This window comes from Lepidochelys olivacea, assembly GCF_965140295.1.
Source record: "Lepidochelys olivacea isolate rLepOli2 genome assembly, chromosome: 9".
NCBI lineage: Eukaryota > Metazoa > Chordata > Testudines > Cheloniidae > Lepidochelys > Lepidochelys olivacea.
Genome location: NC_140419.1, coordinates 26,448,859 through 26,593,037, shown reverse-complemented (window position 1 = coordinate 26,593,037; position 144,179 = coordinate 26,448,859). Strand labels below are relative to the sequence as shown.

General features: G+C 42.0%; 1 protein-coding gene across 1 annotated transcript; it reads left to right on the top strand.

Annotated features, from left to right (window-relative positions):
- The first annotated feature begins 139,418 nt into the window (after positions 1–139,418).
- On the top strand, positions 139,419–142,259 carry P2RY1 (purinergic receptor P2Y1). Its single transcript, XM_084638812.1, has 2 exons — positions 139,419–139,651; positions 140,916–142,259. The coding sequence occupies exon 2, from the start codon at positions 140,986–140,988 to the stop codon at positions 142,075–142,077; it is 1,092 nt and encodes a 363-aa protein (XP_084494938.1). The 5' UTR covers positions 139,419–139,651; positions 140,916–140,985; the 3' UTR covers positions 142,078–142,259.
- Positions 142,260–144,179: the final 1,920 nt, after the last annotated feature.

The window sequence follows — 144,179 nt, the reverse complement described above, 5'->3', positions numbered from 1 at the left end:
TTTCAGAAAGGACTCAACCCTGCACTCTTCATTCTGTCACTACCTAAGGAAACCTCTTTAAGACAATAGCGACCAGGTTTTCAAAAGCTCAGTGGGCTGGTTGCTGAGCTGTGCTGAAAATGTGGCCACATCACTCTCAAAGGGAGTGGCTGGATGCTAGCGCTTTTGCAAAGCTGGCCCTTCTTTAGTTGCAAAAATGGGAGAACTGCTTTTCTTTCTTGAGCTACTGTAAGACTGGAAGAAAGCAAATGTGACAACAGTTTTTCAAAACAGAAAGTGGTGATCCTGGCAATTACCATCCCATGACAATTTCTTTTCTTAAAAAACTCAAGGCATGTTTATTGGGGTGGGGGGGGGGAATCATAAAACATCCAGGACTTGATTCAGCCTGGAGGCACAGGGTGAAGTACAAGCAACCCCTGAACCAGTAAGAGTAAACTACAGTATAGCAGTATTTTTTTTTTCCAGGGCCTTTAGGGCTCAAAAAACATAGCACAATATTATCTTAAAAGCCTGCATGAAAATATAGATGCGTACATAGGGCCAGGAGGCCTAAAGGAGCCATCTCCCTGTGCAAGGGAATGGACCATGCTAGTCCCTACACTCACTGGACGGCTGGAACAGCTGCCTTTATGCACATTTGAATCATAGAATATCAGGGTTGGAAGGGACCTCAGGAGGTCATCTAGCCCAGCCCCCTGCTCAAAGCAGGACCAATCCCCAACTAAATCATCCCAGCCAGGGCTGTGTCAAGCCTGACCTTAAAAACTTCCAAGGAAGGAGATTCCACCACCTCCCTAGGTAATGCATTCCAGTGTTTCACCACCCTCCTAGTGAAAGTTTTTCCTAATATCCAACCTAAACCTCCCCCACTGCAACTTGAGACCATTACTCCTTGTCCTGTCATCAGCTACCACTGAGAACAGTCTAGATCCATCCTCTTTGGAACCCCCTTTCAGGTAGTTGAAAGCAGCTATCAAATCCCCCCTCATTCTTTTCTTCTGAAGACTAAACATCCCCAGTTCCCTCGGCCTCTCCTCATATGTCGTGTTCCAGTCCCCTAATCATTTTTGTTGCCCTCTGCTGGACTCTTTCCAATTTTTCCACATCCTTCTTATAGTGTGGGGCCCAAAGCTGGACACAGTACTCCAGATGAGGCCTCACCAATGTCAAACAGAGGGGAAACGATCACGTCCCTCGATCTCCTGGCAATGCCCCTACATATACATCCCAAAATGCCATTGGCCTTCTTGGCAACAAGGGCACTCTGTTGACTCATATCCAGCTTCTTGTCCACTGTAACCCCTAGGTCCTTTTCTGCAGAACTGCTGCTGAGCCATTCGGTCCCTAGTCTGTAGCAGTGCATTGGATTCTTCCTAAGTGCAGGACTCTGAACCTCTTCAGATTTCTTTTGGCCCAAACCTCTAATTTGTCCGTATCCTATCCCTACCCTCCAGCGTATCTACCTCTTCTCCCAGTTTAGTGTCATCTGCAAACTTGCTGAGGGTGCAATCCACACCATCCTCCAGATCATTTATGAAGATATTGAACAAAACTACCTGAGGACTGACCCTTGGGGCACTCCACTTGATACCGGCTGCAAACTAGACATGGAGCCATTGATCACTACCCGTTGAGCCCGACAATCTAGCCAACTTTCTATCCATCTTATAGTCCATTCATCCAGCCCATACTTCTTTAACTTGCTGGCAAGAATAGTGTGGGAGACCGTGTCAAAAGCTTTGCTAAAGTCAAGGAACAACACATCCACTGCTTTCCCCTCATCCACAGAGCCAGTTATCTCGTCATAGAAGGCAATTAGATTAGTCAGGCATGACTTGCCCTTGGTGAATCCATGCTGTCTGTTCCTGATCACTTTCCTCTAAGTGCTTCAGAATTGATTCCTTGAGGACCTGCTCCATGATTTTTCCAGGGTCTGAGGTGAGGCTGACTGGCCTGTAGTTCCCAGGATCCTCCTCCTTCCCTTTTTTAAAGATGGGCACTACATTAGCCTTTTTCCAGTCATCTGGGACTTCCCCCGATCACCATGAGTTTTCAAAGATCATGGCCAATGGCTCTGCAATCACATCTGCCAACTCCTTTAGCACTTTCAGATGCAGAGCATCCGGCCCCATGGACTTGTGCACGTCCAGCTTTTCTAAATAGTCCCGAACCACTTCTTTCTTCACAGAGGGCTGGTCACCTCCTCCCCATGCTGTGCTGCCCAGTGCAGTAGTCTGGGAGCTGACCTTGTTCGTGAAGACAGAGGCAAGAAAAGCATTGAGTACATTGTCATCTTCAAAAAGCTAATCAGAATCATGCAGTCTCATCACTCCCTCTGTGCACTGGGTATTTGGGCAGGGATTGTGCCCAAATCCCCAAACTCTCCTAGGACTAGTGGGATAGCTCTACACCATCCCCAGGCAAGGCTGCGCCTTAAGCAATAGAGCTTGTCTACAGGGCAGAGACTGGCACAAGACTGGAACAAACTTGTGCGAAATCTAAGAACCACCACAAACCTTCTGTGCCAAGTGACAATGCTGTCACTAAATCAAATAGCACTGCACACACACACAGTTTGAATATATATCATTTTAAATTTTTAAGAAACTCACATTTTTCCCCCTAGGGAAAGGAACTGAGAAAGAGATAAGAAACACATGCTAGATGTTGATTGCATCAGTTAGAGCCACTGGAATGCATTCAGATACCATGGTGATGGCTGCAGTATAAGAATTTGAACAAAATAGGACCCAATCCGGCTTCCATTGGAGCCAGTGGCAAAACTTCCATTCCATTTTGCTGATGGCCTTACAGAAGAAATAAGGCCTTTATGTATACACGTGAGTTAGTGCAACAGCGCCCCACTGCCCTGAGCAGGATGTGGTCCTGGCTCACTCAGCTCAGCGGGGCTGTCAGTCTATTCCTGTGCCCAGGAATCTGAAAACCCTCCCTGTTCTCAAGTCCATCAGGGGCTGGCAGAGGAATCCAGGCCTTCCCACTCAACGGGGTTCCAGCTCGGGGCTAGACAAGCCGGGACAGGGTTTGCCAACTCTGACAGTGCCCTGAGCATCCTACTACCTTCCCTCAGGCCTCTGCAGGCTCTTCAACCTGTTGGTCTATTTGTCTTCCTCTGGGATTTTGTTCCTGGGCAGCTCTCTAGCAATTTGCTGGCAGGAGTTCCTTTGTCCAGCCTGGTTAAACCTCTGTTAGCAGGCCCTCTGCTTCCCAGCCCCTTGGGAACCTCACAGCAGCTGGGAGGATAAATCAGCAGTGGCTGGTTGTGCCTGTATTAACCCTTTGGTTGCTGGGCCAGCGGTGGGTGAGTGGGTGTGTGTGCTAATACGCCCCATGACAATATACTACAGCGAGAGCTTTCCTCATATCTGTGGTATACAATAACACGGCTCTTCTCTGAAGATAGACATCCACTAGCAAACAGGCTTCGATAAATACACTCCACCCCTGTTCTAAGTAATAACATTTTGAAAATAGCAAGTAATTTTCCCCCACATGATAAAAGTTCTGCCAGTGGAGCATTTCCCAGTCCTGAAACTGTGTCTATTCAGATGTACTTCAAGAATACTGATACCTCTTTGATTCGTTTGAAATACATTACAATGAATAGGAATGTAGTTGTTAACAGATTATCTTTCATTTTTCTATATAACAAAAACCTGGGGTGGTTTTTTTTTTTAATTTATACTAAGGGACCTCTATACTGCTGTGGCAATATCTATACTTTACACCCTCTTTAAAGCCCCTTTATTCTGCCAGAGTGGTACAAAGAGGCCTTAGTGTAGATGAGAATCCGGCCTTAAAAGTTCTTGTTTTTCTTCATATTTTACACTAGATCTCACTGGCCCCGCTTTGTCCTGTGAGTTCCCTCTACCTCCTCTTTTCTGCTTTAGAATGGTGAAAATACTTCAAGCACAGTGGAGTTAAAAGGATTTGATCCCAAGGCTTTCATGAACAAAGTGGAGGAACTTTGAATTCAATAACTCTTCTAGCTTCAAAAGAAAACCCTCTCATGTGCCATTGTTACACAGAACTAGCACTAAAAACTGACTTGAACAAGAGCTTTGCAAATCTTCCATAGTTTCTCAGCCGTCATTCAAATCCCAACATCATGTTAACTTTCACTGTTTCAAAAGGGTTGACCATTTATATATAGCCTTGATTATGATCATGTTTTCACTAAAAGTTTTATTTGCTGCTGGGGAGGATCGTTTCCTCATAAAATAACATACCGGAAATTAGTCCGGTGTGTATATAGGTCCTCACTATCTTAGATGTCAAAAGCCTGTGCTAAGACTCCGCTTCCTGAAAGGATTGTGCCACTAGAACCAAGCATGGCAAATGCAGGTCTGTTAATCTTGTAAACATAGATCATTTGCTATTGTTTATAAAAGCAAAAACTCATAACAAAAGACTAAAATGACACAGAAAAAGAGACCAGAGCATGGGGGGAGAGGGAGCCAAAATAAAATATGTAGCATATATGTTCTATATCTTAAAGCTTTTGTTCTTCTAAATTAATGTTATGATTCCTTATGACTCTTGATTTCCCAATACTTTCCTATGTTCTGTAATCTGAAAGGATGACCTTTCCTGATTTACACAATAAATGAAAAATGATGTACACAGTACCATCACACTGCAAAACTTTAACAGACAAGGTATCAGTAGGCATCAATGCTACACCAACTTCAATTGTCTACAGAAGGGAGTTTTTACGGATTTCTCAAATTTTGGAAGGCACTTCAGATTCTTCAATGTTGGGTCGAGTGCTGTAGCGATCCTTAGAAATCTCACATTGGTACCACCTTTCTGTTTTCTCTAATCTGCTGTGAAAGTGTTCTTAAAACTAACGTGCTGGGTCGTCAGCTGAGACTGCTATAACATGACACACATGGCAGAATGTGGGTAAAACAGAACAGGATACATATAATTCTCCCCCAAGGAGTTCAGTCACAAATTTAATAAAAAGAAAAGGAGTACTTATGGCACCTTAGAGACTAACAAATTTATTTGAGCATAAGCTTTCGTGAGCTACAGCTCACTTCATCGAATGCATCTGAAGTGAGCTGTAGCTCATGAAAGCTTATGCTCAAATAAATTTGTTAGCCTCTAAGGTGCCACAAGTACTCCTTTTTCTTTTTGCCAATACAGACTAACATGGCTGCTACTCTGAAATTTAATTAACACACTTTTTTTTTTTTTTTTAACAAGTGGCGTCAGCTTGGAAGCATGTCCTCTGGAATGGCGTTCAAAGCATAAAGGGACATATGAATCTTTAGCACATCTGGCACGTAAATATCTTGCAATGCCAGCTACAACAGTGCCATGTGAACACCTATTCTCACTTTCAGGTGACACTGTAAGTAAGAAGTGGTCAGCAGTATCTCCTGTAAATGTAAACAAACTTGTTTGTCTTAGAAATTGGCTGAACAAGGAGTAGGACTGAGTGGACTTGTAGGCTCTAAACTTTTACATTTTGTTTTTGCATGCAGCTATGTAAAAAAAATCTACATTTGTAAATTACACTTTCATGATAAAGAGATTGCACTACAGTACTTGTATGAGGTGAACTGAAAAATACTATTTGTACAGTGCAAATTTGTTATCAAAGTAATATAAAGTGAGCACTGTACACTTTGTATTCTGTGTTGTAATAGAAATCAATATATTTGAAAATGTAGAAAAACATCCAAAAATATTTAATAAATGGTGCAATTAATCACAATTAACTTTTTTTAAGCACAAGTTAACTGTGATTGACAGCCCTACTTATAATCAATCTTTCTCTCTCACACACGAGAGAGAGAGAGAGAGAGAGTGTGAGAAGCTCAGGTAGCATGTCTTTAGCTGCTAATGACTCCCTGTATAGGAGATCGTGGTTCCCCATTGCATTAGGTACTTTTGAAAGGATTCTTTGCACAATTCCTGAATGTTTCCCCACCACTGAAATGGCTCCATCAGTTGTAACATGAACATGTTTTGCTCCGTTCAGGGTGACCGGGTGTCCGGTTTTCAACCAGAACACCCACTTGAAAAGGGATCCTGCTGGCTCCAGCCAGCACCGCTGACCAGGCCATTGACTGTCCTGTTGGTGGTGCCATGCAGCGGGGGCTGTTGGGCTCCCTGCTAGCCTCTGCACCACACTGCTCCTGGGAAGCAGCCGGCATGTCCCCCACTCCGGCTCCTACACAGCGGGGCAGCCAGGGGGTTCTGCACGCTGCCCTCGCCCCAGGTGCTGCCCCTGCAGCTCCCATTGGCTGGGGACCATGGCCAGTGGGAGCTGCAGAGGTGGTGCCTGTGGATGGGGCAGTGTGCAGAGCCACCTAGCAGCACCTCTGCATAGGAGCTGGAGGGGAGACATGCCACTGCTTCCGGGAGCTGCTTGAGGTAAGCACCACCCAAAGCCTGCACTCCTGACCCCCTTCCTTGTCACAACTCCCTGCCCCAGACCTGATCCCCCTCCTGTCCTCTGAACTCCTTGATCCCAGCCCAGAGCACCCTCCTGCACCACAAACCCCTCATCCCCAGCCCTGTTCCCCCTCTGACCCCTCTGTCTCACCTCGGAGCCCACACCCCCAGCCAGAGCCCTCACCCCCTCCTGTACCCCAACCCCCTGGGCCAGGCTGGTGAAAGTGAGTGAGGGTGGGGACAGTGAACCACACAGGGAGGGAGGATGCGGGGGGGGGCTCAGAAAAGGGACGAGGCAGGGGGCAGGGCAAGGGTGTTTGGTTTTGTGTGAGTAGAAAGTTGGCAATCCTAGTCCAACTCAATCCCACCAACTGCATATATTGATATCAACACAGTAGTAGAACTAGGCATATTCATACTAAATAGGTACTATTCTTGAATATCATCATTCCATACATGCCTTATATAGGACAGCAAAATGACACAGTTTGCTACATCTGTAGATTCAGCTAAGTGAAATAATCGCTTACTCAAAGAAACAGAAGTTAATCCAATGGAAGATATTACCTCATCCATCTTGTCTGACTGAAAGACAATCAGTTATTTGCTGTTTTGTCTTCTGAAATATCTCAGATCTTTCTCCATATTATATGAGGGACTGTTTTTGTTTTTTTTTTTTTCCAGCTTTTTAGCAGCTGACTTATCCAATAATTCAGTAGAAGGTAAAATTAGCTACTTGGCAATTGTCTATACTTTTTTACATTGAGCAATGCAGTGTCTAATAAGGTAAGAGACATGCAATACTTGCTCCTGGATAGTATATCCATGTTCAAAAATATTTTATGGCTTTTCCAAATTGATGCTTTTTGATTAGAAAAATATCAACTTGCTTGTCTTTAAAGCTTGGATGCTTTGCCTTCAAATGCCTGCATAATTTTGATAGTTTTAGGCTTTTGCAGTTGACTGCAGGTAACACACAATAGTCTGTGTTCACCCTTTTGGTCCTCAGTACATGAAAACTCAAACTTTAAGTAAGCAGGGTGGCAGCTATGATTACATTTCTTATGTTGGGGAAGAATTCCCCCTATCACTGCTATTTGAAATAGGACGGGGTGCGTGGTTTTTTTAATTTCTACATTTCACTGACTACATGGCTTGCTTCTCCACTGGAAAATTATAGTAAAATGATGGAATGTTGCATTTGAATGGCTAATCACAGGCATCCGCTGCTGTTCAATTATCTGTTTTACAGAGCTTCTACTGAAACAACCACAGGCTCAAAATTGCTGACATTCCAAAATAACGGCTACGTTACTCAGAGTCCTGCAATGAATGGCCTTTGTCATTATTGTCCAGCCAAGAGCCAGCTCTGCAGCAACTGAGATGCTGCTGCGGGTAAGTGCGGGGGCTAGCTCTGCAAACACCCCCCACCGGGCTTTCCTCTGATCCTCCCATGTAACCCTTTTGACACATTCTGGTGGACCCAAAATTGGGTCACGACCATGAGTTGAGACACTGTCTTCTGTTGATCAATCCAGTGGGATGAAAACTATTGTAAGAGGAACTTTCATGCTAGGCAAACTTGAAACAGCAGAATATTGATGAAACAAGCAAATATCTCTGCCAGCTATATCGTATCCCGCTTGCTGCTGATGACGTGTGCCTGAACCAGATTGTTTCCCTTACATCCCAGTTTCGTTCCACCTGAGTATACAGTGAGATCATAAATCTGCATTATCTCCCTTACACTCACCAACTCCTCTTTGGTTTCTAGGCTTCCCCCTGGATTTGCCAGCCACACTCTTTGAAAATGCTTTACTGAGTGAGGACAACTCCATCCACAAATGATTCTGTCAGAGAGAAGGGCTCCAGAACTCCTTAACCTTCAGAACATCTCTGGAGATTGAGGGATTCCTGCCTCCTTTGGGGTGGTATGCATGACGTCTCCTTTAAAGTAAGATTTATTAAAAATAGAGAGAAAATGGCAGTAAAACAAAGGGAAGGGTTTGAATGACCCATACTCAGGGTGCTTTGCAACACCCAGTGAAGTATCATAGAATATCGGGGTTGGAAGGGACCTCAGGAGGTCATCTAGTCCAACCCCCTGCTCAAAGCAGGACCAATCCCCGACTAAATCATCCCAGCTAGGGCTTTGTCAAGCCTGATCTTAAAAACTTCTAGGGAAGGAGATTCCACTACCTCCCTAGGTAACGCATTCCAGTGTTTCACCACCCTCCTAGTGAAAAACGTTTTTCTAATAGCCAACCTAAATCTCCCTCGCTGCAACTTGAGACCATTACTCCTCGTTCTGTCATCTGCTACCACTGAGAACAGTCTAGAGCCATCCTCTTTGGAACCCCCTTTCAGGTAGTTGAAAGCAGCTATCAAATCCCCCCTCATTTTTCTCTTCTGAAGACTAAACATCCCCAGTTCCCTCAGCCTCTTCTCATAAGTCATGTGTTCCCTTGGCTTATGAGGGGCAAACAGAGCCATGTGCTACTATTCAGGAGAATGGTTTCGGTTTCTGGCTCTGCCACGTGTGTTGAGTGGCCTAGGGCAAGTCACTTCTCTTTATGCCTTTTTGTTTCCCCAAACTTACTTCTCTCCTTCTGTAAAGTGCTTGATTTCAATGGGAGTTAGGCACCTACATGAGTTTGAAAATCGCATCTTTAGGCACCTAAATATCTTTAAAAATCTGGCCCCAGGTTCCTCTCTGACTATCCCGTGGTCAGCCTGACAGCCTGTTATCAAAAGGCATCTCTCACCCTTGCTGAACCTGGTTATCAAGTCCTTACGAAATGTTAGAGTTCATTATATCAGGGTAAAGTTACATCAACATTTCCACAAGGTGTGCTTGTTCAGAAGTACCTTTGTAAGCAATTGGGTGAATGTAGTTGTAGCCGTGTCTGTCCCAGGATATAGGAGAGATGAGGTGGGTGAGATAATGCATCTGTTACTGGACCAACCAAAGATATTACGTCACCCACCTTGTCTCTCTGATATGCAGTTGGGAGCATTGTCTGTACAATGTGAGGATGAACAGTGATACAGGAGTATTTAGAGGCACCAGTTGAGAACCAAAGCATTCAGTCTGTGATGGAAATAAACTGTAGAATTCAGGAACTGGAAGATTCTAGACCTAAACTGGCTTCAGGGTGAACAGAGGGCACTTAAGAAGCTGGAAATTGCAGCAGCATATGACACCCTAAATATTGACATTTTGAATATCAAAGAAAAATTGGGGGTGGGGGTGGGGTTTCTCTCACACACACACACACACACACACACACACACAGATCAGTTTCCCCTTTTTCCAGCCAGCTCTAGGTAACATTATGACAATTCTTCTGATCCACTGTCTGCTGAAGTCAATTCACTTTCCGTCCGAGCCACATTGAAGTATAGACCAGGCGTGGGCAAACTTTTTTTGGCCTGAGGGCCACATCAGGGTTCCAAAACTGTATGGAGGGCTGGGTAGGGAAGGCTGTGCCTCCCCAAACAGCCTGCCCACCCTCCTATCTGCCCCCTCCCACTTCCCACCCCCGACTAACCCCTGACTCCTCCTCCCAGGACCCTGTCCCCGACTGCCCCCGGGACTTCCCACCCCCTTACCAAGCCACTCAGAGCACCAGGACCGGCAACCACGCCGCCAGGCTGGAGCCAGCCATGCTGCTGCAGTCTAGAGCACTGGGGCAGGCCGGTGGCTCTTGCAGCCATGCTGCCCAGCAGGAGCTTGCAGACCCATCACCCAGAGCGCTGGCAGCACAGCGAGCTGAGGCTGCAGGGGAGGGGGAACAGCGAGGGAGGGGCCAGGGCTAGCATCCCCAGCTGGGAGCTCAAGGGCTGGGCAGGATGGTCCCATGGGCCAGATGTGGCCCGCAGGCCGTAGTTTGCCCACCTCTAGCACAGAACCCTAAGCACAATCCTATAGTGTCTTTCACCTGGGGTCATGTGAGTTCATCAGAATGTTGTCTTTTCTTCCAAAAAAGTCAATAGCTAGCCCTCGTGGTTGAGAAGAAAAGCTTGAAAATGTTTCACAACCTGAAATGCTATCTGAGGTATGAAGTACCTTCTGCACCTCCTTGGTGGTTCTCTTATAAACAACACCCATGGGTTTAGACACAACATCAGCTACACTTTTCTGAGTCACTTCTAGACAAAAATTATGTTCCCTGTGGCCTAATATGTACTTGTTACATATAGTATGTGGGTATAGAATGACTGTGGAAAAGGACAAACTGAAGTATTATAGAGTTTTGTTAGACCTTTATCATTGCCACGGTTAGGAGGGGGAGAGGAAAAACTATTCTGAATAGATCGACGTGGGACAGACTGTTAAACATCAACATTAACAGTGAGCTTAGGAAACTGGGTTACTTTACAGTTTTTGCATTTCATTGGTAAGTCAGAGGAATGTTTGCCTGCTAGATAATAGATAAGAATATGAAAAAAAGTCACTGACATTTTCAAAATATCTTAACTTTTTAAATCAAAAGTTCAGCTGAAATAGTCTTCTATGCTTTGCATGATAAGGAAGTATATCACAAGTCTGCTAGCTAAAAATCAAACAAAAAAGACTAATAAAATAACCACAGGTTAATCCTAAAGTATGTTACCTTTTCCCCCTCAAGTTTGAGAAGGCTTCTGTTTCAAAAATTTTCCTTTTAATGGTAGTTATAATTCCCCCTGTGCACTTAAAATAACTTTTTTCTGTTACTTGGAGGAGCTCACCCTTAAAACAGCCTATGGCACTTTCATTTTATACTACAGCCCTATTTGCACAAGATCACAGATGCAGTGCTTCCAAACTGCCTTAAATGAATTGACAGTGTTACATTCTATCAGTACAGAAGTCCTCTGCAGCTAGACAGACTATTTTTAAACCTTTCTCTGTTGAAGCACTTATTTAATAAATCGAAGATATGGCACTCTTTGAACCCACTTGCCTAAGGATTCCAGGATTTCAAGCTACAGTAATTCTGATTCAGCTGATGTAGGACACTTTTTTCTACAAATAAAGTGTACAGGTATTGTAGGGATACACAACACGCTTTTTGTAGTTTCATTGTAAGAAAACAAACTAGGTTAAAATGGGTTTTAGAGTAGCAGCCGTGTTAGTCTGTATTCGCAAAAAGAAAAGGAGGACTTGTGGCACCTTAGAGACTAAACAAATTTATTTGAACATAAGCTTTCCTGAGCTACAGCTCACTTGCATCCAATGAATTGAGCTGTAGCTCATGAAAGCTTATGCTCAAATAAATTGGTTAGTCTCTAAGGTGCCACAAGTCCTCCTTTTCTTTTTGCAAATACAGACTAACATGGCTGCTACTCTGAAACCTGTTGGGAATGTGCCAGTTAAATGAAGATCATTACTGAGGGATTATTGAACCAGTGGAGATACTGGAACAACTGCAAAGACTTCCAAAAACTGCTTTGGAATTCTTTAAGATATGTATTTTTAATTGGTAAATATTTATTTAGATTAGTATACAATTTATCACAGAAGTTTTCCTTTCAGAAAAAAATTAATATTGCAGACAATCTCTAGTCTTTCGGTCTGCTCACTTATCAGCAGTTCTAAGATATTTTTCTTAGTTCTCTTTCAATAGCCCCAATCACAATTCTCTCCAAATTGTCCACAATTTACTAGTGACCCTGGCCAGGAAAAGATTTTAAATTCATAATGGTAAAATGTCTGTGCAGCTACCAAACCAAGAATAACTGAAGTTAATGAAAAGACTGACGACGCAAACAAATGGGGGTGGGGGGGAAATGTTAAATCCATTATTTTATATAACTCACATTTTTGAACAACTTAAATTCCACCAACATTCCATGTTACAATCTACTACCATGCCTTGATATAATAAGAGAGCTACAATGCAATGTAATGTGGGGAAAGGAGCGCTGTCAAGAAAGTTGCACTATAGTACCTCTTTAAACTAAGTCCAAATTTGGCCACAATTTTGATGCTAAAGAAAAGATATCAATTATAAACATAGGGCCCAATTCATTCATGGAATGGAAAGGAACAGTTCTGATAAAGATCAAAAGGAGTTGTACTTGTATCAGAGTTGAATCTAACCTATTAAAAAGTATCAATAAGTTTTTTGAAATAGGTATCATTAGTATTAATGTTTGTTTTTGACTTCCATTTGATTGTATGTCACATTAGTAGATATCTCTTCTGATGTATTCTTACATTTCCTTAGCAGCCTATAATGCATATACTAGGCCTGATTCCTTTTTATGCTAAGACCAGTTTACACCACTCTAGCAGTGTACAGTGACTTTAAAATGAGCATACATTATATTTATACTCATTGCAAGATCTCTTTACATTACCGGAGCATTGTAAAGGCACCTTAAAATCAAGCCCTTAATCTTTATGCAATGCACTTTCTGGTGGAAATCCATTGTGAAAATTAAGTGTTGGGCCTGTGCTTCAGTTTTATTATTTTCTATAAAAATGAAGTCAGTTTGCAATGAGAATCCAGCTCACCTTAAAATAAGTCAGAAACTTATGCATAATTCACCATGCAATGAAGGTCAGGTAGAGAATAATATACTTTATAGGTTTCCACTATATTTAATACAATACAGTCAAACTTTGTAAACTATCAGTTTTCAAACTCTATTTTTGTTCAGAAAGACTTCCATTTACTTTAGTGGGCTTGAAAGAAGGCATCCAAACCCCAGCGAGGTACATGTGGTATAGCATTGATCAATGGTTATTGGTTTGAATGCTCATGCATACAATGAATAAGTTAACAAGTTTTTAAAATAAATGCAGCTCTAGCAGAGATGAATATTTTTCTCGTGAACTAGTAAATTAACTTCCCTACTGAGTTTTGATGATTATTCCCCAGAAGTTAAATATCATATTAAAAATTGAGGTCTTGTATTGTTTACAGGGTATTGCCATGCAGAGGGGCCAAAAGTAATATACATATAAACATAATATTTTTTTATTGGTGACTGTCACAAAATTGCATGTTAAATCAATTAAATCGGTCCCATTTCCTTTCCAATGTAACCCACCTGCAGAGATCTGTACAACGTTACTATACAATACATATTCTAATTATATTTTAGAAAGGTGAGTCAGATTCCTTTCAAACTTAGTCTTGAAATTGGACACATTATAAAATTGTAATGCATAAAGATATCAGTTCAGTAGCTAAGACATAACGTGCAAATGCAATATTTATAAAACAGAGATGGAAAAATACCTACTGAATCTGAACAAAGCTTTATCTAGCTAGATTCATCGCTCCTCCTGTTGCTCAGATTCCAGCTTAATTGGCCAGAAATGCCTTTTTCCCATCTCTAATTAGCTAAAAGTAGAGCTGGTTGAATACCAGGAAAAAAAACTTCAAAAATGGCAAAATTCATTAATAGAGTATTCAATCATAACTAGCCAGGAGACTGCTTGCTTTCTATCATATGTGAATCTAGCCACTGTGATCCAAGTGCAGGAAAGGTGATTGCAACACACTGAGCTTCAGGATCAACTACAGGTAATATAGCATGTGGCAGGTCATTTGCTGAGAGAGGCACAATGATGGGAGTAGTCATTCCAGAACACCACTCCCTACGCTAGCTACTTAATACACCCAGTACTGTATATCTCTTTACCCCTAAATCAAAAAGACTTGGCTACATCAGTGACTTCCTTGCTGTTTGCAACAAAATGTTTCTACGTTTGTCCACCCAGAAATTCTAGCAATAGATTAAGATGCACCTGTTTACAAAAGTGTTTACTAAGTAACCAGGTGACCATTCACCTGGACAAAGGAAACGGAGCACAAGAGCAGCTAAATTTGCAAGAGAGAACATGAAAGTGGGGCTGCATTTAAGAGCACAACCCAGACACCTTGGGTTTGATTTTTCCAGCTATGCTGAGTTTCTACAACTCCCACTGATGTCAGCTGAAGCTGTGAGTGCTAAATACTTCCAACAATGAAGGCCATGGTGGTTCAAGCTGAGCTTTCAAAAATGGAGGCTCCAAATAGCGGTAGTTATTTTTTTAAAATGATGGCCTTTGTCCTTTTTGGAAGGCATGCATTCTCTTCTGAAAAAGTGAGGCACCCAAAATGCCACACAACAGGCATACAAAATATGTTGAGAGTAATAAGAATTACATTATTTCTTTTTTCATAAACCTTATTTGCATTGACATTTTTCTTTTATTAGTAACTGTATACATACATTTATCACACCATTTTTGAGATTCACCTTGCTTAAAGGTACAAAAGTTAAATTAGTCAATATAGCAAAAGATGTCTCAGTACTACAGTAATGTAAAGCCCTAAAATGTCTACAAGTAAATAAATACTGTGAATGGGCCTGGAATCAATTACTGCTTGATCTAGTGATTATGTGATCACTGCCTTCTGAAAATCTGTCCAAGACCCTATTAACAATGTTAACTAGAGTATACTTCCAAAAAATATTGGTACCTGTAATCCATCTGTCACACAAACACACTCATAGTCCAATTATAAAGCTCCTCCTCCAAAACTTTAAAAACCTTACTTCCTCCTCCCTTCAAATAGAATAAAACACAAAGTATATGACTTCAAGGTAGAATGCCTTTAATTACATAGCAGTTCTGCCAAAAATCATAGTACTGTTACCCACTTTCATACCCTAATGCCAGTGTCTGCCCTTCTTGCTTTGGATTGAGTCCCAGGGGAAAGTGGGTATTATGTTTCTCACACGAATACTGAGCCCATTCCTGCTCCAACATAAGTCAGTGAGGGACAAGGTCCCTTTAACTTCTCTGGGACAAGATCCAGCCAGTGTCTTAAAATTCCCTGGAGGCAGCACCCTTATGCATACAATAACAAAGAGCTTCACAAAGTCCCCACCTCTGTATGAACTGAGAACTCATCTGAAGGTGGCAGAAGTGCACAATGGACCTAAGCCCTTATTATTGGCTGGGGGGGCTATTGAGGTTTACAGAGGTGTTAAGTCTGAAACAAAATTCATCATGTTGTTCGTCCCATATAATCCTGCAGGTTTATCACAAGCTGCAGCATTAACAAGGGCATTTTCCAAAAGGATGAATTCTGGAATATTCAAATTGTTTGTGAAATGTTAACAAAACTGGCACATGCCCAGTAACAGTAATGATTAAATAACTAATCAGAAACAAATTCAGATCTTGGTTAATTGAGTTAATATCAAACCTCATGTAGTAAATCAAAATGTGATACCCACAAAGATTTGTCCAGATTAGCCTTTTGACTGGGGATTCTGGGATACCAGACCGAACTTTAAAGATAATTTATCTGAATGAGGATTCCAGTTGAGTAAATCACAATTTAGCTTTAAGGCCCAAAGAAAGAAAAAGCTTAGGAGTCTTCCCAAGACAGAGAAAGCCGGGCAAATGTCACAGAAATACAAAGCAGTGAAGCATACTCCTCCAAGAGAACTCTGGCAATCGCACCCTTCAGAGCTCTTTTATGTTGGCATTTGCCATGCATACTTGAGTTTCATTGGGAGCTGAGAAGAGATAAGACTGGTGTGTTAAAGAGATGTACACTGTCAAAGAAGACTTCCACTTACTTTGTACTTCTGCCTCACTTTGTGGCTAACTTTCAATACAGCATCCCCTACTCTGCAGAGAGGCACAAAGAAGAGAAAGGCACCAATATCAGGCCAAAGTCACTGTTAGGTGAAGAAGGAAGCTACCTTCACTGAAATCAGTGGATGCTTATTCACATGTACATCATGTGGGTTGGAGATTTAGGGGTTTGGGATGAGGAATGGCCAGATGTAAAGGGACTGTCACTCTAAATGGGATTGTTCCCTGGCAAAACCATGGAATTGCTGAAGAAAATTCCAGTGGGAGTTAATCTCCCTTCAACTTTAACTCCAACTCCAGCCCGTGCACTCACCTCAGAGAGGAGCAGTCTCTAAGCATGACTGGAGAGCTAACAGCAGCACAGCTCTGTTCCGAGTCTCTTTCCAAGAAGGGAGGGGCACAGACAGGCTCTTTGATTCCCCTTAATTCCACACAGGGAGCTCTCATTGGGGGGAGGGATAGCTCAGTGGTTTGAGCATTAGCCTGCTAAACCCAGGATTGTGAGTTCAATCCTTGAGGGGGCCATTTGGGATCAGGGCAAAAATTGGGGATTGGTCCTGCTCTGAGCAGGGGGTTGGACTAGATGACCTCCTGAGGTCCCATCCAACCCTGGTATTCTATGATACCATCTAGAGAAATCTATTCACTTGGAGGGACTTACACTTTGTTTTTGCTGTGGGCCCACAAACGCCGCCCTGGGGCCACAAGGGGTTCATGTCTCAGGAACTCTTGAATGATTCACTTCTGTTGTGTGCCATGTAACTTTCCCCTCCTATAGGTGTCCAAGAGGAAGATGAAAACCCTCGGAATAATGGTAGGAAGGGTTGGAGTTTTTGTGGGGGTTTTTTTTATTTTATTTTTTTTAAAGTGCTTATGATGGATTATACCTGAATGCACTTTTTGCATTTTATAGTTATAACAGTGGGTCTGAGTCTCCTCATGGACAGATTTAACTTCAGTAGTCACTCCTGATTTGCACCACTATGAAGTTAGAATTAGGCTCTTCATTAGTACTATGTTTGTGTACTTCTTATATAAGCTTCCAGATATGGTGGAAGGCACTCAAGAGTTTGTGAAATTTTTGCGTAAACTCATAGATTTGAATGATCAAAGGCAGCAGATATTGGCTTGTATAAATCTGGCAAAGTTCAAAGCCATTTTTTAAAATAAGCATCCAATATGTGTCAGTGTAGAAGAATAAAATGAACAAACCTGGGTGCTGTTTTGAGGGTAGCTCTACTTCATAACCTTCAATATATGAACATGGAACTACAGCAAAAACCCAGAAGGTAACCTTGTTTGTATGCCTAGAATGCTTCACCTGAGAGGAAACGTAACTTGAGGTTGATTTAGGAGATTTAATTACAAAGACTCTTGAGCTTAAAATTCAAGTTTTAAACAGAATGCCATGAATATTATTTTGAATGTGAAAAGATGCAATATTATGAAAGTAATTTTGAACAGTTTATTAGACCAGAGACAGTACTAAAACAAATGTCTTGTCCATACAATTAAATGGTTATAAATATGTCTCCAGAACAAGTTGCTAATCATCTCTGAGACGTCTGAATCAGAGAGAAATGGCTTAAGAAAAAGTAATTAGCATTGAGCAGTTAGGCTTAGTGTCATAAACTGGAATGTGGGTTGTCATCCATAATGGGCAGGATAGCAGTGCAGTGGTCAGAGCTGAAGTCAGGAACCAGGAGATAACCCAAAGGTCAGAGTCAGAAACTAGGAGGGCTGGAGCAAGACTGGGGACAAGGCAGACGCAGGAGAGATCTCAGCTGTGGGCAAGTGTGTTGAACAGGCACTGGTCAAGTCCTACTGCTGGGCTTAGGAACAGTCCTGGCAATGCTGTTCAGGCAATCTGGCCAATTGGGGGTTTCAGCTGTGGTTAGTTAGCTGATCCCAAGCTGAGCTTCGGACCCTTGTTCTTGACCCCTAGAAAGTGTAGTGTTGTAAAGCCCTTTTTCCTAGTTGTGAACTGCATGTGAACAGACTATGATCTTTTACATGTTTCTTTGCTATTTGAAATTTTTTAATGAATCTTTAAAGTGAAAGCTTCATGAGAACCTCCCTCTAGCTGGCAGTCAATCACACCTTTGTCCTCAGTTATCTGCTTGATAGTGGCCAGCTGAAAAGCAGCTGTCTTTAAATTATGGCGTCTCCCATTCAATGCTGGACTCCTAGGACCGGATTCTGATCAACTTATTCAGGACTCACAATTTATTTTTAATTCCAGTAACTACATGAAGGTATCCTGGAATGAAAGTGGTGTTATTGAGATCAAACTAAGGCCCATCTACATCAGAGGACTGAACTGTTTCAAGGTTAAATGTTGCAGCTGAGTGTTTCTAGCATCATTTGGTGTTGTAACTAGTCTGTGTGCCCTTACTAATCAGAATGGTTTGTGCAAATCACAGCACTGAGTGCACACACAACTCTCCGTACAACCACACTTCCAGACATAACTCCGTAGAGTAGGTGCACAGAATGGTAGAATACTTGGCATTATACGATATATATTACTTCACTGCAGCCCACGCACCTTCCACCTGATCTGACTTTTTAATGCTATGACATTATTTAGTTAATCGGGGTGAGTGTCCTGTGATCAGTAAAGGGATAGTTTTACCTTAATTATTGGTCCTTTTATCATAATTACTTAGTTCTTTAGCCTCGAAGTAAGACTGCTTCTGATTTTTGATGGTAGAATTTGAATCTTCACCAGAACTTTTAAACCGACTCAAGTAGTAGTATTTTATGCCTGATGAAAAGTTCATATATTAAATCTGAGATATTTTCTGTACTCGGTGACTCATAGATGTGTCTCAAGATTTTAGCTTAAGGGGAATATGGCAATTGTCAATCAATATGTGACCTCTTATAAGCATTGGTATTTTACACATTCATGTAAAGATACACATCTGGAGCCTTCAATTAGTCATTGTTGCTCGGAGGTTGCAAATTGAAACCTAAAGTCAATGGGAGTTAAGTGCCTAACCTGCTCGGGCATTTTTGAAAATCCCAGTAGTGCTTATCAGCACCTTTTGATTCCAAAATACCTTTGTAAATCTGGCCCTATCAGGAAGTGGGCAAGAGAGCCTACCTCTGGTCATGCCAATAGAAGTTACACTAAAAGATAGTCTGAGAAAGAAAAAAGAACAGGAGGACTTATGGCGCCTTAGAGACTAACAACTTTATTTGAGCATAAGCTTTCGTGGGCTACAGCTCACTTCATTGGATGCATAGAATGAAGTCACCCTTTGCATAACTTGGTCTGATCTTTTAGGGGCAGTGCAGAGGAATGTACTGTATCTGAATAAAGATAAATTTCCACTGAAGTGGAGCTTGCATTCTCTGCAGAAATTGATTTTAAAATGAATGACATCGTATAAATCAACCTGAGGCTTCAATGAAGTGAAGGTATATCCTTAAAATCTAGTGAGGTATAGCCTTAAAATCTAATGTCTTTGATAGAGCTCCCAGCAGATTATAATATATATTTTTCTGCCAAGAGGTGTGATGTTTTTGTCTTTTTGTGAGCTTTTATCTTTTGGCAGGGAAAAAAAATGTTGTTCTTTGCCCTATGCCAACTTGCATGTATAGAATACATTCTGAAGATCTGTACTTGTAAGTTGCTCCATTATTAATAGTTAGCTTTCCCACTGAAAAATATAATCGAATTACTAGAAAATATAATGGTAGCAGATGTTTAGTTTAGACTTCTAGTGAATTAGAATCAAAGTTTTAAAAAAGTGAATTGACATAAAACATTTGGTAATATTTACCCTATAAATGTTATCAACCTGGGAGTGAATAAGAAGACCAAACAACATGTAACATTGCACGGTTGTCACTTAGTTACTGGATAACTGCTTATCAGATATGTGTATTGTGCCAAAGTTCTAGGTTTGTCTGTATGGTTTTATACCTGTTTAATAGTAAAGCAACAGTAAAATGACAGTAGTTAATTAACTAAACTATCTAAATGGAAAAGAGCACTGAAAGCCATCAAGAGTGAACAGCCCTTGAAAAGGTGCAGCTCCATTCATTAAAGAAAAATATGGAGTTGAAGTTTGAACTTGCAATTGACTTGAAACAGACTTTTAAACAGTCTCATTAATGTCAAGGTGAGTCATATTATTTAAGTATTACTTGTAATTTACCATCTACTCATTAATCTTTTTGCAAGATCAGCTTGCTTAATTATGCAAGGAAAGGTGATCCAAGTCAGATCTAGGCAATATATTGTGATATTTTGATTTTTAGCAGAGATAAAAATGGTCTGATTTCTGCCACGTTCTCAAAGCCAAATCAAAACCTCTTGATACAAAATATGGAAACGTTAATATTTATGCAGATGTTTTTAAATAAATTATTTGGTCTACTGGGTTAGAGCTCATTAAGGTTTTTAAATGCAGGTCCTTTTTGGAGTATTTGGATTTGATTCCTGGCGCCACCGATGAAGTTAACATCATGCATTAAGCAACTAGAGTTTCTAGGACATGTCAGTGTTGTTATAGCTTCCTAGTTATCGGTGCTATCTCACTTCACCAAGCTCTGGCCTGCTTCAGTCAAATGACAATAATGAAAGATTTCAGTTCATACAAAATGTGCTGCAGCATTCCTCTGCCCGGTTCTATGCATCCAATGGTATGGGAAATGATCACAAGGTGTGCATGCAGGTGGGTGAGGACAGTAACAAAAGAGGAAAATTAACAGGTATGCCGGAAATGCTGGGTAAATAAGTCACTTTCTGGGTGTGTGTGTGTGTTTGTGTATGTATGTATGTGTATAAAATATATGTATATATATATATATATATATAATGTAATAAATCACTAGATGCTTAAAATATAATGAGCATTCCTCAACTCTACACCCTTGCTTATACTTACACACGTGATCGCTATACCTTATTCCTTGTTGAAAACTATCATTGAAACAAAGGGGAGTTTGCTGGAGTAGGGGCTGGAGAATTTGACACTGTCAAGGACACTGCAGTGGGCCTGGGACTTCTGATGAAGAGGAGAAGTTTGCGGGGTGTTGTTTTTGTTTGTTTTGTTTTAACTGACACTTGCAATGTCTGAGACACAAGGTGGGTGAGGTAATATCTTTTACTGGACCAGCTTCTGTTGGTGACAGACAAGCTTTCAAGCCCACACAGAGCTCTTCTTCTTTCAATGTCTGGCATGTTGCAGCAGGGAGCCTCTGGTTCCTCCTGTAACCTAGGAGCTTCCATGCCTCTTCCTCGTTTCCTCAGGTCTGGGCTCAGGGAAAAGACATGGTGGGGCTGGCATCCAGTCCTGCATGCTTGGTAGCTCAACAGCCAGGTCTCTCTCTTCTATCTTGACATTGTTTAGAGAGGAGCTCTCCCCCGCAGCTTCCCCCACCCCTGCCAGGAGGAGAAGTCGTAGCTTCCAAGAAGGGATTCTGCTGCAGCCCTAAAGAAGTGTTTAAAATGAGGGCAAAATATTCTGCAAATAACATTTGTGTGAGAAGTGTAAAATCGGTTTTCTAACCTAGGGACTTAGAAACTGCCACGCCAGAACCGTTAATGAATTCACTCTGTATGGTATCCTATCTCTGTATACCGGATGCTTAAGAATAAGGCAAACAAGCCCCCCCCTCACCCCCGCCCCCCCCAAAAAATTGAAAGAAATAAAAAATGAAAGAAGCAGAACTCTCAACATGCTTTATTTTAGCAATGCTTCCATGGTCAGCTAGTCCCTTTACACCCAATGGGCTGTACTCTCTAGAGATCTGGCCCTTTTGCATCATTTAGGGGCTTAAATGAGCTCATTCTAGCAGCAAATGCCTAACAGAGAATGTCTCTGTTGGAGGAGAGCTCTTAGCCAGATCTGGCCCTATGCCTCTGCTCCATCCTACCTGACACGGGGAACCTGGCATATAGGAGATGGGAAAAGAAAGGACTTCATTGGTGTGATTTCCACTGAAGACCCTATGACAGTGGTGTAGTTTACAGCTGCCCGGTAGCAGCTCTAAGTACCAGGGCCCGGCTGGTCCTAGGAATCTAGAAGCTGTAACCAGCTTCCTAACAACCACTCTCCTGCAGCAAGCAGAGCTCTGTCCTCCTACCAGGATCTCTACACCTTACTGCTCTCTGAACCCTTAATACAACATAGCTGAGACTGGGCATGCTAATCCTCTAGGTGGCTTTGAGTAGCAATTTAAGTTCCTAAACCTACTGGTACTCCACTTCTCTATACTACACAAAGAAACTCATCTGAGATGCTGCATGGGCAGCCATGCTGGCTAAACTTAACATTGTAGACATTCATTTATTTTTATTTTCTCCTTCATCAGTTCACTTCCGACAAGAAATCATTATTTTGTAAAAGTAATTTACTGCATTCATCAGTAATGAGTCTTGATTTTACTTTGGGGAAGTGTCCACTGAGACATAGTTGATTTATGCAAATGTTAGATAATGCATGATCTTAAACTTGGAATTGAAACCGAAAGTCCTGGGGGGCACCTCCTCAAAAGCCCCTTGACAACAAAGGAAAGACTTCCCAGGCTTTGGACCAAGTCCTTGAACATTTGTGGCTAATCGTGTGTGCTGCAGTTTTGCTCCTATTTAGAAATGTTTTTGGAAAGGTGATATTTTTACCTGCTATAAAAATCTCATGCACTCAGTAAATTTAATTGGGTTCCAGTGTAGTCTTGACTGGTTTATTAGAGGTTTGCATAGATTTTAATGGACTCTATCTTCCTTTCCCCTTCACATAATTAGCATTACAAAAGGTGGACTACTTTGTATTTGTCCCCTCTATATTCTCTCTCTCCCTCTCCCCACCACTCCCAGCTTGCCATGTGAAAAAAACCCACTCTTTTTGTCATTTCCTTCTTTTTGTTTAACCCAAGTTACCCCTCAAATCTTTTTTCCCCCTGCCATGACTTCCCCCAAAGTCTGCCTCCACTTCAACCTCTCCTAATAGTGATGAGTTGGGTGTGCGTGCATCTGGCAGCATACACTGAATTCTGGGAGGGGAAACAGCAGGTTTGTACTCCTCCGTCATGCATGGGATGAGCTGGAATATCTATCTTCTTCCATCTTTTCACTCCATCTCCGGTTCTGCTGAGGGAAGGAAAGCTGCATCCTCTCGTTTTTGCTCCTCCTGATATTCTGATGCCCCCACCTAGAAATTGGGTGTGGGGGGGATGTACTTCCCATCCCCCCTGTATAACTGCATTCACTGTCAATCCAAGTGCTGCTGATAAAAGTCCAGGGAAGAGAGGACTCTTAGGCTTGTATGGCATATAGACATTGTCCTTAGAGTGTCTCATGGATAATTAAAGCTGCATCTTGTCTTTTTTTCAAACGCAGATTCAGCTGAATTATTGAAACTGGCAGACAAATTAGGAAGCTACTTAAGCATTCACACTCAACTAGCACGTAGACTTCCTAGAACCACAGCAAACATGTAGATTTATTTTGTAGGAAAATCCTTTTGATCTTATTTTTGGAAGAGAAGACTGGACCTTGACCATATTAAATCCAAACTACTGGTTTAATACCCATACAGCTGAAGTCAAGGTACAGCTTGAGTCTATCACTTGAGAAAAGTAATAAGATAGAATGTCCTGGATTCCTGAAGGGAAGAAAGATCTACATTTGGGCTATGTATAGGGACTCTGTCAAAACTAGTAAACTCAGAGTTTGACCTCCTGTACCTTTCTTCCTGCATGTGTTTTGCAAAGTTCCTGCAGTTCGTTGTCCCTATATTTGTACTAGATTTCCTTTGAAAAATAATTATACATAAAGAATATTTCATTGTACATACGCATTCTGTTCCTGGGTTAATATCACTCTCATATATAACGGCTGGGCTTGGCACCGTGTGTAGGAAAGAGGCAAGCTTTAGCAGCCACATAACATCTGAATCCGCTGCAGACAACAGCTATAAAATACTTTCTCTTCACTCAAAACATGAGTAGCTTCTACAGCTTTACAGAAGACCCACCGAGCTTTCATGGGCCAGCAGCTATGGAGACAAATATGTGTAGAATCAAGTTCTGTATTGTATCTCGGCAACCCAGTAGGTAGCAGAGACCTCATATTAGACCCTTTTTAACCCACCCTCCCAACTGCTATAGGTGTGAGAATATAATTTAAACCCGCAAACTAGACCCCTGAGATGCTGGATGGAAAGGGGAAAAAAATCCACACAGCAATTTGCAAATTTTGCCATATGGGAAAATCCTCTTCCAGGCCCCAAACAAAGTTAAAAGACTGGCCTATTCACTGGCATAGTGCCAGATATAACTCACTAGGTAAGGGTGGGGCTGAAACACTCAAAATGGCCACTGGCCAGCAGCAAAAGCAAATAGAGCACAAAATAGCCACTTGCCAGGAGCTAAAGCAAAGAGAAGCCACCCCACTCCCTGGCCGATGACAGCCAATCGGCCAGCCCCCCAGTGGCTCTGCAGCTGAATCCTCCCCCAGCCTTGCCATTTAGAGTGCAGGGGGAAGGGACGAGGGAATAAGAAAGAAGCACTCTTCCATGTCCCCATATGTACATGCTGCAAGGAGGGGGAGGGGCAACCAAGGGTAGCATGTGTTTCACTACCCCATCCATTCTTATTTGGGATCTCTCCCCAACATACATCTGGAAGTGTGGGGGGGGGGGGAGGAGGAGTGTCCCTGTTGTCTCTGGACTCATCCAAGACACATGCCAGCTAGTGAGGGAAGCATTCTTTTCTGAGCGCAGTGGTCAGGAATGCTTACCTTGGCAATCCTTACACTGCTATCCACAGATGCGCACACTCATTCTGAGGATGGCCACTTCTATAAGAACCTGGATGGATGGATAGGTGGAAAGATGGGACTAGGATAGGAATCCTGAACTCTCTCTTCATGCTTTAGGATCCAAAGGTGAACACCTAGCTGAATCTCTGTTAGTGGGGAATCTCTGTTAGGAGTTTTCTGCCCGCCTATGGGTTTTTTTCTGCAGGAGGGGATGCTCCAGCCCATAGCATCTGGGGGACTACTATAAACAAATTAGAATATACATACAAGGATGAATAATACAAACCCTTTTTAGGTTGTCAGTGTTTCCACAACCAACCTTGTCAAGGTTCCTCCCCCACTCTGAACTCTAGGGTACAGATGTGGGGACCTGCATGAAAAACCTCCTAAGCTTATCTTTACCAGCTTAGGTCAAAACTTCCCCAAGGTACAAAATATTCCACCCGTTGTCCTTGGACTGGCCGCTACCACCACCAAACTAATACTGGTTACTGGGGAAGAGCTGTTTGGATGCGTCCTTCCCCCCAAAATACTTCCCAAAACCTTGCACCCCACTTCCTGGACAAGGTTTGGTAAAAAGCCTCACCAATTTGCCTAGGTGACTACAGACCCAGACCCTTGGATCTTAAGAACAATGAACAATCCTCCCAACACTTGCACCCCCCCTTTCCTGGGAAATGTTGGATAAAAAGCCTCACCAATTTGCATAGGTGACCACAGACCCAAACCCTTGGATCTGAGAACAATGAAAAAGCATTCAGTTTCTTACAAGAAGACTTTTAATAAAAATAGAAGTAAATAGAAATAAAGAAATCCCCCTGTAAAATCAGGATGGTAGATACCTTACAGGGTAATTAGATTCAAAAACAGAGAGAACCCCTCTAGGCAAAACCTTAAGTTACAAAAAAGATACACAGACAGAAATAGTTATTCTATTCAGCACAATTCTTTTCTCAGCCATTTAAAGAAATCATAATCTAACACATACCTAGCTAGATTACTTACTAAAAGTTCTAAGACTCCATTCCTGGTCTATCCCCGGCAGAAAAGACTACAGACAGACACAGACCCTTTGTTTCTCTCCCTCCTCCCAGCTTTTGAAAGTATCTTGTCTCCTCATTGGTCATTTTGGTCAGGTGCCAGCGAGGTTACCTTTAGCTTCTTAACCCTTTACAGGTGAGAGGAGCTTTCCCCTGGCCAGGAGGGATTTCTAAGGGGTTTACCCTTCCCTTTATATTTATGACAAACCTGTATTGTATTGACTTCACCAAACTCTCTAGCTGGGGAGTACATCATGGCTTGCGGTCTACACTTACAGCATTTACACATGAACTAGCCCTATCTGATCATACAGTCTATCTGCCTCCCACCAGAGGTGTGATTCCTGCACTACAGGTGTTAGTGTGTGTACCAGGCTAATATTAAATATCCTAAGAGATGGGGCTTTTCTCTCATCCCTTTGGAAATTTTCCATACCTAGATACATCTCACGATGAGGGTGCTTTTCTTGATGTTCAGTTTAAATCATCCTTTTCATAATTTCAGTTGATTGCTCCTATTTAGAAGTTCTTGACCTGCACTACCCTGTGTAACTCCTCTCACTCCTCGGTTTTACTCTCTTTAAATATTAGTAGACTCATCATTCTGTCCCTTCCTCCTCCCCTCCCCTCCCCCACTTACTCACTCCTAAGCCAAGCTAGACACATTTAGCTCTCTTTATCACTCCTCATACTGCAAATCAATCCCTTCAGCCTTTTTGACGATTAATTGATCTCCCAAGATTTATCAATATCCTTCAGGTTAATGGTAGTGCCCACAAATGAACATAATATTCCAACTGCAGTTGCAGAGGGCTAAATTGGATCATATAGGCACAGCTGTGAGTTGAGGACAGAAGTGAAAGTAAGCTGGTCCGAGGCGGTACGGCGTACCGGCAAGGGCTGGTACACTGGACCGGACCAGCTTCCCCAGGCAGGCAATTTAAAGGGCCCGGGGCTCCCTGCCGTGGCAGGAACCCTGGGCCCTTTAAATTGCCCCTGACCCCTGGAGCTCCCAGCCACCTCTGCAGCTGGTAGCTCCGGGGATGATTTAAAGGCCCTGGGGGTCTCTCAGCTAAAGCCAGAGCCCTGGCACCTTTTAAATCTTGATTTAAAGGCCCCGCCTCTTCTGGTTGAGGCCACAGCCCTGCTCAGGATTCCAGAGTATGGGTAAGTTCTTTAAGTTACTTTCACCCCTGGTTGAGGACAGCATAGAGCTGCCTGACTTTGGGGGGAGCACATAGGAGGCTGAACAACCACTACTAGACCTCTATGTGGGGTGCACTTTATGCTCCTCTGTACCTGGTCAACTTTCCTGAATGGCGCATCATAGAATCATAGAATATCAGGGTTGGAAGGGACCCCTGAAGGTCATCTAGTCCAACCCCCTGCTCGAAGCAGGACCAATTCCCAGTTAAATCATCCCAGCCAGGGCTTTGTCAAGCCTGACCTTAAAAACCTCTAAGGAAGGAGATTCTACCACCTCCCTAGGTAATGCATTCCAGTGTTTCACCACCCTGTTAGTGAAAAAGTTTTTCCTAATCTCCAATCTAAACCTCCCCCACTGCAACTTGAGACCATTACTCCTCGTTCTGTCATCTGCTACCATTGAGAACAGTCTAGAGCCATCCTCTTTGGAACCCCCTTTCAGGTAGTTGAAAGCAGCTATCAAATCCCCCCTCATTCTTCTCTTCTGCAGGCTAAACAATCCCAGCTCCCTCAGCCTCTCCTCATAAGTCATGTGTTCTAGACCCCTAATCATTTGTGTTGCCCTTCGCTGGACTCTCTCCAAATTATCCACATCCTTCTTGTAGTGTGGGGCCCAAAACTGGGCACAGTACTCCAGATGAGGCCTCACCAATGTCGAATAGAGGGGAATGATCACGTCCCTCGATCTGCTCGCTATGCCCCTACTTATACATCCCAAAATGCCATTGGCCTTCTTAGCAACAAGGGCACACTGCTGACTCATATCCAGCTTCTCGTCCACTGTCACCCCTAGGTCCTTTTCCGCAGAACTGCTGCCTAGCCATTCGGTCCCTAGTCTGTAGCGGTGCATTGGATTCTTCCATCCTAAGTGCAGGACCCTGTACTTATCCTTATTGAACCTCATCAGATTTCTTTTGGCCCAATCCTCCAATTTGTCTAGGTCCTTCTGTATCCTATCCCTCCCCTCCAGCGTATCTACCACTCCTCCCAGTTTAGTATCATCCGCAAATTTGCTGAGAGTGCAATCCACACCATCCTCCAGATCATTTATGAAGATATTGAACAAAACCGGCCCCAGGACCGACCCTTGGGGCACTCCACTTGATACCGGCTGCAAACTAGACATGGAGCCATTGATCACTACCCGTTGAGCCCGACAATCTAGCCAGCTTTCTACCCACCTTATAGTGCATTCATCCAGCCCATACTTCCTTAACTTGCTGACAAGAATACTGTGGGAGACCGTGTCAAAAGCTTTGCTAAAGTCAAGAAACAATACATCCACTGCTTTCCCTTCATCCACAGAACCAGTAATCTCATCATAAAAGGTGATTAGATTAGTCAGGCATGACCTTCCCTTGGTGAATCCATGCTGGCTGTTCCTGATCACCTTCCTCTCATGCAAGTGCTTCAGGATTGATTCTTTGAGGACCTGCTCCATGATTTTTCCAGGGACTGAGGTGAGGCTGACTGGCCTGTAGTTCCCAGGATCCTCCTTCTTCCCTTTTTTAAAGATTGGCACTACATTAGCCTTTTCCAGTCATCCGGGACTTCCCCGGTTCGCCACGAGTTTTCAAAGATAATGGCCAATGGCTCTGCCATCACAGCCGCCAATTCCTTCAGCACTCTCGGATGCAACTTGTCCGGCCCCATGGACTTGTGCACATCCAGCTTTTCTAAATAGTCCCTAACCACCTCTATCTCCACAGAGGGCTGGCCATCTCTTCCCCATTTTGTGATGCCCAGCGCAGCAGTCTGGGAGCTGACCTTGTTAGTGAAGACAGAGGCAAAAAAAGCATTGAGTACATTAGCTTTTTCCACATCCTCTGTCACTAGGTTGCCTCCCTCATTCAGTAAGGGGCCCACACTTTCCTTGGCTTTCTTCTTGTTGCCAACATACCTGAAGAAACTCTTCTTGTTACTCTTGACATCTCTTGCTAGCTGCAGCTCCAGGTGCGATTTGGCCCTCCTGATATCATTCCTACATGCCCGAGCAATATTTTTATACTCTTCCCTGGTCATATGTCCAACCTTCCACTTCTTGTAAGCTTCTTTTTTATGTTTAAGATCCGCTAGGATTTCACTATTAAGCCAAACTGGTCGCCTGCCATATTTACTATTCTTTCGACTCATCGGGATGGTTTGTCCCTGTAACCTCATCAGGAATAACAGAACCATAACCTTGCTGTGTTCTCACCTCCTTGGGATGCTAGGTGCCCTGGATATTAAATCAGGTGCAGCCTTTACCTGCAGGGAAAAGAGGTGGGGCCTAAACCCTGTCACACTGGGACTTCCCACACCCACTTCCTGCCCTTAACTTAGTGGGAAAGCTAGCACATATTTGCCATGTCATTAGCTTCCCTGACAACTCATCTACACTCAGGGAGGAATGGAAGCCCCTGCCGGGGGGTGGTGGAAAATCAGGAACCAGGGAATGTCTACACTGTAACTACAGGTGTGATTGCACTCAGGCAGGTGTACTCGCACCAGCTTTAATCTAGCTCTAGTGCAGCTACAACTAGCAGTGACAACACAGCAGCACAGACTTCAGGGTGGGCTACGCAATCCCACCAGGGATCCTGGGTTTATATTTGCTTTGGGAGCCTGGGCAGGCTAGCAATGTCTTCACTGCTATTTTTAGCAAAGCTAGTTAGAGGAAAGCTAGCACAGGGATGTTAGTCTGGCCTATGGCCCGACTTCCGACTGCAGTGTAGACATCTCGCCCTACTCCTGGGGCCCTGCAGCATCTTTCCTCTGGCTAGATTGTAGTGTTACACTCCAGCACACACTCATTTAGAAAGCAATGGTCTCTGTGGTCTGCAAATTCTAATATTTCCTAATTACCCCATTACCCGCTCTGTATTTTACACTAGTCCTAATTTTTACTGTCTTGATCCCAAGTTATTCACATCTCTTCTTTCTCTTCTTTCTTTATTTTAAAAGAGTTCCGTACCTCATCTGTTTTTCAGTTATTAATTTCATCTTCTTCTTCGTTTGGTAGATGACCTACTTTCTCACTAGCACTCTCCTTCCTCTTCAGGCCTTGGCTAGCATTCTGTATTTTTTTCAAATTGCACTTAGGTGGCTCAAGGGAGCTGGACCCTGGCAGTAATTCTCCAGAAGAGAACTTGCTGTTAGTGTCAAGTAGTGGAACCATCTTCTGGGCCTGCCACCTCTCCTCACCCTAATGGTGGACAGGAGGGGTGTGGTGGGGATGTAGCCAGTTTTCTATGGGTGGCAGGGCCCTAAAGGACCATGTGACAATGGTATAAGTTAGAACAGCCCCTATGCTGCACTAACTCAGGATGGGGTCAGGCTAGCACAGAATCAATGACCTCCAGTGGTGCAAGTGGAATCCATCTCTTACTGGTACGAGGGATCACCCCCGTACCAGTAAGAGATGGATTCCACTTGGGAGCAGCTTAGGAGCAGCTTCCACTAAGGGAGCAGCTTATGGAAGGGTATGTGACCTCCTCATGTGACTCCTCCCTGCTCACAGCCTGGGGTCCCCATGCTCTCCCCATCCCCTCCCCATGATCCACCCTACCCTTATCTAGGGAGGGGGGGCTCTGTCCTCCTGCTGCACCGGAGACTTTGGAACCGCAGCGGTGAAAGGTGCAGAATGCCCACAGCTCCACCGGCATGGCTCTAGCACCCTGGAGGACAGGGCTGGGGGCGGTACAGAGCTCTCCCGGGAACCACAGTGGGGAAAGGAGCAGAACGCTGGCAGCTCCTCCAGAGTGGCTGTACCGCCCCCAACCCCGTCCTCCGGCGAGGCTGCTTTACAGATGGAGGAGGCCTGTGTGGAAGGACTGGGGGCGGTACAGCTTCACTGGAGGAGCTGCTGGCATGGGGCTGCCTGGCAGCTCCACGTTCTGCTCCTCCTGTGTCTTTCCAGTATGCCCTACCAGCTGGTACGGCATACCGGACCGGACCACCCTACTTCCACTGCTGGTGACTGCGAACAGTTTCCCTGACAGTCCCCAACTTCTGCTGCATGAAGCTGAGCTCAGATACTGAGAAGAACTGAGCCCAATGAGTTCTTACCTACATTTTATCGCTCTGCAGCTCCAGCAGCCTTGTTTCTATAAAGCATTCACTCATGTGCTCTGTGCCACAGTGGCAGCAATATAAACATGTTCACCTTTCCCCAATAGGGATGGCATTTGGTCTGAGCTCAGGTTTGGCTGTCTTCATCTAAGGTGCTGAGCCTCAAAAAGATGGTTGATGCCATAAATCAGCATTAACAAGGAGGAGGATCTCTTGCCTTCCTCAGTAGGAATCCCCCTTATTTTTAAGGCTGCCTGTACCCAACCACATGTTCCGCTCAAGTGCGACTCAAGTTTTCCCGCTTCTCACTTTTTCTGTCCGAGGTTACCTGAGAAACAGGGTGACCTGCATGGACAATGGGGTGGTGGGCCTTTTTTCCACTCAGTCTGAGCGTGTACCTACAGAAACAGATAGGGAATGGTGGTAATGCCTCATTAATACTTCTACTCATTGGCCTCAGGTTTGGGTAGGGTTTTTCTATGAGTAAGATTTAGAATTTGTCAGGGTCAAAGAATTTTTGGTGTTGGTTTTCAAGAGATGACACTGATATGTGGGGCCCTACCAAATTCATGGTCCATTTTGGTCAATTTCATGACCAGAAGGTTTTTAAATGGGTCAATTTCACGATTTCAGATGTTTACATCTGAAATTTCAGTGTTGTAACCATGGGGGTTCTGAACCAAAACGGGATGGTGAGGGGCTTGTATGGGGTAGCAGTTGTATGGGGTAGCAGGATTGCCACCCTCACTTCTGTGCTGCCTTCAGAGCTGTGTGCTGAAGACAGCAGCACAGAGCTTCCCGCAGCAGGAGGAGGCTCCCAGAGGTAGAGCTGAGTCTGATCTCCCCAAGCTACTGGGAGCGCCCCAGCCAGGGGCTCCTAGATGCTAGTCCTGGCTGGCTGGGGAGGGACAAGACTTGCTCTTCTCCTGCACGGCTGCTCTTGTGGTAAGATCAGATACCTGTACTGGCTGCAGGAAGCTCCAGGGCTGGGCAGCAACCACAGAGCTTCCTGCAACTGGAGGAGGTTCCCAGAGGTGGGTCCAACTTCCCCCATGCTGCCGGGAGTGCCCAACCCAGGGGCTCCTAGCTGCTAGACCCAGCCAGTGGCAGATTGGCCAGGGCCTCTGCGTTAATGTGCCTACCCTCCTTCCCCCCTGGAAAAATGGGTGCCCTGAGCCACCCTCAATTCTGTGCAACCCCTGGAAGTGGGTCTGATCTCCCCACCGAGAGCAGCCACGCAGGGGAAGGACAACTTCTGTCCCTCCCCAGCCTGGCCCGGACTACTAGTTAGGAGCCCCTGGCTGGGACTCTCCCAGCAGCAGGGGGAAATCAAATTTCATGGGAAAGGGCTTATTTCACAGTCTGTGACGCATTTTTCACAGCTGTGAAATTGGTAGTGCCCTAATGATATCCAATGAGCAGTTTCCCTCATGTGTTTTCATTAAATTTATATGATGCATCTATTTGTAAAGGGGAGGGGTGTTTTCATTCACAAGAATGTTTTATGCAAGCAGTTTTAAGTGAAATGGATGTATTTTTTTCTTATACCAGTTCAATGTAGAGGGCACCCAAAGGTGAAATCACTGCTTGTTTGTTGCAAAATAACAGCATTAAGGAAGATATAATTAGTTAGTGTTGAGCAGACATAAATTTGTCCATAATTGAAGGCTAGTTCACTGTATCTTCCTTTTAATGAGTGCATGAATATTTGCTTTGTTTCTTGACAGGATATTATGCAAATGTATTACAAGACTCCTACCTTCCAAAATCTATTTTGGTTCTGATGTTATTGTTGCTTATCTGAAGCTAAGGAATGAGATGGAATGTATATCTGCTATGAACAGCATTATGTGAATTGTTAATTGGTGAGGCTTAGTGCTAATTTGGCTGGGCACTATGTGCCAGGTAATTTTTTAAGTAGTTGTCTATTCTTTTTATTACAGCCTTGTTGAAGGTAGAGTTATAACTCAAACAACACTAAAATTAAAACTCAAGTTTTGGGAAATGGCTTTCTTGCTGCCCAAGGGATAAGCTACAGTAGTAGCATCTTCTAGCCAAAATTCGGCACATTAGTTAGAAGGGTTTGCTCTTCTTAAGGTTTAATTAAAAGCCCGTTGCAAAGCAAATAAAGAGGCTTAGTGGTGTGAATCTCTTTCTACTTCTTCATTCGCCACTAACAGCTGTACAGAAGCAGCAAACGAGTATCTGGACCTCAGTTCTGCAGTTCAGGTATGGAACCTTCACTATTCTTCCCTGGGGAATCTGATAACCTGAATTTTGGCTAACTGTTCAGGGCTAAAGGAGGTAACATCTTTGATTTTTTTAATGACATAAGACTCTAGCCCTTTGTTGTGGTGAGTGAATGTTTTGTTATGGTGATTTTTTTTTTTTTTTTGTTAAAAATCATAGGTTATTCAGAGTCTCTCTTCAAGACTGACTTTTTTGGGGCCTTTGAACAACAGTAGCTGTGGGTCTTTTGTGTTCTGAGAGAGCAAAACATAAAAATCCTTGACTCTGAGGAGGGTGGTACTTATAGTACTAGGCTGACACAGCCTCCCTTCCAGCATCTAGCTGACTCCGACAAACCACTCTGGCCTCTAGGCAAAGCTCAATAGTATGGAAAGAAGCATGGTCATAACTATACAGCTAAGGGTGGCCTAGAATTCCTCCTTACCTGTAAGGGGTTAAGAAGCTCAAATAACCTGGTTGGCACCTGACCAAAAGGACCAATGGGGAAAGAAGATACTTTCAAATCTTGTGGGGGGTGGAGAAGGCTTTTTTGTGTGTGTTTTCTTGGGAAGCAGAGAAGCATCGGGTCAGAAAACTCCTTCTCCTATAAACCATTCTAAAAGTCTCCCATATTAAAAAAATTGTAAGTAAAAGCCAGGCAAGGTGTCTTAGATTATCTTTTGTTTTGCTTGTGAATTTTTCCTTTGCTGGAGGGAGGTTTATTCCTGTTTTTTTGTCACTTTGAAACTAAGCCTAGAGGGAGTTCTGCCGTGTTTTTTAATCTTTTGTTACCCTGTAAAGTTATTTTCCATCCTGATTTTACAGAGGTGATTTTTACAGGGTTTTTTTTTTTTAAATAAAATCCTTCTTTTAAGAACCTGACTGATTTCTCTATTGTCCTAAGACCCAGGGGTTTGGGTCTGTGATCACTTCATAACCAATTGGTTAGGATATTATCCTTAAGCCTGCCCAGGAAAGGGGGTGTAAGGGTTTGGGGGGATATTTTGGGGGAATAGGAACTCCAAGTGGTCCTTTCCCTGATTCTTGGTTAAATCAATTGGTGGTGGCAGCGTACCGTCCAAGGGCAAAGAATTTGCGCCTTGGGGAAGTTTTAACCTAAGCTGGTAGAAATAAGATTAGGGAGTCTTTCATGCAGGTCCCCACATCTGCACCCTAGAGTTCAGAGTGGGGAGGGAACCCTGACAGTCTAGTGTACTAAGAAGAGCAATGCAAGACCGAAACTTCACTGTTCTAATCCTGGCTCTGACATTGACTTCCTCTGTGGTCATGTCACTTAAACTTTTTTTCCTAGATATAAAGAGAGAGGACAAAGAATGTAGGCCATATTTACAGGATGGAGGTATCAATCCTGGGGAGCAGAGACGCTGAAAAGGATTTGGGGGTTGTGGTGGATAATCAGCTGAACATGAGCACCCAATACAATGCTGTGGCCCAAAGAGCCCATCTGATCCTGGAATGTATAAATGGGGAATCTTAAATTGGAGCAGTGTTTTTACCACTGTATTTTGACACTGGTACAACCATTGCTGAGATACTGTGTCCAGTTCTGGTGCCCATAGTTCAAGAAGGGTGTTGATAAATTGGAGTGGGTTCAGAGAAGAGCCACAAGAGTGACTTAAAGGATTAGCAAACATGCTTTAGAGTGATAGACTCAAAGAGCTCGGTCTATTTAACTGAACAAAGAGAAGATTAAAGAGTGACTTGATTACAGTCTATAAGTATCTACATGGGGTACAAATATTTAAAAACGGGCTCTACACTCTGGCACAAAGAGGTATAAACATGATCCAATGACTGGAAGTGGAAGCTTGACAAATTCAGACTGGAAATTAAAGTGTACATTTTTAACAGTGAGAGTAATTAATGAGTCGAACAATTTAGCCAGGATGGTGGTGGATTCTTCAGCACTAAGAATTTTAAATTGACTGGATGTTTTTCTAACAGATCTTCTCTAGGAATTATTTTGGGATGTTCTATGGCCTGTGTTATACAGAGACCAGGAGAGATGATCACAGTGGTCCCTTCTGGCTTGGGAATAACAATTCGAACTGGTCATAAAATGTTTTACCCCATAGAAAATGTGGTGTTTCTGGCAAAAAAACAAAACCTGGAGAAGTCAGAAATGCTGCTCCACTGTCTCATTGGAACTGTAGTTTGGGTACTTCATGTTCCCATTTTCCTCTCTAGGTCAGGCGCCATAGTGGGGTTACATTTTCATGATGCACTGTGGTCTCCAAAGCACCATTCACCAAGTCCTGTTACTTCCAAGCACAAAGTCCACAGCGACACCCTTCGAAACTTTCCTGTTAGCTGCCGCTGTTTGCAGCTCTTGAGTTTGCCTAGTAAGAGACTTTTTATACCAAGTCTACCAGTTTAGTTAAATTTAAGCTTTGTTTAGCTCAGCTCCACTGCCCACCACAAGGAAGCGCTTAACCATGCTGAGACTTCAAAGAGTGGGGCTGATTAAAGCTCCAGGAGAGGAGTGGGAGTAACAGATTTGGTGGGGGATGTAGGAGACCATGGAATTCAGAAGGGGAATAAAAATGGGAATGAAGGAAGAAAAGGGAGTAAGGGGGAAGCGAATATGTAAAATGGGAGAGATAAAGAAGCAGATCATAGAGTTTTCCGTTAATCTAATAAGAAAATGAGGAAAAGCTATTCTGCTTAATAGAGAAACAAGAACAGTTGATAGAATTGGGGTGAAAGTAAAAAAATGGTCTGAAGAGGGATAGAATGGGGCACTATGGGAAAAGGGGATTAAGAAATGGAAGGGGAGAATGAGAATAATACATTCAACAGTTAGACTTGTGAATATGATGCATTTATGTCCCTGTATTTTATTCAGTTTCCATAGCAGATATCCTTACTCTTTGTAAGGTTGGAGAAGAGGGATGGACTGGCTACTTTCAGCTGTTGTGCTACATAATACTGCTGGCTATTCCAGATTTTAGAGTTAAAAATTAGAGACAAGGCAGAGAACAGAACCTAAAATACATAAACCTCATGACCTGGGGTCTGTGCATGGATAGCAATTTAAAAAAAATCGATTATTCTAATTAGCAAGGAGCCTGTTAAATGATCTGTTCCCAATGAAATATCAGTCTGGGCTATTGTAAGTGTCTCAAAGATGCAGATAGTCTTTATAGGATTTGGATACACTTTAAGGAAGATGGGGCAAAACCCATATGCCTTTCATAGTTTTCTATATTCTTTCATCTTTGGCTACCCTATTTCAGCTCAAGGCTCACGTTTCAGGCCGGTTTGAATGCATGAATATAAATCAGTGCAAACAGCTTACTGCACTCAGTTAACAAACCTATATTCTCACACTCAACAAAGCGATGCATGTGCACTATGATAGACAGCAAAGCACAAACAGGTTAACTAGTAAGTAAACAGGTGTTTTGTTGCTGCTCTTGCAATTTGATTGAGAGATCTAGCGATTAGATATTTTTCTTAATGTCCCAGCTGCTGGAGGCAGGTGATTGTGGGAGAAGCTCAGTGTTCAAAAATAAAATTTAAAATAAAAGTAAGTTTCAAGCCCTCATAGTTGCAGAGAAAAGCTGAAAATGTGACCTGAGTGCATCCTATAGGCTCAGAACCCAGAAAGCAAATTAAAAGAGCCAAATTGTTGTATGTATTTATTTTTTAGAAACTTATGCTTGGGGTTGGTAATACTATTGCTTGTTTGTTACATTTCTCATGCTGAATATATCTGGTTTTGGGATGGGAGAACCAGTTCAGATCCAACAGACCCCTTCCTTATTACCTCACTCACTGAAGGCTGCTCAGCTGTATGTTGTCTGCCAATTGCCCAAAGGGGCTGAATCAGAAGCTGGACACAACCCTCTTTTCTGCCACCCTTCTCCCTGCATGAACACCTGGGATGGGTTAGTATAGGAGCCATTACACTGGAGGAATATTTACAGTGAGATGGATGATCCTCTGGCTGGCTATGCTAGTGTTAGTGTTGCTTTGCATGAGCTGCATTGCACAAATTGGCTGCAGGGCAGCCCAGGATCTGGGCCATAGAGCCTAATTATTGGTACCTGTATACTGTGGTGATGGAAGCTATACAAATGTGATAGACACTAAAGAATATACGCTGACTTGCAGCAGGATGGCCTCATGGCTATCAAAGTGGCCTGTAAACCAGGAAATACGGGTTTTATCCCAGCTCTACCACATGCTTCCTGGGTGATGCTGAGCAAACCCTTTAACCTCTGTGTGTCCTACTTCTGTGACAGAGGGTTGCAAGGCCTAATCCTTCATGTTGGAAAAGCAGTTTGAGATCTTTGAGCATGGCAATGTTTTACTTGTTGGGAAGAGCTGATAATTATTTCTGCCGAGAATAAGTTAAGCAAAGCAGTTCAACGAGATGCTTCCTCTCCATTTCTGGATTCAGAGCATCTGCTTTCATTCATCTATTCAATCCTGTGGGCCCCTTGGTGTAACACAACTTCTGCTGATTGCCAGACAACCTTAAAAGAATTGGTGGGCATGCACAGAAACTGCAGCACTGACTCAGAGCTGGCTGTTTCCCTATCTAATGGACAACTCTCACATCTGTAGTATCTTTCAACAACTACCCTATATACTTATCAAGGGCCAGGTGACTGACAAGATAGACCATAGCTTGGCATACCAATTCACATCCACACAGACGACGCATAACTCAATTCTGATATCAGGAAGATTTTCCTCTTCACTAGACATCGGAAGAAGTATGCTGACCTCAGGAGTGGCTGTTCAGCTGCCTTGCTCTTTCTTTCAGGTCTGTCTCATTTAATTCATTACCATTAATTACTTGAAAGGAATGGCAAAATATACCATATTGTGTGGCCTTTTGCCTATGCCAATTTGTCACTGGGAAAAAGCTAAAACACAGGATAAAGAGATTTTTTTACTAGGTTTGTTATACTGGGGCACAGATTATGGGTTGTTAAATTCCCGGCTACTTCCAGATTGCCAGTAGCAGCAGTTGACAAGATTGTGGGCTTACTCTCCATACACTTTGCTGTTCTTTGCAAGAAAGGTGGAATTTTTTTCCTTTGGACGTGGATCTTTGCTACCATTATATATGAGTTTGTCGCTCTGGGACTAGACTATTGCAACACAATACATATGAGACTACAGCATAGAACCATTCAGAGGGTTTGGCTACTGCAGAAGATGGTTCCCTTCTTACTATATTGTCCTTCACACAAAGATCATACTACCTAGGTGCTTAAAGATCTGCACTGCCTGTCAGATTAATTTGTATGCTGAATGTAAGCTGTTGGCTTTGGTGGTCGTAAGTGATTTGGACTGTGGTGACTGGAGAGCCTTCCTTTCTCCCTGTGTGACACTGTAGCAGTTGAGATCAGAGGCAGTCAAGCTACTAGCCATTTGGCTTAAAAGAAAGGTCCTAATTCTCTCCCTGAATGATAGGAGTACTGTCATAGGCTCTGGAACTTGTTCCCTGTCTTTGGTCCAACAGAGCCAAATTTGCTGAACTCAGGGCATGTTGCAAGCTACATTGTTTTCTCAGGGTTTTCTGGAAGGCCTGGGTTAAGGGACTTGGGATAGCCCATCGTGGGGTTTTCATTTTACTATTTATAATGAAGTCTTCAAGTCATGTTGGCAAAAAGAAAAGGAGGACTTGTGGCACCTTAGAGACGAACCAATTTATTTGAGCGTGAGCTTTCGTGAGCTACCGCTCACTCCATCGGATGCATTCAGGTTATTTGTGATACCAGTCTGGGTGAGAGAGGATATTTTAGTAAGACTGGCTGTTGTGGAACTTGTGGTACGCCTCTGCAAGAACTGAATGGAGGCCCCTTCAAATACAACTGGATAACTTAAGCAAATTAAATCTAACTCTGAATTGCTTCACGTTTGTTAGCTTGCTTACCAGCCTTACCAGACATCTAAAATATTAGCTGACATCAAAATCCTCTGTCAAACATTTTGATTTATTTAGGGAGATTTGACATTTGTAATTAATTTAGTAACTCAAATCAAGGGACTCATTGGTACTGCATGTGGATGCTGATTTCCCCCAGCTGAGCCTTTCTTCCTGCACCTTTTATTATCTTCCCTAGGACACCAGATCCTGCAGGATATGATAAGTCTCAATAAAAGCCATGGGAGTTGCTCAGAGCCTGAAGGGAAAGTAATGTGATTAGGCCTGTCTTTATTTTAATACCTGGGTATGACTGTTTTTTAGTATCCATGTCACCCATCTTTCTTTCCTCTACATACACACACAGACACCTTTATATAGATAAATCTCTACAGGCTCTAATTTTGCCTTTACAGTTTATTTCTGATGAAGGGTGAATGGGCACTAAATGGGATTGTATTTCATTTCCAGCCCACATGCGAACAAATCATTCCCTGCTTTGTTCAGTGAATTTTCTGGGGCTGCTTTTCTGGACATCCTTTTTCCCTGAAGGGTAGAGAAGCAGTTGGCTGATATATATATATTTTTTTTGGACTGATTGTGGTGGAAGAAGCACAAAGTATCTCTTTGATATGTTGGCAGATTCATCTGTTACGGTGTCCATAGGAGAGTACTGATTTTCTCTGGCTCAATACTGAGAACTCAAGTGGACTTAAGATAGATTCTCATTTTCTTAGCTAGAACACAGCTTCAGAAGATTCCCAAGTGCACAAGTGTTAATGGCATGAAATGTCTGGTACATAACTTCTGGGAAGGGTTTTAAAGGATCTAACCAGCAATCATTCATTTCTAGGCCAGTATAAGTTATCCATGTTTTTCCAAACTGTCTCAGGCTGTCATATCACACTCTATAAATATGGTCTCAAAGCATGAAATGCTTTCATTGGGGCTGGGAAATCACTAATATGTCTATTTTTATCATTTTATCAGTAATAGGAAAAAATCTTGCTTCTAAAATGATGTGTGAAATGTCTTTTATTCAGTGGTGGAAATGGGATGCCTTCCAGCAATCTAGCAGTTTCCTCTTGCCTTTTTGTAATGCTATCCAGTATGTGACTGAAAAATGAAATATCTTTCTACTGTATGATCATCTTTTATTTTTCTTCTAAAAAGGAAAGAAAATAAAAGACAGCAGGTGCTGCTGATTGAGGTGCTAGCCTTTTATCTTTGGAGATAATTGCATTTACTTTAAGGCATGTGTAAATATTTGTTGGATTTCAATGTTTGAAACCCTAGTGTATCAACGTCATAAAACATGGTTAAAAAACGGCTTAAGGAAGCTACCTTCGCTGAGCAGATTATGAAGCTCCCTGGCTTTAGCTGTTTCTCCACTTGTACATAGCAGTGTTCTAACAGATGTCAGAGTCTTAGGTTTTCACTTCTGCCAAATCTACTTTGTAGAATGTAACTGGAACCACCTTGATTGGACTCAGACTTCTCTGAATATTGCAGAAGCTCAGTCAGGTCAACTCAGACTCTGATCTGAATATGTTCTTTCAAGACGATCAAAGCAGTTGTAAGAGCTGGATGTTATATGGCTGTATAAAGCATATACACCCAGATGATGGAAGCGTTCCTGGATTCTATTCAAGATACTGCTTATCATAACACGTACATAATAAGTTAGGGCATATATGTCCCATTCTCCATACTGAATCCCTAGTTCAATTTCTTCCCCTCCTAACTCAATGTTCCTGCCAGTTTACTAATGATCTGATGCAATCCACACTAAAATCAATGGGAATTTTCCCACTAACTTCAAAAGGATTAGGCTCCAAATGCAGAAAACTCAGTTTATTAATGTGTATATCATGAACTATGGGCAAGCTGCAACAAAAGAGCCAACTGCCTTTCAGTCACACACATTTCTTTTCCTGCATGCTGGAAAACACATTGATTAAGTATACTGAATTACAAATAGTAAGGCTGTAAGCTCGGCAGTTCCACAGACTGGCCAGGCTCCTCCCATAACTGGGAGCATAACTTTGTAGGGACATGAGATCTTTGGCTGAGGCAGCAAATGAAATCTACTCCTGTAAATTATGTAACCTGGGGCACTGCTCTAATTAAATAAAGTCTAATTCATAACTGCTCTAATTAAATAAAGTTTAGAAAATATATCATGAATTGTTTTTGATTTCTTTAATAACTGTTGTACCTGAAATGAAATATTTTTAGAACAGACTGGGTTTCCCTCTGCTGAATCCCTAGAGATATTTATTATTAATGATGGGTTTGAGCCACAAAATATGTATTTGGACTCAAACATTCCTAGTTTGAGAGTGTTTAGATATGAGATTTTGGTTCCCACCCATTTTTAATTGCTATATTCTTTTTCATTTAAAAAAATGGGAAAGCAGAATGTGTGAATTGGTTATAGTTATTGGATTTTAATTTTTCATTACAAAGTTTCCAGTGTCAATTTGGGACACAGTTCAGGAAAAAAAAAAACGGACATTGAGAAAACGTGCCTCCTTTTGGTCAGGCTCAATGCTGCCTTAGATACAGCAGCCTTAGAAATACCTCAGACAGATACCATGGGCATTAGCGCAGTGTCCAGTGGACAGTAGCAGCAGTGTTAGGATTCCCTGGGATGCCTGTAACGAAAGATTACCACTTCAAAAGTTATTTTTCCTCCATTGGTACCTGCTGTTAATTGATTTAACTTGTTAGACGGACCTCCCATTTGGTAAAGCAACCCCCACCCCCCCATCCTTTCATGTATTTATACCTGCTCCTGTATTTTCACTCCATGCATCCAATGAAGTGGGTTCTAGCCCACGAAAGCTTTATGCCCAAATAAATTTGTTAGTCTCTAAGGTGCTACAAGGACTCCTTGTTGTTTTTACAAAACAGGACATGCAGGAAGAATGGTCCAGTGGTTAGGATACAAGCCTAGACATAGGAGACTTGGAATCAGTTCCGTGCTATGCCAAAAAGTTCCTATGTAACCTCTGTCAAGTCACTTAGCCTCTGTGTACCTCAGTGCTGTATCTGTAAAATGAGGATAATATTTCCTTACCTCACAGAGGTGTTGTGATAAATATAATACAGGCTATGAAGCACTTTGAGATCTACTGATGAAAAGTGCTATACAAGATAGGTATTAATACTATTATAAAACCTGCAGAAAGCTCTGTAAATATTCACAAAATTTCAGTTTCATTGCAAGAATGAATTCAGAAATGTCTTCCAGCTTTCATCTTCACAGTGCCTTGGCAAGATGCTGTAATACGTGTGTCCAACACAGGTTTTGTTAATTTCCTCATAAACTTAACAAAGTGCATTCCATGCTTTACATGTTCAAAGTTATTTCCCTAATTGAGCTTTAACATGCATTGCACGTATTCCATTACACTTACACTACTTTATTTTGAAATAACCACATGTAATTGCAGACATTACCATTGTTGGCAAGTGATACCATAACAGATATTATTTAAGCCACACTTTCACATACTTGACAATTTCTGCAATGAGTGTGTTGATACCAATAAAATAAGCAACTCAAATTTGAGTTGATTGTTTCAGATTACTAGTATAGTTCATGCAAATATTTGGATACTCAATGCTCCTTAGTAAGTGTAACCACAATAGGAAATTGTATAAGATAAGTGTTATCTACAGACAGAATTCTATTGACTATTTTAGTTACTATCGCTTTGTTGTTATGGTTTATACGGATATTACATCCAAAAAAATTATGTTAAAAGAATGTTAAGGTTGAATCAAACACTCAAAAGTTAGGAAATGCCAGAACTAAGGTAGCTCCTGTAATCTTAATTGATCTGTTGTGCATTCATTATGATCACAGTCTTTAATCACACAATTCCACAGAATTTTTCCCCAGAAGCCGCTGGCAGCCAGAAGTAGCAATTGTCCAGTTCAGCCTCTGCAGTCCTAGGCTGGAGTATGCTGAGGTCAGATGGAATCTTTAAGGAATGTTACTGCCAAACTCTAACAAGTCTCTTCTGAACATGTGCAAACAGATTTTTTTTTTTTGTTTTTTGTTTTGTTAGACTTATAACTTGGCCAAGTTTAGGTGGAGTTTCACAGGATTAGCAAAAGGACAATTGTCCCCGTCCCCCCCCATCTTAAATCCTTTGCTCCAAAAGCACAGAGATGGTAAAGTCTCTCAATGAAAAGGTTATAAGAATATTTTTAACATGGGGGTGATGTATTTTCCCCTAATCCCATTCTTCAAAACAGCTGAAATTTTTAAACTGAAATGTGGCTTTTGTTTTGTATTCCTGAGGCAGATTTAAAAAACATGTTGCATAGAAAATTTCAGTCTGACTGGGCAAAGTTTGGCAAAGTCATAAGCAACTGAAAATTGGGTCTTATAATGGGAAGTGTTGAGCAACCTTAATTATAAGTAGTGCTACCAGCACCATCTATTCCATAAAACTTCCTTTAAACAACATGCTGCTGTCCAGTTATGGCTATCATGAGGTGTTCAGAATAAAAGCTGGTGCAGAGCTGGTATCCTGAGCTCTGAGTGGGATTTTTCCTCCAGGGAGTGCAAGGGTTGGTGCAGCCTTCTGTCTTCTCTGAGGTCAGCTCTGATGTTTGGTATAAAGAAAGAGACAGACTCATGCTCCTGTCTCCTCCTGCTCCTCTCTGGAATAATTTTTGTCCCTAGGGGTGTGCACAGAGGGAGTGGTCCTTATACCTACCCAAGTACAGGAGCCTGGTTCTTGCATAGACTGCTCAGCGTGACAGGGAAGTGCTTCCAAGTGCTGGATACTCCCTTGTTCCAACACTAGGGTTAGGGACAATCCCGTGTAATAGGTGCATGGTGCCATGTGGATAAGAGATGTGCTCTGGCCTCAACACACAGCATGGCTGCCTCTAGCCCACTCATGATCACAATGTGTTCTCGAGAGGGTATGGCTAAAAGGAGCAGGCACAGAGCAGGGCCTTATTTGCTGTGGGACAGAGGGGCAGTTGTCCTTCCCAATCCTTGGTTCCCTCTGCCCCCCCGAGCCAGACTTTTCATAGCTCTTCGCTAGCTGGTGCTGCACCGTCTCCTCTGAGCCAGTGGGGCTGACCAGGCTAGGGTTCCGAATCACTGCATTGTCAGTGCCTCTCCCCACTGGATGATAGGAAGCAGCAGTGGCAGCCTGGGCTGGAGTTTAGCATGGAGTGAGTTGGGCCATGATCCCTCTCCCAGGCTAGCCGTCACTGAGATGGCCTCTCCCCAGCCCACTTCTCCCCCCACACCCTGGGTGAGGACTGATGTGCCACATCATCACCTCCCCTCCAGAATATGAGTGGCCCGCTAACCCTCCCACAAGTAGCCACAGCCTCAGTGTGCAAGTGGAAGCAGGGAATTTGTCCCCTTCTCCCTGAATTTTTCTAAAATGGCATCTGGGCATGGAGCCATAGACCAGCTGCCCTACATGGCAGGTTCCTCCCTGACTGGTATTACATAAACCAGGAAAAAAACAAACCCTGTTGAGATTAACGATGTTCAAGGCTCTCGTAACCCGGACAGCTCACAATGTTTAGTAGTGATCACGTCACTTTTTAATGTCATGCAGCAGTAAGACACAGTGTTTCACCCCGTGATTGTAGCACGTGGCATAGGGAATGGAAAGAAGAGGCATTTGAGGGAATTGGCTCATAAATGAGTGCTCTGTGAGGTTCCACTCAAAGGCGGAACAGCCAGATGCCACCTTTTGCAAAGGAAAGGCAGCTGCATTCCAGTTAAAGCTGCTCAGAAAAACTACAGTCGGTGGACCCACGTTCTGTCAGAACAAGGGGTTTCATCAAAATGCTTTGCAAAACTGGGTCAGTTTCAACAGAATGTTGTTTCAGGGGGGGAAAAAGCAAAAATTGCAACCTTTTTTTTTTTTAATGAAATGTTGAAATTTTTCATTTTGAGATGACTTTTTGTTTAAAAAATTTGCATTACATATTGCTACCTCTTTTTGGCTCAAGCAGCTAAGTCAAAGTTCAGAGTCTTGCTGGTGGTTGCAGTTGGGAGTAGAAACTGATGATGGAATCAGGTATTTTCTTTGACCCAACCTGGTCAGAACAATATCCAGGGGAACCCTCCACCTCCCATGGTGCTAGTTTCTGGGCAGAGTCTATCAGGCCTTATTTTAGTTGTGGGTGCTTAACTGACTTTTACTACTACCTTAAGTGAAGGATGTATTCACACATCAGTTTCAATGAGGTTTTAACTGAACCCATAACAAGACTTAATCCAGCTCATAACACCATAATATAAAAAAATTTATAAATAGTCGGAAGAGAAAAAAAGATGTGGGTTTGTTTTTTTTTTCAGATTTTTCCTTCACAAAGTGTTTTATCATGTGGTGGTTTTGTTCCAAGTCAGAATGAAGCCATATTTCAAAATTCTTTGCCACATGGAACTTCAGCCACACAGCTCTGTTTAACCACTGAATGAAGGCAGCTGTAGGGGCACCAAGTGCCATAACCACAGTTCACCAGCCATGTTGAGCTAGGAAGTCTGAACATGTTCTGAGCCCTAGCACTGCCCATAGTTGGGTCTGACTGGAGAGCTGCAGGATTCTCAATGGCACCATGACTCTCTAGCCAATGCAAGGCCTTGAGGTCATGCTCCACCTTTCCAATGATGGGGCCAGCCCCTTCTCAGAATGGGAAGCATGGAGGGATTCTCCACTGCAGATGAGCCACAGCTTGATTTTTTTCCATCGAATTTCCCCACCTATGTTTTTTTTAATTAATAGTATGTGCACAATATGCTCTGCACCAGGCAACATACAAGTGATGGCAGTCCCTGCCCCAAAGAATTTGCAGTCTCATAAAGAAACTGAGAATATGGGATGCACTGAGAATTTAGAGGGTTTTGTTTATTTACTTTTAATGTATTGTTTCCTGTTGGCATTCTAGGAGAAATAAGTTTTAAGGAAGGACTCCACTATGCATAGAAGGCTGGCTTTCAAAATGAGGCGGTGGAGGAAGGCATATGTATGAGAAAACTACAAATTACGGGGTTTTAAGTTTTTGCTATGGAGTTGGATTAAAGGAATGCATGGGTTCAATATACATATTTATCTATTTGCATGGAGGCATTTGAGTGTAAATTCCTATACATTAAAACAAATCTGCACTCCATAAAGAGTGAGTAATCAGCTTTAATTTACCTTTCTTACTAATAGGAACAACACTATCCTCTAGCAAAGTAATTTCTCAAAACTTCACTACCTCTATTGTAAGATGTAGCGTCAAATTCAGACCTGCTGTAGGGAGAGGCAGAAAGTAGATAGCTGGAGAGGCTGTGCCTACTGTCTTGTTCACGTGCAGAACAGCAGGGTACAAACTAGCTCTTACTTTTCATTCAGTCCTTACGTACGTGCGTGTGTGTCCATGTTCATGTGCACGTACATGATTAAAAAAACACCCCAAAATAAACACACTCGAACTGATGGCAAAACACAGCCTGGAGTGTAGAGTCAACATTTCAAAACATTACACACACAGAGTACACACAGGCTAAGTGTGCAACTTACTCTCAGTGGAAAGAATCCACTCGTACGAGATGCTCTATTGAAGTCAATGGAACTACTCGTCTGGGTAAGTGTATTCCAAAGTGGGCAAAGGTTACACAGTCTAGTAGCCTATGCTGTATAGCCAGCATTTCAGAGATGACAGGCTCATGTCTCAGCTTGGCCTAGCATATAACTTAACAGGTGCATTTTCTGTCATGAAAGAAGTAAAGTTTCTTTTCAGATGTAGTTATTTGCTTCCCTTCGGGTGTCCAAAATGATCAAAACATTAACATACGTGCCAAGTTTGCTACTTTCTGATTCATGGGAAGGTAAATTGGGCAACTCTCTCTGTTTCTCAGCAATTTAATCTCTTTCTCTTTCTGCCTTGTTTTAAGGATACCAAATCATAACCCAAGCAGTGGGCTGTTAGTTTGCAAACACATGTCAGTGCCTAACAGATGCAAACAAAAGCAACAACCTTTCACCATAAATGCCAAGTAAAGAGTAAAGTACAAACAAACACTCAGAAGCCATAAACTCTCACTAACCCACTCTCTTTGTCCGTACTTTGACTAGTTCTGATTTGTCCTGTTACGGTGGACTCCTACATACATACACTCCTGGAAGGCATCTCACTGATCCATGAGATTACTCACATGAATAAATGTTGCAGAACTAGGCCTCTAACTCTCTGTCATATCTGTTTAAAGCAGCAATCTATTAAAATCTCCCACTATGTGGTAATAAGTGCCTCTTGGGGCCCAATCGCGTGAAGTTCTGAGTGCCACTCAACACTTCATGGGATGGGACTCTAGAAGAGTGTCTGTGCTGCTTCAGCTTTAGTTCCAACCTTGTTTTCTTTTTGCTCTCTGCTGCATTTAAAATGATCCTGCCTCACTTCCTATCAACTAGCTGGTGATGGTAATAAAGGTCTCTCTCCTTGATGCAACCACAAAGAAAAACTCATAGCACAGAGGGGAGACCTTTCTGGTGCAAAGCAGAGGACATCAATTAGACTGCAGTACACAGCTTTTTGTTTGGAGGAAATTTCTATTATGAGATTCTATCTACTACGAGAAAACCCGGGAGCAGCGATCATCAGTCCAAAAGACCTAGTCTTGCAGAAAGCAAAGAGTTATACTTAAGCAGAGAAAAAATTCCTTGACCTGTATAGCTTACATCATAAGTTCCCTTTAACAGGTATATACAGCCTTCCTAAATCCTCAAGAAACCCACCCCAGTTGCCCCACTTTGACCGAAAGAATGGTGTTGGGGTTCAAACACTGGCCTGTTGAGTGAGGAGAACTGTATTCTATTCCTAGATTAGCCACAAATGTAGGGCTCAGTCCAGCTCCCACTGAAGTTAAATTAATGGTACACTTCCATTGATTTCAGTGGGAGCCGTACTGGACCACTACTCTGTGTCCTTGGGTAGTCAGTAAGGTATTTCAAATTGGGCACCCAAAATCAGAGACCACATTTGAAAATGTTGACTTTAATCTTTCTGCAACTCAATATTTCTTTCTGTAAAATGGGCATCATACTCACCTGAATTTCCAGGGGTGTGTGGGGACTTATTTCATTAATATCTGTAAAAGGCTTTGAGAACTACAAAAGAAAGTCACTGCAGAATGCCAGATATTCTTATTGAACTGGGATACTATGGTGATGGGCACAAAGATCAGCTTACAATGCATTTACTGTAGTTAAAATGGAATGAATAACTTGTATTAAAATAGTAGCACTGCATGATGTGATTATAGTGTAAATAGTTTCCTGTTTGCCTCTTATGGTAACATCTGCTGCATTTTAAGTCAAAAGTGAGGAATTTGTGAAACTATTACTAGAAGACGGTATTTCTGACAAAAGCACACTTTCTTCAAGTGAAAATTGTTGTTTGGCATATTGATTGTGCATGAAATATGCTTAATCCTCCACCTTCTCCAACCAAAGTGTAAAGTCCTTGCTCTTATGGGACAATAGCTGTTTAATTTGATATCATGCACAAAATCACTTAGATGAAGTTTTGCTCCTTTACATAGTGTCTTGACATCATTTTATGGGAATGTTCTGGTGGCCTGTAATGGGTAGTCACTGCCGTGCCTCAGAAATCTTAAACTATCGGAGATTAGCGGACATAGGCTGAATGTGGGCAAGCCAACAAGGCACAGTTCTTACAAAAATATACTGCAATTTTATGGTTCAGTCATTTCCAGGAATGAGGCTAGGACAAAACACATCTGGCGACCTTTTCTTCAGAAAGCCCTGGCACACTCATGCTATGAAGCAGGGACAATTGGGCAAGAGGTGAGGGTGGCCTCTGTGTCAAGGATGTGCTTTTTGCCATCCCAGGAAACCTTAATTCTGCATTTCCTAACTTTTGAGGGCTTAACTTTGCTCCCTTAACCTTAATAATGTTTTTTTAAAGTGTGTGTGTGTGTGTGTCTTTTTAATATACAATTACATTTTGGTTCCTTGCTTCCAAGTTTATTAGCTGGTGTTTTACACTAGCAAGCTACAATGTTGTTTTTATCGGTGATTTCCAGAACTTCCTTTCCTCATGACTCTGACAACATCATTCCCAGAATATTTCAACTTTGTTTGCAGTTTTTTTTAATCCATTAACATGCCCTACTAGAAAGCTATCTGTTTTTGTCAGTTAAACTGGACTGTCCTTCTGTGGTAGCAATTATCCTATGACAAACAATAGAAGAAATGAAAACTCTTCATTATTCTTTTTTCCTTTTATAATGATTTGTAACATTAAGCTCTGCAGTAGCCATTATTTGGGGATACTGTTTTCTAGAAATCTTTGACTTTCTCAAGTCTGATATATTAACTTATGAAAATTCCTTCTATGATGGATAGTGTGTCTATCTACAATAATATCAGGCTATATCTTCACTTACACCCTGTGCAACCTACTTGATATCAATGGGGTTATACAGGATGCAGAATTTGACACATGAATGTAAGCCTGTTGTCCCAATTCCCACAGAAGAAATATTATTGCATATATTTTACCCCCTCTCCTCATTGTAATAAAAGCAAATATAAGTACTCATGCTAGATAGAAATTTCTTCTAGTTAAATAAACACCTGTTTTTCTCATATCAAAGCTTTTGATTCAGTTTTGAATGGGACCTGGGAGAAATCTGTGGGTGTCAACAATTTCATGTCTTACCATGTTTGAAAAGCAATATACTCTGCCAAACAAGGAATATATTTCTGCAACAAGTTGTCTGTCTAGCACATCTTTACACTACAAGCATGAGCAAATTACATATATTACATAAATATTACATTTGCACTGTATTTAATACAGTTCTGAGTATACAGGACTATAACATATCTATGGAGCAAGTTTTGATGTATGGTTTCATATTTAACACCCATTTATTCCATAATTTGACCCATTGGTTTTAATGAGACTTGTACTATAAGGAACTATTCAGTGTCCGAAAGCATATCACAATCTGACCCTTATTGATTAACATCAGTAAACGTACTGTTTAATCAGTTATGGTTGTATCCATTTTTCTTGTCTGTGTATAAAGGGATAAATGAAGGAGGGAACAGTTTCCCATATGTTCAAATGGGGGTTTCCCCAGCACATTGAAAACTAAATTCATGACCTGTACTGGAGTTGGCTCCTTGACAGGAGAGAAGAGGTTGAACAGACCTTTAACAAACCTTGTAGTGGTTGGGTGAGTGAAGACTGAAAAACCCTTAATGGTGGGGAAGGGGTGAAAAGCTGTGATGGCAACTAGGTGAACCTTAATGGACCTTAGTGATAAATCTGTGGTTTTTATTAGCAGATTATTGAGAATGTGTGTCAGACAGGACTTGAGAGGAAGTATAGATTGGTGGCTGCATCAAGCCAAGAAGCGCTTTCACTTCTACAAGTAAGTTTTCCTTGTGATGGGTTTTCTACTCTTTTGTTTGTACCTCTGGGAAGCAATACCAGAGAGCCAACTAGTAGCCATGCCTTGAAGTGAAGTGCTGAGACATTGAGGTGGGTGATGAATCCTGGACTCTTGGGTGAGGAGAGTCACTGTTAGGGAAAGGTGGAGAAGCAGTTATAGAGATGCAAATCAGCTCTGGGAACCACTCCTGTCTCAGCCATGATGGTACTATGAGGATGGATACTAATTTCTCCTGTTCCAATTTGTTTTGGACCTTGAGCAATAAAAACATCAGGGATTAAGTGTACAGCAATACATAAGGCCAAGGAATGATTTTGGCATATCCCATTGAATTACAGCCATGCCCTTCCTTCAAGCAGAATTATCTGCATTTCTAATTGGACAGAATGCAAAGAGATTTGTCTCCAGATGACTCCAGGTAAGCCACATCTTTCGGAACACCTTGTTATTCATCTGCCACTAAGGGTCGATGCCGAAATGCCTACTGAGGGAGTCCTCTGCTGTGTTCTGTAGTCCTGGGATCTGGATGTGGTGTAGTATGCACGAGTTCCATAGTTTTATGGATTTGGTACATAAGAACAGGGATCTTGCTCCTTTTTGTAGATTGATGAAATACATTGTTGTTGGTTACTGGAGTCTCTCGTCATAGTCAACATATGAGAGTCAGTTTGTTTCAGTGAGTCGTCTTGTGTGAATGTAAACAGAAGAGGGATCCACAGATGTGTCCACACGTTGAGCAGACATGGCCACATGTTTTTGCCACAGCCAGTTTTCTTTGCTAACATGTATCTTTGGCTTTTTCTGTTCTATTCATGATGGCTTTAACCACAGACCAACAGGTATGCTACCATCCTCATCTGTTGGCAACAGCAGCTTCCCATGTGTTCAGGTTGACTTGGCCAGCTTTTAGGTGAGGTGAGCTTTGAGAGTATCCTTCTCATTTTCACTGACCTCCCAGCGTATGTGTTCCCATTTTCAACTGTGCATAAAATATGGCTTTGAGGAGTTGCATATCATCCATGCATACGAGGTGCAAGACCAGTGAAGTTGTGGCTGTATGATAAGGAATTCAATGCTTGTCATAAGAAAAGAAGTACTTGTGGCACTTTAGAGACTAACAAATTTATTTGAGCATAAGCTTTCGTGAGCTACAGCTCACTTTATCAGATTCATTCAGTGGAAAATACAGTGGGGAGATTTAATGCTTGTCATGAGGCACTGGTCCAGGACTTTGATGTTTGGTATCCTGTCTGACCACTTGATGTTACAGATGAGATGCAGACAGCTCATGTGAAAATGCTCTAATTGCTTCAAGAGCCTGCTATCAAGTGTCCATGTTTTGCAGCCATAGAGAAGACTGCTTAATGCGATTACACAATAAACAACTAATCTTGGTGTGAAGTCGAATGCTTCTCACATTCCACAGCTGGTGACAAAGTTGACCATAAGCAGAACTGGCTTTAGAAATGTGCTGCATGATTTCATTGTCGATCATGGCATTATTAGACTAAGTGCTGCCAAGATAGCAAAATATTTTATTTGGTTAAGCAGTGTGTCATCAGTTGCCGTTTTGGGGGCAGAGTGCATTTTTCATGGAGCAGGCTGGCAAAGCATGTCGGTTTTCCTGAGGCTGATAGAGAGTCCAGATTGATATGCCAACCTAGAAAAGCAGGTGATTAAATGGTATGTGCTATGAATACACAGTCATCAGTGAAGAACTCCCTGATGAGCAAATTGATCACTTTAGTGTGAACACAAAGATGCTGGAGACTGAAGATGCTGCCATCTGTGCAGAATTTCATGTAAATACCTTGGTCGTGGTCTTTAAAAGAATCTAGCACCAGAGCACCAAAGAGAGTGGTAAAATAACGTTGGTGCGAGCATATGGCCCTGCTTACCACTGTTCATGACAAAGAAAGGCTCTGATGAAACACCATTTTCCAGCACTCTGGCCAGCATTGCTGTTGTGCAATGAGTGCAAGATGGTGACAAATTTGTATAGGCACCCCAATTTGTGCAGATCTGCCAGAGACCCTCATGACTAACAGTGTTGAAGGCCTTTATTGTCTACAAATACTATATAGAGGTGTTTGTATAGAGTGCTGCTCTGTTATCCAGCATTATTCTGATCAGGTGGCCCTGATGTGGGGTAGGAAGTGCTGGCAAGAGTAACAAACTGCTCTGAGCATTAATACATTTATACGGAAGATTGCCTCCCAAAGGGTCCATTTGCCTTGAACTATGAAGTTTTTGCCCAGTCTGTTAGGGAGGCATCTATAGTGTTGATCTTCACGGGAGGAAGCTGCAAGAGTGGAACTTCCCCACACACCTTTTGTGGATCCTTCCACCAGTTTAGAGAATTGAGGATCCTCTAACATGTCTGGACACCTGCTTGGATAGAGTGTGCTTGTTGGGGGTGTAGACTGTTCTCAGCCAGGCTTGAAGATGCTGAGAGTGTAGTCTAGCTAATTTATGACAAACATACCCACTGCCATGTGGCTCAGAAGTTGCAGGTGAGCCTTTGCCGTGGTTTGCAGGCACGTCAGTTGTATTGTTGAAACGATGCTGGCCATTGTGGCAAATCTGGCTTTGGGCAAGTATGCTCTGGTAGAGGAGTCCAGAATGTTCCTGCTGAGGAACAGGGAATAGAACCTTTTTCCAACAAACTCCATTGGAACAGGTTCAATCCTCCCTAGTGTTAGGAGGAATTGTACCTCCTAGCTTGAGACATTCAGAATATGGGAACCTGAAGAGGAACATGGAGGTCAGGAAAGAGCTGAACTGGATGCAGTAGCCTTTAGAAATCACCTCCAGGATCTATCTGGCTGAGGTGATGAGCTCCCAGGAAGCCTAGACATAGACATGGGACATGCAGCTGTATTGATTGCATCAAGCGAGACCCAGAGAGATGCTGTGGCAATTGTCTGGCCTTCTGTTATGAGGACTTGAAATTCTTCCCTCAGATCCTGTGGTAGGTGCTCAATAAAAGATTAAAACTTTGACTAGTTTGCAAAATCAGTGCTTAGTAACTGGCTATTCTGAACTGCAAAGAGGTTGTGGCCCAGGAGGTCCAGTCATTTCAGCTTTTTGTCACAAAGTGTTGAGCAGGACCAACGTTAGTTAGTAAACAAACATCCTCAACAACCAGGGAGTTGGTTGTAGGGCAGAAGAAAAAAAATACTCCAAGCCTCTGGGTGGAATATTGCAATTTTTGTCAGCCTATTTACACATAGGCGGTACGGTAGCTGGAGTTTGTCACACTGCACAGGCTGAGGCCAACAAAGCACGGTTGATGGGCAAGGTGATTTTTGCCTGAGGAGATATATGAAGGATGTCCAAAAGGGAATGTTGGGGTTCCTGTACCTCCTCGAATGGAATTTATAAAAACCAATAGTGGAGTTCTTACAAAGTCTTGAGTGGTATTTCTTCTTCCTCAGCTGTCTCTTGCTCCCCTCTGCGAGACCTTCCTGTGGAGCAGGACCTAAGTGTGGCAGTTATGAGATGGTGTGCTCTCTTATGAGATGGGACCCTGTAGAACTGGTCACATAGGGGGTCCACAGGTTCCAACAAGCCCAATGTGATAGGATAAAAGGGAAGGGGGCACAGCCCCAAGGTTGTCCCCAGGGTTGCTGAGGGTATTTCCTGCTGGGAGTTTTTCCTCAGGGTGTATCTCAAGGGAAGGAGACTGGAGTGGGAAGGTGGAGGAACCTTGTATAGATACCTTGGAAGCAGATGAGGCATGTTTCCCCATGTCCATTAGAGGGGCAAATAGTGTCAGCACCAACAGTTGAGGCAGTACCAGGGCCCAGAGAGGTCCTGTAACTGCATCTGTACCGGAAGCTGATACTTGGTTGGCTGGTGAGACAGTACCAGAGGATGTGTTGATACTGGCTGGAAGTGTCTCTTGGTACCCTTGAAGCGTTTGTGCGGGGCTGGTGACCATGTTGATTCTGGAGGACAAGTCACTTTTTGAAGATGGTAGGATTGGAGGGTAAGTAGGCTTGGGGAGGTGAATTGTACCAGTGGATGGTGTCTTTTGGTACCCCTTAGCAATGATGATTCAGGCTCTCCCAGGATTAGGAGCTTAGACAGTACCAGTGATCCTGGATAGGGGCACTCAGGAGTCAGTATGTCAGGTGGTACTGGAGATCAGGTGTCAAAATGCAATCAGTGCACCCTTCTTGGCTGGCTACAAAGATGGTACTGATGACAATTTTGGCTTGGCTCTAGAGTCCTTGCCTTTCACAGGCACTGAGTTGGAGCTGATACCAATGCCACTCTAGATTGTTTACCTAACAGCTTCTAAATACATGACATGGTCTTCTCAGCTGTTGATATGGTCATGAAACAGGAGGGGATGGGAGCTTCGGGGTACCCATATCAGGACATGAGGTTTCCTGAGATCCAGACCAAAAGGGAGATTTTCCTCTTCTCTTATCCCATTCTGGGGAATGAGGTCTTTTCACACAGGTCCCACCACAGCAGAAATGGTCACCAGGACTCTCTGAGTAATCAAATCCAAGGTTGTTCAGAGAGGTATGGAGGGGGTTTATGGGGGTCATTCGGATCCTATGGGCCTCAGAGAGTGCACCATCAACAAGAGTTTTAGTCTGTCCTCCCTCAGTTTCTTAAATCTGCTTTTAAATCCTGAGCAGTTCTTGCATTTGGAGGGGATGTCTGTTTCTCCCAGGCAGCGAAGGTACCTTGAATGTCTGTCACTGGAGAGAAAAGACCTGTGGCAGGTCTGGCAGAGTTTGAATTGAGAGGTCTTGGACATAACTTGTACTCAATGCCACGGATCAAGGCCAGAATAAAAACAAAGGCTCAGATCAGAAAAACAAAGAAGGGAAGGGAACGCCCTAGCAAAAATTATGCTAAATAACGGGGGAAAGAAAAGAAAATACCACAAGAACAAGAAAAAAATAAGCAGGAGAGATATCAAGGTGCATTGCTAGCTAAGGGACACCACATTACTCCATCTCGAGCTGCAGGCAGTTGAAAAGGAGCTGGAGTGGCAGCAGGTCTGTCCCTCCCCCCAAGATACCCTCATACCAGAGCACAAGGATATTTAGGGGACAGGTGTGGACCTGCAGACATTGCTGATGAAAATCTCCTATCAAGAGTGCATGGGAGTGCACACACCCTGAAGTGGAGCACCCATAGGGACACAATTGAAAGGAGAACTGGCACGTATTGTGTTTAGTAGGTGGAGTTGTACGTAATTGCCATAATGTTGCTGATCCTATAGTTCTTGGCTAACTTGCAGCAACAAGATTTTGTGTGTGGGACTTGTATACAAAGATTCATTGGTAAAATTCCCCTTCTAAAAAAAGGCTTTGGCATTCAAAAACAGAATGACTAATCACATTCTCCACAGATTCTGAGTCACTGACAACTACAGTAGGTATATAATTGGTTTGGATTGAGTTATACAGGCACAGGGAGTACCATAGCACTCAGTCCCTCAATGAGCAACACCTCTTACAAGCTAGTTCTTGTTATTTCTAAAACCGATCTTGGTCTTTTAAAGATTTTCAGTGAAAGAAGAGGATATAGGGAAGGTGGTGTGCCAGTGTAACTGACTTTCTTAAGTTAGGATCCAGGGATAACAACATCCTGTTCACCAGAAATTATTTTTTCAACTGACAACGGCTTGTATAAAAAATAATTAAAAGTGAATGTTCGTAAAACATTTAGGTATTTGTTCTAACAAAGTCTTTGTTGTCAGACTCACCAATACTAACTTTGTTTCTTTTAAATTCATTCATTAGCTTATTTTCTGCGGCCCTATGCAAACCAGAAACTGTCCTTCCTCATGCCCCACAGTCACGAAATATTTTGCTGCAGGAACTTTTGCCTTTGCAGCTTCAATGGGTATGTCTATCCTACAGTCGGAGGAGTGACTGCACGTCAGGTAGTCATCTCCACACATGCTTTAATCTAGCCAAAAATAGCAGTGAAGACACAGCAGTGCGGATCCTAGCACAGGCTCACAATGTGTGTATGTACCCAGGGGTGCAGGTGGGCTTGTACAACCCACACTGAACCCCGTGCTGCCGCGCCTTCACTGCTGTTTTTTTCACTGCAAGAACTAGATTAAAGCTCATTCAAGTATGCCTAACTGCGCTGCAATTGCACTTCTGATTGCAGTGTGGACGTAACTTATAGGAGAGCAGTATCTGAGGTGTGTCAGTTAGCCTGTCTCATGAGAGAATGTGATTGGATTTGGAGAGGCAAGAATTCTCCCAGTTGACCCTTATAAAATAACAGCTCAAATAAACAGAGGAAGGAGAAAGCAAAAACTGCCTATTTGAAATGCGTGAAACGTTTTGCATCCGAAGTGAAGATGATAAACGGGTGTACAGCTGACAGCTTTGCTTGAGCACTACAGTTCCTTGTGCAACATTTCACTGAAGCAAAAAATAGCTTATATAGCCCCAAATCTAATATACTTGATTTCAGAATAACTTTTTCCAATGGGGGTGAATGAGTAAGATATTTCATAACTTCCTTTAGCCATCATTGCCAAGAGCCTCACTAAACTATTGAAACAACTGGTTCCCTTTAAAAAAAAGGGGGTGCGGAGGTGTGGGGGGGACAACCAAGTATAGGGGTAAAATTCTGGCCCCCTTGAAATCCAGGTGACTTTTGCTGTTGATTTCAATAATTTCAATGAGGCCAGGATTTCAACTCAGAGATGACTTCTCCTCTTTTTTTTTTCTTTTGGATTTACCAGATACAAAAGGGTGACTTTACCAACTATAATATGATAGTAAAAGTGTTAAATTATATGTAGATGAGCTGCTAAGTGGTGTTTCAAATAGCATTAGCTATCTGGAGATACAGACAGACAGCGCATGTGAAAAACTTGCCTTGTCTAGACCAGATTTTAAAATGTTAGCTAAAATATATTCACTAACACGTTTCTGAAAACCATTGTTTTATGCTAGCCTGGAAGGTGAATAGACTCCCATTTTAATCTGCTAAAGCCTGAGTTGAGGCTTCTGTGTTACTTCACTAATGCTTAAGGGCCAGATCCTTAGGCAGTACTTTACTCTGAAAGATGTCCTGAAGACAGCAAAAAGGCTTTTCATAGAGTACAGGGAGTCAGACTGACAAAGCCCTGGCTGGGATGCTTTAGTTGGGGTTGATCCTGCTTTGAGCATGGGGTTGGACTAGATGACCTCCTGAGGTCTTTTCCAATCCTAATCTTCTATGATTTGGCCCAGATGGAGCATGCTAGGAAGGCCCATCCCATACACTGCATTAGTGACGCAGACATTAGCTATTACAGGGGAAACACGGAGTCCTTGCACTCAAATATTGGCAGAAAAATAAAATAGAAACTGATTTCCACCTGTCTTTAAACATACTGGTCAGCAGAAACAAGGCCAACCTCTACCCTCATTTACACCCATGTAACCCATTAAGAGTGGCACAATTCCCCTATACATTCTATTAAATACCTGGATACCAAAAAGCTTTATTTTTTAAAAGCTCCTCAATCCATTTTTAAGCATATTTTCTGAAAAATTACTGTTTGTCATACAAGTCTGCTGTATGCTAAGTTTTGTGCTCCCCGGATGATGATTACTGCAGTGCAAACAACTAGGGTTTATGAGCTACACCTTCATAAAACAGGTTTGACATCTGTGCAGCTTACCCAGTAGAGTATCTGAGGGTAAACACAGGTAAATGGAATTTGCCCACTTCTCATTTGGGGAATATGGAATTGACCCACTCCTACTCTCCTGTGATAAGCAAATCCTGGCTGTGTGGTCAATTTTGTATGTGAAAGTGAGTGCCAAAATTGCATTTTAATGGCACTTCTGATTTTCACCCTTAATGTCATCCTAGCCTAAATTCAATTCAAAATAAGGGCATCTCTGCACACCCTTAATGCCTTCCATGCCACTGCCAGGCCTGGAAACAGATTAGTTTTCCCACTTTTTTTTTTTTTAAACCACTACACCACCGGACCTGGGTCTGACTGTAAACTTCATCCGACTGGAGGGCCTGATGGCAACATGGTGGGGCTACTCATGGCAGGATAGGTCCTATAAAATATCACAATGTTGCAACTTTCAGAGTAAGGTGAGTTTAGGGTGCCTCAAAAACCTAGCCCCCATGGCCTTGTGGGTATTCCTTGGTTGGACTAAGGCTAAGGGACATCACCCTGACAGAAACGTACCTTCGCTGAGGCCTTGACAATCAGCAGCAGCTCTAATCTGTTGCTCTCTTGCAGAAGCTACAACCATTGAGGCACTGAACATCTGGACTATCTCAATGGTCTAAAGGGGGGCTGGTAGGTCTAGGGCAGCCTCCACTCCTCTATACTCTTGTCTAGGCGTTCGATCACAGGTCTTGATGTACACCTCTTACGCCTATACCAAGATCAATGGTCGCCAATGACCCCCCTGGACTTTTCTTTGGAAATTACCACAACAAATTGCCTCACTGCCCCTGCATCTCTAATGTATATTAAAGATCTTTAAACTATATCTCAAAAATTACTGATATTCACGGGAACCAATCGCCACGGAAGTTTTGCACTGATGATTTCTTTAAAAAAATCTAAATAGTTTTGGAAATCATTTTTAAGTTTCATTGCATTGCATGAAGTTACCTAAATGTAAACTGCTCATTCAGACCTGCTAATCCAGAATACCAGCATTAGCTCATGTCATATCTGCAGGAAAAACTGAGTGTTACTGACTGTACTGTAGCCGCACCTCCTCTGACTAGAAAATATTTTTTCATATTTTCTTTTCTAGCAATATTTTAACTTCATATTTTAGAATATACTGCCTTTTAATGTATTATTTAATGTATGGCTGATGACATTTTAGGAGGCATTTTAAACCCCCTACAAACTACAGGAACTATGTAACTCAAAATTCCAGGAAGTTAGGTGTGGTTGGCTGGGAACGTGTTTCTAACTGACATAAAGAACCTCAATAAAATAAAAGAGAATTATGTAATATACTTGACATGAAAAGAAACAGGCATAATTAGCTTGACAGAGAAGTTTGTATTACATTAAATGTTTAATGCATTTTTAAATTGCCAAGTGTGACTAAGTCAAACTGGCTGGAAAATAGTCTTGCAATTTACACAACATTGGGCAGTAGCTGTTCTGGGTTCTAGTCCCTGAATTGCCACAGACCTCCCAAGTACTCTCCAGCAAAACCAGCTGCCCTTTCAGAGCCCCTGTTACCCCATCTGTACAAAGGGTTATAATATCTACACCAGAGAAGTTTTTTTCAGCTCACAATATTTATGAAAGCTCATTGGGGATCTTCCACTGGAGTGCAGTACTGTAATAGTCAGTCATTAACTAGTCCTTCCCCCACCCTGTAGAGTTCAAAGTCCTTTATAAAGGTGAGTAAGCATTCTCATCGGCATTGTACGCCTTTGGAAACTGAGGCACTAAGAAGTTATGCCCAGCATTTTCAAGTAAGGATCTCAAAAATAAGACACTTAGGCAAAAAAATGATGAGGAGACCGTTGGCACCTTAAAGACTAACAGATTTATTTGGGCATAAGCTTTTGTGGGTAAAAAACCCACTTCTTCAGATGCATGGAGTGAAAATTACAGATACAGGCATAAATATACTGGCACATGAAGAGACGGGAGTTACCTTACAAGTGGAGAACCTGTTGACAAGGCCAATTCAGTCAGGGTGGGTGTGGTCCACTTCCAATAATTGATGAGGAGTTGTCAATACCAAGAGAGGGAAAACTGCTTTTGTAGTGAACTTAACACCATTAATTTGGGCTTGAATAGGGACTGGGGGTGGCTGGCTCACTACAAAAGCAATTTTCACTCTCTTGGTATTGACACCTCCTCATCAATTATTGGGAGTGGACCACATCCACTCTGACTTAATTGGCCTTGTCACCACTGGTTCTCCAACAGGCATCAATTGCCACAGCGTCAATCCTCCAGTAAGTGTAAGCAATCACCCTTGTGCTTCCCCAATGGATCCAACTGGTTCAACCCTGACATAAGCAAAATATCGATAGCAGTGGCACTCCAGGGAAGACCCGTTAATTGACCACCGATCACTCTCCCGTCGACTCCTGTACTCCACCTACGTAGCTAAGCTATGTCCATTTGAGTTATGCTATTCATGTAACTCAAATTGCGTCGTTTAGATCGTCTTTTCCCTTTAGCATAGACAAGGCCATAATCTCTGCTCCCTCCCACTCAGGTTCTGCTCAGAGCACAGCTTGGAAGAACCCAAGACTGCAGGCCATAGTGTTTGTCCAGTAGTCTAGCTAGTGTTAAATTGGAGGCAGTTTGGAGACTAATTACACTGGCCTATGAAAATTACAAAATAACAGCGAGTGAGGATCTGATAACAAGGAGTTGATCCCACAAATACTTACTGCTGGGCATAGTGTCTATTACCATGAATTGTGCCATATGACTTCAATGAGACTGCTTACAGAGTAAGCACTAAGCTTGGTGATACATGCAGGAATAGAAGCCAGTTGAATGAACAAAGTAACCACTTTCTAGACAACACAAACCATGAGCTATAAAAAGCTGAGGTATTTATAATTCTTAACCTGTGGTACTGGGAAGATCAGAAGTAAACAAAGAACAGAAAGGTTTTGTGTGGAACTGGACTACACAGAAGTTGATTTATCTTTTGTTTGGCTTACCCTCAGGATAAGTCTCTGACTTACAAACATGGTCTTTGAATGACCAAAGGGAGTTGTCACTTGTAAAGCAAGAACTGGCTGTTGCAGTGGCTGGCTCATTACAAATCCAAGTGATTTATATGCATAACACCATGTAGGTTCTGGTACTAATTGTGTATCACATTGCGTTGCCAGAACTGCCACTTCCAGGAGAGAAATGGTCCAGCTCTCTGGAGCGCTGAAGAGTGAATTATGTGAGAAGAGAAACTGAATGAGTCCTCAATTGGACTAATAATTCACCAAGTCTGTTTGGCTCCTAGATTGTATACCTAAGTTATAACTGAAAACAGTCTCATTAAATTTGTTTTAGGCAATGATCGCTATACTTCCAATGCAACTGAAGGTAGTGTAGGACAATGATTATGATGTTTTGCAGCTAGCATGTATGCTCTATTTAATTACAAACTGAGAACATTTGCCTTAGAATCATGTCAGCCTTAGAGTACTAAGGACATGAGGACCAGACAAAAGTTAGTGTCAAGTTATAATATAACGTGGAAATGTTCCAGTTTCATTGTGAAGTAACAGACGAATATGGGGTAACAGAGTTACACTGTGGTATTTTCTGCTTTAAATGACCATTAAACAAAACAGATACATAACTATTCTTCTCAAGGTCATGCAGTGAGTCAGAGGCAAGTTGCAGTACAGAATTTAAATATTTTTTACCTTCTAGTCCTCCGCAATAACTGCTAGACCACACTGACTCCCACCTGTCCCTGTCATCTAGGAATCATGATGTTCTTCTGAACTGCGGCTGCCTTAAATCTAGGGTCGCAATGATGCAATACCAGCATGATGAATTGGAGTGGAATCAGTTGCATTGACTAGATCAGAGATTTCACAAACAGATGCCCTGGGTGTGTAGTTTAGGCCCAAGTAGTAACAAGAGACACATTCTGTATTTTTTGTTTAAATATTTTCTATTTTGATTCATAATCTCCTATGGCTAGAGTGTCACAGGCCAGAGTGTCTACACATGAAAACTAATGCAAATTAGTTGGGTGTGATGACAGGTTTCAGAGTAGCAGCCATGTTAGTCTGTATCCGCAAAAAGAACAGGAATACTTGTGGCACCTTAGCGACTAACAAATTTATTTGAGCATAAGCTTTCATGGGCTACAGCCCAATTCATGGGATGCATAGAATGGAACATATAGTAAGAAGATGTATATACACACATACAGAGAACATGAAAAGGTGGAGTAAGAGGCTAATTAATTAAGATGAGCAGCAGGAGAAAAAACTTTTGTAGTGATAATCAAGATGGCCCATTTAGGCAGTTCCATAGGTTCCTCACACCTTCTTTTCAACTGTCTAAATGGGCCACCTTGATTATCACTAAAGTTTTTTTCTCCTGCTGATAAAAGCTCATCTTAATTAATTAGCCTCTTACTCCACCTTTTCATGTTCTCTGTATGTATATATGTTCCATTCTATGCATCCGATGAAGTGAGCTGTAGCCCATGAAAGCTTATGCTCAAATAAATTTGTTCGTCTCTAAGGTGCCACAAGCACTCCTGTTCTTTTTAGGGTAGGGTGTGAATTTCAAGGGTGGGGGGTGTTAACTATTCCTGTTTAAAGGAGTATGGCACTTATTTCATAATAACTCCATGTGTAGCTGCTCTTAATCAGGAATAGCTATACTGGAGTAATTCCCCATGTAGACAAGCCCTTATTTGGCCACACAAGGGAGTAAGGAAGAATAAAGATCTGGTTCATCTCTGTTCAGACTGTGACTCTGGTTGCAGTGTGGAGAGGAGTGGAGACTTCCCTGGTACTCTTCATTGGGAATAAGTGGGTACGAAGGGAGTACAAGAAGGAAGCCTGGCTAAAACTCCCACTCCATAGCCTCTCCTCACTTGCTACCCAGAGTAACCAACTCAGGTTGCTTTGACCTTTGCATATATTTTTGCAAAGTTTAAGAGCAGTATTATATTTGGACAGGCAGCGTGAGTTGGGAAGTGTGATGAAGGAGTATATGGTTCTGCAGAATGCTTCAAAATTTCCAGGTGATATAACCTCGGGGTCCATAAATGGTATATCATTTTCTAGAGAAAGTAATTCCATTGGAGGGGGGTGGGTGTTATCAGCAGGATTCCCATAAAAAAATAGTTTAATGTCAACCCACAATGAAAATTTAACAGGTTTTTTTTGTAAACTGAAAAAATTTTGCTCAAACAAAACATTTTGTTCAGCCCAAAACAAAACATGTATCTTCCTTTTCAATTTTTTAAAAATTAAATAAAATAAAATTGAAGTAATGGAAAGTTGTTTTGAAAATGCTGAAATGAAACATTTTGATTTTTTGTTTCATTCCCCCCCCCACCTCCCAACCGAAACAGTTCAGCAAATTTGACATGAATTCACAAACTTGAATCTGCATTTTTTGACCCAAAAAAGTTCTGCCTGAAAAACTTTGCTGATCTTTAGCCACCTGTATTTATTAGTTGAGGGAGAGTAAACCCTAACAAAAGATGGCAATAACTTGTAAAGTGACTTTTAAACAGCTATTCACCTGGGAAACATCATTACAAGACTTGCCTCTAACCTGCCTCCTTGGCTGAAATCTGTGCTTCCCTCTTCAATAAAGTTGTAATAAAAGACGAAAAGAAAGGAAATCTTTTAAATAACCACGTACTACTTGCATTCAGCTTTATAGAGAGAAATAACAAAAGAACACAGCTGGGGGAAATACAAACAAACAAAAGCTATTTCAGATTTGACATTATTCTCTGTGGGGTTTCATTTTCCCCAGCCAGAACATTTGTGAGTCTGAAAGAAAGAAAAGACATGCTTGTTGCCAAGGGTTGTGGTGGTTTTTTTTGTTTTTTAAAAGCATGATGATTAAGAAAATAATTGAAGTATCCTGAAATCCTTGATTGGTAGCTCAGATTCACCAAAGGGTCTTCAGCAGAGTTAGCGGATTTGCCTGTACCAAAGATAGTTAAATCACCAGTCTCATTTCTGTGTTATCTTAAGTAAGCTAGAAAAGGAAGAAAAATAAAGACCATACTCCACTCTGGATCCAAGTATTTAGTTCCTACAGACGTCAATTAGAGTTTGACACGCCGATCTAGGGTATTACATGATCCTGAGAGTGGGAGGGAGGGCTTAAGTGAGTTCTGGACACTAATGAAACTTGCATCATACATTAGCATGTTACATCCTTTTATAATAATGCTTATCTCTTATATAGCACTTTTCATACTTAGTGTTTTACCAGTCTGGATAAATATCATTATCCTCATTTCGGATGGGGAAACTGGAGCATGGATAGGTGAAATGATTTGCCCACTGTCACACAGCTGATCAGCAGCAAAGCTAGGAACAGATCCCAAATTTCCTGATATCCAGCCACTTCACCATGCTGCCTCCCGCTTTATAGCAGGAAAGTCCTAGATGCCTGATAACCTTTCAAGTGATTTTTTGAGCCATTCTAACAAATTTATGATCCAGGGGTGGAAGACTGTTCTCAAAAGCCAGGTGAAGTGTTCTGGAATCATAGAATATCAGGGTTGGAAGGGACCTCAGGAGGTCATCTAGTCCAACCCCCTGCTCAAAGCAGGACCAATCCCCAATTTTTGCCCCAGATCCCTAAATGACCCTCTCAAGGATTGAACTCACAACTCTGGGTTTAGCAGGCTAATGATCAAACCACTGAGCTATCCCGGCCCCCAAGAGCTGAAAAAAAGACAGGTTAAAGGTTGCAAATTCTGAGAAAGGTAAAGTGATGCAATATGAAAGGTCCAAAAGTGCAGCCTGTACAGGACACTGCTCCTGATGAAAATAAAGTTAAGGTAATTCATGGTCATTGCCCCCACCTCACTCCCTGCCAGAAAATGGCAAACAAATCAATTATTAAAAGCAAATGCTGATTCTGAAAAGGGTCGTCATTAGCTACTGCAGCCTCTTCTAGCATATATCGCTCCTAAGGGAAGTTTGTAAAGACTTCATAGGGAGACGCCCCTCCTGCATAGTTGTAAAATGGCAGCTAAAGACAAAGACGAGATGCTGTAATTGGTAATGGTATTGCAAGGATTCAGAAGGAGTCTTTTAGCAGTTCGCATGAAATTTTGGCATTGCTTTCAGACTAAGATGAATCATAGAATATCAGGGTTGGAAGGGACCTCAGGAGGTCATCTAGTCCAACCCCCTGCTCAGAAGCAGGACCCATCCCCAATTAAATCATCCCAGCCAAGGCTTTGTCAAGCCTGACCTTAAAAACTTCTAAGGAAGGAGATTCCACCACCTCCCTAGGCAACGCATTCCAGTGTTTCACCACCCTCCTAGTGAAAAAGTTTTTCCTAGTATCCAACCTAAACCTCCCCCACTGCAACTTGAGACCATTACTCCTTGTCCTGTCCTCTTCCACCACTGAGAATAGTCTAGAACCATCCTCTCTGGAACTACCTCTCAGGTAGTTGAAAGTAGCTATCAAATCCCCCCTCATTCTTCTCTTCTGCAGACTAAACAATCCCAGTTCCCTCAGCCTCTCCTCATAAGTCATGTGTTCCAGACCCCTAATCATTTTTGTTGCCCTTCGCTGGACTCTCTCCAGTTTATCCATATCCTTCTTGTAGTGTGGGGACCAAAACTGGACACAGTACTCCAGATGAGGCCTCACCAATGTCGAATAGAGGGGGACGATCATGTCCCTCGATCTGCTCACTATGCCCCTACTTATGAGCTGGACTTTAAGGGCCAGATCCAACTTCTCTTGACTTCAATGGCACTCTTCCTGTTGACTTCAGTGAGAGCTGGATTGGGCCCAAAGAATCATTCTCAACCTCACACAGCTCCACCCTTTGAATCCTTCAACTGGTTCCACATTTCTCACCACATCCAGTTGAAACTACATGTCCTCAGCTTTAAGGATCTTTACAACTCTGCCTATGCTTATTAGGCTCCTCTTGTATCTCAACAAGTCACTGCCTGATTCCTCTACTTCAGTAGTTATCACAGTCTTATTCACCTACTTGACTGCTTCTCCATCAAGCAGCCATGTGTTTTCTTCTGTGCCACTCTTGCATCAGGGCACACTCTGCCTATATTGACCTATAAGTCCACTACCCTGTTCTCCAAATCCCTCCTCACAAAGCAACAAAAAAAAAAAAAGAGGAGAGGGGGGAGTAGAAACAAATATACTGCTGTCCTAACTACTATAGCGTACTATAGGCTATGTAAGTAATGCAGGGCTAAAAGCTGGGACTATGGGGTGTTTGGCTGCTGATGCCACCACATTTCCACTAGAAGCTTAGGCTGGGTGCATGTGGGAGGACTCTGTGAAGCTCAGCTCAGCAGGATGTTCTGCCCCACAGGGCCTGAGTGGCGGCCCCTCACAGCCCACTGATTGGCTGATACTAGTATATAAGCCAGGAAGCTAGGCTGCCTGCCTGCTGATCCTAGACTCTGGTTTCTGACCCTGGCTTGTCCTTGACTTTGCTATATGATTGCCTATATGCTATATGACTGTAAGATGGCATCTGATCCTGACTCTCTGGCATCCTGATCTGGCTTCATGGTGCCTGACCCTGATCTCCTGGCATTCTGACCTGGCTTGCTCCTGACCCTACTTGTCTACAGGCTACTTGTCTCCTGATCACAGCTTAGTAGCTGACCACGGCACAGTGGCTGCCTGTGACCCAGCCCTGACAAAACAGACTGGTATCTTTCTTAATCATGGAAACTATGCACACACATACTAGCTCACACATGTGCTGTACAGGCACATGCATGTAGGCCTATTTACAATGGCACTCTTCAAGAAATTTGACCACATTTCACTCGCACTGCTACAGCCCCACCAATGCAAACTGTACTCAGGCAACAGTGGCAAAAAAGCCAGTGACTGCTCTTCCCAAGAGCACTCGCTATTTGTACCAATGGCATTGCACCAGTGGTGAAAGACTTCCTAGAAATTGCCCATGTAGATCCAGCCGTACAGACAGCTATATTGATCCTGCTTTCCTTAGTTATGTAAAACTCCCATGGAGTCATCTGTGCAGAATTAAAGTGAACAATCACTGAAACAAGTATAAAAAATGAGAGAGTGCCTAATTGTTTTGATGGTTGTCTTAAACTTGCTTAATCGTTCTTCCAGGCTGAGTGAATTTAAGTTAAAGGAGATGCTTATAATACTTCAAAGATCATTTGACAGTTGCAAAGAGATTCAGACAGTGTTAGCTAGTGGATTCATACAGATAGAATTGGTAGGCGTTTTTGTCTAAAAATTAATGGATGACTCATAACTGTAATGCATGTATGAAAGTCTATTAAGTTTCTCCCTCTATGTAATGCTCAGCATTTTCTCTGCACATTTATATCTTAAAACCCTATTAGCTACCTAATGCACCTTGATACAACAGGCATAAATACACTGGGGGATTATCTTTAAAATGCTAACAACAGTGGCCTTGATCATCAGGTTACTGAATTTCACCAGTGTGTTCCAAAATGTAGGGCAGGAAAAATAAAAATGTGCCATCTGGAGCTAATCAAAATGATGATAAAGCTGTACCCCAATCCTGGGGATTTTGCTTAAGTAAGGCCTGCAGAAGTTGTCTTTTTTTTTTTTTTTTAAAAGGTGACCTGAATTACTTTAAAAAAGCAATTTATTCATTTGCAATGTAATAAGGCGTACAAACTCCTACTCCGTTACATTATCATTTTGCTATTTTTACAGTGGTTTCTCCGATAGAAGAGGATGGCTCAAAAAAAAAATCTAAATAGTTAAAAATCAATTGGCCTTAGGGAAAATATTCACTAGCTATTTTCATATGAAAATCAGTCTTTGTTCACAAAGCGAATCAAACACACAGGAACTGTGTGTGAATGAATTAATCAAGCATTTAGCAATCCAGTTTCATAACAACATCTGTGTGAATTCTAAAAATGAACCACGCTATACGACATGTACAGAATTCTTATTTGCAAAGCTAGGTGAGAAGAATGTTTGGATTGGTGCTGACCAGAACTAGAAGTGTTTCTGTGTCCTGAAGAGAACACCTATGTAAACAAAACACTATACTTTGTTTAGAAAACACAGGGACTGTTTTCTGCACCAAGTCATAGCACATTGTAGAGCTGTAGGAAAAAGTAAAGGCTATCTTGCCATGACATTTCCTGTGAAAAATTTCTGTATTTTGTTTCAGACAGTGTTAACCCATAAATAAGGAGTGTTTTCAGTTTAACCACAACTCTTTCTCCCCATTCTAGCATGTTCTACCTACTCGGGATCAGATACTTCACAGGGTGAAAAAGGAAAGGAACTGAGAAGAGAAATAACTGATGGCAGCAAAACAGCCCTTTAAATGTCTGAAAATGAGGCAGTGTCCCCACTTCAACTCCACCCTATCCACAAAAGATCCAAAGCTGCGGTTCTCCTCTCTGAAGTTGGACAATCAACTTAATATGTTCACATTTTCTATTCATCAGCATGTATCCCCACAAGCAGCCTTAATAAATGGTGGCGTGTAAAGGAACCCCCAGGTGATGCAGCAGCATCCAATGGCAGAATAGAGCCCACCTGCCTAGTGTCACCACATCTATTGGTGGGACCTTGGAGTATGGGCAGGTTTTTGTCACATACACAAATTCCCTGCAAAAACCACTTTCGAACCGTGCTGTGTGGTGTACGGTGAACGTGCAGTCTCCACCATGTGACTTCCCCTCAAGCCGCCTTGTCTAGGGGCATTTCACTGGTTCTGCTGAATTTGAGGTCCTGACAATCCTTAATCAACAACTGGCTGACTCTTTCTGTTCCAAGGGAGAAGGGCTCTTATGGCATTGTATTCATATTTGTATGTTTCCATAATCTTGCCATGTTCTCCTGTTGAGAATCAGCAGATGTTAAGAAATCAAGATCCAACATAAAGTTCCATCTCTGTGCAATTAAAATGGCATAGTTAAAAAAAAATAAGCACCTCAGCCACATTCTGAAATATGATAATATTCCGTTGACATGTGGATGCTCAAGGTTCCTGCTATGCAGGCCCAGGAACAGTGAATCACACCCAGAAAACATGGAAAAAAGAGACGTATTTTGTGGGCCAAATTTTCAAATGCATACAGAGTAATCAGATATTCAGAGTCTGCATTTGGATATTTAAACTGGTTACTGGCTTCATAAAATGTGTGCAAGTATCAATCTCAGGAGCTAAATGCAGGATTAGGATATCAATAATCTGACAGCCACTTTTGCAACCTAAGCAGGCAGAAGGGCTCACATGCTTCTCTAGTCTTCCACAGCCAGAAAGCATGTAAATTATCATTTTTGTAGCAACCTCTGGTTTAATAATCATTTATTAGCTGACATGCTTTTAGTATCACATGGTCTTTAACTACGGCTTTCACAAAACACTTCAAATGTTTTATCTAACTGATGCTGCAAATTCAATATTTAGCATCGAGTTGTGACAGTCACAATATAGTAATTTATGTGACAATTTGTCATTGTGATTGATATAACTAGGCATAACTTCAGGCAAAGCATAGTACCAACTCTGTAATTTACCACAGCAAAAAAAAAAAAAAAAAGTTTGGGGGGGAACATATCAGTTGTCAAGCCTGTTGATGTGATGATTTGTTTAATTTTTGTTCTATGAATTGGGAAAGGCAAGTAAGAGATATTGCTGTCCTTTAAAACCATTAATAAATAAATTAATTTCCACTGTGTCATGAGAATAAACCTTGCACATAACTCCCTGACTTGCATATGGCATGTCTCTATGGAGAGTTAGAACACAGCAAGCTGGGGTATAAATCTACAGTGCTCTGGCCTGTTGTGCGCTAACTGGCCACATGGAATCTGCTACCGTGCACTAAAAGTTCTGTGTTTCAAATAACAGCACACCTGCAACGTTATTAAATAAACAAACAACAGAAAGGTAAACAAATGAAGGAGGGGAGATGAATATAGTGTTTGCAGCCAAGAGTAGCTACAAGCATGAGCCACCATTTGTCTTGACTGACAGACCCTCAAGGTCAAAATGGCTATACATCCAGGCCTGGGTGTGTTTGGCTCACAAGCAATGTTCCACCCCATTGAGTGGATGAGGGCTGCCACTGAGGGAGATTCCAGGAAGTCTCTGCCTCTGTGTGTTTTGGTCGCAGCTGCACTTAAATCACCCAGTTCTGGAAGGCACGTACCACTCCTCACATACTATCCCTTCTCAAATAGCTAAATAAATGTACCTCACCCCTTGCAAAAATTACATCTGCTCCCAAAGGTGCCATATAATGTTGTGGAACGTGTGGAAACACGAACGTAATTTTGGCTTGACCCACAGAAAGAAGAAAACTTCATAGTTAGTGTCAGCATCACAACATACATTTAGTAAAGATATGTCAATAAAATCTTGCTCTAAGCCCTGTCCACACGCGTGTGGATGGGAAGGAAGACCACGCTGAAGGGAAAGGAAAGTGTGAATGGCCCTCAAGCTGGGTGAGGGGAGGAACTAGGGCAGGTGCAATTCTTTCCCTCCTGGCCAATAAGAGGGCTCTATAGAATGACCTTTGGCACGGCTGACAGCAAGCTGAGCTGTGATTGGTTGAAAGAGGCAAGGCGCACCTCCCTAACATCCATCCTAAGAAACCCCGGCGATGTACTGAATCCCTGACCTGCCCCAATCCACTTTTCATTTCTTTCTCTGGGCCTTTACCAGCCAGCTTCTGCCCCCCAGCAGAGATATGACCAATTGTAGGAGACTTTTATCTCTGTGCACCTCACTCTGGGTAGACTTGCTGCCACCAGGCTGAGAGCCTTGGGTCCCACCAGGAGCATGAATCAGACTTTGTATGGACAGCTTACTAGAGCTTTATGAAGCTAGGTAGATCTGGGTTGAAGAAGCCCTAAGCTGGGCACTTTTTCACATGGTTTCAGGTATCCCACTAATGGTCTGAACTGTGAGGTCTTGAGCATCTTCTGTGAGGCGCTGAGGTCTCGCCTCCCATTAAAGTTAACGGCAGTGAAGGGCACTGAGCACCTCACAGGACAGAGCCCAGTAACATGTGCAGCTCTGCTGCATATAGCTTCGTAATTTGGCTGTTTTATGGATTAACCGATTTATGGATTAAAAAGAGAGTCCAAGGATTCCTAAGTAGGTAGTGAGATTGCTGTAAATAAAACCATTGGCGCCAACTGCAATCATTTTTATATAACATTTATCCATAAACAACATGGCTGAGAGAAACATTACATTTACACAAAGACACCTTAAAATCAGTTAAAACATTGAATGAACAATAAAACAAGGCCTACACTAAATTAAAAGAGATTTTTAAAACCAAATCCTCACCTGATTCAGAGAGGGCACTAGCACGAGAGCCAGTGGGAATGTCTGGTCTTTAAAACAAAAGAAAGCCAAGGGGATCATAAACACTGCCTAATGCAACATGTAGTGTGAGACAATCACACAATTGAAGGCTGTACGTTAAACTACCATTTCAAAGCTATTGGTCTGTTGGCAATTAGGAAACTGAGGCAACAAGTATTGCACTGTGCTGAGGTAAAGAACAACGCTCACCTTTCAATGAATGTAAATGTCTACTTTTGGTATCCCTTGCATAGGATCTAGAGCAGAAAATAACAAGGAAGTTGGCAGCCTTCATATAGTGCATACCTTATCTAAATTAAGGTGTTTTACCTGTTTACTATATGTTTTAAAACATCATACCCATTAACAGATTTAGTTCTAGTTTAACTGGTTTTAAGGTGTTATTTACTGATAAGTTGCAAGACAACTCTGCTGCTTTACAATCAGTAACCTCTGAAAATAGGAAAACCCCAAGAGGCAAAGAAGACATGCTACTAGGCTACAATTGGTAAGATCACACAGTATTAGCGTAAATATAAAGTAAGCAATAAGAGTTCTGCTAACATAAGCATGGGTAATTAATGAACCCCACTACCTCCTGATGTTCAAAGCTGGATGCAGCGACCGTTATTCCACAATGATTCTGGGTTCTGTGCAACGTCATCTGAGTTTTGTCATGGCCTGAGTTGCTGATTTCAAGATTAGATTTACATCCTATTTAAATATGAAGCTTTTTTCAGGGTTTAAAGAGAATATCTGAAGCCTCCACTGGAAAGATAAATATTACTACAAACTTTTTTGGATTGCCTTGGCTTAAGTTGTTGCTGCTGCAGTCCACTTGATTCTCTTGCCCTTTTCTTTTTACAGAAAGTTTGGGGGGAGGGGTTTGCAGTCCCTTTTAAGTCCCTTCAAGGTTCATCTCTTATCCCACAGTCCTTTATCTTTTCTCATTCTGTGTACATTCTCTCTCTGCTGGATACTTCTCCCCTATAATTCCCCACCTCATAAACATTCTGGCCTGCAAAAAAATAATTTGCAAATTACCATGCTGTGATTATGGGTGGCCACCTCTAGTGATATTGGGTAACCTGAAAATGGCTTTTCACTGGCAATGCTAGGATTTGGGGTTTAAAGTTAAAACTACCCCCTTAGCACAAAATGATTTTTTCTCTACCTACTTCTGATCAGACCAATCTTGCTGTGAGTGTAACATTTTTTCCATGTCTCCAGTAATACAGTAATAGACTGCCTCTAAACCAGCTGCTCACTTAATTTTTTCAGCTGCCACTGAAAAATGCTGTATAATTAGGAAAATCTCTAACAAGAAGCACAAACAAATCGGAGTCCATCATTAGGCAGAAAGAGTCTGCGCTCTGCATTTTGCTATGTTTTTATTAAATTAGAACAATGAAGCAGAAACTATGCAAAGGAAATCACAAGTGCTCTGGAAAGGCCTTTAAAAAAGAAGAGCACCAAACACTTTGGAAAATAAATTACTCTTAAAATCAAATTGGAAATAATAAAACCTTGAGCCGGTGCTATTCTAATACAACCTTCAGTAATCGCACATAGTTTTTAAAGCCTTAATCAGGGTATTCTATATAAGAGAGAAAATCGTATTCCAAATAATGCACTAGAAAATAAACCCTTCTGATTTTGTTTATTTTGGAATGACTGTCATCAGCTCTAATTTATCATAGTTCTAATTTTATCTGAAGATGTAAGAAATCATCATTTCTGACCCCTCCTCCCCACTTCACTAGGCTGGATCTTCTCCAGGACAAATTGTATTAATTAATCACCCTTATAAAGAAAGGGAAGGGGAGGAAAGGGACTAAAACAGAGGTGGGTAGACTACAGCCTGCGGGCCAAACCAGGCCCACAGGGCCGTCCTACCCAGCCCGTGAGCTCCTGGCCAGGGAGGCTTGCCCCGCCCCCTCCCCTACAGCTTCAGCTAACTGCATTGCCGGTGCAATGCTCTGGGCAGTGGGGCTGCAAGCTCCTGGGGCAGTGCAGCTGCAGAGCCTGGCCTGACCCAGTGCTTGGAGCTGCACGGTGCAGCTGTGCTGCCAACCACCGGTGCTCCAGGCAGCGCGGTAAGGGGGCAGGGAGCAGGGGGGGTTGGATAGAGGGCAGGGGAGTTTGGAGGGTGGTCAGGGGCTGGGGGTGTGGATAGGGGTCGGGGCAGTCAGAGGGCAGGGTTGAATGGGAGCAGGGGACCCGGGGGTGAGGCAATCAGGAAGCAGGGGGGGGTTGGATGGGGCAGTGGGGGATAGTCAGGGGCAGGAGCTCTGGGAGCTGTCAGGGACAGGGTGCAGGAGTGTGTGTGGATGGGGCAGGGATCCCAGGGGGGCAGTCAGAAAGGAGAGGGAGGGTTGGATGGAGCAGTGGAGGGCAGTTAGGGGCGGGGTGTCCAGGGACAGTCAGGGAGAAGGGGTGGTTGGATGGGGCAGGGGTCCCGGGGTGGGGGCAGTCAGGAAGGAGATGGGGGTTGGCTGGGGCAGGGCTCCGGGGGGGCCGTCAGGGGACAGAGAGCAGGGTGGGGTGGATGGGGCAGGAGTCTCCAGGGGCCATCAGGGGAGGAGAAGCAGGGGGGGGGTTGGATAGGGGGAAGGGGCCATGCCTGGCTATTTGGGGAGGCACAGCCTCCCCTAACCGGCCCTCCCATACAATTTCAGAAACCCAAAGCGGCCCTCAGGCCAAAAAGTTTGCCCTCCCCTGGATTAAAATAAACAAGAATGGGCTTTTCACAGAAAATAAGTTTGTTACTTTGCATTATAAAATTTAAACAAAACTCTGTAAGTGGTAGCCATCTGCAAGAGGGTAAAGGCCTGAAAAGGAGAAGACTTGTTTAATATGTGTGTGTATGTTGGGCTGGGTTGGAGGAGGTATAACTAGGGGAAAGAAGATGAAATGAAACAAAAGAAAACTTATTGCTGACCCAATTGTTTCCTGAGATCCAAGCTCTTAGCCCGTGTAATAGCCTTCCAAAGGAAATTCTAGCACACCTATTTCTTGAGTCTTTGTGTGCTAATGTATCATGCAGCTTCTATGAACTCCTATTCTTGTATAGAGAGGTTTTGTAGATATGTCAGAAAGCTCATTTGTTCTATATAATCTGAGTTTTATACTGCCCTCTCTCACTGTAATACATAAACAGTTGGGAAGTCCCTAGAAGACTTCTTGGAATCCCTGGCATTTCTCCCTTTAGAGGGTTAGAACTTTACTTGGGGTTTGGAAGGAAGAGGACTAATGAAAGGATGAAGCTCACCTGGACAGGAACAGGCAGGGCTTGTATAAAAGCCAGGAGGAGGGCTACAATTACTTTTTGTGAGGCTAGGGAAAGAGGGGAGCTTGGCTTGGAGAGAAGGGTAAGGGAGGAGGAGTTTGAGTCTGAGAGAGGCACTGTAGGCAAACAGTAGCAAGGGCCGGGACAGTGCAGACCTTAGCTGCTGATTATAGGGTCTCTGGGCTAGAACCTGGAGAAGAGGAGGGGCCTGGGTTCTTCTGTCAGCTGCTGGGGAAGTAGCAACGCTGAGGGGCAGTGAACTGGAAGATTGGCTGCGATGGTTGGTACAGAGAGATGTCAGTCCATCCACTCCAGCAGGGGGAAATTACGGAGACTTGGCTCAAGGCCACAAGCCATGAAGAGGGAGCCATTGAGTCCTGAGAGAGACAAAGTGAGCACCTATAGGAGGGAGTGTCAGACTGGCAGACTTAATCCCCCGTCACATCTACAAGGATGTGCTCCAGTGGTGAGCAGAGCATCTCCTGATAGCAGTCTTTCCCATGCTTCAAAGGAGAAGGTACTGGTCAGATCTGTGGTTTTGATTCAGAAGCACCCTTAGGCCCATCACTCAGATTTACAGAGGAATCCCCATGCAACAGGCTTATTTTCAAGAAAGTGCCATTTTAATGTTTTGAAATGATGCTCAATCAATGGTGGAGTGGGGTGTGTGTGTCAGGGAGAAGAATAAAATATATTTGTGGGGGTAGAACCAAATGGGTGTGTGTGTGTCTGTGGCAAGGCAGACTCAAATTGGGGTGGTGGGTGTATGTTGGGTGTGAGTCTTTTTGTGCTGGGAAGCAGAATTAAACCCCCCATTCTGCAGAGGAGCAGCAGAATTAGTTAATCTGTTATGGACTTCAGGACTGAAAACATCTGTGCTTCCAAATTTATGCTAATAATATACACTTAGCCAAACTTCAATTCTTCTACTTCTTGTTGGGTGAAGTGGGCAGGTATAGAATTACCTTTTTCCTTAATGAACACAAACTGAATTTTTTTCGTATTTGTTATCTGCTGTTCACCCATCTCTACCTATCTGTACCACGTATCACCAGACTCTGACTCCCATTACCAAGCCACTCAATGCTGAATTCCTCAGCCCTATATGTTAGTCTTTGACATGGCACTGCATCTAATGTCTGTAGTAATACTGTGAGTTAAACCGTCTTTAAAAGAATTCCAACATTTTGGGTCAGATCCCTGGCCAGCCACTGCATAGACCTGCAAGTGGCGGAGAAGGAAAAGCTTCTCCCTGCATCTTTCTCTCCTATGTAGGACTAACCAGAATCCTGATGAGTATCATAGGGAAAGGAGCAGGAATGGATATTTCTGAAAGGGGCAAGTGCAAGGGCACAGGTATGCCCTAAAGGAGTATGCTCTTGGCAAGGGTGTTGCAGCTGCTGCACCATTATGTAGTGCCTGGATCACTGAGGAAGGATTCTAGCAGAGTCCGCAATTCATCCCAGGAATCATAGCTGCTGTGCAACTCATCTGTAGCTCAGTTCTACCATGCATGGTGGCACCCAAGGCATAATCTAGTACGCTTGTACTTAAAGGACTAATTTAGAAAAAGTATTTGGCATTTTCACAGAGAGATGCTAAACTTTGAGTGCTCCAAAAGCTGTGCATCTCCCTGCCCCCCTGTGATTCTTATACAATTATTTGCACGTTCAGATAGTCTTATCCTAGGGAAAGAACCTTGGAGCTCTTGATGTATCACAGCCCAAACTCAGACCTGATGTACACAGTTTGTCTTTTGGAGAGCTTGGCCTTGGCTTGAATTTGGCATGTTATCTCAAGGCTGAGTATTCCTCCGAGAAATGTTAATAAAAACTGCTGACAGTGCCTGCTAGGCTGCCCATCTGTGGCTAGATATTAATTGCTGCTGACTGGTTGAACCTGTGTTTAATTTTCAAGTGCAGGTAGCAGGCAGCATGTCATCCTGTGTGTTTCATGCCTCAATATGCACTTACTTATCATTCTTGGTGTTTTCTCTGCATTGCATGAATTTGGATGGTTGTACTTAGTAGTAGTTCAGGATCACTTCTGCATGGGTTTGTTCATCAGCTTGTAAATTTCAGTGAGTAAGCAGAGCAGAAAAATGGGTTGTATATAATAAAGTAGAATATGAGAAACTTAATTTACAGAACCAAGGCCTAGATTCACAAAAGTACTTTCGCGACCAGTAGTGGCACCAATTCAGTTGTTTCTTGGTGTCCTCTCTCCCCTTCCCCAGCAGGAACCATGTTCCAGTCCACTTTGTTCCCCAAATCTGGGAGCCCAATCTGTTCTCTGCCAGATTTGATATTGCATTAAAGTTTCACTGTCAGCAATTCAATTTATGAAATCCAAAATTATTTTCCACTGCTTCTTGTTGAAATGGACAGACTATTTTCAGCTAATAACCTACAATTAAAGCAAACTGCCACTGGCTGTCAACCATATGTCACTAACTTAGACCCTGGAACATTCGGCATCTATTTCCATGGCTTTGTCATAATTTGTGGCCAAATCTTTAAAAGGCTATTTATTTAAAAATACCCTTACCAAATCAAAATGCCCCACTGCATACACAAGTGCCCCCCCTTGCCTCAGGGAGAAGATAAGAGAGAAGGAACACCCATGACCAATGTTTATCATGATTAGAGCACTTCTGGAAAGACCTTAGATTCTTCAGTGATGTGGGTGGTATAAGAACATATATTGAGTAAAATGGACAAGATAAATATGATTTGCCAATGTATCTTACATGGTCTTCAGTGGGAAAGAGGTTTGCTGTTTCATTCCTTGGCATGGAACAATCCTTTAAAAAAAAAATCTTGCTCCTCATAACTTGTTTTCAAGAGAAATATCCTATGGTGTGCAATACAAATCATATTAAAAGCACGAATTGAGCAAGGAACAAAGTTTGGAGTTTTTTTTTTTTAATTGGTAGAAGTTTTATGGTGCTGGGCATCTTTCTGGAAACTCCACATCCTCCTGCCCAAAAGCACAAGGCCCCCTTCTGCTTGGGCATCTCAAAAGGAAGATCGCAGCTGTGAATGGTCTGGGGACTGAGTCATTTGAACAGAATCCATGCATTAGGGGGCAATGATACACATACATACTAGCCTATATGCTGCTCAAAAAAATCTTGTCCTTGCACACTTAGCATTCCTAAGCATTCAAATCTTGTTTCTGATGTGAGTGTAACAAGTCCGTGGTGATATAGGACTTCTTCATTGTCCCTATGCTTCATCACAGGGCCATTTGGAACTTCATAGTGGTAGCAAAGTAAATCCATTGTCTACTTCATTTTCCCATACGTATAAAAGCTTTGCTTCCTTTCTGTTTTCTCAGCATTCATTACTTCTATGGCTGACCTATCGAGAGTTGTCCCCAGACATGTATTGGTCAAATACAAAGCAGTCTACAGCTGTGGATTCCCCTTTGATATGGTGATATCCCCAGGGAGAATGAAGATGGTAAAAGCATCATAGGTTGCACTGTTGGCATGGCACTGTATGGCACTGTTCTCCCTATGCCATCAGTAAAGTGGGTGTTAGTGGGTGGGGGAGGAGGGGAATGGGAGAATCAGACAAGGGTCAGGTAAAGTCTACTTATAGAGTTCTCCATACTGGAAGCGGTGAATATAATAGGAGGAAAGGGGACTTTGAAGTGCATTTTGGTCATGCTTATTTTCTGATGTAATTTTAATTGCTAAAAATACAATTGAAGTATCTTAAACTTGGATGTCTACTACCCTCACTTTGGCTAACCGATTGAGCTGGCAGTGCTTCCTAGTGATTAGAACAGTGGAGTGGGAGTTAGGATGCCTGTTTCTATTGCCCACTCTGCTCACCTTTTTCTGACTCTGGGTGAGTCATAGTCCTTTGCCTCAGTTTCCCCACTGATGACATTGCAGAATGCTAACTATTTTTGCAAAGGGCTTTAACAGCTTTAAAAGGCTCTTTGTACCACACGTGCAGTGAAGCATTAAGTATTTTTAGGCTCAAAGACTAATTTTGTATGTGAAAAATGGCAGATGCTAGCAATGGTGCACACAATCACTGCACTTGTTTGTGGTCACTGCATTTGTGTGCACAAATAAGTGCTTGCCTAGCTACATTGTCCCTGGCCTTTAAATTCTAGATTTGCTTGGTATGTAAATTAAAAATACTTTTGTTTTTCTGCAGTGGGCTCTCAGCTCTGCTTAACTCTGTGCTGGATCGGACCTATAATTAATTTATACCACCAAATATTTCATATCAAATCAAATGTCCAAAGATTCTGGGCCTGATCCTGCTTGCATTGCTATCAATTGGAGTTTTGCCTTTGATTTAACAGGATCAGGAGCCCAATTCATAGCCGGATAACTGTAATGAATGCATAATTACAGAAAGGAACCTCCACTAAATTCAAGGAAACTAATCTAATCCTATGGATTATTATATGGGAGAAAGTTTATGCAACAAAATGTTAAGGTGACTGTAGTGGGAGCCCCTTGTTCACGTTAGTATTTGATTTTTTTTGTGATGCTGAAAGTCTGACTTGAGAGTTTAAAAATGTGGGGCTAAATTGGGCCAAGCCCTGTGCAAGTGCATGGAGTCAGGAAGGAGATGTGCCAGGGGTCCCCCACCCCACCGTAGTAACCTTTTCAGTGTCTGGGCTTGACCTGGGTTCCTAGAGTACCAGAGCCTCCCAAAGTTAAATTTCAAACTTCAGCATTAGCTTTCCCAAACTAAGGGGGTAGGGGATACAGCTATGGTCCAACCTGCCCCTCCTGTATGCCCTCCACACTAGACCTGCATGGGAAGGAAGGGCATACTGTACACCCTGGCAAAGGGTGGTATAGGTACCATGTTCCCCCGGTGCTCACTGGTACTCCAGTAGTCATTGTACCTGCATCAGGCAAAATGCCTCTGGGACTTCCTGCTGGACAAGTGTACCTCCTCCATGCTCTCAGTGGAGCAGTACCTTAGAGGCACACCATAGCCCTTAGGTTTGATTTTTAAAAAAATCAAACTAGTCAGTATAACTATTTTAAATAGACAAATACACTGGAGCATTCATACGTGCTCTAAAGCCTGGGAAGCCTCTGCAGCTAGTTACTCGGGGGTTATATTTCAAAATGAGAGTCACCGATTTGAGGTGTAGCTGTGGAACACAGAAGAACGCAGACTTGGATCTGGTTACAGTCAGAAGCTGCAAGAACAAATGTCAGCGATGGAAACTGACACTTTACAAATATAGGAATGACCACACAGGCACTAATTATCTGTTACTGGTTGACATGAGTTCAGAAGATTCATGGAAGAGCTGAAACTTTTAACTCTTGAAATAAAGGCCAGATATCAGGGTGAATATTTAAGAGGACATGTAATAAACACTGAAAGACACCAAATATGATTAATCTGCTTGGAATAACAGACAAATCCTCTGATCAAATTACTGTCAGCACATCATAAAATAGCATTGTCAATCTCTGGACAGGTTTATTTTGACTAGTGGTTTTTTACCTTGCAGTACTACATATGTATAGTTAGTAGTTAGGGCTGTGTCAGAAATCTGTACTCCCTAAGGTTTTATAATTCTAAAACACTCGTTGAAATTGCTGGGGAACTTAAACCAAATGTCAAAATTGAACAGTTTGAAGAGGAGAGGTCTCAGAGGTAGGTAACAGTGCATGGTACATTTAATTTCTGTGTCACCTATTTGAATCTAGTCTGGCTGAGTAAGCACTGACAGTTGCTACCATCTGGGGACTTCTTACAATCCCTATTTCACAGTTGCCCATTTGAATACCAAACTAAAGTTAGACTGACACACTTAAAAGTTACAAAACCAACAATTTTTCCATAGGCAAAAAAAATTTAGCTGCTTAACCTTGATTTTTTTTCTTTTTTTTTTTTACTGTGATGCCTCTACAATTTCTTTCTCACAAGTTCTTGCTAAGCTTTGCTAATTGGAGTAGAGACAGATCATTAGTATGCTATGCAGTTGAAATTAAGGCACATACCGTATATTACACGACAGAAGTGGCTTCGTAGGTGCTGGAACTAGGGGTGCTGCGGGTGCTGCCGCACCCCCTGGCTTGAAGTGGTTTCCATTCTATACAGAGTTTACAGTTTGGTTCAATGGCTCTCAGCACCCCCACTATACAAATTGTTCCTGCGCCTCTAGGTGGCTTTACAGATGTCCTTGAAAGAGTAAAGGGGAACTTGGGGCTTGTTCCAAAGCCCATTGAACTCAATAGAGAGTAGAAAGAATCCCCTCTGGTTTTAGATCAGGCCTTGGGTGCTCAGTAATGGGGAGGCTTCTCCCTGTTACTTTCCCCATCTCTCCAGGATCCCACACCTGCTTTCACACTGGATATTTATTTTGGAACACACAAGACAAACTTGGGTGGAACACAATGGGCCAGCTGGAATGTGAGAGAATGGAGCTGCTGCTGGGGTGGGTTGGGTTATTTGGAGACCTAGGCATGAAGATGCACTTTCTAGAGCAGAGCTAACGGGAGAAGGGGAACTGCAGGAATGGAGGGTAAGATGTGGAGAGTGCAGCTGGACAAAAGTCAGAGTGGACACAGACACTGACTAGGACTAAATTGTTGAGCTTAGTTCATTTTATGGCCATGCTGAGCCTTCTCTAATTAGCTAACTTGGAAGCCACAGGCTGTTCTGTCATAACATGTGAGCTATGCACAATAGTTGAAGAGGTATGTGGTGATGCAATGCTTAGCAGGGGTGATTTCATGACACAGAAGATATGATTAATCCCTAGGCTTGTGCAGGCATAAGGGCTGAAGAAAGGGGATGCAATAGCACAAAGGCAGTGCAGGCCCCAAAGTGGTAAGGCACACAAGGATGAGTTAATTCAGCAAATTCTCTAAATAGCCTCTGCTAGTTGACGTGTTATGCAGCTCTAAAGAGAGCTTGTCTACCGTCTTCCCAGTGAATCCTCTCAGGGTGCAGCAGGCCAAGCTGGTAAAGGGAGCTGTAGTGCATACTCTGGCTGTCTGAATTCAATCATGTGCACCATGATTACTACCACTGCAGGGAATCCAAAGCGATTCTAAACCATGGCAGAAACTTGTACAATAAATACACTAGTATTTTGTAACGAATTTGCCACAGCAAAGCTAGATTTTGCAGGGCATGTTCATGTGTTTTGTGGTTATTAGTGCATCTGATTAGGGGGTTCCTTGCCAAATCTAAATAGCCCCCAGAACACATGAATGAGTGTGGCTGCTTAATATGTGCCAAGAAAAAGCTGCTTTCATCAGTATGAAGAATAACAACTTTAGTTGGGTTGCATCTTCCTTCTAGGAGCTCTGTGACTACATTTAAAGGCTGCTGTTTATGTTAAAATAAAGTTAATAAGTCTGTGATTGCTGTGCAGGGACTGATCATCTTTCCTAGCAGTCCAATGAAGGTTTTCAAAAATTAGAAAATATATGGCTTTTCCTTCTGCAGCTTTGGATTAAGGAATTTACTAAGAACAACCTATTCACAACTACCCATTATGCACTCCTCCATAATTGGTGCTGAAACAAATGCCTCCTATTACTCCTGGGGGACTCTTGTGCCACTGCGTGTGCGCAGAATTTGTCCTCTGCAGATTTCTTTGCTTCCCTGGAGAAATATGACTTCTGATCGGGAAGCTGCAAGAGTGGTCATATGTCCCTCCCCAACGGCAGGGGCATGTCATTTCAGGCACCTGGAGCAGCTGTGGGAGAGGTAAATCACTGCAGCGGGGTAGGGGTCTGGAGACACTCCAGCTGGTGGCACCTACCCTGTGCCAGGCTCAGCTGCTAGTCCTGGCTGGCCTGAAGACAGCAATCCTCCTTCCTCTGCAAGGAGGGGCCAGGGCCAGGCTGGGTCAGACCCACCCCTAGAAGGCCACCCTGGCTGCAGGAAGCTCTGCTTTCTTCCTCCAGGGCTCCTCAGTTGGGGGAGGGATGGGGTCACTGTACAGGGAGCTACTTTCCTCATACACCCAACCCCTGTGTATGCAGACCCCCCTGAGCCTCACCCCTCCCCCACAACTAGACCCCCCCCCCAAAGCCCTGGCACCAAAACCCTTCCTGCTGCATCCAGACCCCTACCCCTGCACATAGACCACCCCAATGAGCCCCACCAGTACCTGGACTACTGTGATAAGCCCTGTCAAGGTTCCTTCCCCACTCTGAACGCTAGGATACAGATGTGGGGACCTGCATGAAAAACCTCCTAAGCTTCTCTTTACCAGCTTAGGTCAAAACTTCCTCAAGGTACAAAATATTCCACCCTTTGTCCTTGGATTGGCCGCTACCACCACCAAACAAATACTGGTTATTGGGGAAGAGCTGTTTGGACAGGTCTTTCCCCCCAAAATACTTTCCAAAACCTTGCACCCCGCTTTCTGGACAAGGTTTGGTAAAAAGCCTCACCAATTTGCCTAGGTGACTACAGACCCAGACCCTTGGATCTTAAGAACAGTGAACAATCCTCCCAATGCTTGCACCCCCCTTTCCTGGGAAATGTTGGATAAAAAGCCTCACCAATTTGCATAGGTGATCACAGACCCAAACCCTTGGATCTGAGAACAATGAAAAAGCATTCAGTTTCTTACAAGCAGACTTTTAATAGAAACAGAAGTAAATAGAAGGAAAGAAATCACCTCTGTAAAATCAGGATGGTAGATACTTACAGGTAATTAGATTCAAAACATAGAGAACCCCTCTAGGCAAAACCTTTAAGTTACAAAAAAGATACACAGACAGAAATAGTTATTCTATTCAGCACAATTCTTTTCTCAGCCATTTAAAGAAATCATAATTAACCCGTACCTAGCTAGATTACTTACTAAAAGTTCTAAGACTCCATTCCTGGTCTGTCCCCGGCAGAAACAGCATATAGACAGACACACAGACCCTTTGTTTCTCTCCCTCCTCCCAGCTTTTGAAAGTATCTTGTCTCCTCATTGGTCATTTTGGTCAGGTGCCAGTGAGGTTACCTTTAGCTTCTTAACCCTTTACAGGTGAGAGGATTTTTTTTCTCTGGCCAGGAGGGATTTTAAAGGGGTTTACCCTTCCCTTTATATTTATGACAAGCCCCAGTCACCTTAACCTGGACCCCCTGCAGAGTCCCATTCGCCCTGCATCCGGTACCCCACAATGAGCCCCTGTGAATCCAGATGTCCCACACGCACGCAGACCCCGTACTGAGCTGCCTGCACCCAGATTGCCTCAGTCTGAACCCTCCCATCCCACACCTTGATCCCCCTCCACGCTTGGATCCTGATGGGCTGAGCTTGCTTGCCCCACATCTGAATTGGGGGCTAAGGCTGGGTGTGTGCAAGACTGTCCCTCTCACTTGCTATCTTGGCGCACCTAGTGTGGAGGGGCAGGGCCCTGGTGTGTTTCTGGGTCAGGCCTGGCCCTTGCGCTGTATTAGGGTCGGGTGCAGCCTCACCCCCGAGTCAGTGTTCCTGGGAGAGTTGAGGGGGGAGCTTCAGGGTGATCTCCCACCTCTGTGCAGCCAGTGGCTTGTGCTCCCCACTGCCATGCTGAAGCCTCCATGTTTATTTAGTGACCATAACATTTGCAGAATTTTAAAATATTGTGTGCAGAATTTTAAATTTTTTTAGTGCAGAATTCCTTCAGGAGTATTCTGTCATGTTTGAGTTCATGGTCAGCTCCCTTACTGCGTATTTAGTGACATTGTTATTTACATGAAGTGCAATATAACACTTATTTCAAGCCTACAGCTTACTGCTTTTGGATCTTGCAATTATGTGGATGTTAGAAGTGAGCATCCATATCATCACATTCCATCAGCCTCACTTGCAAAATCCACAATGAAAAAGAATTCAATGGGCAGACAAATAGGCCCAGACCCTTCAGCTTATTCCTAGAGGTTAGACACAAACTAATCCTCTGACAATCGAAAATCTAGCCTGCAAATCCCAACACAAATTTCTACTATCTAGAATTCCCCAATCAATGGAGTCCCAGTCTGTATCTTTTTAAACTGGAGCAAGTAGATCTTTAATACAGTCAGATATATGCAAAGACCCGGAATGTATTGCCACTTGGGAATCTGTCATGTGAATCCACAACAGCTTTCTATAAAGTCAAATATTCTTAGATGTATTCCATCGATGTTCAATATTCCCATCTTCCTGTGCTTATTCATTGTGGGGCTGATCCTGTGATATGCTCAGTACCTGCAACTCTCTCTTGTTGTCACGTGGAGTTGTGTGTGAAGAGCACCTGTTAGGAACAGGAAAGGTAGAAAATGTCAGCTAGAAAACCCAATGATTCAGGGTATGTCTACACTATGAGCTAGAAGTGTGATACTCACAGTAGCTCTCATCAATAAAAGGAATGTGTATGTGAGTAGAGGAATTACATGCTCCTAGCTTGTAGTGCAGACATAGTCTCTGATTGCCCTGATGGTAGACACTGCCAGCGTTGCCTCTCTGAAATGGGGCAAGAGGGGGAGAGAATTGAACTTGACTGGCTGAAGGATGTGCAAATGAGCTTTTCCATCTGGTCTACTTTGACTGTAAAGGGGCAGAGGTGGGTGGGGGTGTGTGTATGTGTACAATGCCCAATAGAATGAGTTCTGATCCTCACTGGGGGTGTGAGGCATTGATGACATTTATATAAAGTAATATTCATTGGCTAGCAGTTGTCTAGGAGCTGCATAAAGTTTTTTCCATCAGTCTGCACTGGTGGAAACCAGGGCACAGAAAATAATTAACAGCTAAAATATTCTTACTCAAGGCTGCAGGATTGAGCTCTATTTATTTAAAGCTGTTGTGTAGCTACCCTTTCATTCCTCACCCGCTCCCCCCTTCTATTATTGCTCTCTCTCCTAATCAAATACTTTTCTTCCAGTGTGAGCCTCTACTTTTTACCCTTGGTTAGTTTTTTGTGCCTCTTTCTTGATCATCTGCCTAGACCTTTCTCATTCTGAGTGCATTTGTTGCTAGTTGGTAAATATAAATTAATGGTTGCCCAAGGGTAATCTTTGAACATTTTATTTCCTCTCCATACTTTTTCTCCATTGCTTTCAGCTTCATTCAGCATTTCCTTTATTCTTAAAACATAAATTCTTACACAGAGCTGGACAGACTTACCCCATTAAGTTACAAGGGGTTGAATTTGGCCAGATGTCCCTGTAGAACAGAACTCTCCTCTACATCTGCTAGTTCCCTTGGAGACTGACAGCCTAGTGCTACTAGGAGTGGTAGGCAGAGGGAGGCTGCTTCATAATAACAGCCCAAGATCCACTAGTTAATATTTATTTTGCATTACGAAAATGTAAAGCACCCTGTAGGAGGTAAATTTCATTTTACTCACCTAGCTGAAAAAACAAGTCTACATCTTCCAGGTCCAGCTGCAAAATCAAAGATCCACTGAACTGAAAATGGTTTCAGAGTAGTTGCCATGTTAGTCTGTATCAGCAAAAAGAATGAGGAGTACTTGTGGCACCTTAGACTAACAAATTTATTTGGGCATAAAACCCACTTCATCAGATGCATGCAGTGGAAAATACAGTAGGAAGATATGTACATACAGAGAACGTGGAAAAAATGGGTGTTGCCGTACCAGCTCTAACGAGACTAATCAATTAAGGTGGGCTACTATCAGCAGGAGGGGGAAAAAAAACCTTTGCAGTGATAATCAGGATGGCCCGTTTCCAACAGTTGACAAGAAGGTGTGAGTAACGGTAGGGGAAAAATTAGCATGGGGAAATAGTTTTTAGTTTGTGTAATGACTCACCCACTCCCAGTCTTTATTCAAGCCTAATTTAATGGTATCCAGTTTGCAAATTAATTCCAGTTCTGCAGTTTCTGGTTGGAGTCTGTTTTTGAAGGGTTTTTTTGTTGAAGAATTGCAACTTTTAGGTCTGTAGGTCAACCAGGGAGGTTGAAGTGTTCTCCGACTGGTTTTTGAATGTTATAATTCTTGATGTCAGATTTTGTGTCCATTTATTCTTTTACATAGAGACTGTCCGGTTTTGCCAATGTCCATGGCAGAGGGGCATTGCTGGCACATGATGGTCTATATCACATTGGTAGATGTGCAGGTGAACAAGCCCTTGATGACGTGGCTACTGTATTTTCCACAGCATGCATCCGATGAAGTGGGTTTTAGCCCACAAAAGCTTATGCCCAAATAAATGTGTTAATCTCTAAGGTGCCACAAGTCCTCCGTGTTCTTTGAACTGAAAATGTTATCTGAATATACTTTCATCACCACCTTAAATGTTCATTTCAGTTTTCTCTTAAAAATTGGCAAAGGCTCTCCAAGGGGTGTTGAGTGCTATTTATTTTTCTGAACTTGGTTTGTATCTAATTTAGATTTCACTTATTGTTTTCCCCAGCCATCTTTTAAGTCCCCAACACTGAATTCCTCTCTCTTACAGTCTGTCTGCTTTGTCTCTTTCCTTTGCCATGTGTTTGTAACTAGGATCTTCCTTTGGGATATATTGCTTTCTGAGCTTGAAGTACTATTTTCTGGGAGCATTTCAGAACATGTTCTCCTGGGCCTTCAGGTTTTTTTTTTTTTAACTGATTGATATTCGCTCTTCGCTGTCCGTAAATTTGCTTCTTTTAGCTGATAGCTCCTGTTTGCTGGCTTCTGTAAAGATTCCTTAAATATGAATCATGCTGTCCCTGCTCTCATTTCAATTGAGCAGTGAGAGAAAGGTGAACTGTATGCACACAACTACTTCAGTGAAAATTATCTACACCTGTGTGTACAGCGGTTTAGGTGTGCAGACATTCCAACTGATAGCAGGGATGGGAAGCTTTAAGGGTAAGAGGGCCAGTGAAGACACTGGTATATAATGTATAGCACCGTTCCACAGCACGTTCTTAGAAAAGAAATCCTATTCCACCATTGTTTAAATCACTTATTAGCCACCATTGCACCAACAATCCTATTTTAAAATGGTTGTTACTAGAATAGAAACTAACTGTAGTGTGGACAGGACCAATATATCTCTCACACAAGAACAGCATGATGTAGTCATGTTGTTATTCTGCATGCAATATATTTCAAGGGAGAAGCAAGCCTGTGGCCAGACCAGTGAAATTACGACGGGAGCAGAGAAGATGGAAGTAGGAAAAGACACTGAAAAGAGCATTTTAAAGTGATTTCATTGCAGTGATTTCATGTCAGAGGCTATGGAAGGGGAGAGAGGGACTAGTCACTTGAGAGATCCATCCGACACTTGGAAATGTCTGGCTTTTTTAGAGGTGTCAGAACAGAGGAGAAGGAGGAGATGGCAGGAAGGGTTTAAGTATGAATAGAGTCCCACTCCCCACGATTATCATTTAAAGGGCTTTATATCTCTTGCCTTGTAGACCACACTGACAAGAAAGGAAAAGGCGCAGCTTCAAAGGTTTTGTTTAGTTTTTAATATATTTCTGTTTTGCTGGTTGTTCTCCCCAGGTTCAGTACCCTCGAGCACAGCCTTAGCAAACTAACATTGCTTACAAGGCACCTGTATTTCTGGATGTTTTAATTTGTGCTACATTAGAGTGTATGGAGGTGCCTACAGGTAGAAATAGATTTATGGTAATTGCTCAGCAACAATGTTAGCTGATCACTTTGTTCCTCTGTCATTGGGCATTGAGCCAGATCTCTGCATTGGGTATCTACCCTGTAAAAGAAACTTTTCTATTAAGACTCATTCTGTTTAATGCCAGCTTTTCAAATCAGTTGGAGGTGGCACTTATTGGTCTCCTTTTTTTGCTCTCCTACCAGCCTCACATGAGCGGGAATTAATCTTCAGAGTATTTCTCTAATCATTTTGAGCTTTATTTTCAACTACAATTTCAACAGTCACATGGCTTTCCTCCATCTCCTTTCCACATTCCCTCCATCCACTGTATGGATTCCTACCACACCTACCTGTGCACTGACCACCTCACTGAGCGGATTCCCATAATTACATTTTTGTATGTCACACAACACTTACTACATCTGAACTAACAAAGTAGTAGGGAAGGGTGTGGGGAACCATGCCTCCCGAAGATGCCAGTCTTGAAGCTTTGCTGATTTAATTTAAGAACTTTATTGAACTGCATTTAAGTGACCTCTATTTTTAAATTCCTCTTTCCTGGCAGTAGTAGCTATTTCCTTGGCCTTGGAGCCACCACAGCAATAGCTCTTGCCTCAATCTTGGCCCAGATAATATTTTCTGTGCTGCTGCAAAAGGAAGTTTGTTTTACTGTAACTTGGGACGCTATCAAGTATGCACTTATTTGTACTCCGATGGCATATGAGGACAGGGTGGACTTGCCCACAAACTTCAAATGCACTTACAGTTGATGGGATCAGAAGCCGGGGGGAGGAGTGGTTGGAAGCCTTATTCCTTCCTAGTGATGGTGGGTGAGTTAGGTTTTCTGACAGTCCCTCCGTGGGAGAAGGTGGAACTAGCGGGGGGTGGGAAAAGAAGTGGTGTCATAAGGACTATATCTGAAGGAGCACATTTTGCACTAGTTGGAGCTTTCTGTTTCCTAATTTCACCCCTTCTAGAGTGGGAATGAATTTGAATCTGCGGGACATACTCCAATACAGTAAGCACTTGCCCCAGTGGTGGTTTAAATAATTTTAGTACAATAGCAAAGCCATGCATCCTGAAAAAGCTCCAACTGGTACAAAATGTAGCAGTCTCCTTGAGTGCCAGCACCGGTCACCATGAACACTTCATTCCAGAGCTCCACTTTCAAAACTAGCTCCTTATTGAATACAGAACCTAGCTCAGTCATCCGTTGGACTGGCCCTAGATTCCTCAGAGACTGACTTTCTCTTTCACATATAACTAGGACCCATCTGTGCAATGTAACTGTTGATCAGTAGGAGATAGAAGTTCCACAGCATCTGCACCTAGATTATGGAACTTGCTCCCAGATAGTGCCCTGATTTTATAGGGACAGTCCCAATATTTGGGGCTTTGTCTTATATAGGTGCCTATTACCCCTCCACCCCCCATACACACACCTGTCCTGATTTTTTTTTCCCACACATGCTGTCTGGTCACCCTACTCCCAGAAGACTTCAGAATGGGCACTGATGTACTTTAGACCAGACAGACAAAAAACAGGAGACTATTTAGATTACAAGATATTTGGGGTAGGGGCTCTTAAGTGTTGTCCAGTGCCTAGCACAACAGATCTCATATTGCCTAGAGGGTGAACTTTCACGACTAATACATATTAATAACTTTACCAGTCAGAACTAAATGCCAAACTGATTGATTTGAGTTAGTTTTCTCTCCATAAGTTCTACACGTTTTGATTCAACAGAAAACCCTATAAATTTATCGAGCTATTTCTCCTACAGGCTGGGAAATATTTAAAAAGGAGGAGGGAGACTTGCAGGGTTTTTTGTTCTTTTTAACAAAAACCTATTCAAAGTGCTCAGATATTTCAGTGATAGGAGCCTGCCTGATTAGACAAATAGATGATGGACTGAATCTCTTTGAGGTGACCGAGTAACATGAGTGGGGGAGGGAGAGGCAAACTTAAGTACAAGGAATATTGGCAGTGTATTTAAGGAATTAATTACCCCCTTTTGCTGCCCATATCTTTTAATGATGGGTTTTTATGGTTGACCTGCTCTTCTAGGGACTGATTCTAAAAACACACTTTTCTCCAAATATATTATGAAGATCAAAGCCTTGTTTACATTGGCGTAAAAGGAAGGATGGTCAATTTCAGAGTCTAATTTCCGACAACATTTTTGTACAATTTTCATTAATGAATATTTGTTAAGAACTCATACTAGTAATGAGAAAAGGAGTATTTGTGGCACCTTAGAGACTAACCAATTTATTTGAGCATAAGCTTTCATGAGCTAGTCTCTAAGGTGCCACAAGTACTCCTTTTCTTTTTGCGAATACAGACTAACACGGCTGCTACTCTGATATTAGTAATGGTGGCTATATAAGCTGATAGAACCAGGGCTGTGTTGAAATGTTTATTGCTAGCAAGATGCAACACACTTTTCCTCTCCATTGTCGACCAGAAAGAACCATGCTATATTAAGTGTTACAAAGACATGCCATAGACTTCTTAGATGGTGTTGTGGGATGCAGCCACAACACATCTGTACCCTGACCTGGTTAAAACAGAACCTTGTTCTCAAACTGTGCTACATCCTGCTCTGGGCAGAATTGTTAGGTTCTGTCTATGCAGTAAGATGAATCTGTCCAATAGGCTACCCTATGTCTAATCTGTTTCATCCATAACCTTGCTACATTACTGCTGGCCTGTGCCATGCTTTATTTATTTATTTTTCCCGACACCACAAACCTCCTGTCTCTTGAACAGCAAGCTTGTCTTACATGAATCTGTGGTCTGAGGGAAAACTATCAGTAACTTCCCCAAAGTTCTCTGCTGAGTCAGAGCCCAGGGCACAACTTACTTTGTTCAATTTGTTTTAGACACTTGCCATTCTTATTACTCAGTTATTGATACAGCAGAAGATATAACTGAAACAATAGGCATCGAGCCCTGTGAAAGACCAAATACTTCAGTATATTATTGCAAGATCCTGTTTTAAAAAGTCTGTTACATATGTACTGGAAGATAAATTATCCAAACAATGCCCTAAATAGCAAATAGAAATTACCCTCATTATCCCTAGCCTGATTCTTGCTTGCATATTTATACCTGCCTCTAGAAATTTCCACTACATGCATCTGACGAAGTGGGTATTCACCCACGAAAGTTTATGCTCCAATACGTCCGTTAGTCTATAAGGTGCCACAGGACTCTTAGTCTGGATCTGTAAAAGCGGCAAACACAGCTACCCCTCTGATACTTGGCAGCAGAGTTAGTAATTTATGAATATAGATTAAATTAAGAGTGTTCAATAAACTTAAAAATACATTACTCCAAAAGGTTAATACACACAGATAGGCTTAGAAAACTAAATGGAGGACAAAGAATGAATGAATGCTGGTATTAGCAGATTGTTATATGTGTTATAACAAAGTGATTTACTGTGTTTCTCCTTTATAGTATTGCTGAAGACACTTTTCTCTCTAAAAAGTCTGAATATCCCTGGAGCCTACAATCAGTGATGTGAAGCCAGTATTTTAAACAAAGGAGCCCGCAAGAATTGTCCACAGCCTGTGCTAAACACTGCAATTGTTTATAGGAAGCAGCAAAACACTTCCTTTTATTTTCTCATTTTTAAATAGAAATTCTTTCTCACAAGTATAAACATAGAGGGAGAATATACCACTTGGCAAACAAACTTCCTTAAGTGCATTTAGATATGTTTATATATTACTCCTGAAAACTATAAGGAGTAATGTTGATAGTATGGTGCAATGTTCATCTTGTATCCTTTCTAGACCTTGTACAGGAATCCAGAAGTCTCCTCCTGTTTTGTTTTGTTTTTTTAAATACCTGTCACTTTGTGCAGTCAGATCTATTCCAAAGCCCCAAAAAGCATTTTTATGAGCTCTTAGGTCAGCCATCTCTGGCAGGGAAGTCATCCTAACAGTCTCTTGAATTGTTCAACAGGATTTTAACAAGGAGCTCCCAGAAAGCCCCAGGAAATCACTCCCCGCACATCATTGTTCAATATAAACAACAAAATGACACTGCTGCTGTTCCTAATGTGCTCTAAATCATTGAAATTCAAATTCAGTGACTTGTTAATTCAGATTTTTTTTTATTCCAAGCCTATGGTTAAAGATTTGTTAAATGCAAAATGCAAACACTTCTACCTGACCCATAGCTAATGGAAATGGCCTAGTGGCTGATCTAGTGAATCTCGCCGCCAGTTCTGAATTGTTCCCTGCAGTAATTGCTCAAACAATCTCACCCATGCTGTTAATCAGGCACTTTCTACTCCCTGATGCCAGCACATCATGAATTTAGCAGCCTGGCTTGCCTTCTTTCACAATTTCCATCACCTTGCTGTAAAATCATAAGGGATCCTGTCCAAGAAATGCACAAATACTTCAGATAAAGAATAATTCATCCGCATCCTATTCTATGTCAGTCTTTCAACAGGGATTTAACACTATTTGTTTTTAACTTCTCCCCAAGACAGAAACAAAAGATTTAACGGAGCGATTTTCCTCCAGAGAACAGTCATGTTAACTGGAAAAAGCTTTCTTAAGAAATGGTCATTTACTGTAGCAACACAAGAGAAGACATTTGTGGGGAGCGGGAGACAACAGAATGTTCATAATCTGTGTATGGGGTTTTGTTGTATCATATTCTGAAGAGCAAACAATTGGCTATGTACTTTTGATTTTAAAATGAAAATAAGGCATTCACCTATAATTTCCCTTTTGCTTTCTCTCAAAGAAAATGAATTTGTCTTAATGTTCTTCTTATGAAATGACTAATAGCCCAGCTATAAGCATTCCATGTTTTATCAGATTTAAAAAACCAAAACCCAAAAATCAAAGGAAGTTTATTTTCAAGTTCATAATTAACATTCCAGGTGACTATTTCTTTTTAAAAAGAGATCTTTTAAAATCCCAGAGTGAATTTCAACTAAAATGTGTGATTTGGTGAAGTTTGGAGCTATGAACAGACCTGCTACCCTGCAGATCACCCTGGCTTACAAATACTGGAGCTTCAGTATTTAGTATCAAACTTGATTAAAAAAAAAATAAAAAGCTGTATAAATAACCAAAAGGCAACTATGTACACATATATAATATAAAGGTAATTCTGCCCAGTGTTCTGCACATTGGAACCTAAAATGCAGCATATACGAGGAGAAGAACCAAAGACTACCAAGGGGGGTTAGAAAGAGCTAGGAAAGCAATAGTTGTAAGCATTTAGCAAGGGGAAAAATCCTATTCCATACACCCTAAAATGCTCGGCACACATTCCCCTTTGAAGGGCTCAGCTTTGGATAGCCTGGGTCAAGCCTACAGTAAAACAAAAGTTTGTGGAGCATCTAGACTAGCTGCTACAATAATGTAGTTTTTAACTTTACTTAGATGGCAATTAACTCATATTAAAATAGGACCACAAACTAAACTTATACACTGCAAAGACACTCCAAGTTTTCTTTTAATTTATTAGTAGCTGGTCATGTTGGGTGGAATATAAGGAATGGGTTGGGCCTGAAGGATGCCACTTGGAAGTTCAAGGGCTGTTGAAAACAAAACTCCAGGATTCACTTTGTTGTTGGTTCCTGCGAATCAAGCAGGATTCAGTTTGCAAACCTCTTTGCAAGTTGAAACCTACGGAGTTCACAAAGCCCTACTCTCAAGCACAGTTCTTTTGCTTCCACACTCAGATGGTTTTCAGGCAATATTCTCCCTCCAGCTAATCTATCAGGATTACAGAAGGGCCCATTTCCATAACACCTGGAAGATGAGCACCTTTGCCTGGTGGTTGGCTTCATTCTTGCTTGAGGAAAATCTGAAATACCCCAGAATGACTTGTATATAGGCAGCAGCTGCCACAATGTCTTCAGAGCTTGGCCCTCTGTTCCAAACTACAAGGGATAACCTCTTGACACCCAAAATAAAGAACTCTGGTCCTTAGCCTATGATGTAAAGGGCAAACTGCCAGGACAAACACTGGTTACCACAGGAGACTGGGGTCAGGATTAGGAGTTAAAAACAGAGCACCTGAGAAATGTGAAAAGAGGGTGAGAGAGAGAGAGAGAAGAGACCACTGGCCTGCTGAAGTATGGAAGAGGGGTGATAGAGCAGAGGAACATTTGGAAAGGACAGGAAGACTGGGAGAAGAGGGGAATAGACAACACAATGTTAGATATGAAACTGCAGAAAGAAAGTGGACGTTGAGAATCACTGCACTAAAATATGGCATTCTTTATTTTTGGTAGCTCCCACCCTGTTTCTGATAGGCTAGCAAAAAGGAAAAAGATCCTGTCACAACCGTAATCCTGCACTGGTTCAGGGATGAGCAGGGGAAGAAGTCTGCACTTCCCTAAAGGGCTGTCCAAGATGCATAGTCCCTAGGCACCCAGGCAGCTCATGGAGTGATTGTGACTTCACTCCATGTGCTCCCCAGGGTGAGGCAGTTCCACGCTGCTCCCAGTTCAGGCCAATGGCTAAATGCCCCAATTTGGGACCTGATGGGGATAAATTAGAAGTAATTTCTCTTTTACAATTGTTTGTAACATTCATCCTCCTTTGGAGTATTACGTTGTTGAGGAGAGGAGGACTGGGATATTGCACAGATTCAGAAACAGCCATGTTGACTAGTACTCAGGGAATATCACTTCAAAATTTTAATGAATCTTTTGTAGTGCTAATTGGACTAAGGCCTGGTCCAAGTCCCATTAAAGTCAAAGGATCAGGCTCTACTAAATAAAAGGCCAGTATCTTTTTGGATGGCAGATCTAATATGAAGTATGTTTGTTTGGAGAAAAACCAGATTAACATAAATGTCAATGGACAATGCCCTATTTACGAGTTTTTTTTTTCCCCTAGTTAAATATTGTGTATATACTTGACTTAGTTTGCCTTTTGTTCTCTCTTATGTAAACTTTATTAACCTAAATGGTTTTCAGTAACAAAAAGTGAACTACAAAATAGAAAATTAGAACACAAATAACGTATTGTATTTGTGCCATCTACCACTCCTTATGAAGGCATGAAAGTGGTCTCAATGTTTTCTCCCCCATGGTTTTGTCTTCAGTGGTATTTGCTATTTCTAATATTTATTGTGAGGAAGAGACCTCTAACAAAACAGTGAACCCCACTCAACATTTTATTCCATTTTTATACCAACATAGAAACACTGCCTTTAATGGTGTACTGCTGTCAAAATAGAGTGATGCAGTGACAAATCAGGCCTAAAATATGAGACTATTTGTATACGTCATAAAGGAGAAGTAAAGGGCACAAAGATAATGTTTACATGCACATTCTCTCATCTTTAAATTCCCTGCTGATCAAAGTTCAAAATTAGAAAGTCTTTAAAAAAGGATTCCTTTGATCTTCATGGGTTTTCCTTTCATGTGAACCTTTTGAATACTTTTCCCTTTGTAAGTTTTATCAGAGTGCACCCTCTGACAAGAAACCATTGTTTTTATCATAGGGCAAAAAAATTTCTTTTTTATCTAATTTTGTGTGGCCCATAATGCCATTTCACCAAGAATTCAGTTACCAGGCCTTTTGGTCAGACATCTTTCTTGTGAATGCTAAATTTTTTTTTAAAAAAATTTGTTTTAAAAACTAGAGGCCCATATTGGGCATGTCAATCATTAATTGTTAATTAATGATTGTTGACATCAATTAATGTCAATTGTTGACATCAATTAATGTCAATTGTTTTAAAAACTAGAGGCCCATACTGGGCATGTCAATCATGTCAATCACAATCATGTCGTTCAGTGATACTGAACACTGCATTAGGTATGTTTAAGAAAAGTTTTTGGCACACCCAGACATCCTATTCATTAGATTTTATATGAAATGGCTGCTTTTGAGATTCCTAAGATGTGGTTTCTTTACAACAAATGCAATAACTAGTCACTGAGCAGTAAGGAGAAAACAGTGCATGAATATTAGACCAAGTGGAATCCAAAGAATCACCAAGTCTGGATAATGCACATAAGCATTAGGATTCAGATTTCTTAACTTTTCTGCTGTTCCCATCCCTTTTCCATCTTGTAACTCCAACTGTTAGTATTCCTAGACACAGTTTGAGAACTAATAAAAATGTTCATCAGTCAAGGAAAAACTGGTCTGTTGCTTTCCACGTAGCTGCTTAAAATGTAGCTGCATATGATCAGAAGATGTTAGGATGAGGTAGCCAAATGAACCCTCAGACCTCTACCATGTGGTTTGTGTGTGCTGTCCTCCATTAATATGGCGGTAGTGCAGCTTTTGGAAACTACCAGTTCTAGATTGTGTTGATTCAAGAGGGCATCTCATCTCAAAATGGAACATTATTCATACTTGTAGTATTAATGTGCCATACCTACATGTTAACAATGAGGTAGCAGGAATTTACTTCATTAAATGCAAATTAGATGTGGCCCATAAGCCCCTGGGGACCAAACTTACTCACTCTGCTGGGCGCAGGGGAACTCCCATTGACTTTGACAGCCCCACTGACTTCAGAAGATGTTCATAATAGAACAGGACAGACTGAGGGAGCCCCACATGAGAATATCCCATACACCCATAGTTAGACTCATAGACTTTAAGGCCAGAAGGGACCATTGTGATCATCTAGTCTGACCTCCTGCACATTGCAGGCCACAGAACCTCACCCACCCACTCCTGTAATAGACACCTAACTTCTGGCTGAGTTACTGATATCCTCAAATCATAATTTAAAGACTTCAGGTTACAGAGAATCCACCATTTACACTAGTTTAAACCTGCAAGTGCCCCCTGCTGTAGAGGAAGGTAAAAAACACCCCAGGTCTCTGCCAATTGGACCCAGGGGAAAAGATCCTTCCGGACACCAAATATGTGATTAGTTAGACCCTGAGCATTTGGGCCAGACCCACCAGCCAGACACCTGGGAAAGAATTCGCTATAGTAACTCAGAGCCCTCCCCATCTAGCATCCGATCACTGGCTGTTAGAGATTTGCTACTAGAAGTCCCAGATCAGTACATGCCATTGTAGGCACTCTTATCCTACCATCTCTGCCATAAACTTATCAAAACCAGTCTTAAAGCTATTTAGGATTTTTTTGTCCCCACTGCTTCCATTGGAAGGCTGTTCCAGAACCTAACTTCTCTGGTGGTTAGAAACCTTCATCTAATTTCAAGCCTAAACTTATTGATGTCAGTTCATATCCACTTCTTGTAAACATTTGTGCTTAACTTTAACTCCTCTCCTTCCCTGGTATTTATCCCTCAGGTGTATTTATAGAGAGCAGTCACATCTCCCCTTAGCCTTTGGTTGATTAGTCTAAAACAAGCCAACCTCTTGGTCTCCTCTAACAAGGTAGGTTTTCCATTCCTCTGATCATCCTAGTAGCCCCTCTCTGCACCTGTTCCAGTTTGAATTCATCTTTAACATGGGAGACCAGAATTGCACAACTATTCCAGGTGGGATCTCACCAGTACCTTATATAATGGCACTAACCGTTCCCTGTCTCTACTGGAAATACCTCAACTGATGCATCCTAGGATTGCATTAGCCTTTTTCATGGCTGCGTCACATTGGTGGCTCATAGTTATCCTGTGATTAACCAATCCATCCAGGTTTTTTCCTCTGTTGCTTACAGCTGAAGTCCCCAGCTTATAGGAAAAGTTCTTGTTGTCAGTCCCTAAGTGCATGACCTTGCACTTCGCACATTAAATTTCATCCCATTTCTGTTACTCCAGTTTTCAAGATCATCCAGATCTTTTGTATGATATTCCAGTCCTCCTATGTATTGGCTACCTCCCAACTTTGTGTCAGCCACCAATTTTAACACACTACCACTTCTTGTGCAAGGTCATTAATACAAATCTTAAGATAAGTCCCAAGACCCATCTCTGAGGAACTCCACTTGTAACCTCCCTCCAGCCTGACAGTTCCCCTTTCAGTATGACCTGTTGTAATCTCCCCAGTTTAACCAGTTCCTTATCCACCTTTCAAGTCTCATACTAATCTCAATCTTCTCCAATTAAACTAATTTCCCATGTGGAACTGTATCAGATGCCTTACTGAAATCCAGGTAGATTAGATCTACTGCATTTCCTTTGTAAAAAAAAAAAATCCGTTTCCTTCTCAAAGATCAGGTTGGTCTCATTTACCTTTTGTAAAACCATGTTGTATTTTATCCAAATACCATTTTAGCTACTTTCTTTCACAATTTGTTCCAAGACTTGTGTACAATTGAGATCAAACTACCAAGCTTGTAGTTTCCTGGATCACTTTTTTTCTTTCTTTAAAAATAAGAGGTGGCAGATTTCTGTTCAAATCTATTGTCCCCTCAGGGGCAGAGGAGACTTGAACTCACTTGCCCACATCTTGGGTGAGTACTCTAAATCATTTGACTAAAAGTTATGAGAGAGGGCCTCCCCCTTCAACTATTTTCTGTGAGCTTGTGTTTGGGGTGCAAACCAGTAAAGGGCCCTCTAAACATGCCCTGCAAATGAGTTAGGCGAAGGAACACCTATCTTCTCCTCATTTGTGCATTGCTCTGGGGCTTAAACATCTGGATGCCTAGAGTGAGGCTGCAGTGCATATGCTCAAAGACAGAAATGTAGGCACCTAGTGAGCTTTTAGTGTAAAAATTAAGGTGCCAAGTGAGTTTAGGTGCCTGCAGGGTTTTGTGAATCCAGTGGGGCCTGATTCTGGGATTTAGGCACCCAAAGTAGTACTTAGGCACCTAAGTCCTTTTGTGACTCTAATATTCCATCTCTAATAACTTAGCATAGTCTAACAGCACTGCTCTTAACTTCCTGTCTGTATGAATATAGTTATGGTAAATATTCTAATACTGATAATCCGTCATGCATTCTTGCATATAGTGCTATATATGAGCACATTTCTATTATTATTGGTTTTGCCATGACCGTAAATTTCCCTGACAAATCCTTTGAGCTGGTAGCAGTTACTAGGTATTTAGAAGTGATCACGAAATGGATACATTTGCAGCTTTAAATCATGGTTTTTTCCAAATTGGATACATCATTATATTTAATCTGCATCACCTCACTGATGTGCACCTAAAACTCCCTTGACTGCCAACCCAGGAGCTAACAGTACTCCACTTTCAGAGAAGAAGAAAAATCTACCAAATGATGGAACCTTAAAATAACTGACCCAGATAACACAAACAGCAAGGTAGCAACTCAAACAAAGATTTACCATCCTGCCTCATAACAGTAACTCAAATTCTGATTTTTATTGCATGTCTATTCGCTGGCTCCATTGCAGGGTCCATATTCATAGGATGTGGAAGAGGAAAAATACTTAAGAGGCCAGACTGAAGACAACTGAGTTGCACCCTCTGGGCAACATCCTATTTACACCAGCAGTGAATGCATCTTGTCCTACAATTCCACTCTGATTCCAGATTATAGTAACATTACTCTTATTTCAAGACGTTTGAAAATATACAAAACAATAGGCAAAAACAGAGGTTTATCCACACCATCTGCTAGATTGTTGGCTAGATTGTTACACCGAATTGCACCTTATGCCATGAGTTGTCCTACTGAAGTCAACTGGAATACTTACAGAAAAGGTACTATTCAATGAGTAACGGTGTCACTACCTAGCCACTAAATAAGGATATCCAAACTCCCTTGATGCTTTGCCAGGCATAGGTCATGAGCAGCCACTGCCTTCTCTTATGAACAGTAAGGATAAATACAGTACACTTGTATTCATCAGTGTATGTTTTACAGAGAGTTGTCTGTAGAACTGGGCTACCAGAGCAGCTGCCTAGGTATCTGGAAACTAGAAGGGAAAGATTAGATGCATAGAATAGTATTTATATTCACTGCTTATACTCCACCTTTTACACACATACTTCAAGACTATTATCAGACTTCCTGTTACAGTAGACTGCATCTTTCTGTAAGTGATTGGGGTTATATAACTCTTCAGAAAAGCTGACTTGCTCATACATGCCTGTGCACTCTGCCAAGAAAGAGTGTGAAGGATCTCCAAACAAGCTACTGGGCTAAAATTAGCTTATATATTTGTTGCAGTAGGAAAACACTGTGTTCAGATGGGAAAACAATCCACTGAAGCTAAAGTTTTATGGGCTGCCTCCTCTTATTTTTAAAGGACGCTTGTATTTAGAACCTGTCAATGTGGACAATATTTTGAAAAATGTCTGACTTTACAAATAAAGACTCATCTTGTAAAGGATCCCCAGTTGGGTAAGGGTCCACTCACACAGATCTCTTTGCAGAATGAGGAGGCAAAGTGTGCATTATAAATAGAAGTGAGTCCCTGCAAAATGAAGGCTAGAACAAGAGGGCCCAATTCATACCTTTGGAGCTGCAGCTGCTTACCCCAGGTCTGAATAGCAAAGTGTAGTGAAACTTGCAAACTTTTTGGCTTGCTAAACTAGCTCAATCCCCTTCCCCCTCATTTTAAACCAGTGTTATTTCAAATGTGATTGAAGTGACGTGGGGGATGACACCCTTCTAGTTAAAGGGGAAGCCTATGTTATGCATTAGGGACAGAAGAGTAATCCAACAGTTACATTGTCAAAGGTGGGCCACCCTTTAGAAAGGAGTGGCAGGTAGCTGCACTACCCAAGGAAGTAGCCCCAGGGAGAAATTCATAATTCCTCTGCTGATCTCCTCTTGTATGGGGGTGGGAGATAAGGTGAATTACAAAACCCAAAAAAGGGCACTGCTTGACCAGCAGGTGTGAGGAGCCCCTCTCTCTCTTCCTTCTCCACTAATTTGCATAAAGGGGGGAGAATCTGAAAAGCAAGGGCTGAGCATCACCCTAGACCAGGACCAAAGATCCAGGGAGGACTTATTCAGCTGGGCAGGAGAGTGGGAGTGGGGAAACTTTCTGCTCTTATTCCCCTGCTCAGCTGAGTAAGACAAGGGTGCTATCCAACCCAGTATTTCGCATTTATATTTTGTTTGGATGTTTGCTCTCCGCCTCACGTTTGCTGCTTTCTCCCCCCACCATCCATCCTTAATGGCTCATGAAATAACTTTCAAGTCTGAATTGAATTTCTGAGCTAAGTTCAAATGTAGTAGGCTTTCATTGTCCACAAGACCTTATGGTGCTACTGCCCTGTCCTTAAACCCCACCTTCTGAACCTCATCTTGAAGGCTCTTGGATTAGTCCATAAATTACCCAGGAGAAATACGCAAGTTAAAATAGATTTAATCTATGGTTTTTGTTTTTTTTTTTAAAAAAGATAATTTAAGGAGCTTTTGAGAGTATAGGTTCTCCTACAGCAGAACAGGATAGCCATCAAAAGAAATCCCTCAGAAAAATGTAGCAAAATGACAGAAGAATCTGGCTACAATTTCCCTGGCCTTGCAATTGTCACTCATTGTTAGTAAGGCCTGATACGTGGAAAAACAGTAACCACTCAAAGCAAGTGTATGCCTGTTAGACTGCTTAGTTGAACCTAATGTGCTGTAAAAGAAAGCTAATGCTATTATAGCCTCTTTTGCACACCAAGCTGCAAGTAATTTATGGGAACTGGCACAATATGCCTTAAAGCAAAAACAATTCTGTCCTACAGCAATGAAGGAGATGGATATCCCCAAAAACACTGGGAAAACTGTGCAGCAAAATTCATGTGACCTTTCAGAGTTTCCCCCTTTAACCAGAAGCAGCTGGAGCAGTTTTCAACCCTTAGTTTCACATTACTTATTGAGGTTCTAGGTTTCTATGGCACAGCAAACTTTGGGGAACCTGGTCAAAAGAAGTGACCAAGACAGGGATCATCATTGTCAGGGAATCCTTGCTGAACATCAGATTTCTGGAACAGATAGCCTGAAAGTCAATATTTAGCTAAAAAAGTAACCGACCTGTAAATTGAACTGGATAATTTTAGTTTCTTACTAACAAACAATTTAAACAAAACTTCAGGCCAGAATCTAACACTTTGTTTAGTAAAAATGACAGATAATAGATGTATTTTATGTAGTAAGAGAACCAAAAACAAATAAGCCTTTGTACCAGAGGAAAAGAAGCCAGTGCAACTGGAATAAGGGGATTTGGGATGTTCATCAGAACTGACTCCTAAGCCAATCATTAGAAGCCAAATTATCACTCATAATGGAAAATGTATTTCTAGCGCAATAGCACTGAGGTGCCCCACTGTACAGAGCACAGTTCAAACAGGGAGGGAGATACAATCCCCACCACTTCCCAAAGATCTGTCATTGCTTAACCTCTATAGAAAAATCTTCTGCCAATATCAGAGACTTGGCTGTAAATTAACATGGGTCTTAGCCCTGCCTTGGCCACCTTTGCTTTCAGAGTTAGTCTTCCTAAAAATCCTGTTGCCTAAAGAAAAATCTAAGACTGCATTTCTTCTGCCTGGGAGAGCCAGAATTCAACACACTAATCTGGGGTGGGCACACTTTTTTTGGCCTGAGGACATCAGGGTGTGAAACGGTATGGAGGGCTGGGTAGGGAAGGCTGTGCCCGCCCTAAACAGCCTGGCCCCCTGCCCCCTATTTGCCCCCTCCCACCTCCTGACTGCCCCCCTCAGACCCTCCAACCCATCCAACCCCCCCCCCCCCCGCTCTTTGACTGCCTGCTCCCAGGATCTCCTGCCCCAATCCGCAGGACCCTACCCACTGTCCAACCCCCCTGTCCCCTGACTGCGCCCCCTGACCCCAGCCACACCTCTGTCCCCTGACAGACTCCCCTGGGACTCCCACGCCCCATCCAATCCCCCCTGACCACTCCCCCTGAACCTCCACCTCATCCAACTGCCCCCAATCCCTGTCCCCTGATTGCCGCCCAGGACCCCGTACCCCTTATCCAATCCGCCCCCTTACCATGCTGCTCAGAGCAGCAGGACCTCAGAGCCCCGCTGCCTGGACAGAGCTACTCACACTGTCCGCAGGGTGAGCTGAGGCTTCAGGGGAGGGGGGACGGAAAGGGAGGGGCCGGGGGCTAGCCTCCCCAGCCAGGAGCTCAAGGGCTGGGCAAGGACGTTCCCACAAGCCGGATGTGGCCTGTGGGCCATAGTTTGCCCACCTCTGCACTAACCTGTAACAGCTGAGAGATAATCAGGAGCTTCATGTCTTTGGAAAATACTTAGAAGGTCTGCTCATAAACAGCTCTGCTATCTATTGTGACTGTGGGAAGATCCTGCAAGCCAGTCAGATATAGGGATTAAATCCCAGTGATACAGCTCAGATGTAAGTATTCTGACGTGAACTCATGTAACTTCTTCCTTTCTTGAATTTCCCTGTCCCCCAATGAACTTCCTTCCACTCCTAGTGCACACAACACCCAACTGTGCATCACACCAACCGTTTATTGTTAACAAGATTCCTTTACCTGTTGGAACAGGCGTAGTTTTTTATTCTTCAGTCAGTACATTTAAAGTGTCAATTTTAACGCTTTCTTGGACTCCAAATTTAATTTTCAAATGTTAGAAGGAAAGTTAATAGGAAGCAAAGTTTGTTCTTGGGTTTTGTTTGTTCAAGACTCAAAGATGCTGTACTTGAAACTGGAGAAAATCTACACCTGTGAGAAATGTAATCTACAACTTTGAATTCAAACCCTCAAAATGTTGTGCTTCCCATCAGCAGCTCTACCCTCTGTCTGTATAATCATCAATCAACTGCAGCAACAGAGCCACATAGTGTACATACAGGGCTAGCTCTGCACTGGGGATGGTGCAAATTTACCCTGCCCATGCTCTTGTGGACAGTGTAGCATGACCCTCCCTGACCCCAAGAGTAGGGGCATGGTCTTGCCTCCTCCCAAGCCTTAATCTGCGGCTCACACCCTTGAGATGAGGTGTGGAGGGAGAAACCTTTACACAAGTACAGTGGTACGGTGTGGTACACCATACCAGTAAGATATTTATAGCCAGGATGGCATACTGGAAAGATACAGGGGGAGCCCGCCCCCAGCCCTTCCGCGCAGCTGTGTCTCCCTGCCTGGAGTCTGTAGGGCAGCCCCAGTGCAGGACAGGGCTCGGGGGGAGGCCGGGGACATGGGCAGTACAGCAGCCGTGCTGGAGGAGCTGCCAGTGCGGGGCTGCCCGGCAGCCCCACGGTTTGCTTTTTTCCCTGCTGCAGTTCCTGGGAGAGCCCTGCAATTCGTGGCTCTCCCGGGAACCACAGCGATGGAAGGAGCAGAGCGTGGGGCTCCACGCCACCAACTCCTTGGGCGCAGCTGTACTGCCCCAGCCCTTCCCTGCAGCTGCTTCTCCTGAGTCCTCCTGCCTGGGGTCTGTACAGCAGAAGGCTCCAGCACAGCAGGAGTAGGACAGAGCCCCCTTCCAGCCCCCAGGTAATGTGGGATGGATGTAGATTGTGGGGAGGGGATAGGGAGAGCACTGGCACCCTGGGCTGGGGGTGGGGCGGAATCATGTGTGTGGGGGGGGGTCATGTGTCCCTCCCAGGAGTGTAGCATACCAGCAAGAAATGATTTCTACTTCCACCACTGTTTTACACTGTCCTTTTGCAAGGAATGCAGTTATGCTTGGCCTTGCACAGAAGGTACAAGGGCAGGGGAAGGCCACTCACCCACCCACATGAGGGCCAGTGGCAATCCCAATACCTCTTGCTTTTTAAAAAAAAAAAAAGCAAAAAAAAAAAAAAGCTGTCTGTATATTCTGTAACTTTTGTCATTTGGCTGTTATCTGTGTTCACCCAAGAGCGTTGTAGCTTGTATAAAGATGAGCCATTCTGCAAACAAGATACAACTAAATAGGTACTTTGAACTATTGGTCATAGATGTGTCAGTATCTTTTACTAGTTATCCTCCATATACTTCTTTATTAACAGCTTAAGCCACTTGTAGCTTTTGGGCACATGCGCACAAAAGTGGAATTCATTTCCCCCACTCCAGCCATGTCATGCCACTGATTCAATGGGTTCTCACTAGTCCATGCAGTATTTTGCTGTACTTCACAACAAAAGGACTCATGCTTTGTTAGTGTAAGGGAAATTTGTTTTCTTCTCTATTCCTATCAGTCGCATTACTGCAAAGACTCCATTGAACGATAACAATTCTTCCGGTAAATTACAATTTAAATAAGTACAGAAGTACTGTCACAATATTCTATTCCACAGACTGGGCCAAGTCGTAGACACTTTGTCAGCTTACTGGAGTAGAGCAAAACCCTGAGCTCCATTTATAGCAAAGAGGCAATACACACAGCAACATGTGCTTAAAATGCATGGGGACACACGAAGTAGGTATGCTTTTGGGTATCTGGCATAATCACAGTTCCCCTGAATGTGGTACACTTTGCACCTAGCAGCAGTCTAAGATACTGGTTTGGTAATAAGTCAAGATGCTTTGTAACAAGGCAAGACGCTCACATAAGAGGGCCTTAGGTCCTGATCCAACTCCCATTGAAATGATGGAAAGAATCCTATTGATTTCAAGTTCAGTTGGACCAAGTCCCTAAAAAGAAAAGGGGAGGGGGGAAGGAAATGGGAGAAGGGATTGCCCCTACAAAAATGAATATGTGATAATTAGGACTGGGCAAATTGATTTTTTTTTAGTACGCTGACAATTAAAAAAATATTTTGGATCAAATCAAAAATGAAATTTGGAAGTTTTGGCAAATCAAGTTTTAAGAATAAAATTAGTCCACCACTTTTTTGTTTTGACCCAAAACAAAACATTAAACTTTTCATTTCAAAATTTCCTTCCTTCCTTTTAAAAAAAGGAAAGGTTTTTAAATCCAATCTAAATGTTTCATTTTGAAAATGTCCGAACAAAAGATTTTAGTTTCTTGTTGTTTTGGTTTGAGGGGGAAAATAAATTAAACTAAATCAACACAAATTCCCAAAGTGTTCACATATCACCAAATCTGCTTTTATTTTTCCACTGAAAAAAATTTGGTTGGAAGTCTTCACCCCGCTCAAGTTATAACTTCAGATAGAAGTTTCGCTGTGGAGAGTGGTGAAAATAAGCAGCATAAAACAAACTTAAGTAAGAATTACAAACTTTGGGGTGGAGGAAAGTGAAACCTGTCCAGTGAGAACTGAAGTTGCCACTTCTTGATGTGACCTAGTTCAGGTGAGAATGCAATCTATACATAGCCAGAAAACAGTTACTCCTATAGAGCAGCTACGAAGGCCCCTCCACTTTGTTCATAAGATGCTTCCCTACTAACCGTGATCATTGAACCATGGGAACAAAGCCAGACTAGAATCCTAAAAGATTACCATGGCAACATAGCATACTATCTCAGAAAGCTTTATTCTATAATCTTCCCTAAAAACCCCAGCCTGAAGCCTACCAAAACAAATTAAACATGAACTGGCTATACATTGTCAGGAACGACCGACTTAAATTACCCCTTTTCCCCATCCCGACTCAGAAAAACCAAGCAAGGGGCACATTTCAAAAGGTGCAGAGTAACAATACATGAACTCCCCCACACAGCAGCTCTAGCCTCCTGCAGTCCCTCTTCACACAGCTCTGGCTTGCCTTACCTTTTGGGTAACTTATTTACCTGCAATTTATTCCCCCCCCCCCCGTAATCTAGTCTCCACTACAGGTGATAATTAACAAGCACTCTCCCTCCCTTCCTTTGGGTTCTTGGATTGATGGAGGACTGACAGGATTTCTCTACCCCCCCCTTTTTTTTTAAATCCATGCGTGGCTTGTAATGGCTTTCTAGAAGATGCCATTGAGAGCATGTGTCCCTATGGCTTGCTCCTCACGTTATAACTCCATTTCACTAGTGGAAGTGAAGGGAGCCTGGATGCCTTAATGACTAGGTACGTGTGGAATTAACAGTCTCTATTTAAATTAATAGGTAATAGTCTGTCTACCCACAAGTTTTATTATCTTAATCAGTGTACTCCTTCCTCTCCTACTGTCATTTTTACTACTTTTCTAGAGAATCAGGCTGAAGGGGTTTTTCAGATCTTTGTCACCTTGTCTCTTTTCATTTAGAGATAAGGAGAAAGACTGCCAGTACCAATACCTACACTGGTTCGTGAGGAGGGAGCAAAGAGCAGCCATATTTCATTATGTTCCCTCTTATAGGCACCACACTAGGATAGCCTGAAAAAGCAATACAGAAGGAAAACAATAAAAAGTGCTCAGTGATTCACTATCTCCCTTAAAGTAATCCATTTGTGGCTTATAGTAATGATTAAATGTTACAATAGAAGTGGGCCACAAATAGGAAGCAATTATTGCAATTGCAGGATAAATTAAATATCCACTGTCTTTTTTTCTGTTCTTTTTTCCCCCCTCTCATAAATCTGCAAGAGTTATAGGAAATGCACTTTTTTTAACATTAACATTTGTTTAACATTGTGCCCCAACATTTCCTGAAAAAATTATGCAAGAGGAAGCAATTTCTTAAAGACTAGCATAATTATAGATTTGCTTTAAGTCTTATTAACTTGGTTTAAGTGCCTCAAGTTTTGCTTATATAAGAAAGATCTTAAGTAGATATGCAAAACTTGAGGCACTTAAACCAGGTTAATAAGACTTAAAGCAAATAAAACTCAGCTTTATTCCTTCCAATCAAGAGCCTATATAAAAACCTTTATTTTTAGCAGTAAAATGGCCTGAAGCAGGATGTGCAAGTGAGAAGTACATGATGAGTTCTGGTCAAGAATGTGCACTATGGTTATTGTGTAATTCTGACTTTGCTGTCCAGTCATGTACACTGTTAAATCTTAACATTTCCCCTCCCCTGCTGAAACTGTAAGAGGCAGCTAAAAATTATTTGTTTATGGGTAGAAGATCAGAACACACACTGTGCATTTTAAGGATAATTGAAGGTCACTTCATGAGACTATGGCATGAAAAAAATACTTGTGTAATTAAAGTAGGTAATGGATTACTGAAGGTTTCAGCATATTATACTAAATATTTAGTATATTTAAAAACTGAGTAGTAACAGATACAGAAGTTATTATGTACAGTGGCCCAAAATCATTCTGGGCTCCACTCCAAGGATGAATTTGGCTTAGGAGGTTTAGGCTGTTTTCTTCATATTGCTTATTTTACAAAGATGTTAGTAACAGGGTCAGCTGTCTCCCAAGCACTCCCCTTCCTGGCCAAAGGTCACTCTGCAGTGCACTGCCTCTGTTTTCCCCTGTTCGCTCTTCAAACTTAAAAATGCTTTTGTCCATTTCTGTCCCTTCTTGGGTGCTGCTATAAGTTATCAGATGTTCAAACTGAAGTTTTCAACTCATCCACTCTCCTTGGCCTCTCCTGCCTGTTGTCTAACTCCTCAAGTTTCTCTGCTGGAGCCTACTGCAGCCTTTCTATTTAATTGTGGTCTAAGGGCATGTGTACATTGCCACATGTTGCAGACAACAGGGGGGCGTGAATTGCACCGCACATCAAAGTGTAACTCTTCTGTGTGGATGCTGTGGGTGCAAACTTAAAGGTCCACAGTACTCAAGAATGGGAATTACAGTGCAGCACTTTGGTGCATGCTGCAATTCACACCCCTGTAGTCCAAACTGTAAGGCAGCACAGACATGCCCTTAGGCCCAAGTTTCTCTGCTGGACGCTACTTGCGCTAAGCCTCTTCTGTGCTCCCCTGAGAACAATTTCTTTGCAGGGTCAAAATAGTCCATTACCAGAGCACAAGTTTATACTCCATTCTGGACCTGAACTCCCCAGTTGCCAGAGTGTGCCCTTCAGGAGTCTGCTGCCCACCTTGCCCAAGCCCACTCTGCTTCTTTCTCTTTGCAGTCCACTGACCTTTCTATCCTTCATTGCAACTTCCAGCTGATCTTTGTAGGGAAACAGCTAATCTACTGGGTTAATCAAAGTTGGCTAGCCTTTAATAGAGATGTCCTCCAGCCTTTAATAGGCAAGCCACCTTGTTACAATGTATGGTTGTGTGTATTGTTTTTTTTGTTTGTTTTTTTTTTAGTGTCTTAACAAAATGCCTCTTTTGAAAAAAGACTTTCACAAACAATGACTTAACTGAAAATGTTGAGCCAGTTCCATACTGCATATAAATTGGGTGTCATCCAAGGAGTTAACACCAAGGATAAATTTGGTCCTGGGATACTGTGAGCCAGATCCTTAGCTGAGCCCTTTGTACCTAACTCTGTAGTGTATAGTTCTTAAGCTCTTGATTTTTCCATCTGAATACATTTGTATTTCTTCTACACTTTCACTCCATTTAAAGTTTTTTAAATGATCAATCTGAAACATGGTATGCGCAAACTAAAGAAATGCTTCCTACTTATGAATACCCCATGTTTGTTTTGATTGTAAATCAGTGCAAAATCAGTCATTAATAGTTTTAGGTATTTTTGTGCAATAGCAAAAGCACCCACCCATGTTTGAACTCTAATAGGAGGATTTTCCCATTTCCCCAAATTGTTTTAGATTCCTGGGATTATAAAAGGATGATTAATACTAGTGTATATTTTTAGTACAGATTCCTGAAATAAATCCCTAAAGCACCAATTTTAAAAGCCAGATGCTAATCCTTGAGAACTCAAATATATAGTCACTAAGGGGCTGGAAGGCTTTAATGCAGTGCTGTCAATTGACACGAAAGGCAAGTACATATGATACACATCTACAGGAGCATGTGAGTGCTGCTTACACCAATTATATATCTGGTATGTTTAGTTAACCATTTCAATTAATGGACAGAAGGCAAAGAGTAGATTAGATAGGATTCTTGGGGAATCTGGGCCTAATAGTTAGGGGAAGCCCAGATGGAGCAATAACACAAAAGCAGGGTAACAGGCAGTAAACCCAATCATTGCCAGGTCAGTTGGCCTTCCTCCCACTCCTGGGTCCTAGGCTTCCTAACTTGAGAGGAATACAAGAGTTTACCTGTGGGAGGAAGAGGCTGTGCAGGATGGCTGAATTTTTTTTTAGAGGGGTGTGGTGCAATTAGCTATAGTCATACCTTGCATTAGTGTCCTCAGTACATTGAAGCCCATCAACTGTGCTTTTACTCTTCCATAACGAGTTCATCATGCCAGCATAAAACATCATACACAGAGCAGTTTTTAAGCAATGCAGCACAGAATTGTTTTGTCTCTGCATGAAAGTTAATATATAACTATTTGTTAAATTTTTCATATTTAAAGTAACTAATGAAGAATATTAATAGAGATTATCTAACTTCATAGATTAATAGGTGTTTTAGTCTGTCTCTAATTTCTAACAGGCATTTCCCTCTCCCAGCCCAGATTTCGCACAGGACATTTTTCTAGTCTCTTGTCCAATCTAAAATGTTCTGAGCAGTGGACCTCCCCTCCTTTCCACATGAGGGAACTCCCATACAAAGTGACTCACTAAATTACTGAAAACAAGCCTCAAACAAACAGATGTGTGGTATGTCTTATAATTAGACCTTGAGCTGAGAATCTGAACAGTGTGGTTTGTGTAGGGTTTAGTTCAGACTATGCCTGCAGAACGAGGTCTGCTGTTACTACCTACTTAGATTTTTCAGCTACCCCATCTCAGGACATTGCTTCCTCAAGGGACTTCTAGGGGGACCTCAAAGCCTGTCTCCCACTCCAAGGGATAGATGGGTCCCTTTGCACCACCCCTCATGGAATGCTAAATGCCTTTCCTCTTCTTAACCCTGCCAGTTCTTCTGGGAGTTGCCTTGCCTAGCACAGGATTCTGACTTCCAACTAGGCAAGGATTTTCTAGTGGGAAGGATTTTCCAGAAGCATGTTTCCTACTTCTCACATAGCCCATGAGGAGCAGCAAACAGACGAGCTGGAGTCCTACAGTATAAAAGAGGGCGAAGCTGCTGCGTTGGTGGACTCTGTGAGGGGGTCCTCAATTTTGGACCCTCCCTCCCCCTGCACGCATCATGATCTGAAATAACCTTGAGTGACCTATCACTTTACCTCTGCTTCTGAAGAGGAAGGAGTATGATAAGGGCTCATGGTTGGGAAGGAAGAAATTCTGTTTGTAACAAATTATTTTGTAGTTTGAGAGAGGTGGGTTTTTTAGTTTTCTTTTCCAATTGAGCTGATTAGCAGTTGCCAACTTGTTTTCCATTTGGGGTATTTTTGTTTTTTAAATTCTGGTAAAGGCCTGGGCTAGGTGCTTTTTTTGGCATATTTTTATTTATAAAAACACAAAAGTCCTCCACAGAAAACAAAATGTCCTTGTGCTATACAGTCCCAGCATTACACTGAGATGGTGGGGTGCACAGCTGGGAGGCATGGTTTAAGGGCAGTCCTCAGCAGCATCAAGAAACAGTCATTTGTTCTCCCCAGTCCTGGATCAAATCTCCGTGGAGGGCAGGCCAGGCAGGGCAGCTGCCTGCAGCAGTTCAACACACACTGCAAAAAACATTTCTATCACTAAGCATTGTATCTAGTATCATAAATGATATTACAGCTTTTCCTTGCCATTAGTGGAGCTGCATACAAATCTGCTCTCAGCGTAGGAAGAACACCACTTGGGATATATTTAATCGGGGGTGGGGGGGGAAAGAGGGTTAGCCTCTGCATCTCAGAAATACAAGACTACAGAATGACTCTGGGCTAAATTTATCATTGGTGTAACTGCACTGGAGACAAACCTGGGATTAATTTGGCTTATTCTATGCAGGATTCTGTAGGGAAAGGAATTGAGCTAGTAATTAGAAAACAAGCTGACTATTTTGACTGGAATAGTCCATAAGCAATACCAAAAGAATCTGTTAATATAATGGGTGCATAAAAGTACAAAACACTGGCCCAATTCAGAAGTACCATAGCTTGGGTCAAATGAAATAGGAAATGAAGTGCAAATGATAGCCAGAGGAAAGATTGGGGGAGCTTACCTTCCCCAAACACAAGATGAAAACACGACAGACATTCCTGAGGTAACTTTGCTGAAGATAAACGGGTTACTCAAGTAGTATTTCCATTACTGGAGGTTTGAAATCATTGTAGCCTATTCTGTAGGATCCCTCTGCTAATCTTTGTGGATGAATAGTCCTTTTGATCCACTCGGGACACTACATTGTTAATCTACAATCTTCTTTTTCTGCCTCCTGGTCATCATCATCATCTTTCTCTTCCAGTGCCCATAAATATGCATTACCCACTAGACCCCTTAAAATGTGATCTTCAAATCAAATCTCTTCGTAAGAGCTGACTAGTTTTCTGAGTTCCAGTGAGTACCAGTACCTTTTTGGTGGTTATATGGTCTATGATTTCTTCAGATTTCTTGTATAATATTATAATTAGAAGGATTGTAGTTTCTTTTGAATGTCCATGTTTCACAACCATAGTTTTGAAAATGTACATTTTGTTTGTGTTAAAGACAAAATTTAGTCTTCAGAATTTGTTCTTTCTAAACGTCTCTTGTTCTTGCTGTTCTGTGCTGACTTGAGTATCCGATCTTCTATCTTCAATAATGATGCTTCCTAAGTAGCAATAACTTCTCATTTGCTGTGAATTACACAGCCATATTAGAATTTTGCATGTCTTCTTGTATACTACAATAGCTCGTCTTGTCAACATTCAACTCTAACTATGAATATGGTCTAATCTCCATCAACTTCAGTCCTTCTTTTGAATCAACCCACACTGTCATCTGCATAGCAAATGTTCATCCATTTTCCATTTAACTTAATACTGACTTCTGTTTCTCCGATTTTTAACTTCCTCTTGCTATAAGTACTTGAATAGTCAGTGACTATTCTCCACGAGAGTTTCCTGGAGATCTCTGAGCGAGATTCCTGTGAAGTGAGGGAGTGTATCAACAGCCTGTTCCGCCGCTCAGGCTAGGCAAGTGGTGGGAGACGAGCCTGCTTTCTGTAACCCTCTTGTCCCCAGCAACTTGCTTCAGCAATTCCCAAAATCAGATCCCCCACTTACCAGGGGGCCTCCTCTCCTCTTTTTGCTTCACCAAGCTCCGACTGCTGTGACTGGCTAGCCGCCTCCGGGGTAGAAAAGAGCTCCTGGCTGCATGCATCTATGGCCTCTGAGTCATCCTTGTCTTCTAGGTCCCCCTCCCCCTCTTCATCCAAGATTGCCTCCTCCTGGCTCGGTCCGCTCTTGACTGGCACGTAAGCCAACGAATAATCCACAGGGTCCTTTGCAGCGGAGGTGGGGTTGCCACAGAGTATCGTGTCCAGCTCTTTGTAGAACCAGCAGCTCGTGGGCACAGCACCGGAGCAGCAGTTTGCCTCCTGCACCTTGTGGTAGAAGTTCTGCAGCTCCTTCACTCTGACCCTGCGCTGCAGTGTGTCCCAGTCATGGCCCCTTTCTATCATGCATCTAAAAATCTGTCTGTAGGTATCATAATTCCGACAGCTGGAGCACAGATGTGACTGCACTGCCTCCTCTCCCCAAATGCCGATGAGGTCCAGCAACTCGGCATTGCTCCAAGCGGGGGATCAATGCACTGAGACCACTGCACGCATCACTGAGCAAACAGGAAGGGGACTTTCAAATTTGTAAAGGAATGTACGGGGTGGGGCTGACCTCATGGTCACCTGAGGGCAGGGCAGTAATGTTCAAACTGATGGCCAGAGAGGTGAGAACAGGCATTGTGGGATACTTCCTGGAGGCCAGTCACAGTGCTTTAATCACCATGGTGTCTACACTGGTACAGCAGCGCTGTAGACCTGGTGCAGAAAGCTGTACGCCTCTCGTCGGGGTGGTTTTTTGTGTGTGTGGTGTTTGGGGTTTTTTTTTTTTTAAGAGTGATGTACCTGCGTAGTTTCTGCGCATTGAGTGGCTTGGCAGTGTGTACCCCTCGGGAGTTACAGCACTCAAAGCTTCTTTACTGCACACAAATTTGCCAGTGTAGACGGGGTCTAAGTGTCTTGTCCACGGTCACACAAAGTCCAGGGCTGAGCAGAAAATTGAACCCATGTCCTAGGCCAGTGCCCCAACCACTAGACTATCCTTCCTTTTTAAATACATTTCTTTGACTTACGGTAATGACATCTCTTCTTTTCTCCTCCAGGACTGGGCCCTTAGTAACGTGTAGTTGATATCAATGGAAATTGAGGGTACTGAGCACCTTCCCAGATTGGGCCTTAAATTAGGTAGCCCAATTTAGGTCACAAAATTATTGCTGGGTTTCTGCATAAATGCTAAATTTTATTAAAATGATTAATATAGAGAAGGGAAGATGTCTGTTTAAGATTCAAAATTCATAGCGGGAAGAGAAGCATTCATAAACCATGTGATTCAGCATGGCATAATAACATTAGACTTCACCTGCAGTTGCTCTTTAATCCAGTGTGTTTATGTTCATGAATCAGTTTTCAAATTGACAAAGTGAATTTTTAAATAGAAACAAATAATATACTCTAGAGTCTAAACAGAGTCTGGTGTTTTCAATGGAGCCTTAAGGGAGAGAGACTCCATTCCCATTGCATTTTCAATGTGAGTTGTGTGCAAGAAAACAAGACATTTGGGCAAATAGGATAACAAACTTGGCCTCACTGTTGGAGTGGGAGAAATGTGGTGTTTGTTACCTGGTCACACCTTTAGGGTACGTCTACGCTACGAAATTAGGTCGAATTTATAGAAGTCGGTTTTTTTAGAAATCGGTTTTATATATTCGAGTGTGTGTGTCCCCACAGAAAATGCTCTAAGTGCATTAAGTGCATTAACTCGGCGGAGTGCTTCCACAGTACCGAGGCTAGAGTCAACTTCCGGAGCGTTGCACTGTGGGTAGCTATCCCACAGTTCCCGCAGTCTCCGTTGCCCATTGGAATTCTGGGTTGAGATTCCAATGCCTGATGGGGCTAAAACATTGTCGTGGGTGATTCTGGGTACATATCGTCAGGCCCCCATTCCCTCCCTCCCTCCCTCTATGAAAGCAAGGGCAGACAATCGTTTCGTGCCTTTTTTCCTGAGTTACCTGTGCAGACGCCATACCACGGCAAGCATGGAGCCCGCTCAGGTAACTGTCACCATATGTCTCCTGGGTGCTGGCAGACGCGGTACGGCATTGCTACACAGCAGCAGCAACCCATTGCCTTGTGGCAGCAGACAGTGCAATAGGACTGGTAGCCGTCATCGTCATGTCCAAGGTGCTCCTGGTCGCCTGTGTGAGGTCGATCAGGAACGCCTGGGCAGACATGGGCGCAGGGACTAAATTTGGAGTGACTTGATCTACTTGTCAGGGGTGGAGTAAGGAAATCGATTTTAAGAGCCCTTTAGGTCGAAATAAAGGGCTTCATCGTGTGGACAGGTGCAGGTTTGCATCGATTTAAAGCTGCTAAATTCGACCTAAAGTCCTAGTGTAGACCAGGGCTTAGATAAGTAAGGAGTGGCAGCGCTTCAGAGGACCTTGAAGGTAAGGGTGAGAGGCTTGAACTTGAGGAGGTGGAAGAAGGGGAAGACAATGAAATGATTCACAGTGGTTGACTTGGTCAGATCAATGGATAAGAACCACGGCATTTGGCCTTTTGTTTTGAATGGACTGAAGGATGGATCTAGACTGTTCTCAGTGGTACCAGATGACAGAACAAGGAGTAATGGTTTCAAGTTGCAGTGGGGTAGGTTTAGGTTGGATATTAGGAAAAACTTTTTCACTAGGAGGGTGGTAAAGCACTGGAATGGGTTACCTAGGGAGGTGCTGGAATCTCATCCTTTAGAGGTTTTTAAGGTCAGGCTTGACAAAGCCCTGGCTGGGATGATTTAGTTGGGATTTGTCCTAGATGGGCACTGGGGGTTGGACTAGATGGCCTCCTGAGGTCCCTTCCAACCCTAATATTCTATGATTCGATAAGATAATATGAATAGTACAGGTCGGGGAGGAAGTTACAATAATCATTATGATGAGGGAGGGAGGTGGCAAGCTAAAAGTCAAATTTAGGTTTAAAGATCAGGTTATATCTGTCGTTAGCGCAGTTAATTTATGCTGGTCATTGTGGAATTGTTCTGTCACTTACTTCTGAATGATAGCAAAAGTGACACTTTTTGAGTTAGTCCGTTATTTTCCCTCCAGTTCACCCTTTTTGGCAGCTTTTTCCCTTTCCTCCACCCCAACTGTTGTCCCAGATGGATCTTAGCTTGTTGTTTTAATGTAAAGAAACAAACAAAAAAAACAAACAAAACACTGTGTGCATTGTGCAACTGAGCAGTGAACCAATTAAGATCCAAGTCCCTCCCGTCCCATCCATGGGCCCTGGCAGCTTAAGACAATTCTGCTGCATGTCTCACTACAGTAATGCAAGACTGAAGACTGCCTTTCTTATAACAAAAAGAAAAGGAGTACTTGTGGCACCTTAGAGACTAACCAATTTATTTGAGCATGAGCTTTCGTGAGCTACACGAAAGCTCATGCTCAAATAAATTGGTTAGTCTCTAAGGTGCCACAAGTACTCCTTTTCTTTTTGCGAATACAGACTAACACGGCTGTTACTCTGAAACCTTTCTTATAACAGTGCAAAAGAAATTTGAAAGAGGAGGGAAGGGTCCGTGAGTTCATGAATATATACATTTACTGGCTTACCCGTGCCACACAGACAAGAATTTAATGCACAGACCTTACATCAGTCCATTGGCTCCTCATCCTTGGGGAGCATACACAGTACTTTCCACCTTGGGGGCCTGATTTTAATCCAGGGCTATTTACTTGTGCTTTGTACAGGTGTCTAGAATTTAGGCTTAAGTGGATGATCTATGCAACTGAGACAATTTCTGATGTACTCTTGCAGAAGTAAAACTGTCAAACAGTAACTGTAAACATGAGGACAAAATTTGTCACTAAATATGTTTTACATCTTGATTTTCTGTCATTTGCTATTGCCCAGTGTGCATCTGCCATTCACAATAACCAAAATCCCTAAAATGTTGGCTAAAGTTCAAATGGATTATCTACCCTTTAAAAAATACACACACAAAGTAATTTTTGATAGAACATGCTTCAGAGACTAGAGGCCTCATGCACATAAATTGGTCTCTTTACACCACTGACAGTGTAAAGTGGATGTAACTGTAATTTATGCCCCATTTAAAGGCCTGCTACACTGCCAGAGTAGTGTATGGAGTTGGATAACAGTGTAAATGAGAATCAGAGTATATAATGGAAGTGATAATACTGTGGAGCAGGAAAAAGTCTTCCCCTCTAAACCCCATAAAGGTAAAGAGTGTAATTTAATTATTTCAAAGAGCTAGAATAACTTACAGTTAAGTCAAATCATGACATTTAGATTGTATTTTGTTGTTCCTGTGTCGATTAATTTATATTGGCAGGACCAACAGTACTAACAGATGTATTAACAGTACATTCTTTCCTCAACAAGCCTCGTCAGTACCTGTTATGAAATCATCCCTGATGTTCCATTAGAATTTATGCAATGGGTTCTAATAATTTCTTGATAAATCTGCATATCTCCCATTGACCTTGGCATCAATGGAAGTCACATGCCCACATATGAAGAGAAGACTCTCTAAACTCCCTTAGGGCCTGATCCTCCAAGGCATCTTCTATTTCCCAGAAGTGCAGAACTCATTTGATCTTGCAACCCTTACTCACATGAGTAGTCCTTACTCATGCAATTTGTCCCATCTGAAATCAATGAAAACTTTGAATAAGGACTGCCTGTATGAGTAAGGGTTGCAGGGTCAGGTCATAAGCGCCTTTCAAGAGGCCCAGAACACTTTGCAGGATTGAACCCTTTCTACTGGGAAATAGTTGTAACTTCTCTCTTTTGTCCTCCTCCAGCTCAAAGGTGTAGTTGGAAGTATTCAGTGTATCCATTGTAATTGGAATACTTTAAGTGCTTGCAGGAGGTAGCTGGGAGTCCTTTCAGTACTGGTATGAGTCACCTTGACAGAAATTTGAAACTTTGTGACTAACTAAAATGACAACACTGAAACTATCCAATGAATATACTAAAGCCATAATCCTTCCTCATTAGTATTAATAAATATTGACTAGTCTCTTTTCACCTACCAAGTAACAGTTAAATAGCCATAAGAGTTACAGAAACCTATGCTGTTAAATTAGACTGGCAGCTTTTAGAAGAAGTTAATTTAAATATACATCTGTGCTTGTATACAAAATAGGAAGGTTAAGTTTCCAAAATATCAACACTTTTTTTTTTAATTGCATGTGTTCAGTTTCTTTAGAGTTGGGTCCTTGTATATTTTGGTAAAGAGCACATCTGAGCTTTGAGAGGTTGACAAACTTTAATTATAAACTAGATAAGACACTATGGTTCTAAGAAATTTCTGTAGTTAAGGTGCATATTGTCCATATCAAATAAATACTACAGCCTTTGGAAACATGAATTGTTTCATATTAGGTTAGACAGCTGTGGAAGGAGTGTTATAGTTTTAAATATGAAAGTTCATAATTTTACATTGGCATTGAAATAAAGATATCTTTGATGGAAGTTATATTTCAGGCTTCAGATCAGCCTCCTCTAGTCTGAAGAGTGTGTATACGTACACGTAAACACAGAATTTGTTTGTTTGGATTTTGCTATCCGCAGGACATCACGTATCAAGGTCATGCAAAGTAGGTGGTAACAAAGTTCACTACTGTACAAAATGTTTACATATTTTGACCTTGATAGTTTTCCTCTCACATAGTAATATACCAATATATTCATACACTGTCCAGGGTGTACACAAAGTATAAGAATAATGTTGCATTATGCATAGTTGTCTATGCCAGTGCAGACAACATATATTCACATAGCACTGCGATGCTTGTTTGCACAGAGGGTCTGGGAGTGACTGCCTTGCAGTGTTTCAAAGCCAACAGAATGGGGTGTTTTTGATACTGCAACATCTGAGAGTTACGGTTGTTTGGATTTTTGTGGAGTTAAATATACTGATTATAGGTGGGTGTAGGTTTGTACTGGAAAAATATTGTGTTTGCATATGGGGCTAGGTGGCCAGATCCTTCCAGATACTGAGGAATATTGTAATCCATAAACAATGGGAAACTCAGTCAGACACATGGCTCCGAGGGTGACATGAAAGTCTTTGCAGTACTGCTCAAAAAAGAGAGAAGGCGGGGAGAAATCATTCCTTGGTTAGTCCCAGCCAGCTGGGATTTAACAATGGGAGACAATCAATGGCTAATACTATGTGGCTGTTCAATGTCCTGCACTTTTAGAGGGGTTCTCAGTATATAGTTTTTGTCACTCATTGCAGAAACCTTCTAACCAGATTTAATGTGTACTGCTTTAGGAAAATTTGGTGTTGTGAATGACTCTTTGAAATGGATTAAAACATGAGGTACGGATCCCTACAAATGGAGTTCTGTCCAAAGACTTTGCATTAGAAGGTACTCATCTGGAATGCATCTTTCCTCACTATTTGCCTTGATCCACTGGCCCATCTTATCTGTATAAGGAAGGGACGTCTATTGTTAAGGCAATCCTTTATGTGCGGACAACTGCCTCCTGTTCCGAGTAGGACCTGTCCATTCCATCTAGTGCAGCTTCTCCAGATGTTTGTAAGTTATTCAGTACTCAAGACAACCTCAATACATCAGAATAATATGGACATCTTCCTGGTCAGTACTTCATAGTTTTAGATAGCAGGTGTTCATATTGCACTTGGGCTGTTGGATATGTTTGCTGGAACTGTTCTTCCATCATTGCTGAACTTAGCCATGGGAACCGTCCCTCTCCAAAGACTAAGTGCTAAAGCAGTTCAGTTACTATGTGTTATGCTGTAGCATTGCAAGTGACTAAGAAGTTCTAATCTCAAGTGACTGTCCTTGCCCCAGATAATGCAGGCGTAAAGCACTGGGCAGATAAAGCTGGTGCTCTACTAGTGTTTGAGGTCTGCTGCGCTTTCTTTTCTCTTTGCTTTCTTCTCTCAACCACCACTCTTCAGCCTCTGACGTCCTGGTGCTGCACAGCCCTCCATTTGTAATTTATTACTTACTGCAAAGTGGGAAGATGTGGTATCACTGTTGAAAGATTCAATCTGACCCTACACGGTAGATGTTGGTTGGCAATACCCCAAGATGCAGGATTTTTATGAACAGTCAAAAGTAATTAAGGGCAAAACTGGAAGGTCCTTAAATATGGATCCAAAGATTTTGTAGCTGAGCAGGCAACTCGAAGAAACTTCTTCCAAACAGTTTGTTGTTTATCAGAGTACTCCTGAAATGAGGTACAACTGTCCTGTTTTGGAAGCAGTCATTGAAAATTACTGATCACCTATGACAGAGGAACCAGGATAGAATACTTGGTGGGCAGAAGGGGGTAGAAACCTGATATCTAGTTTCCATTGTAGTTGCAAACTAGTTCAGTTCTAATATTTTTCTATCTTAAAAATCCAAGTGATTACCTTCCTTTGAAAGAGTCTTCCAGAGATCTGGGGGTTACAGTGGATCACAAAGTGAATATAAGCAAATAATGTGATGCAATGATGAGAGAGGCTAATATCATTTTGGAGTTTATTAACAGGAGTGTCAAATGTAAGACACAAGGTAATTGTTCCACCTTACTCTGCACTGGTGAGGCCTCCGCTGGACTAGTGTCCAGTTTTGAGTGCCATTCTTGAACATACATGTGGACAAAGTTGGGAGCCCAGAGGATAACAACAAAATGAAAAAAAGATTTAGAAAACCTGACCTATGAGGGAGCTAAAAAAGAACTGGGCATTTTAGTTTTGACACAAGAAGACTGAGCAGTGGCCTGATAAGTCTTCAAATATGTTAAGAGATGCTATAAAGAGGACTGTGATCAATTGTTCTCCATGTCCATTGAAGGTAGGAGGAGATGCAATGGGCTTAATCTGCGGCAAGGAAAATTTAGGTTAGATATTAGGGAAAACTTTCTCATGGTAAGGATGGTTAAGCTCTAGAATAGGTTACCAAGGGAGGTTGTAGAATCTTTGTCACTAGAGGCTTTTAAGAACAAGTTAGATCAATACCTATAGGCATACTTGGTTCTGCTTCAGCACAGGGGGAATGAACTAGAGGACCTCTCAGTCCATTCCAGCCTTACCTTTCTATGGTTCAAGGAGAAAAGCAGTCTTTTTAATCAGTAACAGTGCAGTACTTTCTAGGATTTATTATTATAACCTCTGCTTTCCCAGTAGTATGTATTTGTTTGTAGTATTTGCAAACATAAAACCTAAGAGCTTTAAGTTTGAAAAAAACGTTAAATTGCTGAAAGAAATTAAATTAGCCAGATGCAACAGATTAATTTGTATTAGTAATTACAATTTCAAACTTTTAAAAAACAAAGATGCTGTTTTCACTACAGTGGCTTTAAAGAAAATTTAGCTAGTCCTATATTTTTCATGTATCATTTCTCTTTGCATATTCCCTAACGTTGCTCTTGGCTTGTGTCTAACATAGCAGTTAATTTGAGAGAGAGTGCAGGGTTATGAGTGGGTGGTGGTTTTTGTTTTGTTTTGTTTTTGCACACTTATTGAGAGCAAGGGATGAAAACCAGTGCCAGATACTAATGGAAAGCTTTTACCTATGAGTGTAACTGAAGAAGTCAGGATCTGTAGAGAAATAATCAGAGATGAGAGAGCTGCCTGTCAGTCAACGTGTAGGATTAGTACGTTTTTTGTTTGTTTGTTTTTTTAAAGTGCATAGTGCCCTGGACTGACCCTTCTCAATATATTGTCTAAATTTAAAGAAATAGTAACCAAGATGGAAGTTTTAGGCAATAGACAAGTCACGCACCAGTCACCCAGTTTTGTGAGATCCTTTTGTAGCTCTTTGCAGTCTGCCTGGGACTTTACTATCTTGAGTAGTTTTGTATCATCTGCAAATTTTTCCACCTCACTGTTTACCCCCTTTTCCAGATCAGATCAAGTACAGCTCCCTGGGGGACACCACTATTTACCTCTCTCCATTCTGAAAATGACCATTTATTCCTAATCTTTGTTTCCTATCTTTTAACCAGTTACCAATCCATGAGAGAACCTTCCCTCTTATCCCATGACTGCTTATTTTGCTTAAAAGCCTTCAGTGAGGCTTTCTGGAAATCTAAATACACTATAGCCACTGAATCTCCTTTGTCCGCATGCTTGTTGACCCCCCTCAAAGAATTCTAGTAGATTGGTGAGGCATGATTTCCCTTTACAAAAACCATGTTGACTATTTCCCAACAAATTATGTTCATCTGTTTGTCTGACAATTCTGTTCTTTATGATAGTTTCATCCAATTTGCCCGGTACTGAAGTAAGGCTTACTGGCCGGTAGTTGCCAGGGTCACCTCTGGAGCCCTTTTTACAATAGCCCTTATCGAGATTGTTCTGTATCAGTGATGCATCTTCTTCATTTACTGCTCTCCAGCAGTGGCAGTCAGAGGCTAGGAACAGTGCTGAAGGTCAGAGCTGGAGTTTTGACCTTGGAGTTAGAGCCAAGGCTCAGGGCCAGATTCAAGAACCAAGCACCAAAGTCAGATGAAAAAGTCAGTCCAAGTACCAAAGCAAGGGTCAGGATCAAAGTTGGTGTTCAAGGGCAGAGGCAAAGGGTCCTTGTTTGCTGTTGAATTCCTGACCCCAGCTAAGAGACAGGTCTGTCACTACAGCTGGCAGGGGAGTCTACCTCATTGCATAGACACTTCCTGGAACAAATCCTGTGTTTAAACAGGACACCTGGACCAATCAGGGGCCACAAGGGAGGCTGTCAGTTTGTCCATCTGAGTTGGTATATCCTGTGGTGTTTGTCTCCACAGGGTCTGTGGTAATGGCTGCTGGGAAGAGGCATGGATGCATCAGCTCTCCTGCACCCTTCAGACCTGGGTTCGAGTTCCCATCTCAGCAGAACCTCAGTGTTTAGCATAATATTCTGTTAATCAGAATAAGTATTCTAACCCCACTGGTATGGGAGGCTTGAATATTGCTATATATGCTTGCCAATTTGAAACATGTACAAACTCTCATTTGTGTCATTGATGGGAAGCTTGGTTCTATAAAGGTTGGGTATTGTATACCTCTCCTTATGGTGCACTATTCTAAAATAATAAAGGTAACTTGATTGCTTTATTAATCAAGCTTGACTACTCCCATCTCACTATTTCATTGTCACCAGCTAAAACCAGACCACAAATCAATTGTTACCTTTATTTTTATATATTATAATCTCAGATGCTCAACACCATGGTATTTATTGATCAACAGCTGGAATCCTGAGAATCTCAGGTCCTGAATTTAAAGTCAGCCAATTTGACACAAGAAGGTAAAAGAGAGCAACAAATTAATCTAGATAGGATTTCAGGACTATATGATAGGTTCTCTTTGCCTAACTTCTGAATTTCTCTGTTGGGTTCAACACTTAAAATTAGCCAGGGCATTCAGATAAGTCTACTAGCCAAAAGTCATTAGGGTTATCACTAACTCACCATTGTTTTATTCCATTTCTAATGTATAGTAAGATAATACTATTGTTATCCAAAGGTAAAGGATCACCCAGGGGAAAAGCAGAGACTAAATCTGTTTCACCTTTCCATCTGCCACCAACACATGTATCAGTGTATCCAAGCTGTTGCCGCTTACTAAATCTTCTATTTGCTGAAGGAGACTTACCATGACAGAACATTGGATATGGGCGGCTAAGTGTCTTGTATGGCCTCTGAAGCATTTAGCACATCCAGTAATTCATGAATTAGTAATCTAATGTGCTCTGTACTACCTCACTGATTAACTTCTATAGATTAGGCAAAACAACATATAAATCATGTGCATACATACACAAGAGACCTCTTAGAGCTGTATTCTAACAGTCTGCTTGCTCCCAATGATCCAGAGAAACACACTGGATATTGAACATGACTCTTCTTAATTTAGTAATGTGGATGAAGACCTGCAAGGGTTGCTTGACAGGACAATAACATCAAGGAAAGGAAGATTCAAGCAGCTTGAATCATTTATGGTTCATCTAGACTTACAATCTGGGTTCTCAGGGAGCAGAATACTTCCAGTGAAAAAATATCAGGGTTTAAAAACTCACCATTGTATCAAGATTAAGTTGACGTCAGTGGGAACTTGATAGTACATTTTTGTCAATGGAATGGCATATCAATCTGACAGTCTGCATGTGATCAGCACTTACCTTCATGTGTTTGCTGATACTTCTGGATTATAATACAGTACCAACTGCAGGGGAGTATGGCTTACAGAATCATAGCCAATGAGTAGTTTACCTTCAATTAGTAGTTTGCGTTCACTGTTTACAGTGAGGCCTGAGTAAGAATCATGTTTGACTGCTTCATATTGTGGAAGCAGTTACAATAAATAGGCAGACAGTAAGGATGTACTTTGCACTCCATCAGATAATATTTTATGGGAAAACATTCATTATGACATTATTTCTGTCAACACAATTGTACATTCTGAGCTTTCTCTAGGAACTATAATGCTCTGCTTGAGTGGATGCAATGTCTTTAATTTCATTCAGATCAGCTAGTGTAGAACTCAAAATACAGTCATCAGAAAAGGAAGTGTAGGTATAGAATAGTCTCATGACAAAAATTCTATTGGCTTCATTAGATGACTTTGCTGACTGCAGAGCTACTTCACCTCCATTTTTTTTTTTGTGGCTTCCTTTCCACCAGAAAGGTGTGAATTCCTCATCTTGCTAATGGCTTATAAGTTGGTCTATTGCCAAACTATTCTATTGCCAAACTCTTCAGTCTGATTTGTGATCATAGCTCTTACAAAATATATCCAGGGTGGTCTTTATAAAACCACCTTCCCAATGTTTAATATGAAATGAGTGACCCCCTTGCCTATTTCACCTTTGGGGTTCACTCTGAAAAATTTCACAATGTGCTACACTTGTAACATTCATGCCTTCAAGTTTTTAGTCTCCCTGTACTTATTAGTACTGTCAAAAAGCTACTTTAAATCAACAGCACCTGATCCCAATATTACGTTAAAGGTGAAATGCAATTGTTTTGCTGAAACTTAAACATGTTTATAGAAATACTAAAAGGGAAATATAATTAGCACTCTAATATTGTTCCTTCTGACCCTCTGCCCAGTAGTGGCAGATGTTAAGGGCCTTACAGGTCAACTTTCCAGTGTAGGAGAAATCAGTGATGCAGACTCTGGGTATATTTCAGCAATTACTTGTTTTATTTACACCAGCCCAGGGAATAGAGGTGATCAAATGGCATCCCTGCTTTCAGGAATCTCTGCCCAAAAACAATGCCTGGTTTCCAGAGAGCAACTCTGCCTCAAGAATTGACTCTAATTATAGACAGTCAGTGGGCAAACTCTCCTGCTGCTTATACAGATACCCCTCCAGTGATAACTTCTTCTACACAGAACCTCGCTTAATCAAACTAAAACCACCACAGTATGTATACCTGTGACTGAATGTTTCCTCCTGTGGTTAGAACTTGGAAGATTATGCATAAGAGTGTCACCTAGTGACTTGTGCCATAACAATATATAACTTGAGGAAAATCATTTTTCCTGAGATCCTGATGAATCTAAACTACTGCTTTCTGGCTCCCCTGCTGCATCTGCATGAGTGACCAAACAACTACAGTGCAGGTAACTTGGTGGTCCCTCAAATTCTAAGCACCTATTTTCAATGCTTGTAAACTCTTCAACACTTTCTTTGGGGGCTGAAGTTTATAATCAAGATCACCCATGACTGAGCTGAGAACTGAATTCAGATCTCCTGAGTCCCAGTCCAGTATACGAACCTCAAATATAGCCTTTCTCACTCCTGCAACCCCAAAACTCCCATTGAAGCCAATTGACTGCAGGATTAGGACCCTTTTTATTACACAACAATTGGCTATATTAGATGATCAGCATCATTGGCAAAGATTACTTTTTATATAATAAAAAACGGACATGGTGCTGATGTGATGTGATACGATTAATCTATACTGTAGCTGTTTCAGTACACGTACACTCTTTGACTCTATCATTGTCAAAGATGTCCTTGGAAAGATTTCTTGATGGTCAGATGATACGACAGCAATGCTCTGCAACAAAAAATTGCTTAATGTTTTATTTTTGGTGTTTGTAGCCAAACTTTCAGTGCTGCCCACTTGTACTTAACTGCACCCACAAAATTTAGGCATCCATGATAGGCAAATTAATATTTAAGAGCACATTTAATTCCTTCTGGGCAAATGAGTCTTTCACTTCACACATAAGAATGGCCATACTGGGTCAGACCAAAGGTCCATCAAGCCCAGTATCCTGTCCTCTGACACTGGCCAATGGCAGGTGCCCCAAAGGGAATGAGCAGACAGGTTATCATCAAGTGATCCATGCCCTGTCACCCAATCCCAGCTTCTGGCAAGCAGAGGCTAGGGACATCATTCCAGCCCATCCTGGCTAATAGGTTCATCAATGGTTATGTTCCATGAATCTATCTAGCTCCCTTTTGAACCCTGTTATCATATTGGCCTTCACAATACCCTCTGGCAAGGAGTTCCAGAAGCTGCCAGTGCGTTGCTTGGAAAAATACTTTCTTGTGTTTGATTTAAACCTGCTACCTATTAATTTCATTTGGTGGACCTTGTTCTTATATTATGAGAAGGAGTAAATAACATTTTCTTATTTACTTTCTCTATACCATTCATGGATTTTATAGACTTCTATCATACCCACCCCCCTTAGTCACCTCTTTTCCAAGCTGAAAATCCAAGTTTTATTAATCTCTCCTCATATGGAAGCCATTCTCTACCCCTAATAATTTTTGTTGCCCTTTTCTGAACCTTTTCCAATTCTAATCTATCTTTTTTGAGATGAGGCGACCACATCTGCACGCAGTATTCAAGGTGTGAGCGTACCATGGATTTATATAGAGGCAATATATTTTCTCTCTTATTATCTATCCTTTTCTTGATGATTCCCAACATTCCGTTTGCTTTTTTGACTGCCACTGCACATTGAGTGGATGATTTCAGAGAACTATCCATAGTGACTCCAAGATTTCTTTCTTGAGTGGTAATAGCTAATTTAGACCCCATCATTGTATATGTTTAGTTAGGATTATGTTTTCCAATGTGCATTATTTTGCATTTATCAACATTAAATTTCATCTGCCATTTTGTTGCCCAGTCACCCTGGTTTTGTGAGATCCTTCTGTAGCTCTTCGCAGTCTGCCTGGGACTTTACTGTTTTTAGTAGTTTTGTATCATCTGCAAATTTTGCCACCTCACTGTTTACTCCTTTTTCCAGATTGTTTATGAATATGTTAAATAGGTCTGGGCCCAGTTGGAGATCCCTGGGGGACACCACTATTTACCTCTCTCATTCTGAAAATGACCATTTATTCCTACCCTTTGTTTCCTATCTTTTAACCAGTTACCAATCCATGAGAGAACCTTCCCTCTTATCCCATGATTGCTTATTTTGCTTAAGAGCCTTCGGTAAGGGACCTTGTCAAAGGCTTTCTGGAAATCTAAATAGACTATATCCACTGGATCTCCTTTGTCTGCATGCTTGTTGACCTCCCCTCAAAGAATTCTAGTAGATTGGTGAGGCATAATTTCCATTTACAAAAACCATGTTGACTATTTCCCAACAAATTATGTTCATCTATTTGTCTGACAATTTTGTTCTTTACGATAGTTTCACCAATTTGCCTGGTGCTGAAGTGAGGCTTCCTGGCCTGTAGTTGCCAGTCACCTCTGGAGACCTTTTTAAAAATTGGCGTCACATTAGCTATCCTCCAGTCATTTGGTACAGAAGCTGATTTAAATGATAGGTTACAGATAACAGTTAGTAGTCCTGCAATTTCACATTTGAGTTCCTGCAGAACTTTTGGGTGAATACCATCAGGTCCTGGAGACTTATTACTGTTTAGTTTATCAAATTGTTCCAAAACCTCCCCTAATGACACCTCAATTTGGGACAGTTCCTCAGATCCGTTGCACAAAAAGAATGGCTCAGGTTTGGGAATCTCCTTCACATCCTCAACAGTGAAGATCGATGCAAAGAATTCATTTAGTCTCTCCACAATGGCCTTATCATCTCTGAGTGCTCCTTTAGCATCTCAATCGTCCAGTGGCCTCCCTGGTTGTTTAGAAGGCTTTCTGCTTCTGATGTATTTAAAAAAAATTTTGCATCACGTATCAGCAACTTTTTCAGGTGCGTTTAAAGAGTCATGCTGAAGATATTGCTGTAGCTTCTGTTGCCCAGTTATAGTCAAATATGGCAACAAGGTCACCATTAGAATAAACAGAGCAGAGAAACAATATTTGTCTTGAAATAACCTGATCACTTCTAATGGCACTACAGAGGTCTCCTGAGCATTGCATTTCTCCTGATCTTTAAGTCTCATGTCTCTGTACCAGCTGACCAGTGTCCTAGCTCAACTGGTTTGGGAATGGGCCCCAAAGCCTTTGACAACTATCTTAACTTAGCCTCCTCCGAGATTCAAATTTGGATTTCCTTCTCTCAGAAGCTTCCCAGTGAAAGGCACCTATTCCAGTTACCTTAACTAGCAAGTTTTATCCCAGTTATAAAGAGTCAAACATTCTAGACTATCCAAATCTTAGCTAGTTACGGGGAAACATATGTTGTGTTTTAATGTATTGATTAAGAAGGATTAAAATTCTTACATCTTGCTCCATTTCTAATTGTCCAGTGACCTTGAGCATCCTTCTTCCAGATTGTGTTTCTGCCTGCCTCAGATGGTTCTCTCCCTCAAGCTCCATGGTCTCTCTGTTAATAGTTCTTCTGCTGGACTTTGTCTTTGTATGTGTGAAAAACCTGACATTGGCATATGTTACCTTTAACTGTCCTGCCTAAGTTAGAACACCTATGAGTAAATGTTTTATTCAGTTTCCCTTACTACATCATTTAATAAATACTTTACTGAATTCTGTTGACATGAAAACTTCGCCATTTCCTCCCTATTTGCCTGCTTGACTAGTTAAGGAAACTCTAATGTATGTGTCAACATCTCAGCCAAGCCTTCCAAAAGCCATTGTCTCTCTTGGCTGACTTCTGAACAAAACCTCTCTGTTGGTAAGTCATTTTGGATTTATAATGCCACCTTTTCCTACAGGCAAAATACTTCCTGCTATAGTTTGAAACAGTTTCCCTAGCTCAAATTTTTTTGAACCTAGAAAAGTGGTTATTTTGCAACATTTTATAGTGTTAAGAATTGTTGACCATGTACTTGTATCGCATATTTCACCTTGTAGAGTAACACAGACCATCACAACCCACTTCCTCATTCTGATAGTAACTAGCCACCTCAAAACCGCAGTCAACAAGAGGCAAATATTTCCACTGACATACATTTTATTGGGGTTAAAATAGTATAACTGTGTTGGCATAACCCCATTCCTCCAAGTTAATAATCAGATATGAAACAATGTGTTATGGAGGTGCCACATTGTACCAATTTTTTCTTCCAAAACAGAAGAAACACTTAGAGTAGGAAGCTACCAAACTTCCCTAGATCATCTCCGCCTTTCAAGCCTGCAATGAACTGATCACCTTAGTGTCTAATTAACCCATGCAGAATTTGTTTTAAAGACAATAAAATATCATATGGTTTCAAGGATTCAAAAATATATATACTGTATACACATTTTTTCTGTTGCCAGCAGTCTTTTTCTTCTTAAATGAGAAAAGGGGTTTTCAATACTTTAACCTTGTATATTAGGTCATGTTCTCCTTGATAACTTAAATTAACAATTTGTCATCCACAGTACATTGAGTGATCAACTACAAAGAATATAAATATGACTGTTCAAAGCTACAGGAACAGTGAGTGCACCCCAGAGTAGTCAGAAAAAAATGCAATGAGAAACAAGAGCTTGAGAAATAGGATAGAAATCAGCCAAACTTCAAGATAGCTAGAGAAGAGCACTTTATAATCACATGCTGATGTTAGAGATGAGCAGGATGGCATCTCAACTGAGACTCACTTTCAACATGTGACTAATGGAGTGTGTGAAACAAATTATTCTGATCAATTATTCCCTGCAACTCAGAGCAGTAGAGGAGCAATCCTGAACTCTGGAAATTTTGTTAAGTCTTGTAGATTGAAGACAAATTGTCCCAGGCTCTAATATGGTCTACAGCATTTTTTTGCTTTCCCCCCCCCAGGAAGGAGCTCCCACCCCTCCCCCCAGACTGGTGCTCATAGAGGAACAACATGACATTGAAATTTTTTTCCCCACCTCAGTCAAGGGACTGACTTATTGATCCTTTGTAGCTAGTTGGCTTATCTGGCATTCTTTTCAAAAGGGCTGTTGAGATTTGGCACAGGGAAGGGGAATGTTTTGGATAAAGAGAACCAATCATTCTGGCTTCTAAGAAATAGATAAAAAGGAGTATTTGGCAGCATTTGTAGAAGCCATTACCCCTGCTGCTTAACGTACATTTCTGAAGCGTTCAAGGAAAGTATATGGGAAATATAGCTAGCAAAGATGGTTCCAATAACATAAGCAGAATTAATATTAATCCTGAAATGTTCAAGACCAATGCAAAGGGTCTTTCTGTTGTCTTTTGGTCAGTCACCTGATGTTAAGATTTGCTTCGTCAGTGCTCAAGACTAAGGAAATATTTGATGTAATGGCCAAGAAAGGAGGCTGGCCTCTTCACGGTGTTGTTTGGCTTTCTTTTGTCAAATCAGTTTGGCATCATGTTTTTTCAAAAGCAACTGAATTTAGAGGGCTTGACTCAAGAACAAACAACATGTATTTCAGGGCTGCAAGAATGGCAGCAAACAGGTTGAGTATGTCAGACTCCAGCATTAGGTAAATAGATTAACACCAAATAAACTTGTGCTTTACATTCTGTTGCTCCATTAGTGAGAATTTTGCCTGAGTAGCACATTCACCATGTAGAATGAATGGCCTTTCAGCACTAGTGAAGGCAACATTGCTTCATTCAGGATCTGATTATGCGCCCATTGATTCTGTGGTTCAGGATCAAGTCCTTTGTACTCAGCTGACTTAGGCCTTGTCTTTGCTCTTTGGTGGAGGGGTCTCTTAACTTGAGTTAATGAATTCACAGTAAAAGCCTAGTGAAGGCGGGGGCATCTTACCTAGATAATGAGAATATCCATAGTTACAGTTAAATAAGATAAGTACAGTGGATACAAACCCTCATGATAAATGATGAGGGTTATTGAAAAACTTCCTCTGAGAAAATATTCCACAATTTTCCATTGAGTTTTTTGCACTTTCCTCTGAACATCTAGTGCTGGCCTCCATTAGATAGGATACTGAACTAGATGGATCACAGATCTGATCTTATGCAGTACTTTTTGTACATGCTTACAATGGACCAACTCCTGGTCCCCCATGCAAACCCAAAGTAAGAGGGCTTTCTGAGAGAGGAAAGTCTTTCCCTCCAACATGGAGGCAGTGTGCTGAGCCCTGCACAGCCTTCCCTTTGCTGCAACAAGTGGGTTGTAATAATGACGAGACTAAAAGTCTGATTTTTTTTTTTTGCCCTGTCTTTCATACTAATATACTTTCAAATCCTAATATACCTTTAATCTCTTTGATAATTGGAAACAAAAGATATGAACTACTTAGATTATGTCTAAATCATTCCTTCTGCACACAACCCGCACCCTCTACTATAGTTTTTCAGTGATTGGACTGCTTGAGAATTTCCATTTGATGTGTAACATGCTTTTTTTCTTTGTTAGGGATTTATCATGCAGTTGAATCAATTCAGCTGTGAAAGGCCAGGTGGGAGAAAAACTGCATGTTTTTTCTAATGGAAATGAGTGGCAAAAAATCCTTTGATTTTTGCGGACAAAGCATCAAGAAACAAAACTGGAATTAATTCAAACTATAGCAAAGAAAACATTGGATGAGAAGCCTACTCAGCTGTTTATATATGGAATGATTAAGAAATATGATAGAGGTGTGGAGAAATGGGTCAAAATCTAGCACATTTTATGATCATGCTCTGAAATAGGAAAAAATTATTGATATAATCAGCAAAATACAGTTGCCATCAGCATACGAAATCACAATAGTGCAGCGATGTTTCATAATTAGTCAAGAAGTGACCCATCCATTTCTTGCTTAGTTGAATGTAAGGGGCCTCTGGCAGCTGAAGCAGTTTGATTCACGTGCAAGAGGTTAGCATCCATATATGAAAAGTGCATTCCCTGTGTGGTGCAAAGCCCAGCTCTGCAAGGCAATGCACGGGCTGTTTGTGGGTGCAGCAGGGAGGAGCTTGGCTGCTGAATGCAGTAGTGTGCTTACCACCATCACCCTTTGAAGTGGGTGCATTAGGACAGGAGTGGGTATCCTGTAGCCCATAGGGCTAGCCTGCTGGCTGGCTTGCTATATTATATCATGCCCAATATTATTGATTTGTCTGTTTAATACAAAGCTATAAATCCAATATAATAAGAGTATTTTATTATGTTTGGCAGTAACACAAGGAACCTATAGGCCCATATCCTGTATGATGAGCTAAAGCAAGTTAGCATACATATAGTCCAGTATGTTTGTGACCTTTGGTTTCGATACATGGGCTACTGGTTACCCTTTAGATTTTGTTTACCTAAGCCTTAATGGTAACCACAAGGTATACCACAAAGAACATGCAAGTAACAACCACAGAACCAGTTCAGGCCAGAAATAACAGGTTTGAGAATGAGCTAATTGTCATTAATATGTATGAATATATTATCAATTAATTGTCATTAATATGTATGAATATATTATCAATATGTATTAATATGCCAGCCTATAAAGTAAGTGCATTCCAATATTATGAAGATGATGAAATTAGATTTGGACATGGAAGGTTGGGCATATAGTGTTCAGGCCCTCTAAGAGGAGCAAACCACCATGAGGGTATAGTTTAGCTTAGCTTTTCCGAGCTTTGTCCATCTTCAACTCGAGCATTGAGGCCATTGGATTCTTTTGGCATGCCAGAGGCGAGGCTGGTCCTTTGTCTCTTGCCATCAGGTTCCCAAGGAAGGGTGTGTGAATGTTAATCTAGGAAGTTTTTATAGAAAATACCACATGTAACTCTAGAACAGTATTATTTCCTTCTAATTCTGGGGTTTGGAACTTTGATAACTTTTCTGCTTATCAGAGTAGCAGCCGTGTTAGTCTTTATTCGCAAAAAGAAGAGGAATACTTGTGGCACCTTAGAGACTAACAAATGTATTTGAGCATAAGCTTTCGTGGGCTACAGCTCACTTCATTGGATGCATAGAATGGAACATATAGTAAGAATGAATATGAATATAATATATATTATACAGAGAACATGAAAAGGTGGAGTAAGAGGCTAATTAATTAAGATAAGCTATTATCAGCAGGAGAAAAAAACTTTTGTAGTGACAATCAAGATGGCCCATTTAGACAGTTGACAAGAAGGTGTGAGGATACTTAATTTAGGGAAATAGATTCAATATGTGTAATGACCCAGCCACACCCAGTCTCTATTCAAACCCAAGTTAATGGTATCTAGTTCGCATATTAATTTAAGCTCAGCAGTTTCTCATTGGAGTCTGTTTTTGAAGCTTTTCTGTTGCAAAATTGCCACCCTTAAATCTTTTACTGAGTGGCCAGAGAGGTTGAAGTGTTCTCCTACCAGTTTTTGAATGTTATGATTCCTGATGTCAGATTTGTGTCCATTTATTCTTTTGCATAGAGACTGTCCGGTTTGGCCAACGTACATGGCAGAGGGGCATTGCTGGCACATGATGGCCTATATCACATTGGTAGATGTGCAGGTGAATGAGCCCTTGATGGAGTGGCTAATGTGATTAGGTCCTATGATGGTGTCACTTTATTCATTACACATACTGAATCTTTTCTCCATATTAAGTATCCTCACACCTTCTTGTCAACTATCTAAATGGGCCATCTTGGTTATCACTACAAAAGTTTTTTTTCTCCTGCTGATAATAGCTCATCTAATTAATTAGCCTCTTACTCCACTTTTTCATGTTCTGTGTGTCAACACACACACATATATATAATCAATCTCTTCTTACTATATGTTCCATTCTATGCATCCAATGAAGTGGGCTGTAGCCCACAAAAGCGTATGTTCTAATAAATTTGTTTGTCTCTAAGGTGTCACAACTACTCCTGTTCTTTTTTTCTGCTTATATTAATAAAAGTCTCTAAGGCTGTGTTTTTTCCTCAGTGTGAGTGTGCTTGCTGTACATCCCAATGGTTCTTACAAGACTCTGTGTAGCCTGATTCTGGGACAGAACCTTATTATCTTCTGATCAGATCAACTGGCGAACCTATAACGCATATCAGATACAATAACATTAACCCCTAAAGATCAGGCAACAATCCAGTCATGGCTCAAGAGGCCACTGCCACTCTGTGGTAGCGTTGGGAGGATTGCAAATAATCCGACTGAGTCCCAAGGGGCTAGATAGGCCCCAAAAGCACAATAACAGTGAGAAATGGCTCTTCCTTTTGAAAATGGAAAGCAAGTTTTCGAACTGTATGAATTACAAAATGGCATGACATAGTTCAATTTACATGAAACAACATTACCAAACAGCAGACACATAACCAAGATACACATTCAAAATGGTAAATGTAGAGAATGATGGCTCTGGGGAGTGAGTTGGAGTAATTCAGGCTGTTCTTTTCCTACAATCTTTTGTCTTCACTTCTTTGCATAAGCATTTATGGGATCTGATCCGACATTCCTTACTCAGCTAAAATTCCCGCTGAATAAATCCAGCCATGAACACTGTTACGTTTATATAGCTAATACAAATGCAAGTATAATAGAAACTCTTAACTACAACAGGTTGAATTTTTTTTTTGTTCATAAACCATAGAAATTTTGATTAGACAAATAAGATAAAAATTGACATAATTTTCACAGTTTGTTTTTCCATTATTTGACTAGGTTCTATTCCTATCCGTATAGATGACACAAACTTTCCTGGGTATCTGGCTGGTGAATCTTGCCCATATGCTCAGGGTTTAGCTGATCACCATATTTGGGGTCGGGAAGGAATTTTCCTCCACGGCAGATTGGAAGAGGCCCTGGAAGTTTTTCGCCTTCCTCTGTAGCATAGGGCACGGGTCACTTGCTGGAGGATTCTCTGCTCCTTGAAGTCTTTAAACCACAACTTGAGGACTTCAATAACTCAGACATAGGTGAGAGGTTTTTCACAGGAGTGGGTGGGTGAGATTCTGTGGCCTGCGTTGTGCAGAAGGTCAGACTAGATGACCGTAATGGTCCCTTCTGACCTTAATATCTATGAATCTATGAAACTCATTATAAATGAATAACAAACCTGATGATATACTTAATTCATAATACAATACACATGTTTATCCTGTCAGAGCTTCTTGTCCTGACCCCTGGTAAGATAGAAGTGGTGTTATTGGAGAGGGATCATTTTTATCAGATAACTAGCTCCTCTTTTATAGCTCCTCTGTTTGAGGTAACTGATATGGCAGTCACTGAGTCAAGCTAAAAATTGTGGCATTGTTGAGCATGCCCTTTCCATGGAAAGCAATGCATTGGCTAGTTTTAGAAATGTGGTTTTCAGCAATGCAATTTGCATAGGTTGTGCCCTTTATTTATCTTATTCATCCAGACATACTGGTGATGGCAACACGTGCCCTCGTGATCTCCAGTCTTTGATTATTGTAATTTCCTCTTTGCTGGGTTACCATGAGGCTAAGCCAAATGCATCGATTGCTCATGGGTTAGAGCTATTAGAATCATATTGAGCCCACTCTGTGCTCTTTGTTTGGGTGCCCATTAAGTTGAGGATTTAGTTTAAATTCGCTTTAATGGTTTATAAATCTGGGGTTGTTCCTATTCAAGGACCTCCTATTGGAGCCTTCACCTACAGGTTTTGTACTCACTTGGTGCTTAGGGAGTTCTGCCATCACTCCTAAAGTTGGTAAGCAATCGAGCTTTTGTTTCCTCGCTCCCTCAGGCTGCCTTCTGAAATCCAGCTCATTTCATCCATCCCTAAAAACGTATTGTTTTCAGAGGCATTTTTAAATTACTGCCTCTGATGTGGCTTTGTCTGTAGTTTTGTCAAGTTTGGAGTGTTCCGTTTATTTAATGAAGTTGTTTTATGATTGCTGTTCTGTACCCCAAGCACTTTTTTGCAGGGAAGAGGAGTGCATGGTTTACAAATAATATTTTTATTATTAATAATCATTTTCACCCTGTCTTGTTTAGCAAGTGGGATGATGCTGTGAAAAGAAGTCACTTAGGCTCTGCTTCCCCTAAAACACAACACCTTAATCATCTCTAATCTTTATTATGACTTCATTAATTTGATGCATAGAATCTCAAACACTCATGGTTTATAAATAGTAGCTTCCATGCATTCTTGAGGAATATTACTACATACACTTCTTTCTTCCTCTTGTATACTTCAGATGAAATCATGGCTCTATTGAAGTCAATGGAGTTTTGTGACTGGCTTCAGTGGGGTCATGATTTGAGCCTCATATCCCTTTGATCACCTCTAACTATGAGCAGAAAGGATGATTAATTTCTTTATATTGTTATTGATACACTGTTAGTAATTGTATTTCCAGTATATGTACTTCAATGCCATTATATTTAGTTTTTTTAAATTTATCATTAAATAAAATGTTGATGTATTTCAGTATTCAAGACTACTGATTACATTGTCAGCTTGTCAGTGATGCAGGCTCAGAGCATAGCTCAAGCCCTGTAAGCACTTACAGTATTTCAATTATGGGTAAGAATTTTGAAAACATTTTCTTTTAATTGGTGGTTACAGGACACTGAGTTATTGCACAGTTAATGCCTTTCACCTTTAGAAGTCAGAACTGAAAACACTGCTTCTGCTTAGGTAACACGTGACAATGGGTTTTAGTTCTCACAGTATACTTGCTGATATTACAAAACTACAACTGTTTGGTATGATTCACAGTTTGCTCAAGACTGGAATACCAGGGAAATTGCTGTCAGGTATGACGTCTGCTTTGGTCGAGGTGTGTAGGAAGGCTTGCACTGCACTTACCTAACCAAACTATAACTGACTCTAACCACTAAAATGCTGTGTAAATTTACTGTGCTAGATAGATTAGTGATAAATGTTTTATAATAAATATCAATGTGACTAATGAAATTACTAATAGTAAAACAATAAATAGACAATTTTAAAAGACTTTTAGCATGCTAATAGCATTACATTTTTTTTCTGTAGCAATAATCCAAGTCTTGTATTAAAATAAACTCTTCAACCTTGTAGTTTATCCTCTTAGGAAAGAGATTACTGCTTTCATAAGCCAGCATGGTGGTCTTAAAATGTGTATATATATTCTGTTTTGTGGATAGGTTCTCTTGTGGGAACACTGTGGTTATGAAAAGACACCAATGAACAATTTTGTAAGATGAGACTTTTATGGTACATTGATACATACTCTTCAGATGTTCCCTTATTTGGGATAAAATGAAGAAGAAAAAAGCTTTCATCTGTAGCTACTGCAATGTTGCAAAAGAGAAACAACACCAACAAAAACCTACCAAAATGTATAGAAAGCATAAGGTCCTATCATTGAGAAACAAAAAATTGCTTAAAACTATATTTTTGTGTAATTTACACCAAGAAGTAACCAGTTTAAAATTCCTCTCTGTATTCATTTGTGTATTCCTGGAGACATAGAGTATTTGGATGGTTTCCCTAGTCAGCTTTCCCAATAAATTAGTTATGTAATTTAGAGAGACTTTCAAGTTTGAAAATGTTATACATAAATAATGCAAGAAATACTAATAGTGCTAAACTATGGCTGTATTTCAAGTTAGCAGGGATGTGACTGTAGTATGTATCACATATCACACAGTTTACTAACACAGGAGCAAGAAACCAGATGGCTGAAACCAGTGAATTCTGTTTTGTTAAGGAAACAAAATAATAACATTCTGACCTAGCAAAGGTAATGCAGGTTACTTTGGAGAAGTAAATTAAGTGCTCAGTGCACAAAGCTAAACTAGAGAGCAACTGTACCATTTACTTCTAGGACTGCTGATACTGTGTTTTGCTTACAGTCGGTACCTGTCAATTATTTTTTCCAGGCATTTCCATTGTAGACTAATACTTCAGTGAAACTTTTGAAGGCAAAAATTACAAATCTTTTAAAATGAATAAAAAAGATACGTTTAGAAGTCTCCAGGTCTTAGAAGAATCACAGATCTGGTAAGAATGAATCTGAATCTTTCCCCGACTGTCCAATTAATTTTTAAATTTAATGCAGTGGCTCGCAAGGTAAAATATAAAGGACAGAGAAAAAACCCATTTGTTTAACAGGGAGCCGCTGTCTGCATATGTTCTCTCTACATCTGCCTCCTGAAAGGGGGTGTTTTGTTCCCACTTGTCTGAGTAGTTCTGTGCCTAGGTGTATGTAAATGAGCGTCAGTGTGTGTGAATGGGTGTCAATGACCTAGCTGTCCGCGTCCGTGAGGGTGTTATCGCACATCAGTGTGAGTCTGTCTATGGTTTAAGTTATGCATGTGTGTAACCGCGTTCAATAGACAAAATGACACATGGTCATGCCAAAGATGCGGTTTACTATGATCGTAGATGTTAGGAAAGATGGGCTGTGTGCGTGAGAGAGAGAGGTGTCTCTGCGTGTAACTCTCTCTGTAAATGTGATTGTGTTACGTGTTGGTGTGACTGGTCGGGGTTTCCGTCCCTGTGCAGCTCTGTTATCTGTCGGGATGGCTGGTGTTTGTGGCAGAACAACTCTCCGGGTGCCAGGAACTTCGCTGTGTTGTGTGTTCCCTTCCCACTGCTAAAAGCTACAGCCGGCTGTTCAAGGAAACGAACCAGACCGCCTGGATCCTTCCCTGCTATCTCCCCCCTTCTCCCACCCGGGTGTCAGAAGGGAGGGTACGTGGGGCTGAGCTAACACGCCCGTGAGAAAGCCGCTTCTCCCGGAGCCGCTGCTGCGTGCCGCGCTCCTGTTCCCGGGCCTGGAGCGCAGGGGGGCAGGCGCGGAGCCGGCGATTGGGCTGGGGCTGCTGAGTGGGTGGCGGCCACTCCCGGCTCTGCCGCCGCCTCAGGAAGCTGAACTCTGCTCCTCAGCCCGCTCCCGCCGCCCTCGCCTAGTGCCGCGCGGGGCTGCGGCGAGCCTTCAAGGTGGCGCGGCGGGGACCTGGGCTCCTAGCCGGCGCGGGGAGTGAGAGGCACATGCCGCCCTCCGGGCGCCCCTTCTCCTGCCTTCCGGAGGGGCCGAGCAGGCGGCGGGGGGGCGGGGGCCGGATCTCCGAGGAGCGGACCCGCTGAGCGGCCGGGAAGGTAGGATCGCCCGGGGCGGGGAGCGACCCGAGCGCTCGGGGCAAGTTGGCCCCGCCGCGCCCACAAGTTTGGCGCGGTTGCCCCCAGCCCGCCACGGCTTGCCCGGTGCGCGGAGAGGGGAGCCTGCCCCGAGCGCCCCGCAGCGGGGGCCGGGACTCTTCGTCCTCCCCGCCGAGGGAGAAGGAGCCGGGGGGAGCCGGGCGGCCAGTGCGGGTGGAGGGAGCTGCGGGGCAGGGGATCGCTTACAGCGGCCCCGAGGGGGCGGGCGGGGGGCTGGAGGGTAGCCCGAAGCCTGAGGTGTTTGGAAGGCGGAAGAGCTGAAGCTCTGCGAGGTTGCCCGGGGGAGGGGAGTCCCTCTGGAGGGGCTCTTGGCTCACCTCCAAGGCGGCAATATAAATCACCGCTTTGGGCAGGAAGCCGGTGTCAGGGAACCTAGAGCACCCTCCCTTTTCAGCCTCCCCTAGTCTGCCCTTCTTCTCTTATCCTCATGAGCCTCCTTCAGCTTGTCCCCTTTTGACCCATTCTCTCCCTCTTCCATTGAGCCCCTGCTGCCTTCTGAGACACCCTTACAGCCCTTGCCAAGTCAGCCCCTCTTCTGCTAGTTCCTAATCCCTCCCTTCTTTCTTTCTTTCTTTCTTTTTTTTTTTCAGCCCCTTTTCCCTACTTTGGCTCCTGCCTGCTTCATTTCCCTCTTTCATTTCCTGCCCCTTTCTACTCCCAGTGCAGTCTGTACCCCCATTTCATCAACCACTGGCAGCCCCTGATGCCTATCCCTGGGGCACTGGTGCAGCTGCCACTTCCTCCTTACCCTCATTGTTTCCTCTTTGCTTATGCCAGATTCATGTCCGCTGGGGTCTAGCAAGGGGAGTAAGGAGGGAGGGAGTAGAGAGTTGCTCTGGCTCCCTGGTGACCCCCTATTCAACTGTGACAGGGAGGAGGAGAAGGATCTGTAGCGGGACCCTATTGACTCCCAGCAGCCCACCTGGATGTGTTAAATTCCAGCAGGGATGCTGGCAGTCTTCAGTGGGGGTGAGGAAGGGTGCCTGTGTCATGTCTAAGTGTGACACTTGGCTGGTTTAAATATTTCATAAGAAAAGTTCATGCCCTGTGCTCAACTAAACTGCAGAGAGAAAAATAATTGAATGATTGGTGAATAAAATTGAACAGGTATACATGGATTCTTCATCTGACAATGTTTGAATAAAGCAATAAATAAATAAAATGCTAGGTTCCAACTGGGTCTTTCTTTGCCTTTTCGTTTTAGATGCTTTCTTGTCCCCCCAGAGACAGTTGCTGCTTTACCCCCAGACCTGTCTGACTTTAGTGGAGAGATCATGACTGAAATCCTCTTTTCAGCTGTTTTGAATGGGACTGAAACCAACATTCTGTCAAACACTGGCTGGACTCTGGGAAATGCCACTACCAAATGTTCCCTAACCAAAACCGGCTTCCAGTTTTATTATCTGCCCACTGTCTACATTCTAGTCTTTATCTCTGGATTTCTGGGCAATAGTGTGGCGATCTGGATGTTTGTCTTCCACATGAGGCCTTGGAGTGGCATCTCAGTTTACATGTTCAATCTGGCATTAGCTGATTTCTTGTATGTCTTGACGCTCCCTGCCCTCATCTTTTATTACTTCAATAAAACTGATTGGATCTTCGGGGATATCATGTGCAAACTGCAAAGGTTCATCTTCCATGTGAACCTGTATGGCAGCATTTTGTTTCTGACTTGCATCAGTGTGCACAGATACACAGGGGTAGTGTATCCTTTGAAATCACTTGGGAGACTGAAGAAAAAGAATGCTGTTTACATCAGTACCCTTGTTTGGGTCATTGTTGTAGTTGGGATTTCTCCTATATTGTTCTACTCTGGAACTGGGCTAAGGAAAAATAAAACCATTACATGTTATGATACTACAACTGATGATTATCTGAGAAGTTACTTCATTTACAGCATATGCACCACTGTGTTTATATTCTGCATCCCATTCATATTGATTCTTGGTTGTTACGGACTAATAGTGAAAGCTTTGATTTACAAGGATTTGGACAATTCTCCTCTTAGGAGAAAATCAATTTACCTGGTTATTATTGTGTTGATGGTCTTTGCCGTGTCTTATCTTCCCTTTCATGTGATGAAGACATTGAATCTCAGAGCCAGGCTAGATTTTCAGACTCCACAAATGTGTGCCTTCAATGACAAAGTATATGCCACTTACCAAGTGACAAGGGGGTTAGCTAGTCTCAACAGCTGTGTAGATCCTATTCTGTATTTTTTGGCAGGTGATACCTTTAGAAGTAGACTTTCAAGGGCAACCAGAAAAATGTCTAGAAGAAGTGAGCTCAATGTGCAATCAAAAAGCGAGGAAGTGACTCTCAATATTTTAGCAGAATATAAAGTGAATGGAGACACAAGTATGTGAATGCAAAAGATTTGCAAGCAGTAGCAAAAAACAAAACAAAACTGTCCGTTTTTAAGACAGTAGGATGCTTTAGTGCCATGACTGTTTGGGGAAAATCTACTGAACCGGCCGGCAGGGTTGTTCTTTTTGGAGCAGGGGTGTCTCATTTTGTGAGTCTAAGGAGAACTTAAGCAAAGTAAGTGTAAAAAATAAATAAATAAATAAATTTAATCTTAATGGGGGGGGAACACATCAGATTTCTGTTTTTACCTTTTTTTTAAAAAAAATGCTCACAATAGTATATCTTTCTGACTGGTGTCAGATAAAATAAGACAAAGCAAATCCCACAGAGGAAAAAATAGCTTCAAATGTGCTGCTTGTGGCAACTTAGAGACTAACAAATTTGTTTGAGCATAAGCTTTCATGAGCTACAGCTCACTTCATCGGATGCTGTTATTGATTCTTTTGTCTCCATTAATAATAACAGGTTTTTTTAAAAAAAAATATCCAAGAAAAACTTTTCTTTTGGGCCTCTGTCCATACTTCCATCCATAGCCTCTTCTTTTACACTCACACTGTAAAAAAATTATTTACATTCAGATCATGATGCAGCAATCTTGAACGTTGTCTTGTGTCTTGTGATTTTGCATCTTCTACTTTTGGAGAAAATGATAAAATTTTGGTAGCTAGGTGGTGGTGCCCTTTCTGGTTCTATCTTTGCAGAAGGCTTGATTCCTATAAGGATGGGTTCCAGGCCCATGTGTGTCATGACTCTCACAAATTATTGTGATTGTACATGAAAACTAAAGGTGAAATCTTGGGCATGTTGAAGTCAGTGCTATTGATTTTAGCAGGGCCAGAATTTCACCCTGGTGTTTGCACACAGACTGATGTCTATTTTGCTTTTTGTGCAGGCAGCTACCTATGCATGCACAATTGCAGTACATTTTGAGTGTAGATATCACTTACATTTCTGAGTTTAAAAAAATTGGCACTGCATATCTAAATATCCAATATTTCAGTCCTTGTTGAAGTAAAATCCTCATTGTCTTCAGTGGAAAGAACCAAATAAAGGACCTGAATAAGGACTGCAGGAATGGGGGCTCTGCTTGGGCAAATAGCAGGACCAAAATTACAGATTTGGAAGAGACTTGCTCTCTAGAGTTACAAATTTTGACCAACACTTCACTGCCGTTCTGACACTCAGCATCTGATGCTGGAAGTTTGTGTGACTTCTCTTACGGGTAACAAATTCTATTATTGAAAACACTTTAATTTTATCCACATAAAAGCCGGAGATATTTGAATTATCTTAACCTTCATTTGGGACAAGCATTTTTCACTTGCTTATCTTGTGTGATAACACAAGCTGTTTCCCAGGCAAATTCTTATCAAAATGGGTTAAAGAACAATATTTGTTGGAATCAGAAGAAAAAAAAAAGATAAACTTCAACTTTTTTTTTACTGTGAATAAAGAATTACTGTATCAACAAAATGTTTCAATACACTGCCAATAATGTCATGCTGGGGAGTGGGTACCTTCATAATTTGTCTCACCCAAATGTGTAAAAGGGTCACCTAAAATTGCGCAGAATAATATATTGTGTAATGCAGCAGTCAGCGAGGATTTGAGCAGAATCTATGGGGAACAAAACCTTATTTATTTCACATAGATATTGTTTGAAATGTGTCTGAAAGTATTATTGAATCTCGCGCACAAAATGGCGTGATATGTAATGAGTAAATGGTTTTAACAAATCCTCAGCCCCCACAAACTTTATGCTAGAAATAAAAATAAACTATTTCTATCTTGCATATTAATTTCCAAGGACTGACTACATGCAGAAAATGAATAGCTCTAGATATCTCTTGACAACATTGTTAAGCAGCTTACGTTCAGAAACATAAAACTACTTAACCTGCAAAAACTATTTATTTAACTTATTTATTGGAAGACTAAGTACACATGTGAAGTGTTATCTAATAACATTTTAAATGATTCTGTTTTTCATATTTTCAGAATTGAGCATTAACAGAAAAAATAGAATGGCATGTTTGAACTGTTGTAATTGTACTCTAATTGAACATCTTTTATAATAAACTCTCAGATCCAGCCCTGCAAG

Coding starts and splice junctions, on each gene's coding strand:
- P2RY1 (XM_084638812.1), top strand. CDS start 140,986: ATGACTGAAATCCTCTTTTCAGCTGTTTTGAATGGGACTGAAACCAAC.